This window comes from Siphateles boraxobius, unplaced genomic scaffold, assembly GCF_051911475.1.
Source record: "Siphateles boraxobius isolate OS27281-9 unplaced genomic scaffold, OSU_SipBor_1 16, whole genome shotgun sequence".
NCBI lineage: Eukaryota > Metazoa > Chordata > Actinopteri > Cypriniformes > Leuciscidae > Siphateles > Siphateles boraxobius.
The window spans coordinates 7416653-7547451 of NW_027508766.1; the positions used below are offsets into that span (position 1 = coordinate 7416653).

The window sequence follows — 130799 nt, forward strand, 5'->3', positions numbered from 1 at the left end:
TAGAGAACAGTGGTCTACAGTGGTCATTAGTCAAGAGGGGGAATAATTAATAAAATGCACCCACATAGAGGCCATGAGATGTAATTATGGTAGCTAGCCTTCCTTTTCAACCCATAGACTTTTCAACACAATGACATCAATACTGTTTAATTAAGAGTTTGTTCCAGACATTTGCAGATGTACACATAATTAATATTTCAGAAACTGCTGATCTACTGGGATTTTCACGCATAACTATCTCTAAGGTTTACAGAGAATGGTCCGAAAAAGAGAAAATATCCAGTGAGTGGCAGGTCTCTGGGCAAACGTGCCTTGTAACAATGCCAGAGGTCAGAGAATGGCTAGACTGGTTTGAGCTGATAGAAAGGCAAAAGTAGTTCAAATAACCACTTGTTAAAACAGAGATATGCAGAAAAGCATCTCTGTCTGAATGCACAACACGTCAAACCTTGAAGCAGATGGGATACAGCAGCAGAAGACCACACCGGGTGCCACTCCTGTCAGCTATCAATTGGGAACCGAGGCTATACAATCAGTACAGACTCACCAAAATTGGCCAACTGTTGTTGCTTGCAAAAGTTGCCTCGTCTGATGAGTCTCAATTTCTGCTGTGACCTTCAGATGGTAGCAGTGGTGGCGCTAGGCCGGGCTTGCTGGTGCTATTACCCCACCATAAATGTGCTTAGCACTGGCACTGTTTTTTTTTTTTCATTGGAGCGAATTAAGTCTAGTTTCATGTTAGTGTCACGTGAACCGCCACAACCTACACATAGTCTGTTCCGGTCCAGAGGCACGATAGCCCAGAGTGGACGGTATGCGTGAGTCGGATCAGACCAGAAAATGTGTCGGACCCATTTGAATTTGCCATTTTAAAGCTATATGGAGGAGATTAAAAGGAGAAACGGTTAGAGGTTAGGAGTAAAATAAAAGAAATAAAATCACCATAAATCGTCATGAATGTGATTTTCTAGTTGTTTTGGTTCGTTCCAACGGTCAGACATTATCATTGAGTCCAGAGAAATTTTAAAAAATGTACAAAAATTCACATTCTTGTGAAATGTTATCCCTTGCAATCCCTATGAATTCAGCGCTATAGCTAGCCTACTTCCTATGACAAGACCCTTGTTCCAAGATGGCGGTGGTTTTGACGCATACTTAGAACCCCAAGGCGACATCTAGTGTATATATCCAATGTTGTGCCTGAACGCGTTCATTGAACATTAGTTAATGAACTCGTTCATATTTTGGGCGAACGTGAACTGAACGTACTGTATTACTGCCTGATGAACTCGTTCATTCTGGTGTCTGTGAGCGGCACACTCTCTCAGTTTAACTTCGTTCAATAGGGTGCCAGATTTCTATAGAGCCTTCCAGGCGAAAACCCGGATAAAACACACCGTAAACAGGCCTTAATATGTAGCGGATAAAACACGCAATCTGGAAACACAAGCCATCAGTGTCGCACCGCTGCATGCGTGATCAAAACAAAAAGCAGCGAGGAGGCGTCGTTATGATCATTTAAACGAGTTTTATGACAAGGTCGGTGAGGATGGGAAAAATCTTACATTTCTGTGCAAACTTTGCCCGCCGATAAAATAATTGCTGTCTGTGGTTCAATATGGGCTGTGTAAATAATTTTGAAAAATAATAGCTCGCAGCAACATATGGAAAAAAAGAACTATTAACTAGTTCAACATTTTAAAGTATGAACTCAGGGCTCTCAAGTCTCAGACACATGCATTTCAACCCGTTCACACGCTCACACGCCACACCTTGTATTTCTCACGCTGAGGAGTAAGGGAACTTGTCCCGCTATACAATTAATGGACGAGGCGCAGGCAAACGGAGGGAAGTTTCTGACGAGTTCATAGCTGTCTCGAGTTATACAGAGTTAAATGCTAGCTACCAGCCAATCAGAAATTAGAATTAGTTGTTTCCGGGTAAATTTTGTGTTCCCGCTGCAAGCACGTTCGTTACTAGACAACACGCGCACACACGGAGTGGAAGTTGAAAGAGCACGATCGGATGAATGCGGTTTGCGGACATCTTCATTTATTTATTTATTTTTTAGCATTTTGATTTTACGGTTCCTGGACGATATCTCTTGCCTGTGATCAAAGACAGTGAGAGCTGATGTTGAGGAGTATAGCCAAATTCGTGTTAAATTATTTTTGATGCATTCAAAAACTCTCCAACTGCCTTTAAAGGGGTCATCGGATGCAAAATACACTTTTATATGGTATTTGCAAATAAATGTGTCTTTGCAGTGTGTGGACACAATCACCATGCAATGAAAAAAATCCATTCACTTTTTTTTTAATCCTCAAAAAGCCAAAAAGTTGTTGCTCATTATCATTTAAAGAGACATGCACCGAAACGGGTCACTGTGAACAGAGCTGTTTTTGAAGAGGTAAAAAGGGTGTTGTTTTACAAAACCATTGAGAAATTTTAACCAAAGCATGTTACAAACTTTACATGAAGAGCCAAAAGAATCATAGGGGAGAGCCGGGACAGTTGAAACACTTTTCAAATAAATGTCAGTTTCTAAGATAAGGTAACAGATAGTTTTTTTTTTTGTGTGTGTGATCAACAACTCACATATGTGTTCTCTTAGTATCATGTGTTATTCGGTACAAATATAGAATGATTTAAGTAAAAATTGACTTTGAACGGTAGTTGTGCTTTGTTTCAATCGTCCCGCTCATGCAGAGCTGGCAACCCGGATGCCGCAACACTACTGACTTCGTGATTAGTAGATAGGTGGAGGGTGATGCATCAGACCAAAACACAACATGACAACATCAACATCAGTTGAGGGCTGCAACTTCACTTTTTAAATGACAATATCCTGGCCGGACTACTGTTGTCAGTGATATAAGTATTTGAAATTAACATGATTTCTTAATGTCTAGTGACATATCAGGGCCATTTTATCATTAATTTAAATACATTTCTTACATACAGCTCCTTTAAAAAATTGTGAAATGAACTTTGAACTAGTTCATGTAGAAAGTGAAATTTCCCAACACTGTATATATCTATGAGTAGCCTACATTGAAAGTAAACATAACCGGAAATAAGTGCAATTTTTAAACGGAAATGCGTCACGAAGCTCAGTGCAAGTGGTCCATTGCTTATTTCCCTATGCTTATTTCTTTTATTGTCTATGTGTCTATGCTTATTTCTCCCTGCCATAGGCGGAGCGTGTGTATTTATTATGTCTATGGTGTGTAAGCCTGGGGAAGGCCTTCCCCTGGCCACGGGTCAAAAGTGAACCAATCACACACGATATGTTGAGATGCAATGGCCAATCAGAGGAATTAAGATTAGTAATTGCTGAAACATCGGTATTTTGTTCAGCTAAACTCTAAATTCTGACTGAATTCTGCACTTGTGTGCGTCGAAACTAATATAAATAGGTTTTTCTATTTACAAAATATTTTTGCAGCGTTGAGAAATGTAGCCAATATCTGACAAACATATCTGATGATTTCTTAAACATAGTGCCCAATCAAATGTGTTTAAGTTAGAATCCCCTCACCACTCAAAATGCCAGAGTTTTTGTCCAATGCTGAGATCTGCACACTCAAATCCTCTCGTTATAGTTTAACTTGTAACAAAAAAGTGTAGACATTATGTAGGCTAAATAAGATATTCATTTTATTGTCAGCTTAATCGATTAGCAGAACTTTGTGAGTTTGTGATGAATTAAGGTGACAGCAGTGATTATAAGAGAGCGCTTTTATTTTTTATTATCAGCCGTGACTTTTTTCACGATAGCCTACCTCGAGTATCTTATTTATTTTATTGAAAGGGTACCACACTATACAAATATGTAAGCCAAGAATATGTATCAATGCAACTTTCATGATGTAAAATAAAATCACTAAAAGCCCTCCTTCCGCTGAAACAAATAGTCCCTGACCGTGAACAGCAACAGAAGTTACATTATTTCGACGCTAGATGGCGGCCGGCAAAGACTGTCTTTATGAGTGAGTCAGTCAGTAGAGAAGACTTTTATATTAAAAGGACTGAAACTTGTGGACACTAAGAAGCAAGACGCAACTAACAAATGTCAGGGCTCGGGAAAACCGCTTAACTGTTAAAAGGACATGATTTCGCCGGGGACATTTAAGCGAATTGTTTATTACGAATACAGGACTGAGCTGAAGAAAAATGCTATAACTACTATAAATGCAGGTACACTCGCTAACGTTACTCGATCTCTCACACTCTGTCTACTCTGGATTCAATGAACAATACCAATGAGAATATATGTTTACAAGTCCTATCTTAAGCCCAATTTAATGCTGCGTTCCAGGCAGGTTTTTGAGCACGTAAATCACGACTTCAAACCACGACACACGACTTTGCAGCGTTCCAGGCCAGTCACGCCAAACTACCTGAGCGCAATATACATACTTATTGTTTCAGACACATAACATTGTAATACATAATCATGTGTGTATTGTTATCATTATTATTATATTATCATTAATTTGATTGCAACGTTATATTGTCCTAAAAGTATATTCTCACCGTGTACCGCCTGCAGAAACACTGCATCCGTAGGGGCTGCAATTGTTTTGTATGGTTTCGCGAGCTATGTGACGTCAGAACTTGTAACTGGGAGTGCATCGATCTAGTACGAGTTCACGGGTGGGAAATCACGGGTTTGACTGCCGTTCCAGTGCACTTTCACAGTTATAAGGTTGGAACGGGTTACAGGTTGCCTGGAACGCGGCATAAGTGGTTGCAAAGGGTGTTGTGTAGTGATACGTTGGGTGAAGCGGTCATATGGTGCGTTCAAGTCCTCCTGGGAAGTTCGTCGGCTACTTACGAGATGGAAAGTCGTGTTTATGACGGCATGTACGTTCAAGTCACTTTCGTCGGAGTAAGATGGCGCTGTACTTTCTCTTAATTACACAAAATAGAGCAAGTTTCTTAAACTCTAGTTCTAGAAAATGAAGAACAAAGAAATGTGCATCAGGCGTGCTTTGTTTTTTTATGTTTTTATTTATGAAGCCACTGCAAACTTTATCGTTACATATTACATTGTTATATTATAATGCCATATTCTGTGCATGCAATTAGCTTACTTCGCTCTAAATAGAAAGGTCTAGCAATATCACTGCTATACCTTTAGGTATTGTGGTATTCCGCCATGTTTCTCAGTGACACGCCCCTAACTCGTAAAGATCGGGGCTTAAAGCTGCGGTAGGTAACTTTTGTCAACAAATATTTGTTAAAACTGTCATTATGTCCTGACAGTAGAATATGAGACAGCTAATCTGTGAGAAAATCAAGCTCCTCTGGCTCCTCCCAGTGGTCCTATTGCCATTTGCAGCAATACACTGCTCCCGGTCATAAACAACCAATCAGAGCCAGGAGGAGTGTCAATCACGCTCGTGTACGCGCTGATCACCCATCTCTTGCACAGCGCGAGCGCGTACCATCGTTCAAACTCAAGATTGCTGGTGTGCTGCAGCTGTGCTAATGGTGGAGAAACAACCTAAACTGCCAATTTCTCGAGTGGTACCTGCTCATAAAACACGGAAGTAAAAGGAAAACGACCGATGACGATAAATAAACGAAAAAGAAAGAAATAGACAGAGCCCATTGACTCGGTGTCAAAACTCTAGCAGCATAACATGTGGATAAAATGTCACGTACTATGGTAAGCAACAATTGAAACCTGCTAATTCCCTGGCTTGTCATGTTGCTGAAATAATGTACTAGCAAACCTTATCTAGCATTACATATCACTGGAATAATTACTTACATACTGTAACCTTAGTTACCGTTATATTAACGTTATCTTACTAGCTATTTATAACTTATAGAAAGAGTGCAACCTTATAAAGTTACATGTATTGCAAAATACATAATGATTTGAGGACCAAGTTTGTAGTCAAAGTATGGGCAGGCCATAGTCAATGTAAAGCATATTGTTGATGTTTCGTCCCTATTAGTGAATGTTCCATAACTGTTTATAATCCGCCGTCATCTGTGTTCCTCAGTAGCACCTCAATGCAGTTCATGAGATCCATGGGGAGGAGTCGGATCAAGATCCAAGGGGTGGAGATGGGTAGGATTAGGGGTGGGTTAAGGGATCAGGGGGCGGAGATGGGTAGGTTTAGGTCAGGGGTAAGCAAGTTCGGTCCTAGAGAGCCGCTGTCTTGCAGAGTTTGGCTCCAACACTGAGAAAAGCCTCACCTGCCTATAGCCTTAGTAATCCTGAAGATTTTGATTAGCTTGTTCAGGTGTGTTTGATTAGAGTTGGAACTAAATTCTGCAGGACAGCGGCTCTCTAGGACCGAACTTGCCTACCCCTGGTTTAGGTAAATGTAAGGTGGGAGGAGTTGGATCTGGATCCGACTCCTCCCCGTGGATTTCATGTGGTGCAGTGAGGACCATCTCGTGGTCCTGGTTACTAGCCTGCGCGTTCACGGCAGGCTGCACTGTGGGGGAGGAGCTGTGGAGGGAGGGCTGTAGCGCAGCAGAGAGCAAGTGGGTGGGACCTGTAAGTTGTGCTTCTTCAAATTTTCAGGCTAAGTCAACGTTTTCTCAAAACTCCCTACGAGCTTCCCACTCGTATTTACGACATTGTGGTGTTCATGTGCGCTCAACTCGTAAATACGATCTTTACGAGAAGACTTGAACGCATGACCAATCAGAATCAAGGACTGGAACTAACCATTTTATAAGCATGTTTGGCGATAATCCAATTTGAAGAAAACTTATGTTTTGCATTGGGTAAGGCAATGGCTGCCCGTTCCAATTATACTGGTTTGTGAACGTAATCACTTTAATAATAAGAGCGTTTATCCTGGGGTGTGTAGGTTGTTGATAGATGAAGCGTAAATATTTCATGACTTTCTATTTAGATGTGTTTTTAAGGAGGAATCGCACAGCCTTACCCTGGAGCTGGTTCACCTCCGCCTATGCTCCCTGCCATCTACTTTCCAACGCATAGAATGTTTCTATTTTTCTCTTTTTCGTTGGTTCTTTACACTAATTTGATCAGTATTCTTAAAAAAAAGAAAGAAAAAGAAAAAATACATTCTTCTGAAATGTACTTAACATTTCTGCTTGATTTTTTAACAAATTAGATTTTCACTAAAGTCAGACCGAGGTCGGATAGGGTAGAATTTGTTCTGATAAAAATGTGATGTACCTGTGTTCTATAGGCCTACGTCTTTTGAGAATTTCTGACCTTGCTTTATAGTTTTTGACATATTTTGAGCCGAAGACAAAATGCATGAAAATTATTACTTTGCATAACGCACTTCATGACTTAAATTCTGAATATAGACATGATTTTTTCGTCATGACATGATGAATTATCTGTGATTCAGCTAAGTGATTCAGCTACACTGATGTAATTTTGTTATTGCTGCTATTTCTTCCTCTCAATCACACCATTGTGCTTTATCTGTTAAGCCAGCCAATGTATTAGTGTTATTGAATTCACTCTATTGCTATCTTAGTACTGATGCAATGCACAAACACTTTCATGTTTTCATTAGCTAAGTGTTTCTGAGGATGTGAGTGCCATGAAAAATAATCTGACAGCAAGTTTTATGCAAGTCATTTTATAGCCGAAATTGGATCATGAAAAATGTCATGATAATAAATAGTGTTAGCATTGTGGAACACTACATTTATCCTGTTTTAATATTTGGCATTCATTTCTTACTAAAGTATAAGGAACATATAGCTCAGTAATGGTGGCTCTTAAATTATAGTATTGTTTTGATGTATTTACCGATCATGAACAGCAGGTGGCGATGTTTAACACTTTTTTTCACACCATTAACAGGCAACATTTATGTTCATTTTATGAATTTTAATCCACTTAGAAGTTTATCTCATATTGTTGGATCAGATCTTATGTTTACATAACCTTGAAAAAGGTAATCTTAGTTTGATAGTCTAGGTTTTGCATTAGATAAAATTAATTCAAGTTAATTGCATTAGATCTTTGGCATGTGTCCCAAATACTGTATCTTCTTTTTATTAGTTATAATAGAAAAGTCTTACTTTTGTTCTAAGATGTGCATACATTATAATTTATTGATTGTGTAAAGTGTGTGATTTCAATCCTGTCATTGAGAAATTTCTCTGAGCACAGTTCACTATGTCAAACATATTAACCATCATTCTAGCCTAATCAGTGTCAGTTCAAGACCTTAGCCTTGCATTAACTTGAATGGATTGTAACCGTGGAATGATTATCAATTTTGCTCAACAGTTCGAGGGCATAAAGCAACACAGGATTCTTGCAGGAGTTATTGGGGTCAAAAGATAATGGGATATTTCATCATAATCAGAGAGCAGTGGGGTCATGGGAGAAATTACCTGCTGTTCAGTGCTATCTGGACTTATTCAGACATCAAATGTATGACAGTCAAACATTGTCTCTCTCTCTCTCTCTCTCTCTCTCTCTCTCTCTCTCTCTCTCTCTCTCTCTCTCTCTCTCTCTCTCTCTCTCTCTCTCTCTCTCTCTCTCTCTCTATCTATCTATCTATCTATCTTACAGCCATGATTCAGAGGATGCGGCAAAGGCTTTGGTTTCATTACCACAAAATTATTTAAAACCCTAAAAACTGTGGTAATGACTAATGTAGGCCTACTTTTCTGAAATTATATGGAATTCAATTGTAAGTCTGTTTATCGGTTCATATAATTACAAATCTTGGATAATTGCAGGGCGAATGGCAATTATATGTTCTGCAGTCAGAAGGGTGTATTTACAGAAGACTTACACTCGATATTTATCAGCACTTAAGTCTGTCTAGATGCTGGCGTAATGCAACCGATTGACTTTTATTCTGTATATTTAACGAACATTGGTTGCATTTTACATTAATGATAAAGCAGTTGCATTTAAAATCAAATCTGAGAATTTAGTATTTTCAGCGACCTCTTATTTCATTGCCTTATGTAGCACATGTGTGTGTGTGTAAAATACGTTTAATATAGGCAGCTAGCCTATATATCATACAAATAAACATTTTCAACAAACGTTAGGTATTTGACCAATTTCCATCAGTCTTTCGCTACTCTTGTTCAGAAACATAAATAGTATGTAAAAATGTATGCGCGCATATGTTTTGAAGAACATCTTGTGAGTGAGATCATACTATAATTATTGCTATACTTCATCATTTGCGTTTTAAAGCTAAACACCATCTTCGACCTTTGAATAGCTCTTTCTACTTATTCTACACTTTCAGCTCTCGAAGTCAGAGCATTCGTGTTAAATATAAACTGTTAAAGCGTTCAATTAGTTTCAAATGAAGTTGAAAGTATAGTATTTGAAGAGAAGCGCTCGCAGGAAGCTGCTCAGCTGTATTTCTGTTGGCTGAGTGCAGACCCTGCCCTGATTGCCTTATATCCATGTCTATTGACGTGTAGAGAGCAGATGGAGGCAGAGGGACTGATCTGATCTCTAGTCCTCAGAGGTCATTCTCGCTACAGTTACAGCCACTTGTTGCCAAATCGCTCAGAGACCGCGAGCGCGTCGCGAAACCGCTTTTCTAAAGAGCTATTTCTTTGCTTTCATGACACAGATCTAGATGTTGAGACGGAGATACAACCACTTCTGACTTTGTTTGGGGGGAAAAGATCACTTTTGAGCAAATTCGTCGCATTTGACGGGAGAAGCATGGTTGACAACACAAGCATAGCAACTAAATCTGCACTGGTAAGCACGCGCTTTTGCTCTTCGGGTAGAATATAGCTAGTTGTTTACTCGGTACATTAATTTAAATATTGTATTTCAATCTTTAGTGCACTTATAAACTGTTTATAGATTACCGCATGTTCTGTTACATTACACAGCCCTTCGACCTACAGCTTCTGTACAATTAATAGCGCATGCTATACATACATTTTCATATTTCTGTCATTGAAATGGCTAGTTCGTGGTGTTTTTTTGCACATCGCATCAGAAATGTGACATTGCTTCATTGATGCTGATCGTCAGGTTTATGTAGTTGATCTTGTTAGTGTAATAATTTCCATATGAAACCACGATTCTTGCCTAACCCAGTACATGCAAAGTTATTTTATCCTGAACTACTGCACTGATTTGATGGGCAATGTCATCTGAGCATAAAAATGTAAAGTTGAATTGCTGCATTAAATTAAGTTATCTGCAGTGATGAGTTCAGTTTTTCAACTAGCCCACTTTAATTGCTAATGAAGGAAAACTAGTAAAAATAACAAATTACGGGGACAAGTTAAATGGATGTAAACAAAATTAGGACATTGATGAGAAGATTTTTTACAATGTGCATCAGTCATGTATGTTTTTATATGAAAAAAATATGCCTAAGTTAGTGTTTTGCTGTTTTAGCCTAGCCTACAAGTAGACAGCTGTTCAGTAAAATAACTATTTCAAGTGGCCTATGCAAATGACTTTCAACTAAAGTTTCGAACTACTTTTAAATACATTTTGACATATTTTCTACATATACATTTTAAAGAACGTCTGCTAAAACTATAAAAGGTAAATGTAATTTTCGTGATCAATCTAGCTGGGCACATTGTAATTTGGTGCCACTAGTTTATCACTAGCTAAACAACCTAAAATACTTTAGGTGATTAAAGTAAAAACTTGTTTTTGTAGATTATAGTTTTTGTAACTATAGTTCTGATATGAAAAACTACAATAAAATTATAGGCTACATAATGTTTCTACATTTTAGCCTACCGCCTGAAACTGATTGACAGTGTGTGAACTAGCCTACTTTGTTGTTTACCTTCTGTTCGTTACCGTCTTTTTTGATGATAGGTGAAAATACGTGCTCCAACTAACTTAAAATGTTACTTTTATACTTAAACGCCAACTTGTATGAAAAATATGTAGCCTACTTTACTTCCCCTCCCCCACCCCCAACAAAATATTTTGCCATCTTTTTGCTCAAGTCTTAATTAATGGTGGTCTGACTCCACTAAACACCCATAAATAAACCCCACCACGCTTTCAGCTAAATTTTAACATTTGCATTGTATTGCCCACAGCAAGCCGCTTTCTCGTCGGCGAGCACTCTTCCTCTGCTGGTCAGCTCCTCCAGCGCCCACAGTCAGTCGAGCGGCGGCGGCGGCGGGATGAAGCTAGAGGCGGTCATGGAGAACCTGCAGCGACAGCAGGCGGCTCGACTCGCCCTGGAGGAGAAGATCCGCCAAGCCGAAAAAGAGAAAGACATCAGGTCTATGGTGGAGTCGCAGATTCATCAACAAGCTCTGGCTTTCCGCCACTATCAAGCAGCTGTCAGGGGAGCGTTCGCTGCGGGAGCTCCGAACTCGAGCTCTGGCCACCCAAATGAGCGCACAGCCGACTCCGACATCGATGATGATGATGATGCTGACCTAGACTTGGACCGCGACATGGATGATGAAGAGCGCGACTTGGATGAAGATGACAGTATGAACGAGGGTGGCGGGGATGAAGATTTGGAAGGACCCCTAGCTCACTACCCACCGCATAATGCTGTTTATCCCGGTGCCGGGCAGTCTCCAAAAAGAAGCCCGATACATCTATCCAGAATCCAGCCTCCCTATCCAGGTCCAGGACCGGCTGAATCACCGAGTGGTTTGGCACCACAAGCACAATCGCAGCACCACGAATGGACTTATGAGGAACAGTTCAAACAGGTATGTCCATGAGTGAGATTCTAGAAATGCACTTTAATAACCATTGAATGTGCACTCTGTTGAACTGTGTGTTGATTACTAATGTGGAAAGTTTAAAAGCATGAAGTGAGATTGGGTTCAGTCCTGTGTGAAACTATTTGCTAAAGTCCCAGTATCTTTCATAACTAAACAGTTAGTCATCATCATAAACAAAAAACTGAATTTTCCAGAGGAAACGACATGGCATTGCTAGAGTTTTAATGCTTGATCTTAATGTAAACTATACAGTCCAGACTCTTGATTCATGCATTGACTTTATATATTGAGAATATCAGGTTTAATTGCTGCTTTAGTCTCGTTTTATCATATACCATAGACAAACAGCCTTCACTGTACATTTTTCCCACTTATGAAGTTTAATCACTGCATTACATTTTTAAGTAAAATCAAACTTACTGCAGTAATAGGTTTAGTACATTACACTTTTTGGACTACTTTGGATTTAGAAAGATGAATTGCTTAAATGCTTGCTTAAAATATTTAAATAATCACCATTTCATAATTTAGGTCTAAAGGTGTTGTTGCCGAGTACATAAAGAACAAATGTGTTGTTATTAGAGTCTTTATATTGAATTTTTGATGTGTATGAGTACAAAATATTAGTGTAGCTTCAATTGGTTTTGATTGTTTTAAAATAGATTTTTGTATTGCAACTGGATGTTTTAGTTATTCAAAGTCAGCTAGAACAACTGTAAATTCAGGATTATGTGCGAGTGGAATTGTTTCTGAATTATGCTGCAGCAGATTAGTTCCACTGTATTCTCAGGGGATAATTTAGAGTGATACACTGAGAGTGAGGCTCTTAAGCAAACACAGATCTATACGGAACGAGCCTGGATGGACTTGTCATTCCTTATTTATGATAGATCATTCAGAGACCTGGCCAAATGAGACATGCACATTAGCGGCTGCATTAGTGTAAGCACTGGTTTAACGTAAGGGATACAATGCAGTTTGAATAAAGACATCTGCTTTGATTGACATTGAGGAAACTGAGGAAAATTCTGCATCAAAATTATCTCAAACAAATTCAACAGAAGAAATTTAAACTGCAGTTGTCATTATAATGTAAATAGATAGATTGGTTTTAATTTATATTATATTAATTTATTTTGTTCATTTAAGATTAATACCAACCAACCACAATCTTTTCTTTAAAAAAAAATCTACCGAGGACAGTGTTACATAACAATTAATGTTGTTTTGCAGAAGTCTAGGACATGCATTTTGTAATGGCTATTTGGACAAATCAAGTGAAATGCAGAAACAATGAAAGGATGCTGATGGCATTTGGCAGACTGACTGGAGCCAGTGTACTGCCTGTTTTCAACACTTTCAAAAATGTCTAAATGCTATAAAGGCCTTCTTGAAATAAGAATGGCTATTTTGAGGAGTGTAAAAATAGACTGAAGCATTAAACTTGTGTCACCAAATTCCTGGTGTCTGTATTTACGAAAGTAATTAAAACGCTAAATATAGATCTTGCTTAGCTTTGAAAGAACTTTCAAAGTTAGCTCAAATTGTTCTGTACAATATTTCTTAATTAAAAATAAACCCAAAGATCTAAATAACTCAATTATGAAAACTAAATATAAGGTCTTAAAAAAGCTAAATGGGTAACATTGTTTGCACTTTGTCATAAATTAATTTCTCTATCAGTTAAGCGTAAGATGGATGTGTGTAGCAATTCTATTTGCACTGATATTGAAAATGAGTCCTTCAACAAAGGAAAACAGAATAGATAGGAAAGAGAGCCAGACAGGGAAGGATCGGAAGAGACCAAGTTAGACCGATTGCCATATGGCCGTTTATTGTCAGAAAACAGTGAGGGGAGAGAAGAAAAAAAGCAAGTAGTTGCGTAGAGTTTTGGCAGGAATGCAGGAAACTAGACCTGGTGGCATTCCAATCTGGCTCCCTCCCAATAATGCTGGGATATCCCTCTCAGGCTGCGTGTGGGTCGGCTCGAAGCCAAGCCATTACGAAATAGGAACAAACTGCATACTTCATCACAGTCTAGCCAGACAAACATTTGTGTGTGTGTCCACAAAGAGAATCATATTCTGTTGTACACTTAAATATTTATTGCTTTTACTTTTATTTATTTAGTGTTTGTTAAATGCATGCACATGCATTGAAATGCACAAGTTTTCTTTGCTTTGCACAAAAGTTATTACTTTCTGTAGCACTGTGTTTTCTGAAACTGATTTTTTTAACACATTTTTCTTTTTAATTGAATGGATCCTCGCTGAATAAAAGTATTAATTTCTTTGAAAAACCACACTGACATCAGACTTCCGAACGATAGTGTCTGTTTTATCAAACTGGCTCCACTTTAGAGTAAATATGCTTTATCAGCAGGCTCTATATCTGAACCTATTTGAAGCACATATCAAATGCTCACTAAAGGTACAGAGTGTCCTTTTCCCCTCAGCAAATATCACTCTTTTGATTACTCAGTCCGACCTCCACTTTGGTTTCGGGGCGTATGTTTGATCCCCCCCTAACCCTACCCCCGTCTCTCTTTGCCATGTTTTGCAAACATGAAAAAAACTCACATAATGGCTTTTTCCCATAACAAGGATTTTACAGGACCATAGAGGGGGCTGGGCAGGGCTGAACAGGGTGGAGGAAACCTGGCAGTGGTGTTTGGTTTCACTATAAGGTTGTGGAAAAGGAGGTTTCTCTTTCCTTCTTTAGTCCGCTTTAGTTAAATTAGTGTAATGGAATTTTTTTATATACATTTTTTTTTTTGCCTCAGAGGATATTATCACTCTCTAAACTTTTGTTTTATATAAATATTTCTTTTTGCCTCAGAGGATATTAGCACTCTTTAAACGTTTGTTCTAAGGCTCAGAAGAGACATATCAACTGTTTCAGTCTCTAGAAGTAATGGTTTGAAACCTGTGTAAATTCAAAATAATCTGTTTGCATTTTATAATTGCAGATTATTGAGTATCGAGGCAGCCAGCTGTGACCTAATTTACTCAAACACTCACGATTAAGCAAAACATCTCTTGGAGAAAATAGGAAATGAGGCAATTGTGAAATCATTGAGAGGAAGACAACGTACACCCCCCCCCATACTCCCCCCCCGCCCCCCCCACTCCCTCCCTCAACCAGGAAGGCGAAGTAGTCTTTGTGGTTAAACAAACTTTGTCAGTGGGCAGGGTTTTAAAGATTAAGATATGCACCTCTTTGTTTTGCTGGATACTTTTGTAAAGAGGAAAAAAAAAAACCTGTGGAAGTGAGAGACAGAGGCTACATGCGCCTAAAACAGCCTTTACCCATGAGCCTCTGCAGATAGTCTTCTGATATATTTAAATGGCCAGTCCTAAAGTCTTCTCAAGTAACACACTTCAATTCAAGCCCATTAATACCTTCATAAAAATGTTTGGAGCCTTCTTTGAAATCCACACACACACACACACACACACACACACACACACACACACACACACACACACACACACACACACACACACACACACACACACACACACACACACACACACACACACACACACACACAGTAACTCCGGTGTCAACACAAGACATTCCTTGACTTTACAGGCCTGCTCCACCCCTACGGTATCCCCTTCTGTTTGATTGCTCTGCTTTGCTCATATGTTTTGGGGTCCTGAGAGTCATTAAGGGCCCCAGCATGAAGTCTCAAGCTAAAACACATGCACAGAGCTAATTCTCCATATGGCACAGAGGTTGTGATTTTTCCTAGCAGCACTATCGTTAGTGGACAGCTGTGGCAGATTCATTTTGGACGTGTGCTGTCAGTGGAAATATTTAATAGAATTCCAGTCATTTCAGTTTTAGATCGCCTTATAAATAAGAGCCTCCTTTAGCTGTGTCCAATTGGTAGGTTGTTATAAAATCTCTGTTGACATGTCATCAGCTGCCAGAATTGAGAAGAGCTGATAAGCCTGCTCTGAACATGAACCATTCAGAACTGGTCACAGGCCCACAGCTAGAGCTATATTATCTTGCTCACTGACTATAATAACAAAAACAGTGTCACGTCAAAGTGAGAGCGTTCCACTTTAATCCTGTGTTTGCCACTGTCTCAGTCATCAAACCCTGTTAGTGAATGTATGTATGCATCTTTTTGAGTATATCTTGAGCAAGAGGCCAATAAATATGCAAATGTTTCGGTTTTAATTTAATGCTTTTTTTTATCATTAAGAAAAGTTATATTTTCATTGGTATAACCTATTGTATTCAGTAGAAATACACAATATATTAGTATACCGGTTTAAATATAGAATTTTTAGCTCTGATATAGATTCATTTACTCAACCCAAGCCATTTTAGACCACATGGTATCATTTAGACATATGAATTGTGTATATGTTTTCTTTTATTTTTACATTTAGATTACCCTATGTAATATTTACCCTATGTAAATGGAAATATAATTAAGGACTTATAGATTAATGTTTTTATAATGTTTTTATAATTATAATTTTTATAATTATTGCCCACAGCAAGCCGCTTTCTCATCGGCGAGCACTCTTCCTCTGCTGGTCAGCTCCTCCAGCGCCCACAGTCATTTAAATTCACTTACAAAACTATTAATTTTATAATTAGTATGTTTTATTGTTATTTGTATATAATTTTGTATTGAAAATTGGCCGTTACAGTGTTTCTCACAGGATTTTGTGAGACTGGTAGGTGTACCTCAGTCCCTTTAGGGGAGTGGTCTTCACTATTTTTTTCATGAGAGCCGCACTGATAGGACAAAGTCAGTAGGAGAGCCATTTTTACAGGAAAGTATAAAAAGTTACATCCAGTCATAAATACCATGTCTGTTTATTAATATGTCACCCCTGAACATTCAATATGCAATGCAATAAATATTTTTTTTTTAATGATTTATCAGTCAAATTTGTAACTGAGACAAGATGATTTCCCTTAATGACAAAAAAAGCAGGATTTCCAGAATAGATTCATCCAAAAATGACATTAAGTTTTTATTTTCTACATTAACCCCTCATGTATCTAATCATCCAAGAGCACATGCGGCGTTAAGAGCTGGAAATACCGCCATAACTGGCAACTTCTTAGACAAGATATGTTTACATGCATAACTTTTGTTTCAATCGGTCTGAATTCATTGTGATTGATTAATCTGAATGTATTGTAGTTTACATGAATGCTTAACATCGTGATATGATGCATGATCGGGGTGATGTGCACGTTTATAAGTCAAAAGATTCAAATTGGGAATAGGTTTTTTGACATTCGCACACTGCACAAATATACAAAGTTTCCCGCTGTTGTCGCGTAATAACCATTTTCCTACATTGGTTCTTTATTTGTTTTAAACAGCAGACTTAATATCAAATTCTGGTCATAATTTGGAGACTATGATGAACCGTTATGCCGTGCTGTTTGTATTGATCACGCAGTAAAAATGCCCAAAATCAGTCGTCTGTGGATGAGAATCTGAACCAAGGACTGGTGAGCCGTTGTCCTGCTTCACTTCACAGATACTGAGTGAAAGGAGAATTATAGAACGACGTGACACTGCTTATACAACACTTTATTCATCAGAAGAACAGCGCGTTCAGCGCGACGGACGGCGTCCTTTCAGTTTCGGTTTTCAATCGATCAAGTGAACATGTTCTCTCGATAAACCACCCCTTTCAATCCGATCAAAATTATTTGAAAATAGAGCTGACACTTTGAGTTTTTAATGGGTTATGTTATAGTCCTACTTCTTTATAAATGTTTTTATAAAATATCTGTAGTGACTGCTTGATCATATCACTGTATTATTTACCGCCATGAGAGCCACAAATGAAAGCTTGGCGAGCCGCATGCGGCTCGCGAGCTGCGCAATGAGTAACACTGCTTTAGGCGGACAAAGTTAGTGAAATGCTGTAACCATTTGCCCATTAAACTGTTAGAAATGATGTGAATGTGAAAATAAAGCATAACTGGTGTCTGTTGCATTCCCAATTCCATGCTAAACTCACAGCACATATAGAGATGGAGTTCAATGCATTAATTCACTGTAAACTGAGCCGTTCGGTGAGTGGTGGTCGAACAACAATGTTTTTTTGATGGCCAATGCGATATATATATATATACATATATATATATATATACACACACACACACACACTTTATATAATTACTGTATATACACACACTTTATATAAATTTGAATTAATATTTAATAAATAAGAAATAAATCATTCAAAAATTAATAAAAAATATAAATCTCTTAATTAAACACTTCAGATGGCAACTTCTTGTCCGCATTCACTTCACACGAATGTGACCGTGTATATATTTGCTGACTGCTGACGGTAAATGAGAAAGTATAATAGTGTTTGCCTTTCTGTTACTAATAATAAAAAAGCTTATGCTATAATACTTTTTTAACAGTTCTTCTATCTAGTTACGTATTAGACAAAACCGTTAAACTGAGACCATAACTAATAAAGATGGGTAATGGGAGTGCTGTGTGCTCAGGTGCTGCCAATCTCAGAAGACCCGTTTCCAACACATTGGCCAATCAGAAAAACGTATCGACCGATGCTGATATTTAAAAAATGGCAAATATTAGCCGATATTTCAGCCTTGGCAATATATCGGTTGACTAGTTCTGAGATGTGGAAAACACTGGATCACGAGTTGATCGCATGAGTGAAGTGAGCGGATTGCTTTGAAACATGCAGAACAAACAGACTTGGTTAAGTTGTAGCGTTTTACAATTTGATATGGGGATTAAGCCATTGTGCTTCTGATTTTAATTAGCTTGAAATATACTTTGCCAAAGCAATGGTGCAAAACACAACGTTAAAGACCTTTTATCTTATAAAGAGAAGTTCAATATTTTTTTGGTTCATTATGAAACTGGCGGGACAGACTAGACTGGCGGGCCGCCACAATCTAGTTAATGAATGGTAAACACTGCATAATATAACAATAATAAGCTTATCTGTACAGGGAGATGGATTTGTTTAACTTGCCTTTTTAATGTAGATGTCACTTTTTAATTACAGGAAACTTGGCCTTTCTTGTGGAGCTTGCAAAAGTCATAGGGCAATGAACAAACTCAGCGAATACTAATATTGTGTGGTTATAAGAAGTGACACCTTCTCAAAGCAAGAGCAAACTCTATTTTGCGTGGCACTGTAATACATAACATTAACCTATTAATGGTCTCCATAGCTTTTCAACACTAGCTTGTGCCCTTAATCTGAAGAATGAGGTGTGATTTCAAGCAGTTGTAGAACACATGGCATCATTTGGACACACAATTTAGAGTGCATGTGCCCTGCGTGGTTTCCTGTATGCTGGAGTCAAGTGATCAGAGGTAGCCCATGTGAATTGTAGTTTGAAGTGAAATATTCTAGTAATAATATGTTTTTGTTCTCTTTTTTATCAGTTCTAGATCAGGAAAATACTGATAAGTAAACCTAGCTTCATTAAGTCTGAGAAACTTTCAATCACTGTTGTGTAAAACATGGGAAAATCATTGCTCATTTATTTGTACTAGTGAGTCATTGCGGATTGATTTCGCAATACACTTTGTGATCATGGTTGCCAGGCATAGTCTATGCAAACATTAAGTCCAGCATATAAAAAAAAACGTTCTGTTCATTTCACTTCTAATTAGGGATGGGACGATTACCGGTTTCACTATAAACCACGATAAAATGTACTGATGGTTAGTAATATCGTTTAAAATTCAATTATCATTAAAACCGTGTTTGATTATCGCGATTTTAATAACTCACTATAAATCCTGTCCAGCCAGCAACAGTCTGACGCAGGCGTGCTCGCGCAATGTTTGTTTTTGTACATTTTTTTTTTTTTTAGAAGAAATGGCGGAAGGTTGTAACCGTGTTCGGGAGATTTTTCAGCCTTTTAAGAGGACCAAATCTGAGGTATGGTTATATTTTGGCATTTACAAAAATCCTGAGGGAAACTTAATCGAGGATGGTCACTCTGTCTGCAGAACATGCACAAAAAAAGTCGCTGCGATAGATGTAAACACTTCAAATCTGCCGAGTCATCCTGTGACCATCACACACTGTTGTATAGCGAACGCAAGGCAAGTTAACTTTGATCTCAAAACTAAAACTACGTCTGGGAAATAATTGGGCACAAAATGTTGTTTTGAGTTGAAATATTTTATCTCACTCACTTGAAATAAACTTGAAGCTTCCGCGAAGAAAAGTTCGCAGCAAGTGTCTTTGAGCCAAAGACGAACGAACAAGCTCAAACAAGACTATTAAGAGTGACATTTAAGAGATAATAATGTATATTCATTGTACACTTATTACACCGTTTTTTTTTTTACCACATAATTACGGGGACATATTGAATAGAGATTAATGTCTCTATTCTTACCTGTTAAATCCATTTTGTAGGCCTACAGCGTACAAAACTCGTCCAGACAAGATGATCACAAAAATTTTATCAAATTCTGTAAACAATAAATCAACTCCGATTTCATTTTCAAATCAGTCAAAAACGGAGACGCAAGATAACAAGTTGTATTTGAATGAAATGAGAGAGCGCGTCCGTTGTGATATACATGGATGTGCTGTGTTATAATGCGTTGCTATTGACGACGGTCATTATAAGGAACAAAATGCAACAGAATAGAATCTTGCTTTAAAAAGTGCATAGAGCTGCTCTTTTTATTTGTTCTTTGTTGATTCTCAAATATAAAACTTGTTGAAATGTTTTCAGTGTGAGCATCATTTCTATTTTAACACTTTCATCTTGTTTTAACAAAACTGTGATAATATTGATAATCACGATAATTTCGGTCACTATAATCGTGATATGAAATTTTCATACCGTCCCATCCCTACTTCTAATACATAATCTATATACAGTACCAGAGTCAGTGGAAACATTCACAGATTGTACAGTAGATAACTTTTGACATGCTTTAATATGGTGCAGCAATTAAGCAGAGTTTTTTTTTTCTTTCATATTGAGTGCCGCAATGTCATTTGATCATTAGACATACATGTGATTATATTGTTTTAAGGTCATTTACTGCACACTCTGTGCAAGGTTCATCATACATTTTTCTTGGTACTTGAAGTAAATGAGCTATTAATGGACATACAGAGCCGTTTTACCTTCAGTTCAAGAGTAATGGTCAGTAAAGGAATGCCTAATCTTTTGCAGTGTGTTTAGGCTAAGCTGGAGCTCAGCAGTAAAACACTTTTAGATGATATTGCTTTTGGCTTTGCATTTTTGGTTCTTGGTGCTAAAGTGTTTTCATTTTCTCCTTGTGTCAGTACAGTATCAGTAAGACGCATGCAGTGCAGTGAGTATTAGATGGCAGCAGGCAGCAGCTGAGGTCTCATGTCATCAGTCTCAGCCCATATGGCTTCACGTGTCAGCGTTCATTAAGGTGAAGAGTTGTAAGGAAAGACAGGGAGGAATCAAGCATTGAGTGTCTTGGGCTTACGGTCAGAATCAGATACTCTCTTTACAGGATTAGCTTCTTCAGCACAACCCCCCCCCCCCCCCCCCCCAATCCTAATGATCCCTCACAAAACATACACACACATTTTTTGTGTTTATTACTTTAGAGTTTAAAGTGCCCTGATTGGTTTGGTCAAGCATTTAGACATGTCCATACAGTACACATTGTGTTCTAATTAGGTGTGATGCAACAAGTGTCCAGTGACAAGCAATTTGTTTGACCACACTGTGCACAAAACGGCTGCATGATGTAACACAGTCACATCCAGAAGATGCGTTTAATGCTGGGGATGTGTGCACAACTGACTAGTTGGTGGCTTACCTGAGGGACTATTTGTGTAATCTGGCTTAAGGGAATGCTGTATTTTGACATCTTCCCATACTTGCAATGAGAAGTGGTTATCCACCTTGTTCCTGACCGAGCCTATTGTGTTTTGAATTATGGGAGCTGGGGGCACTTTCGGTTTGGGAAACTTCTCAAAAAGACTGAAACAAATCATAAAAAAAAAATGGTTTCGCTACAAATAAATATGATCCGCCAGTTTGACTGAATGAGTTGTACAATTTCCGTTTTATTTTCAGACATTAGAAGAATAACATGACTAACGCTTGGTATTTTAATGTGATGTGGTATCATAAGAATATCTGTGGCAAGAGCTCTTTTCAGTCGCCGCATTCTTTTCTTCCTGTTTATTTTCTTTTGTTCCTTTGTATTCCTCTTTAATAGTATGACAAAAGACAACATATACGACTGCACATTTGTGGTCTGCTCTCCTGATTTAATTTATGATATATCACATTAATGATTAACTGTAATTTACAAAGTATCCCTCGTTTTTCTCCCCAAATCCTTAAGTCTCATTCCAGGTTTGTTTTCACACGGATGCTTTAAAAATGTAATTGTCTCCCCTTTTCACTTCTAATCCATATTAGCAGTGTTTACTGGACAGTTAGTAAACACTGACTTCCTCCTATCTACAGCAGGTAAATAGAATATTTATTATGTCAAAATTAGAGATGCACCGATTACAATTTTCTAGGCCAATTCCGATTTTTCATGAGTTTGGCCTGCCAATACCGATTTTAGCCGACTCCGATTTCATTTTTTCTAACTATACTTTACAGCAAACACAAATATTTATTTTCAAGTGGAGCAAGTGCAGGGAAACGATTGGGAAATAATAAAAACAAGTTTAAATGGGTAAATTTTCTAGAAATATTTTTGGGTCTTCATTTTCTTTTCTGACATAGCCTACTCCGGTTCTTGTTAAAACTCACCAGACATGCAAATTCTGTGCATTTTGGGCACTTTTTGGGTGAAATAATATTTATTTTGTCCAACAAAAGTGTGCTTTCACTTAAATTGAGCGCGAGCAGCGCAGCAAAAATAGACTCTGTGCCGAAACCCCGCTTCACTGTTGCTCACGCGACGCTCCTGCTCGACGCTCACGAGCTGCTCCTGCTCTCGGTGTGAATGCACACATTGATTAACATGCATGCCGTGAAAAAAGCCGCGCTGCTCACGCTTGCGGTGCCAGACACCCCAAGTCTCCCGGAAGTTGCGGGACTCTCCCGCATATTGATAGCGGCTCCCTGATGCCCGCAAATTAGTTCAAATCTCCCGGTATCTCGAGCTCGCGAGCTCCAAACCGTGTAGCGCGCGCTCGACAGAGGCAGAGAGCGAGAGACCTTGCGTGTGTGCCTCATGAAGCGCATGTAAACACCCCCCAACAACAACAACAACAACAACAAAACCGAATCTCTAGATTGAAAGCGTGTTTGAATATTATTACTCAAGTCAATTCTTAAGTTAATAAACATTTTTGATCAAGACAACGCATGTTACATATAGACAAATACTAAAGTGAAATTTAACCCATCCGTAATATTCTTGTGGAAAGAATCCAGCTTTTGGGGTTATTTTTGGTCTGTTGTAGTAATATTAATGCTATTACACGTTTAAGTTTCCTTTTAATGTTCAATGGTTGAAGGGCGAGTAGAAAAATGTCACTTCATTGTACCCAGTTTTTATAAAAAAGCTTATTATTGATAGATTGAACCTTTCACTGATTGTTTACAGTTTAAGTTACTCCCATAATTTGCGCAAACCGTCATGGGGTGTATGAAAAAATTGGATAAACCGTCTGTAGTCAACCATTTCTAGGGTTTACAAAGAATGGTGTGAAAAGGGAAGCATTAAGTGCTCCAAAATCTCCTGATAGCTAGCTGCATTGACCCTGCCCTTGATAAAACACATTGGACCAACACCAGCAGCTGACATTTACTGTAATTTCGTGCGCACTGGTAATAATATTTTTTCAAATAAAGAAAGACAAGGTAACGCTAATTTTTCATACAGCACACAGTGAAAACGATATGAAAATGCAGTTGCCCTATGTGTCATATTCATATCGTTTTCACTGTGTGCTGTATGAAAAATTAGCGTTACCTTGTCTTTCTTTATTTGAAAAAATATTATTACCAGTGCGCACGAAATTACCAGATTACTGAGTGCCCTGTTACAGTCACTTCCTTTTTAGTCACATATTCATATATTTTTAAACAATTACTTTGTGAAAAATACTGTAATAGGATTGCTGGATTCAAGAAGTTGAATCCCTAACCCATCTACAGTATAAGCATGTTTATTTTAAGGATTTGTTTTCTAATTTATCTATAATTTATTAAATATTGATTAAAATAAATATAAAGTGTATATATTAGTGCTGTGCGTTAAACGCGTTATTAACGGCGTTAACGCAAACACATTTTAATGGCGTAAATTTTTTTATCGCGAGATTAACGCTCTTTTTGGCATAGCCAACTTTGTATTTTTTTCAAATGTTGTTGCAACAACTAGTAACGTTGGAAAAACTACAACATCACACCGGATAGCTAGATCGGAAACAAAACAACAGGCACGCCGCACGTACTTTTTTGGGCTTGCGCGCCGGCCAAATAGTAGTAGGCTAACGTTACGTTTTGACTGGATGGCGCGAGCGCGAGACGCCGATTTAGAGTCGTGCACTCTCAACGCAATAGAGTGCGGCGCGGGACAGTGCGAGGGCGGGCTCGAGCAGTAATGCACTCACTCTGTGTGCGGATACGGGAGAATAAAACGATTCGCGGGACTCCCGCAAACTAGAAATATCTATGAATAAAACATAAAAACTAATACATTTTTATTCATGTTGCAGAAAAGCAACAAGAACAACTAAAACAAAATAGAAACGATTTACAGGGCAGAGTTTCTTTTTATAACATGTTTGCAGCGTTGAGGGATGTAGCCAATCACAGACATATGTGTTGATTTCTTGAACGCAATGGCCAATCAGAAGCATTTAAAATAGACTCCCCTCACCGCTCAAAACAGACTTTTTGTTCAGTGCTGAATTCTGTATGCTGGCAAATTATAACAAACAAAGTGTATATATTATGAAAGATACATTGTGCAGTCAGCTTCATTGATAATAACAGATGTGTGAGATTGCGATGAACTGATGTCAGCTTTTTAGGAATTATTAAGGGAGCGCACTTTGCGCGCATTCAGTCATGCCAAACCATGCACTCAGTAGCCTGCTTGCTTTTATGTTATAACAGTGGTTTGTGTGTTAATGCTTTAATAACAAATAATTTATCAGGAGCATTTATGCTTATGTGTATTGTGGCGACACGTAGGCGAAAGTATTTGGAGGTAGCCTACAAAAAAAAGAGTGTATTTGCGTGCGGGAGCGGGACAAAAATGTTGCGGGCGGGAGAAAGTAACATAGAAAGTAGTTGAGAACGTCAGTTAAAACGACCCACGTATTAAAAAAATGGACGGGTTTAAATCGGGCTCGGGCTCATAATTACAGTTTATGTGTCGGGCCGGGCCGGGCTCCGACACAATGCGCACGGGCTCGGGTCGGGCTTGATTTTTTGGGCCCGATCTAAGCTCTACAATGGATGACTTCAGACAGAAGCACATGGATACCACAGCTAAGAACAAACTTACTGCTGATCCACTTTTCCATGTTGATAAGAGCATTAAAATTAGAAAAAATAATGAGACAAATAGAAATCAAGGGACATTTAGAATAGATAAAAATGTGCGATTAATCGCGAGTTAACTATGGCATTAATGTGATTAATCGCGATTAAATATTTTAATCGTTTGACAGCACTAGTATATATATATACAGGTCCTTCTCAAAAAAATTTGCATATTGTGATAAAGTTCATTTTTTTCCATAATGTAATGATAAAAATGTAACTTTCATATATTTTAGATTCATTGCACACCAGCTGAAATATTTCAGGTCTTTTATTGTTTCTGGTTCAAAAGTGGCTTGACCTGGGGAATGCGGCACCTGTAGCCCATTTCCTGCACACGCCTGTGCACGGTGGCTCTGGATGTTTCTACTCCAGACTCAGTCCACTGCTTCCGCAGGTCCCCCAAGGTCTGGAATCGGTCCTTCTCCACAATCTTCCTCAGGGTCCGGTCACCTCTTCTCGTTGTGCAGCGTTTTTTGACACACTTTTTCCTTCCCAAGGACTTCCCACTGAGGTGCCTTGATACAGCACTCTGGGAACAGCCTATTTGTTCAGAAATTTCTTTCTGTGTCTTACCCTCTTGCTTGAGGGTGTCAGTGATGGCCTTCTGGACAGCAGTCAGGTCGGCAGTCTTACCCATGATTGCGGTTTTGAGTAATGAAACAGGCTGGGAGTTTTTAAAAGCCTCGGGAATCTTTTGCAGGTGTTTAGAGTTAATTAGTTGATTCAGATGATTAGGTTAATAGCTCGTTTAGAGACCCTTTTCATGATATGCTAATTTTTTGAGATAGGAAATTGTGGGTTTTCATGAGCTGTATCCCAAAGTCATCAATATTAAAACAATAAAATAATTTAAATATTTCAGTTGGTGTGCAATGAATCTAAAATATATGAAAGTTAAATTTTTATCATTATATTATGGAAAGTAATGAACTTTATCACAATATGCTAATTTTTTGAGAAGGACCTGTATATAAAAATATCGGCTTTATATCAGCCATCAGCCACCCTGCTCTCTAAAATATCGGCATCGGCCATCAAAAAAACAATATCGGTCGACCACTAATTATAACTGCATTCTAATAGTGTTTATGTTTGTTTTTTGCAAAGTGAGTGATATACTCGATAATGTCAGCTCGCAGCCTCGCACATAAAAAATATATTATCGTTGACGATACAGCTAATATTTACACATGCAGACTTTCTTCTGCCGCAGTCTGCAGTACTTTCTGCATGTGTTGATTGACAGATGTCTTGTCCAATCAGCGATCAGTATTCCATTCGCCACATATACCTACCTTTTCTGTTTTGTCTGAGTTGGCATTGTGTTTTCTGACTTGTCCATTTGTTTTCAGATTTGTCGTTGTTTTCTGATTTGTTACTTTGTTTTTGGAATTGTTATTATGTTTTCTAATTTTTTTTTAGTCTTTCCATTGCGTTTATAAATTTGTTGTTTTGTTTTCAGAAATGTGGTTTGTTTTGCACTTCTCGGCCACCGTACATTCACTGCAGGTTTCGCATTCACACCAAAAGTCCGTGCACCGCTGATCTATACAATTGACCTATGGCTAAGCCATGCCCCCTCCACTCACTCGGACAAACTGTCAACATTCGGTGACAGGCGCTATATTTAGTTATGTTGAAGAGGAGTGAAAAGGCTACATTTTCATGAAATTAGTAAAAAACAAAGTTCCCCAGTTGTTTTGGTAGAAAGTTGTCTAAAATATTGTGCTTTAATATGTAATTAATGGTTCATGATCAAATTAAATATGTACAGGTCTAAGTTGCATACTATTCCAGGACAAGCCTTTTAACATCTTTGTTTGGTGCTACAGTATTTACATGAATCATTCAGCACAACACTGCTAACATTTGTTATCTCGGTTATTTACAGATAATTAATGAAGCTAAGTGACATGATGTACAACGCAGCTAGAAGCTAACGTTAACGCTTTCTAATGTTAGGCTAACGTTAGTCTAACGTTACGTTAGAGATGTTAAAAATAACGTTCAAATACTTTGTTGATGTAACGTTACCTTAGAACAGATGTAGACATCCTTGTTTAATTTATCCCTGTTTAGTTGGTGTTGTGTCTACCGCATAACTTAATCCAGGGCAGACGGTTGAGATGTGGCTTAATTTGGAAAGGGTAAAAAATACACACTGTCGCCCAGCCTCTCGGGATACCTAGTGTCGGAGTTGCATGTACTCCATGCACACCGTTTGAACATTTTAAACTTAAAGTGACAAGAAAAAACATATAAAAACGAATGAAAAGTGATTAAATGCAATGCATTTCAATGGACGTGGAAGCAGAGAATGTCCGAGTGTATTGGGAGCTATGCGCACTGTGATTGGCTCATCGCGTTTGGGGGCGTGGCTTAGCCATAGGATAATTGGCTCTCTCATAAAGCCTCCTCTCATACACCTTGTGAGTACCAAATTTACTTCTTTTCCGTGGCTTATTGCGTTTAAACGGTCAAATACTCACAAAATTATGTCAAAATGCCCATCATGGCGAGTATTCAGGTTAACAGTCAGTTTTGGAATGTAAATAGTTGAGAGAAAATGCATGTTGTGTAACAGTAAATTGGATCCGTGCATAAACTCTTAAAGTCACAGCAGCCTAATATTCCTGCTGCTGTCTTACATGTTAATCAAAGAACAAAATGCAAAAAAAAAAAAAAAAAAATCCATGCTCTTGTAACTAAATGTAAGCATTAATCTGTATTTCATTTTTACAATGAAGACTATCTAGTGTAATTTTTACATTTAATTATTTTATTTAATTTCTGTAGTGTTTCTTACCTGCATACTAACCTACATTTATTCCCACCTGAAAAACTTAAAGCACTGTTTATTTATTTTTCTCTTTTTGTTTCTTTATTCTATTCTCTTTATTTTTGCTATCGTTTGCAATGTGTTTATGTGTTCTTATTGTTTTACTGACTGTTTACTTGTCTTTTATTTTTTGTAAATTTAGTTGAGTTTCAAGTAAAGACTCCCTGTGCTGTGTGTAAGCTATTTTTAACAAAATGACCAAAATTATCAAAACATTATGAGAATAATAAACTAAATGAATTCTAGTCAACTTTTTTTTGCTCATTACTATTCTGCATCAGACCTGATTAGGACCTGGTGTCAGATGTGTTGTGTTTAAATTCGCTGGGAACATCATTGAATATTTACAGTTATAACTGGTGATTGAGCTCTCCAAGCTGAATAGCATTTTGAAACCAAATCGATCAAGTCTATTTGACATCTTTGTGTTAGTTTTGTCTGTTTATGTAAACTGTTAGTGTAATGCTAGTAGTAACACCCTTTTCCTCAGCAGTTGAATCATTTATAAGATGGAGGGTAATCTCAGCCTGACCCATTCAGTCTGATTCAGAGACACACATGGGGCTAAAGCTCACATGTAACATTAGTAAATTAGCTTGTTGCTTAATCCCACAGGAGATGTTTGGATAATGGAGCACAGACGGCAGGTTTTGGGGTGGAGTGGAAAGAAAAATGAAAGGGCTGTTGTCTGAGAATAAGAATGCAAATATAAAATTTTATGGCTAATCCAACTCACTTGCCTGTTAGTACAATGTATGGTACTAGAGAAACTAACACCAGAATGTTTTGTGTTGTGACCTTTACTTTGTTTAAAACAAATGCCGTCTTTCATTGCTGGCTTCATTAGCATGAGTCAAATGTAGTTCTTTGTACGTCTCAGCCCGTGATTTCAGTTTTGCCCTTGACATGTGTTCAGTCAGGCCAAGGCAGCGGGCCAGGAAGGAAGCTGAAAGATTCGAGTGTTGCTTACGGTGGCGGTGGCTCTTCTCTGATTCAGGAGGTCAGTAATCACCCCCACCCCCTATTTCTCATCTCTTCATTCAAATTGAACGCACACCCCCTTTTACTGGCCTCAGGCCTCTCTGTAACAACCCCTCCAACCAAACAGTATAGTGACAATCTGTAGAACTTGCGCCTGTTTCGATGATAGTGTTAAAGACAAAGACCATTTTTCTGTCAGATGAAACAATAGTGTGGAACTTTTTTACAAACTCTCCCAAGTCATTTAAAGGGACAGTTCATTCTAATAAAAAAAACTTTTTTGTTTTTGTATGGTTTTGCTCCCCATTGGCTTTCATTGTTTGGACAAAAAAAAAAGCAGACATTTTTCAAGATATCTTTTTTTTTATGTTTCACAGAATAAATAAAGCCATATAGATATGGAATGATATAAGGGTGAGTAAATTATAAATGAATGTTCATATTTGGGTGAACTATCCCTTTAAATGTTTTAAGAGGTATATGTAGAACACATGCATGAATTTAAACTTTTTATTTAAACGTTGAAATCACTTAACGTAACCTGATTCATTTATTTGAAGGAAGAATTAATTCAGCAGCAAAGCATCAACAAGCCACTTGTGAGACAAAGTAATATCTGTCCTAACTACAAAGTGTGAAACTATCAAGGTCCAATTTAATCCTGAATTCATGAATAAGTGCTACTCAACTGACCGGCCAGTGCCCTACATAGTTCACAACCCACATGCAGCATAGAAGGCCTGCTTTGTTTTTAATGGCCCGCAATGAATTCAAGGGTAAATTAGAGCCTGGATTCCACAGGCATGTGATACAACATTCCCCACCTTCATGAAAGAAACCTCAATTACAGCAGACGCTTTAATGCAGAAGACAGCTCTGTTTTAAAGCCGCTGATTATTTCACCCATTTAACAAGAGCCATTTCAGTACTATTGCCATGGATGTCATTGACTTCCCCACCTCTGTGCTAAAAGATTTGCAGGTCAGTAAAAGAAACCTCTGCTTGCTGGTGCCATGGCAGTGAAAAAACAGGGAACAATTAATAGTTGAAACAACATCAGACGCCTCCGAATCCTAGGGATTGTTTGTTTTACAGAATTTGCCCTGCGCCCAATTCCTTTCCTGTTGCTGTAAAGATGATTTATCAGGTCTGAAGGGAACGATGAAATATTTGAAACGAAAACAAGCTTGTGTTGCGTTTTGCCCATAGGGTTTGTGTTTTATCTATCTGGTTCTGTTGTTAAAGAAGGCCGAAACCTAAACTATTTTCACATTTTAAAATAAAAAACAACAGTAAACAGTTTTTTTTACATATATTATGTTTTGATGAGGTTTAAGAAGTCCAGTAAATTTATTTTTAATCTTTAGTAGTTTTTGAGATGTACTTGTTATTGTAGTGTAGTTTTCTAATGGTCTTTAAAGAATATATAGCTTGGTATCACTGAATGCACGTTGTCAGTGATTTATTCAATAAACAAGACTAATATTAATTTATAAACGGTGAGATGCGTTTATCACCATATAAATATACGGCGTCATGGAAAACACGTATGAATTGAAAAAAATTTCATATTTTCTACTGTATAGCGTCAAAGACTAAGTTACTCCAGCGGAAATCAAGGAACACAAATGGATTGTGAGGAAATTATGATTTTTTGCTGCCTTTTATGTGTATTACGGTAACAACAAACTGTTGAACCAATCAAGTTCCAGCTGTCAGTAGAGCATGAAGAAAGTGGACTCTGAACTTCAGTGTACAATAAAGTAAAGAGCAGAGGCTTCTTTTGTCCATGCCATTTGTGGAAGATTTCAAAATTGTGTAAGAGCATCAGGATCCTCTGATAGTGACTATTGAATGTTTATGTGCATGTGTACCAATTACACTTAATTTTCTGTTTCATTCTACTCGGAACTCAGTTCCATTTGTATTCAATATTAGCACTTCCGCAGAGGAAGGGACAGCTTAAAATGGGCTTCTTGCTAGGGGTGCTCCGATTTAAATCGGCTAGCGATCGCTATCGGCCGATAATCGCTTCTAATCACTCGATCGGTGATCTCTCAATTTGCCGATCTCAGAAACCAATCTCAGGCTGATGAAGCAAAAAGACGCACACTTGCCGTGAGAGGTACGGCAAAGGCTACATGACATGCTTGCAGCGGCGCCGTCGCAGTCTCTATCCGGCACTTGTAAAATAATTATAATGTTGAAGGTGAGGTTCAATTGATACATCTTCTTACATCATTATTAAATAACTTTTGACAAATTAGTAATTTGACCTAGACCTAGTTTCACGAAGAGCATGAGCGAATCTGTGCTCTCTCTCTTAAAATGTGCTGATGTCCTCTTCACATCACCACATCGCATCTCCACTAAAAGTATAACACTGATCCAGAGATGACAAAGATGAAGGCAGGTTACAAGAATAACAGGATTTATTTAACAAAAAACTCCAACAATAAAAAAAACAACTGTGTGCTGTCCACAAATAACAAACTGAGGCTTCAAAGGAACTTATGTAGTGGTATAAACAAGGTTAATAAGGAGACACAGCTGAACTAATCATATAAGTAACCATGACAACTCATAAGTGGCATGAAACTAACTAAACAGGGGTGCGTTTCCCAAAGCCAACTATGGTCGCAAGTTCCGTCGTTACCAATAGAGTTCAATGGAAATTCCGATCATAGTTGGCCAACGATGCTTTTGGGAAACGCACCCCAGAACCGTGGCAATAAGCGTAGCGTTTAAACCATTCAGCACTTGCTCGCTCTCTAAAACACTTGCACACTCAAAGCGCACTCACATAAAGCAGTCTCAGAAACTTTTATACTTTAATTGTAATGATTATTATGCATTTCATTTATTCAGGGAAGACTATTCAGTGTTATTTTACATTTTATTCTTTATTCAATTCCTTTAGTATTTCTTATGTGAATACTATTGTTAGTTATACTGTACTTAAAGCACTGTATTTTTCTTTTGTATCTTTATTCTATTTAATTTATTTCTGCTACTGCATGTAATTCATTTATTTGTTTACTTGCCTTTTTTGTAAATCCAATTCAAAGTTTGAAATCAGGTTTTGATCAATTGTGCTACAACATTGACCCATTGTAAAAACAAAAATGCATTGTGTGACAAAACATTTAGGTGACAACAATTATTATTATTTATTAATTTTTTGGGAAGAAGTCTAAAAAAAGCCTGATTGGAATACAATTGTGATTGGAGCATTCATATAAATAATGCTGTATGATAAAAAGAAGGCTTCAAATAGACTAGTTTTCTATTCAGATTTGATAGTTTGCTATGATAGCAAAAAACATATTATTTCTGCATACAATATTTATGTAGGATTAATCAAAAAAGAATAAAAATGTATTTCCTAATTTAAGTTTCTTTAGTGTTTGTTAGCTTACACTTTTTTTCTCCCTCTATTTGTTTCACAGGTGAGAATTGTTTTCTTAAAATAGTTTCTAATTTATATAGACGTGAGCACAATTGGATTAATAGAGCTTAAAGTCATATCCGTGTAATACTCTAGATCATTTCTGGTCCCTTCCTCCCTCAAAGTGGTACGGGGAAGCAATCAGTCAATTCTGATTGAAGTCCTCACTAAATCAATAGAAACTAGATATATCTCATAATGCCATAGATCCACAGCTGACCTAGAGAGCTGTACATCCTCACTTTGCTTTGTCTGGCCTATCTCTAACCAAAAAGCACATTAAATTGGGCAACAGAGCAAGTGTCTGTCAACTTATTTATACAGTGAACAAAAAGCAGTAAAAGTTGTGCTGCTGAATTCACTGATAATGTAAGATGATTTTTTGTATACTAATAAAAGTGCAGCCCTGCATATTTTTTGTGTATTGATGAAGCTGCTGGGGTCGAAACTTGTCCAATCATGATTGGCTGCTTTTTAACAGTGTGGTCAATGTTATCAATATCAACCAAAGACATTATCCACTTCTCCGAGGATGAGGCCTAATGAAGTTAAATAGAATTTTGACAAGATAATGGATTTGTTTTCCTTCCTTGATTCCATTCTCCCCCTTAGCGCTCATGATAAAGTGTGTAGAAAAGAAGTAGGAGGGAAAAGGAATTATTCAAGGCTGCTCACAAGGGGGATGAAAGATCAATAACGAACCTTTTTGAGAAAAAAGAGAAACATCCAGTGAAAACCTCTATAATTTGGGTTTGAGTTAGATCTTAGGCACAGGAACTGAATTCTTCTTAGCTTGTGCACTGGATCTGGCCCCTCCTCAGGGGGTGATCGCTGACCAATAAAAATTTACTGCACATAGCAGAGAGGAAGTAGCTTGTACAGCGACCTTGCCACACAATTACGTGGCGAGGCACTCTACCTTTTACAAGTTTAAGGTTAGTAAGAGTATTTGATGATTTTAAAAGAAGTCTCTTATGTTCACCAAGGCTGCATTGATTTGATTTAAAATATATTAAAAACAGCAATATTGTAAATTACCTATATTATCAGACCATGTTTTATTATTAATATTAAGTCAGAACTGTAACACTTCCAAATCAAGAAAAATTTTTTACTGTCACTTTAAGATGGCTCCCAGAGAAACATGATCTGCTCTAATCAGCATTTGCCTCTGTGAAATCTAGCATGAGCTTGCTGACTCTTCGTTTCTGTTTAGCATAAGCAGAATCTGATGACCTTTGACCTATTTGTAGACCTCACCCCCTCTCATCGCAATAAAACTAGGCTTGCTGTGCATAGATTCTTCACTTGGTCATTGATCATTAAGGAGATCAAAGGGTTAGTGAAATCAGCCGTGGCACACACTGTCCCGTAAGGTGATTGGTAGAACAATCCTCTCGTTCTTAAAACCTGTACGATAGTGTGGCATTTGTCAATTGAAATAAATGGAGTAAATGATATGGATCTCCATTTCCTAGGAAGGTGTGATGTCTATCGTTGGTGTGTTGTGTGTGTAGATGTGTGTATATATAGTGCTCACCTTTCACCCCTCATCACTCACCGCTCAACTGTGTCTCCACATAGCTTCAGTGTGTATTTCTGACAAGCTCATGTTTGTTCCACTTCTTTGTCGATTGCAGGAGAAATGTGCCGGATTCCTCAGAGCTGACCGCGACTCATATTCCCTCTCTTCAATAATTCAGAGCTAATGCCGTAAAGTTGTTACTTAAAGGCCTCTTCTGTCAGTGTCATTTTGTTGGCTTATACGTTGAGGTCCTGCTGTGTATCATCTGCTTAGACAAATGTTTTATGATAAACAGTAAATTTGACAGGCCAATGGTGTTCACCAGATCATTTCCAGATGGTCTTTACAAGGAGAATTAAGCGTGACAAGGATTCTAAAGACATAGTTAAGATTATAACAAGTAAATGCATTGATGACATTTCAGCTACTATGTAGTGCTTTAAAGTACTACTATATACTGTATATACTCTAACGTTCAAAAGTTTGAGGTCAGTAGGATTTTTTTGTGTTAATGCTTTTATTTAGCAAAATATGCATTAAAGTATTCTAAAAAGTGACGTTAAAGGCTTTTGTTAAAAAATGATTTATGTTTTTTTTTATTGTTCTTTTTAACTTTCTATTCATTAAAGAAAAAAGTCCTAAAAAACAGAAAGAAAATCTTACCGACCCCAAATATTTAAATGGTGTATAAGTGATCCAAGGGAACTTGCAATGCATGATGGGTGTTAGCAATGTCTTCAAATAAGAACTATGGTTAATTACACTTCTTCTTTTTGCCTGAATAAGAAATGCTAAAGAAGTTGTGATAATATTGGTTTTAACACTAAATATTTCAGTTAGTCTGTGGTAACATGATTCCACTGATATCAGCATATTTACAATAAGAGAAATGGTTTTGGTTAGCATTACATTTTGAACATTCAGACCTATTAGTTGAACAACACAGATAGAATTTTTTTTTTTACCAAAACACTAAACAAGAAAACTTGAGTTGTGTTTGATGGTATAATTTGTGGTGATATCTTCACCATCTGCTTTTGCAATTCTAGTTTGACCCCCTCCTCTGGCAGGAAATGGCATCCCCCACTGATGATGTGGCACTTTGAGTCATAAATTTAATAGTTTGGACCCCCCCCCTTCACCCTTCATAGTCCCCTTCCTCTCTCTCTTTCTCTCTCAGGACTGACCTTTTTTCTTGAATTATTTATCCATCTTAGTTGTATGGCTAGAATTTGTTACAAATTTGCCCAGTGGATGTGTTGGTTTAAGCCTCGGCCGTATGCTGTGGTGTGCCAGTGCAATGCTCCCTTTGTGATCGGTGACTGGTGAAGGGAATTGATGAGATGAAGCTAGCGATTTCCTTCCATTTAAAGACTTGCTCCATATGTCCATTGATTTATGGTGTGCTTCGTGATCATCTGTTATATAAATTAGGTTATTATAATGAAGTTAAACTATTGCAGATGCAGGTTAAGGACAGATTTAGAAACTAGATAGCAATTAGATGAGTTGTGTGCCTTTCTGATAGAGCTTATAGAATGATGGAATACACCTAAAGGGATAGTTCACCCGAAAATGAAAATCACCTTACCCTCATTCTAAACCTGTATGACTTCTTTCTTCTATAGAAAACAAAAGAACATATTTTAAACATGCCAGTGTGTTTTTTTCGTTTGTTTGTTTTTTTGTCCATACACTGGAAGTCAGTGGGATCCAATGTTGTTTGTACTCCGACATTCTTTAGAATATCTTCTTTTGTGTTCCACATAAAAAAGAAAAATACAGGTTTGGAATGACATGAGATTGAATCAATGGTGATAGAATTTTCATTTTCAGGTAAACTATCACTTTAAAAAAGAAAAAAAATACTTCATAAAAACAATTCAGATTTACTTTTAGATGTCACCTGCAATGCAGATCACATGTCAGCACAGTATTTATTTGCCTTGATACACAGCCCAATATGTACGCTTTAAACTAAAGTAGCTGGTTAACGAATTATACTTGCAAATTATTTTGGGATTTTGTATGAGACAAAATGAGGAGTAGACTAGACATGTAGACACGTAGTCATGTGCCTCATCATCTTTTACTCTACTGGCGTTGTGTTAACGTCAGCATTATTGTATGAATTGCAGAGCTTGCGATGAACACAGACTCTGCCACCAGTCACACATTTCACCCACTTATAAGGTCTGCTAAATCAAACAAGACGTGACTGGGGATATTCACTGTATCCTACATGAAAAATGTGTCTGTCGGAGCTGACAATACAAGCAATAAGGACAGAAATGAAACTCCAAATCCTTTAAACCAAACAAACAGGTTGTTTGAAGGTTAGGATCATATTGTAGAACTGGCTTAGGATTGTTACCTCTGTGTGTAGTATCTACATGTAATGCTAATACCGCTAATGTCAGTGATGTTGGATTGGTTGTTTGGCTGATGTAATGTGGTCTGCTTTTGCATTTGCTCAATAAAGATGGCTCTGTGTGGTATGGTAGCCATCTTGAGCCTGGCTGTCAAAGACCATAAAAGGTTAGCTCACACAGGAGCTGCACTGTTGATATGACAGAGCCCCTTGCCTTCAGTGGTCACAAGCTGTGGGAAACACCAGCCCCTCCTGACACACTCATACATACACAAAACACACACACTTTCTCTCTCCCTGTACTACACACACACAAACACACCAAATCTTATAACACAGGGCAGTCAACACAAGCTCATCCATCACAGATCTATTTAGGACTCCGGCTCCCTCTTTGTTCGCTAGTGTTGGCCGCAGCCCAACTTTACTCTGGGTGAAAGTGATATGAACTTACTGCTGGTGGTCTCAGGTAATAAATTCTACAGATGCAGTGATGCTACTGCTCGTTGGTACTCGTAAGCCCCCAATATCACTGCACTGGCTATCTACATCATTCAGTTTACCAGAGTATGAGGGCAAATGATAGTTGGCGTATGACGGTTGACAGATGATGTTACCAAAATAAAAGATTGACATAACTAGTCCTGCCCCTCCATTGATTCCGAGCATGTAGTGCAGGCTAATTGCATCCTCTGCATTGCTTTAGTACTACAGTACTAGTGAAAATGATTGTTGTTTCCAGTTTTCATTGTTGAGAACTTGAGCAAGGATACATTAAATTTAAATGCTTTTACATTGTTACAAAATACATATATATTTCAAATGTATGCTGTTCTTTCTGTTTATCAAAGAGTCTTGGAAAAAATGCATCACTGTTTCCACAAAAATATTACGAAGCACAACTGTTTTCGATATTGATAGTAATACAGCATATTAGATATGATTTCTGAAGGATCATGTGGAATAATGGCTGCTGAAAATTCAGCTTTGTCATCACAGGAATAAATATATATATATATATATATATATATATATATATATATATATATATATATATATCTCATACAGTTTCTCAAACAAATTGTTCTATAATTAGAATTACAAAATAATTATATGTGTTTTAATAAAAGTAATTGTTTTGTTGTTGTTGTTTTTTTTGGGGGGGGGGGTGATATTAGTACTAAAAAAATAAAACTAGTAAATAAATAAAACTAGTAATCTCAACTATTCATGTCATAAAACAATTACTGTTTAACCAAGTAAACATCACATACAGCACAGTTAGTTTTGATAGTAATGTTAGCTCCAATTGAAGTCTCATGCAGGGCCATTTTGATCTTTTGAACATGTATCCTGGATTTCTTAGTTTTACTGCTTGGTCGTGTTGTTTTGCATTATTTATTTGTACAGAGAGAACAGTTTCCAACTGCCTCACATTGGTTACCTATGATTTATTCACATAGCTTTATATTGGTTTGAAGGCGGATATGTGCATTTCCATCGGCGAGGTCTGAGTTATACTACCATTTTGATTAACTGTTCATGGACCCAAGTGTATTAGAGCCATATGGCACTCATGAAGAGCACATTTAATGACTAATCCACTCTGAGTGCTGAATTTAGAAATCGGTTCCTGATAATAATCTACAGATCTCAGAGAGATATTGTTTCATTAATGGGTTTTAACGACCACAGTTCCTTGTTAAGAAAAGAATTATATTTTTACAGTGATAAAATATCAAGTATTCAGTAGCATTAGAACAAATGTTTTTTTTTACATATTTGAGAAGCCATAAATCTAATTTAAACCTGGAACAAACAGAAAGTTTTAAGATTTTGAAAGATTTTTCTATTCCCTATAATTAATAGTGCTCCCCATCTGTATGTAAATTCTGCAATAAGATGCAATTCGGCAATTTTCCTCTATCGGAACTTGAATCTTTATTTAGGGGGTTTCTCAGCAAATATTTGTATGTGATTAGTTGAATAAAATTACATTCCAGTTCTCAACAGTAAACAAATGTGACATGAACAATGTCAACCAGTGAACATTTACATATGTACTCTTGTCCTACACCTCCACATCGATCTCTGGCCTTAAGTAGTGCCCAACAGACTGGTGAGATAACTGTAATTCCATGCTCCTGCTTTTTTCTGGCTGTTATCTCAGTCAGTCCTCTTCAATAGTGTCATGTTTGCTCAGCTTCTCCAAAAGCAGCTGCAGCTGCCGTCGAATGAAGAAGCCATCCGTCATAATGGGGGAAATAAAGCAGGCTCATGTGCCGAGAGTCTCTGTCATCCCCCCTCCCACCCTTCAATCCCCCTCTTTTTCCAAGGTCTGCGTCACACAACACTTTCTCTGACCTCTTTCCATACTGTTTGTTCACACGCGTGGCCTGCTGACTTTTCTGGCAGCGTTTACTTGGCCTGGCTCCAGCTGGCTGACGGTGCTGCAGCAGCATGCAGACAATCTCTTACAGATGTCTGGAGACATGGAGTAGGATTCATGCTTTAGAAACGAGGAAAGCAAGAATGGAGAGGAAGCAAACAAAGCACTGTGAGCAAGGTGCACTGCTTTGTTTGAGTAGCCAATGAGCAGATTCTTCACGTGTGTGTGTGTGTGTGTTCTGTGTTTCCATTCATCTTGTGCACAACTCTATATATAAAGTTCTATACTCGGCTAAATAAAACATCCTCCCATTTTCAACTGCTTTTTTTCCAGCAAATTTCTTTTTGTGTGTAAATATTTATATGAACATAAAAAGCTTTAACAACTGAGACATAAACTAAACAAGTTTCACCAACATTTGATGAACAGAAATGGAATAATGAGCCTGTGAATAATGGGACGGGGGAGCAATATCAAAAGTAGCAGTCAGTGTCTTGTGTGGCCATCAGCTGCTTTAAGTGCTACAGTGCATCTCATCCTCATGGACTGAGTCAGATTTGGCAGTTCTCGCTGAGAGATGTTACTCCATTGTTCCACCAAGGCACTTGCAAGTTTTCAAACACATCTGAGGGGACACGTGGACACAAGGAAAATCAGCTGTCCTTCCTGTCTCCCTGTAGCACCGTCTTAGGCGCCTTACATTACGGACATTGCAGTTCATTGCTCTGTCCACATCTGCAGTCCTCGTGTCACGCTGCAGCAGGACTATGGCATGTTCACGGAGGTCATGTCTCCAGTGGGTTGGGCTAATCCAAAAAAGTGAACACAAGGGGGGTGTTCTGAAGACAGACTGTTACCTGTGAAACAGGGGTGCTCTGAAAACACCCCCATTAGCAATTAGTGATGAAATGAATGTAATGAAATGAACGCGGCAAAAAGTCGACCAATCAGAATTTTAGTTGAGCCAGAACGTATCGACCAATTAATCGACTAGTCGACTGGGAGATTACAGCCCTATATATTATATAGATAATATAAATATTAACATCATGATTTTCTGTAAAAAAAAAAAAAAAAAAAAAAGCTGCTTTTAAACAATGTGTATTGTTAAAAGCGCTATACAAATAATTTTTACTTGACTTGCCTTGAAATTTGACTGAGTAAACTAGCGGTGCGCCGATCCGATACTCGGTATCGGTATTGCTCCGATACTAGCAATATTTGCCGGATCGGGTATCGCCAGACGAGACCATCCAAATCCGATCCGATATTGTATAGCCTAAGTATGTTATTGTTATACAACACAAAAGGCACAAAAACATTTTAAAGCACTATAATGTTTTCGTGTACTGTATTCCAAGATTTCTGAAGCCATTACATATAGTTTAATGTGAGGTACAGATTTAAATCGTTAAATTAATCTTCATCTAAGTGCTTCCCTCCGCTGCGGCTGTCAGTCATTCTCAGCACTCAAACAGCGCGTCGCGCTCGGGTAAAACAGTCAACACGATGAAACTCTCTCCAAGATGAGTCAATGTTCCTATTATTATACTGTAGATATGTAGATAAAGGTCTATGGTTTGCATAAAAGGACTTTAACGTGCTGGAGTTTCACATGTTACTTTCAACCGGGTGTCTGTTAGATCACAACACAACTCCTCAGTGATCACAACACTGGAGTAGAGAGTGATATAATTGTTCTTCACGCGCACATTAACTGAAATTTAAAACTGTTAAAAGGCTCAAACTAATGAATAAATAAAGAAATATATGTATATCTTACTTTTGTGCTTTGAACTTTTCAATGCGACAAGCTGCGCGCCGTGACTCCATGTTGCTTTGAGCGCATCATTCTGCGCACGGGATGCGCATAAGCGTTTCGTGCCGCTCTGAATTGGATCCTTTCATATTACAATACTTTTGCGCAATGGCAGTTTATTGATAGCCTTAGTTGTTCTGTCCAATCTATGTATCATATGTTGCTGCTTCATTAAAAAGTTGCGCTTAAAATTTTAAAATAAATGTATTTTAATTATATAGTATATATTTTGTCTGCATTGTTTTACAAAGTAAGGAAAATAATGTTTAAGTCAAGCTTTGATGCCTTTAACAAAAGAATAATCCCAGTCTCTTCCCCACAGTGAGGCATACAGATACAGTTTATTAGGTAATTTGGCACTGTTTTTTTAATTATTATTTTAGTATTGGATCGGATCGGTATCGGCCAATACTGAGTCCCAGGTATCGGAATCGGTATCGGAGGCAAAAAAGCGGATCGTGCCACCCCTATAAACATAGACGAAAAGTCATAGTATGGGGACAAGTTTGCAGATTGTATTTTCTTATTCAGGACAATAGTTTGTCTAGGTAGATTATGCTGCAAAGTTTCACTACTGTTAAGATGTTTAGGGTCAGTAAATTATTTATTTATTCTTTCGAAAGAATTTTATTTTTTTTATTCAGTAAGAACTTGATCAAAATTGACAGTATATTTTTATGCTACAAAAGATTTCTATTTCAAATAAATGCTGTTGTACTTTCTATTTATAAAAGAACCCTGAACAAAAATCTTGGTTTCCACAAAAAATATTAAGCAGCACAACCAGTTTCAACATTGATAATAGTATTAAATATTTCTTGATCACGAAATCAGGTTATTAGTCACACACTATATATGTGACATTGAAGACTGCTGAGAATTCAGTTTTTCCATCTTAGAAATAAATGACATTTTAAAATATATTCAAATAGAAAATAGTTATTTTTAAATTGTAATATTATGTCACAATATTACTGTTTTTATTGTATTTTGATCAAATAAATGCAGCCTTGGTGAAAATAAGAGACTTCTTTCAAAAACAAAAACAAAATGAACGATCCCGTTTTTTGAATGGTATACTTTACATATTTAAAGGAACAATTGAAAACAGAAATGACAACCTCAGTCATTATTTACTCGCCCACACTATATGATGTTTTAAACCTGTATGACTTTCTTGATTTTGTTGAGCACTAAAGGAGATTATCTTTTAATGTGTGCAGGTGGTTATAACAAATGGGAAAATGCGCTTTTAAGGCTTAAACAGGGCATAAAAGTGGTCCATATGACCCATGCTCTTTATTCAAATTCTTCAAATTCTTTATTCAAATTCTCAAATTTAGTCATATGATGATGAAAAGGCAAAAATTTAAATTATGATTCGTTACTGAAAATCTTCCCCTCCAGCTGTTAACCATTTTGACCAGATTATTGAGTCAATGAGTTCAGTTTGATTTGTTATAGTGATTCATTCAGGTAACGACATGAGGGTGAGTAAATAATGATTTCTGGTGAACTGTCCCTCAGTTAAATTCTAGTATCTAGCAGTATTCTTGTCCTTTCATTCGTTTTCCTTTCCTTCCACCCTTTTTTCTTTTTCTGCTTGCTTTTGCCATCTCCTGTAGTCTTCTATTTCTATTTCTTTCCTCTGCCTTCTCTGTTCCTGTCCCCGTGTAGCTGCTTAGCACGAGAGGGAAGGGTCTGGCTGACAGATTGAAGGGACGAACGGGGTCAGGGGGTTAAATTGAACAAATCTGCCCATTGACGTCCTGTCTCCTCCACCCTCCACTAATATCATTATTCCCGGGTGTCAGGGGGCGAGCGGACATGTCACTAAGGCTGACAGCACAGAGGCGAGGGCAGCCACTTACAACAGTAGACCTCCCACTATGGCAGGCTCCTTTTGTCGAAGGACCTGTCAGCAGAGGCAGAAAAAGAAAAACATTGAGTCCTCTGTGTTCATCTAAGTAAATACATGCAGAGACACACAGGGTTGGAGGGTTATGGATTGCTGGTCTTTGTCTTTACTAGAAGCAAGTGAAGATGGGCGCTATGAAGGCGTGGCTTGGGAATGTTTATCATTTCAAAAAAAGTTCAGTTTTTGTGAAATATTTGCACTTTCTATCTGCCTTTTTTGGTCTAGTATAGTATTCAGTGTAGTTGAACCATGCAGACAAATCAAAGATCACATACAGATCTAAACAGATGCTAACAAAGCAGCTTTGCGCAACTGTGGAAAAAAAAGCGCAAAAATGCAGAGTATAAAAACCCAATTAGAACTTATCACTAATATCTCATGTAAACAACATTTTAAGAAAAATGTATCAGAAATCAAATTTCAAATGCTATGCACAAGTTTTTATCAAGTAACTTGAAGAAAACCATTTTGTGACCTGACAAGTCAAGTTGTTTGTTTTTGGATTTGCTTTTGGTGTTTTGTGATTTGTTTGCATGCCTGTCAGTTTGCATTCCTGCTTCACAGATTTGTTTGTCTGCTTTTGGATTTGGTTGAGTTTTCTGATATGTTTGCATGCTTTGAACATCTCAGGTACTATACTAGTAAGAACCGGATCACTGGTACAGGATTACAGCATAGAAAAGCCCTGCACATTTTCTTAATTACAACTCTGACATTTATTGGATTTACACACAAATTTTAAGGCCCCAACAGCACAGGTCTTAAAGTCACTCTTGAGGCCCTTAAATGGGATGCTGTCGTTTTATAACCTAATTCTACACAGGACTAGCAGGATTTATTTTTGTGTTTTGCTTCATGTTCAACTTTTTGCAACCTATAGAATCGTTATTAAAAATGTTTCTAGTAGGGCTGGGCTAAAAATACCAGTTTCTCTGTTTTAATCGATTCTCATTTTGATGAACTGATATCGATTCTTTAATCCCAAGAATCAATCTTTTAGTCTATGCTGTTTTCAGTTAATGATTGAACAAAACTATGTAGCACGCCTACCATCCAATAAATCACAATAACTTTTGTGCTTTGTTACTTCTGATATGAATCAAAGTCTCTGCTTTCAAATTATGTCGATTTTATTATGAAAATCAAGCAATGAATACATTTAGCTAAATTTACTTAACCTGTTCCTCCATATTTAATGTGTAAACAGCCACCATTTAAATATTTATATTTCAAAAAAAATTCTTATGTGTTGTTTAAATGCACGTAGCCTATCCAAATCAGTTCATTTGAACTTTTAATATTATAGTAAATATTATGATAAAACACCTTAATACAGTGAATAATCCACTCTCGGTCATATTTTGTTTTCTAGCAAACAGCAGTTACTTGTGAATTGTGCTCTATCTTTGTACTTCTGTGGTCTGCACAGAATGTTTGGTTGGTGGTAGCAGAAGTTGAGGGCTTATGACACCATCTAAACCACAGGGTAACACAGAAGAAAAGTGGACTTCTTTAGCCTTTACATTCCAGAAGTTTCAGTGTCAGGCCCTCAATGTGATGCAGTTAAATGACCGTTCAATTTGTTGTTCTTCCCTCGCTTTACTCCAACCTGCATTGCTCTGCCAACTTTTGTGTTACAAATGAGCCGGTAACTCACCTTTTGCCATGGTGGAGCATCAAAGACCAAGACCTAATTATCTGGTCTCAATCTCCAGGGCTTTGAGTGCTCTTTTGGGAGAGGGGAGGCCTCCCATTCCATTCTTGTCGTTTATTGTGTTCTAATAAGGAGCAGTGAGAGCGTGTTCAAACAAGCAGGCTGAAGAGCCAGACAGGGAGGAAGACCTGAGTGTTTCTGTGTTTCGAGTGGCACCTTCCAAGGTGTTTGGGTATCATTTAAAACTTCAGAAAGCTTTTTACAATGTGAGATGTAACTTTCATTTTTTCATAGGCACTATGAATTTTAAAGCCGCAACCTTGCAATCTCCCGTCAACATACGTATTGTACAGCGGATAGTTTTACTAGATCCAGACAAAGTTTTTTAATACAAGTTCCGAGCGAGGTGAGTCAGAGTGCCTGACATTTTGCAGCCAACATCATAAGTCTTCATTAAAGAAGGGAATTACATTGAGTCCAACCGTAAACATCAAAGCTATGAAATAAAAACCACAGGTAACCATCAGTCTGATTGGATTCCTTCCTTCTCCAAACTGACACACACACAAACACAAACATCCCCCGTTTGCACCTCCAGACTAGACACCTCCATTATCACTGCTAAATTAAGTATTCACTGAGAAGCAATCAAGCATGTGGGACATGTTTATGGTTGTTGCAGGCAGCATTTGATTCGCCTGTGTGTGGGTGTGGTTCCTGGAGAATTGGGAAAACTGACCAAATCTCTGGTCTGGATTGTTGTTTTGGGCTTTTATAGCAGTGCAATTAGCCTCAGTTTACATCCTCCATTTGCAGTTGTTCCCATTCATGTGAATGAGGCTTAGATTTCAAGTGAGAAATTAAAATCTCCAAATCTGCTGAAAGATACACATGAGGGTCGACGAAAAGTCTGTTGTGCTTTCCTGAACTTAAGTGTGTTAATCTTTAATGCAATGAGCATTTCTCTCAGATGTAGGCTATATTAAATATGTATATTATTTTCTCTTTAGACAGCTGATGGTCTTCTTCATCTGGCTAACTTCCACAATAAAACTTCTATATTATGTACACACAGAGCGGGAAGCCCATACAATTATGTGTATTGTGATAACCGAATTGCTTTAATTATTATAGAGGCAAGACAGTGTGTTGGTGCTTTGGTTTTGGAACTTCGTACTAGCAGCTTTTTGCAATCTAAAATAGCCGATGTGGTACTAGACTGAAGTAAATTACTGTTGCTCACATTCCAATGCTGACAGAAGCATATTGACTGGTTTCCATCCTCTGCACAGCCACAGAAGACATTATCTAGGCTGCTGATAAGGAATTCGTATGTCCAGCTTTTCCTGTGTAGACATGTATGGTAAATAGTTTAAGAGCACAGAGCATTGATCATAAACCACAAAGTTAAAGCATTCCCTGCCGTAGTAATGAATACAATTCTTTACCAGCTGATTTGTGATTGTGTTGAATGGATACTTTTTTTCACAATAAATACAAAAATAAACTTGAATGTACAATAAACAAATCATTGTTTATCAGTTAGCCTCTGTTTAATTGTACCTTGTTTGGAATAAGGTAAACATCTTAGTTATATGAGTAGGACCATATGAAATCTGGTTTCTTCTATTTTATTTCCCCACAAAATTCCATGTCGTCCATTTAAAAAATTTTCTCTGATTTAAATGGTTTAAATTAAATTGTAATAATCAAAAAATGATGTTGCATTAATTTAATAATTTGTTCAAGTTTAAACAATAATAGTGCCTGAAGGCTGTCTGAGAGTTATTTTTCCTGCCTAATTGATGTCAAAATGCCCATCTTTGCAAGTATCCATGTAAACGCCGTCATTTATGTCTTAAGTGAATTTAAAAAGACCGAGTTTAGAAGAAAATCACATGTGTAACAGTATATTGGATCTGTGCATTCGGTCTTAAAGAAAAGAGAGAAAATCTCTCACTGCTCTTCAGTGAATCACTTTTGTAACTTTAATAAGAATAAATGTATATTTAATTTACACTGTAAATTGACTCCACTGACTTTTTAATTGTATTCCGTAAGTTTGAGAGTTTTTTTTTTACTTAGGCTACTATTAGTTATTTGTGATATTGAAATTAGAGACAAGAATTATGAAATTTAATGGTATTAAAAATGTTGATATCATAAAAACCTTATTTAAATAAAAAATAACACACATATATATATATATATATATATATATATATATATATATATATTTATATATCGTTATAGTGGAACAAAACTACTCATATTGTAATATAATATTTTAGTTACATTGCCCACCCCAAAAATGTATCGTCAATCAAATGAATACATAAAGCTTTAATCATTTAATTAATCTTTTAAAATGTAATATATTGAAATTTGAATGATTCCTTTCATTTGTCATGTGTAGCAGACTAAACTACACCACTTATTCTCATAGAGACACTCAGAACGTGCAGAAAACTATATATTTAAAGGGTAACTTAACACTAAAACAACTTTTTTTAGTTAATGATCTGTAAGAATGGAGCTTCATAAATGCTGTTCATTGATTCCAGTAAATTTTTTGACATTTGGGTTTAAAGTGTTTTAATTCTACAATATATGGTTTAAAAACGTCTGAGTGCTGCCCTCTTCAGGTTGAACGGTGGCTACTGCAGTTGAATTTTTCCTATTGGTGGTTGCGGTGGTTCGTGACATAGCGGTTGCAGGTGACGTAGGCAGGTTCCATACAAAGAGATGCGTCTCAGCTGCACGCCCCCCTCCGCTGGGCTCTGCCCACTTTTCCAGCATTTTTCAAATATTGCTAGTGGGTGGAGTCAGGTTCTGACCAGGGGTTTAGTTACCCTTTAAATAGCAATCTTTGCAGTTTAATATCCACAAACACTAGTGCATATTACAATTTTGATCAAATGTACAGCCCTTCTGAGTTATTCATCTTTTTAAAATTTAATTAGAGACACATGGGTTTTTGGGTTAAAGTGATGTAATAATAATAATTTACTCAGACCTAGTTTGTCCTGAAGTACTTGCAGCTATTCATTCATTTGGATTAATTTGTCATTTCAGTTTGTTTTTATACTTTGAAATCTGCTCCTGTCACAGAAAATGAACATTAATATGTATGTTAAGGTCATGCAGAGTTCTCTTTTGATAAAATTGTTAGGTGACAGGCTAAGAAAAAAGCCCTTTTTCTTATCAGGCAATGATATGAGGCTTTCCAGAGAACAGTATGTATCATGAGAACCGATTGTGATGAGGTGAGGCATGTTTTATAATGATGTGATTCTCTATAAAGTCATTATAAAGCTCAAACCTCTGTCACAGAAATGCTCAAAACACCATGGAGCTGTATTGTCCTTGCTGCTGTGCTGCATTTTTCATGTATGAAATGTGCTTTCATTATGATGTTGTTCTTATTGTTATTAAAAACTGCATTTTGAAGATGTAGATTACTCAATCCATCTGAAGCAAGACAATGTCCCTGATATTTTTGTTAGCATTAAAATCAGAAAAATTGACTTTCTATTTTTTATTCAAAGGACTTTATTGTTTTGTTTTTTTGTTTTAGACCAGTAGTATCAAATGAAAGCCATTCTGCTTGTCTCTGCATACATTTACATGTATTCAGTGCATAATATGATGAAAGTCCACTCATTTATGGTCAGCTAGGTTAATCTTTGATTATAAATTGTTGGTGTTATTAAGTGAAGCAGAGGTCAGTGTGTACTTCATATAAAGACATACAGGTTTTTTTTATTTTATTTTTTTTAGGTTTAATGGTCTGTATGAGGCACATGAATGATTATTTTATCACAGCACATTAAACCACCCTCTGAATTTAGGAGTTAAACCATTAGACAATTTAAAGCTGCCTGATAAAGCAATTGCCCCACTCACACTCAATGAACTTTTATACTGGACTGGAGGGGATAAAATAAATTTGTAATGTAAGCCTGTAAACTGTAAAAGCATTGAATTCTCTTTTTATGAAAATGTATTTAAAAAAATAGTGCACTTCCAATCTGAGTTACATGAGTCCTGACAGAGCTATGCTGCACCCTTAAAAAAAAGATAAAGGTAAGCGGCAGGCTGAATGAATGCTTTAGCTGTGCTGTCATGTTACTGGCCTCAAAAACACATGTATGTACAGAAAGCGGAAGGCTTTGATGTCACTAATAATGACTGGAGTCACTGGGTTTAAACAGCAGCAAAAGATCTTTGATCTCATTAGTAAAAAAAAACTTAATTAAAACATTAGTGGAGCCAAACATATTTGCTCTGGGAACATGTTTTAATACAGTGTGTACAATTTAGAGTGATTCAGTGCTTTACAAGTTGTTAACTATTGTTTTTGTAAATATAATATTGCATATGGAACAGCTGTATCCAGCATAAATGATGATAGGCATGACACAAAAACAAGATAAGTGACTGATTATGGAATCAGAGTGTAGGGTTGCAATCACACAATTTGTTCCAGTTATTCTATTCAACAAGGGTAATATTTCTTTTAGACATATTATGGAGGGTTTTTTGCTCATTAAACATAGAAACTACACTCCGTAGTTTTGTGAACAGGGGCCCAATGCAGGAATTTGCAGGCCATTGAACGTTGTCTTCATTGGTGCTCTGCCCCACGAGTATTTATTTTATATGAAAGGGGCCCATTCGAAGTGTTTCAGAGTTAAAACCTCATACGTCTGCATTGCTGGTTGTATCATATAGACATATGACGTGTTACATCTCTCTAATGGGGGATGGGTGGTTTTTCAGGCTCCTGGGTTGTATATGGTAAAAACATGCTCACTGTCATTTTGTTAACCTCTTCATTTTTATTACAACTATAGAATTGAGGTGTTTGAATATTATAGACATATCTAATTGAGTTGAACTTGAGACCATAGAAAGTATTACGATTAAACATGAAAATAAATAATAAATTAATGATCTGTTACACAAACTTAAAGTAAAGGGTAGACATACCAAATACTGAGACACTGGAATTCATATTCAGTTAAAAAACACAAAATATGTTTTTATGTTTCAAATATAGAGGTATATCAATTATTATATAAATTAAATAATAATGTTTCACATGGTGGTCTTTGTATGTTGTGCAAAAGACACAAAATGTTCCTATTGCTTAAGGACAGAAAAGTCATGTGTTAATGAATAAAACCTGTCATTGATCATGTTATCGTTCATGTGATAACAGCAATCAAAAATTGTCTAGCTGTTAACACCTATTGAAAGAAAAATGCCAATTTGGTCATAACTGCTGCTCCCTTATCAACTGAACCATGTGATGTAGCCATAGCTGCAATGACACTTTCTTACCCACTTCTTCATTTTGCAACTGTTATTATAATTACCGTTATCATGGTTTCACATGACTGTAATGCTTGTCAACATAAATGTTGAAAAATATATCACAGCGGTTTCTCACTTTATCCTCTCAGTTGCTATATACTGTAAGGAGACTGAGTAATCAAACAAGATGACCACACACAGACTGAAGTGTTTCTCTCAACGCATGCATCTTTTTTTTTATTTGCAACAAAGACAAATGAAATTTTCTGCTGATTTGCTGTTCCACTATTCTCTCCATGAGAATTAAGACTGAGAATAAATAATTAGGACTGATAACAAAGGGCCTTAATACTGCATGAAGGGTGACTGCGTTAATGCAGGTTCCTTCATTATGTTTTAGATTTTTTAGAAAATCTTTAAGAAGTGCTGTACATGCTCATACAATGCTACAAGATAAAGGATCTTTAATGTGAGGTCAAAAACGTGTTTTAATATCCTCAGTGTTCTTGGAAAGCAATTACTACTAACTATGCATTTTCCACACTTGTCCAGACATCACATGCTTTTCATTTAGTGTTAACCTTTTTCTTTTGTCCCAACACATTCATTCAGGACAGGAAGCATTTCAGGGGGAAACAGAATTTGCTGAGGACATTAAGCAGAGCCTGCATTCTTTACAGGCAGCTAGCGTGAAACAACATCACAATATCAAATGCTTAATTGTTGATTCTCGAACACTTATTAACATTTTAATTTGGTCAGGGTGTTCTTTGTGCCTGCTCAGGTTAGTCATCTAGAGGAACTGGCTATAATTTAGAATGTGGTTTATGTTCTATTTGGTCTTGTCTTTTGTACGTTTATGAAAAGATATGGTATGTTCTCCTTAAAGTCTTATTATTATTGAAAATAGTGATGAATGTTCACAAATGTTCCTTTGTTTTAGCTTCTTCTGTAAATCTAATGAACTGGAATTGGAGTGAAAGGTTCTAGTCATTTATAATGTTTAACTGCATTGTACTGTTCCGAATTGATGCGGTACAATTGTTATAGTGATTTTAGTGTCACTTTACATTAAGGATGCACAACATATGGATTTTGGACATTTAATTGTGCATTCTCATTTTCTCTATTTTAACATTTGGATTGCCTTAACTGCTGCCTAATGCTCACTTAGCTCTAAATTAAAATATATGTTTTATAATATTTGAAAGTCATATTTGATACAAGTAATTTACTAACACTGTTAAATGTAGTCTTCTTTTGCTAATCTTAAAATTAATATCGATTTTCACATTGTAGACAGTTTTATAACATTTTGATACCAAAATTTACTTGAAGCATTTAAAATGATAAATTGTAAAAAAAAATATATATTTTTTTTTTTTTAATTTTTAAGATTTAATTATATTAAAGTATTATAAAAATGTAATAAGCCATTTATCAGGCCATACGATGAAAACAATTATCGGCCAAATCATTTAGATTTATTAATCACTGTATGTTTTAAATTCAGAAAGACTTTAAGCAAACTGCAATTTTTTAAAGTAAACCCACAATTCATGCATCTGGGCCTGTGACAGAGCATAGAACCCATAACATACAGTGAAGGGGAGGGGGAAGGGGCTCATTTGAATCAGAGCGGACCCCTGTGCATCAGCAAAACTGAAATATGGAGCAACTTCCATGCAGCCGGGGAACGAAAGCCCTCATTGTTTGGGCCATTGAGTGCTTCTGCTGAGGTTGCGTTTGCACTATTCTGTGGATGTGGCCTCGTTCTGCCATTTGTGTTGTATGCAATGATTAAACATTTGCCTGCTTCGTTAGTCCTGCGTTCGGCATGCATTATTGACCTGAGCTAGACGAAGCTTTCTCCTGCCGTACAGTGAAACTGAATAGCTAGCATGTTAGCATCACAAACTTTCAAAAGTTACAAATGTATAAGGGAATTAGAATTTTTTTACTTTATTGACCCAACAATAAAGTGTGAAGTTAAATAGGAAAGGATTCGGGGTTTGGTTATAACGATCACACCTGTTTTTGTTGCTAGCGGGGCTCTGGGTATTAGCTCTATTTTTAATGACAGTGCTGGACATTCCAGTTTTCATGTGGGGATAATTAGAGACATGGCCTTGGGCTTGGAGGGTAAACATCACACAATTACAACAGGATGGAGGAGGGGCCCCAGTCACTGGACGAAAGAAATGACGAGGGACAGAACATTTTAATGACGGGATGGTGTGGGAAACAGCCAAAGAGATTCAAGATCCTACGAGCTTACGCCACTGCTAACTGCCAAACTCAGAAATGAAACCTCATGTATATGTCCACTTGTCCATACAAACAGACACTGTTACTAAAAACAGAACTGTTCTGTTAAGTTCCCTAGCTGTAGCAATGTTCTTATCAGTTGTAGGATCAGATTCTAAATGTGCTCGGTGGCAAGATTGCACACAGGCATTCTCAACATTGTTTTCTGAGGCTGTCACTGGACAGAGATCAGGGCGTGGCCTATTCGTGTCAGACGATCATACTGGGCCTTCCCTTCCATTGATTCTCATGTAGATCTTCAAGCAAACTTTGGTTTCTTCTTTTTTTTTTTTGGTTTAGTCATCAGTATCAATTGTATCATGTAAATGGTGGAAGTCAGTGTTTGAATTACTGGGTCGAGAAGCGTCTGCCCAACTCACATTTCATTATTATTAAACTATTCCCACAAAATATGATGAATATAAATTTGTGTCATATATCCGCTGTATTTATAACACTTTTTTTATCAAGAATGTTATATTAATATAGTATTAATGTACATTGATTTGTTTTGTGTGAACTGGGAGAGGAATCCGTTTAGTAGTTCAGTAAGTGTGACATTAGCCTAATACTCTTCCATGCTAAAACATGTTATTGTATTCAATTACACAGGATAAATTCAAGCAAAATAACTACTTTACAACAATAATAAAATAATAATAAAATAAATAAATACATTTAATAAATCAAATTAATCAACATATATTTTTCAATATTCTGTGGTAGACTAGACACATATTTTGAGGTCATGATAAATTGCTTTTTTGCCAATTTGTGTGACATCTTTACTCAAGCAGATGCAGATAGCAGAGAGACTCCTTGCATCCTCATTACTGTTTATTGCATGAATCATGCCTGACCCTTGTCTTGGCTCAAACACAGGTGAAGGCAAGAGATGTAGCTTCTCTTCCTCTCCTGTCATGTCTGCATTAGAGATCACAATGCTCCCCCATCACATGTACACACACACAAACCACTAGCCCTTTATTTCCCATTAAGACCTTGAAGACCATGATGGCCGGCAGATGACATTATTATTATCACTACAGAGCCCTACCGCTTCCTCTCAGCTCCAGAATAAAACAAAGCCCTCGTCTCTCACAAGACTGTGCTGAGTCTATTTTTCCATAAATTAATGATTGGGGGAGACGATCAATATATCAATGGTACAGCCTTTATGTCAGCAGCCTCTCTTTGTGTTTATGCTGTGTGGGTCATCGCTACAGCATAATGATGCAATTATTGATTAACATTTAAAGGCAAATCCATATGATATACTTTCTCATGGCCTGTTTTCTGTCTAGTTTCCCAACTTTTACTGGACACATAGTATAAATTTGATCATAGTTTGTCACATAGCATTATATTTACCTCAGCAGGCAAGTCATCCAGTGTCCACAGCTTGTTGGTTCCTAGAGAAATTAACTCTTGCACTAAATAAATGCACTATATTAGCCTATATATTATATTTTACTTAAGCTGTTAATTATATCTTGATTATTTAATGTACAGTATGTTTAAAATATCTTTCATGAAAATCTTTTCATGTAATTTACAAAGTACAGCAACTATGTAAATTATTATATTTCAAAAACGAATTAGAGTAAAAACATAAGTAAATGCAAAAACTGCCTTATGTTTAGTTTACATGTTTTCATACAATATGTTGATTATTATAATCTAAAAAATATATAGTATCTGAATTTAGGCTAAAAGTCTAAGTTCTGTCGTTAACCTTTAATGTTATAGCAATGTGAGGGCTCCCTATATAGTTTAAAGCATTAGCAGATCCTTTTTTTTATCTTTGCGAAACGTTTAATTGTAATTGAATTAATTTAAAGACAAAGACAAAAAAATTTAATTAAACCACTGTTTTAAAAAAAAAAGCAATTTTAGCTTTCTAAATCCCACCCCACTTAACCGAACCGAGACTTCAAAACCGTGGGAAGAACCGAACCTTCAATTTTGTGTATCGTTACACCCCTAATATATATATATATATATATATATGTATATATATATGTATATATAGTTATAGTTATAATTATATGTAGTCATCTATAATTATAAACCCATAATGGCATGTTTTTTAACCCTGAATGTGGTGATGGTTTGGTAATTGTTGATGTTTTTAAAAATAGTAAATGATTAGTGGTCATATTGTTTTAATTATCTGCATTTCATTTTGGTATCTCGGAAATTTTCATTCATGAGTCATCCATTTAATGTTTTTTTTTTTTTTTACGCCAGGTGGTGTAGTTTTTTTTGTCATTCTATTATCTTTCAAGTGTAGTCCCAACCCGTGATTGCTAATTTATCATCAGATTTCCTGATGCGTTATGAGCCATTTAATCTGAAAACATGACTCCTATACACATTTCTTTTTCATGTAAAGAAACTATTTGGGTGTGGACGCCATCCATCAAACACACGCCCAACACATTTGTCACATTAATTGTACTCAAAAGGTGCTCTTTTGAGCCCATTTATGGGGGCACATTGAATAATTGAATTAACCCAGTGTTGGATTAAATGCCTAGAAGCTTGCCTATCTATCAAGATTAGATGTCCCATTTTTATAGGTAATGGGAGACAGGTGGAATGTTATGTTGTAAAACCTGGTTTCATAAGAGCTTATGATATGTTAGCATGGGTCGTAATTAATTCTGAGGGAGCGGCGAGAAATGACATGTGAAAGAGGTCTGTTTTGTTGCTAATTACAACAAGAAACATCATACAGTATATCTCTCATGATAAAAGATTGACAGCGATAATAAGATGATTTGGCCAAATGATTTTGTGTGTGACTAAACCTGTATTATACAGGACCAGAGGGCATGTGGCTTTGGAGAAGCAAAGATCCAGGGAAAGCTAGTAATAATAGGGCTGAGTCATTGTATAACAACTGAAGGCGACACTAGAAAAAAAGAATGAATGAGTACAACCTTTCCAGACACCGCTCACACACCCCTTTCATAAATGTGCGTGTAAACGGAAAGCTCTTTTATAAACTTGCGAGGTTTTTCATTCACTGAAATAATAATTTGGCGGTTGCCAAAATGAATCTTTGTCCCGTCAAAGGCTGTTCTGTAGTACTGGTACGTTTGCACTCTGAAGAGCGTCAAAGGTTTCTATTTACACCATGTTTTTGCAGCTTTGAGCTTTGTAACCAATCACAGACATATATGTTAAGCGTGTGAATATAATGGCCAATCAGATGTGTTTAAGTTAGACAGAATCCATTTAACACTGCCCAGAATGGCAGAGTTTTTGTTCAGCACGAGTCCTGCACGCTTGCGAATCCTTTGATTATAACCAACAAAGTATAAACACAATGTTGGAGGTTTTTCTTATGTTGTTCACTGAGTTAGGGTCACATGATTCATTAGCATCAACATGTAGAGACAATGTAGAGGTGTCATAGGTACAGGTATTCTCAACGTAGCTAAAGCCCGATATACTTCAAGTAAAATCAAAGAATTGGTGGGATGTCATTTCAAACAAAATTAGCCCAAAAAAAGTTGGAGTTCACTTTAGGAGTTCAAAACAGCTTGCAAAGGTGAACTTTCTGGAAACGTTCAGTCTGGCTGGTAAACGCCTTCGAACTACCATTGATCCATGGTGATTATGTAATAGATAGGTGTACCCTGAGGCTAAATTAACGCTGTCAGTTTTTGGGATTGACAACAGCATTTACTTACAGGTGTGAGTCTTGAAATGTCCTGTTCACACAGCAAATTATAGTAACGTCTCGAATACTGTCTGTATGAACGTTCAAGAGGAGTCAAACCCGTATTCTCTTACCAGTAGCCATAGCTACAGTAAGATCAAAGATGGCAAAATCCATAAAACTGAAATGTTTTTACATGACAAAAGTCCAATCAAGCCGCAAGTTCAAAGTTTCATTAACCGACAGCAGCTTTTATATCTGGGTGGAGAGCGTAGCATTTGAGTTGTGCATAGAACACAAAACTGAGGGGCGCCGCTCTGGATATAAACCTTCAGATGACACTCAGCTCATATCTCTGTCGCTGCAATTTACCTAAAGTAAAACCACACACGAAAACCTGTGACACGGTGCATGTGTTTGTGCAGCGCAGAGTCTCTCTCGAGCACTGTGTGATGTGACGGACAGACATCTAGTTGTCCAGTCCGGTTCAGTTCACACAGCGCAAGTTTTCTGAGAATGCGGTTTTGAGTCCTGAAAATTTACTGGTTTGAGTTCGGTAATAGAATACAGTCGTCACTCCCGTAAATAACTGAACTGTGTATGAACGTAACCGTATGAAGGACCCAAATACAGGACTGACAACCAAATTCTGTTGCTCTGTGAACATGGACAGAGGCTACGCCTTCTCAAGTCCGTTTCTTTTGTTTGTCTGTCGAGGTCAGACACAAGTAAAAACATGAACACACTGGAGAGCTGCTTTAGAGTAGAAATTGAACTGAAAGAGACACTGACACGCAAGAAATCTATTGTATAAAGTGTTATGTAAATAAACTTGATGTCACGTGACTAGAGTGCTGAATTGCAGAGTTTAGTCAAACATGTCCACATCAGATGCATTCTTAACTTCTGTTTTTATCTTGTTTTTATTTTTTTATTGAGAGGAAAGCGCACAGCACATATTATTTAAACGTCACTCAGCAGCGTGGACGGCACCAGGATGTTTCACTAGTGGCACAAGGTCTGTTTTGCATTGCTGCCTTTCGCCATAAACCTTGCAAGCTTGTATACAATAATAATAGGCTCAGTAGCCTCTTCTTCTTTTTTTCTTTTTTCTTTTATGGAACAATATAAACAACCATAAATGGCTTGGTTCTTAATCAGACAACAGACAAGCATCATAGCATAAGAAAGAAAATATAAATAAATAAAGTAAAATAAAGCAATAAAATAAAAATACATTCAAATAAATAATAAATAAAGAAATAAAAGAGGCTCAGTAGCTTCTGCAGCACGAAGTCCGCAGTTGTTGTTGCTGTTACGTGACGTAGCGGTGTATGACTAGGGTCGACACGTGGGGTGATGACATCATCGTTTAACAAACTATACGCATTGGCTGTACACACGAAAATGCAAGGGTGTAGTTTTGAGATTTATCCACTCTGGGAACCGGTTTCAAAAAATAGCGGTTTCAGGCTCTCAAAACGATTAAAAAAGGTTTGATTAATTAGCTGCACAGTACTTGGTAGCCTTGTCTAAATTAATTCTAAATAAACATAAAATACTAGTAGGCTATTTGCAGTATATTAAATCATTTTTGACCTAATTATTTTGCACTGAAATGACACACTCTCTTGGCTCTGACAGCATTGCATCACGTGCACCTGCGCAATATCATAGCCTATGATTTCTAAAAATAGTACTATGTCAACTAGTGATATCAGCACAAGAACTGTTGAGGAATATGCAACATATTTTAGACAATTGTTTTTGTCATATGTTATAATAACTGACAGACACTATCATTTCAGCTGCTCTGTGTATGTCCTCGCACTGAGCGAGGCTTCGCGGCTGAGACACGAATAGACTATTAACTTAAAGCTTTTTCTCTTAAACACACAAGGCACGTCCACTTTAATAAAAAAAGTCCACAATTCCTTCTGTGATATTATTTTTGTGTTTGGATGATGGAGAAGGCTTAACATCCAGCGTGGTCTGGGTGTGTCTAGGGGATGCTAACGTTACCGTCGTCGCGGGCGGGTGCGCCTGCAGTTATAAAACGATTATTAGACTAAACTTTGAAATATGCCAATTCTAATATGTTCATATAGCCTACTCAAAACAGACGGGGCAACCTAACGCAGACAAGTTAGCTTACCATTTTTAGGTGATATACCATGTTTGTAGTCGAGCTGTGATATGCAAACTGTTGCTTGCAAACTTTGCATTCGACTTTTTTCCGTTATCTATTTTTGTAAAATGCTGCCACACTGCCGATGTCTTTGACATGGTAAAGGAGGACTGACTGTAAATTAAACGCTTACAATTAAATAAATATTCAGCAAACCACCAGACCAAGGCCTTCTAGTTCTTTCTTCAATCTGTCTCCAGTGGGTTGGGCGAGTCCCAAAAAAGTGAACACAAGGGGGGTGTTCTGAAGACAGACTGTTACCTGTGAAACAGGGGGGCTCTGAAAACACCCCCATTAGCAATTAGTGCTTTCTACCTGATGAAATTAATGCGGCAAAAAATCGACCAATCAGAATTTTGGTCGAGCCAGAACGTATCGACCAATATATCGACTCGGAGATCACAGCCCTAGAATCAACAGCATTGGAGTTTTGATTGGAAGATTGACTGTCATGTAGTCAGATAGATAGATAGATAGATAGATAGATAGATAGATAGATAGATAGATAGATAGATAGATAGATAGATAGATAGATAGATAGATAGATAGATAGATAGATAGATAGATAGATAGATAGATAGATAGATAGATCATTTAACTGTACTGTAAAAAAAAAAAAAAACTATAACCATGGTTGTTTAAACTTGATGTGTCATCAGAATTTCTAGATGTCTCTTATCTGATAAACTTTGGCAAATCCAGTGATTAGTTCTTCCTCAGAAGCAATTATTTTATCAGTCCCGTACTTTGTAAATGCATCTTGGTTTCCAGAAGGACTGATCAAATATCTGTGTACATAATAAAGACAGTGAATCAGATCAAAGTTTGCTAGATCATGGAAGCTTTCAAGTTTTGTATGTAATATATATTAGATGCTCATTGAACGGACCGTCTGCGGCTGAGACTAGTATAGATATGCCACTCCCGCAACAGCATATCAAAACTTTGCTTATGATGTTTCCACAATTTCAAAAGCATTTTTTATTGCTTTATATAGTTAATCAGTAATCAAGAATGCAATGTACAGTTTGGGTACATTCTGATTTTATTCTGTATCATAAAGCTTTATCTGTTGCTCCTCAGTCATCACTATAGTGTTTATGACTCTTTCACTTTTAATAGTTTTAAGAAAAAGGCAACAGTCACCCCTGTATAATACTGTATGTGTAAGCTGATAAATCCATTATGTAGCGCCTGCCACTTCAGGCCGTTACGGTCTCTATACATCCTCTCAAAGGTCGGGTTTGAAAAAAGAAATGAAGCCACTGTCTGTAATCTGGGACCAGCGTACTGCCATAAGGAAATACAAACCTTTGAAAGATGGCTACATGCTTTTACATTAAATTATTGATGGAAAACACACATACAGAACATATCCTGGTCAGATTATGTATAATTCATGGGGCTCTGCTTGAGTGACTATGGAGATTTTCTGTGTTTTTCACTTGTAATTAAAGAGCGAAATGTGAGCGCTGAGCAGTTTTCAGCCTAATCCCTTAATTGCACAATGGGATTTGCCATTGAAGTGTCTTAAATTCTTTTCAGACAGCCAACATTCTCTTTCTTTTCTTTTTTTCTTTCTCTTATCCCTACATGAGGTCAGTCTGTGCTAGTAGCACAGTGAATTTCATTAATGTCAAAGGTAAAATTATCAGGAGCAGATGTGAGGAAATAACAGATGCAAAGACTGAAAAAGGGTCTTATTCAGATGCCTTTTTATATCTGATAATCTCTGTGGAACTAGAGGTTAGGCAAGTTAGTTGCTTCAGACGTCTATTGCAATCTCATGGACAAAGCGTTATGCTGGGTACACACCAAGATTTTCAAAATGTGATAGACCACAAAAATGAGGACAAAAAAATCATAGATTAAACCGTTTTGCTCCTATAGTGTGTCTTGTGCCATGATGTGACAAAGACAGCACACCACACACAAACAGATTTTCAACCAGTCTCGACTGTGAACAGGAAATCTCGCAAAATCTCACGAGACTTCAGAATAAGCATGGCGGACGATATGCAGGAAGAAATTGCGATGATAGTGTTTGGAATGATTTTCACAGGAAATTCACAAAAAAAAGAAGAAATAAAAAATAAAACATGGATATTGTAGTTAAACCATGATAACCACACATTAATCATAGTTTTGCTAAAAAAAAATTCTAACTATAGTATTTATTTGGTTATACAAATGTCCAATATACCTATAATAAAACCATGGTTAATTTTCCGTCCGTCCATATCTCTCTCTCTCTCTCTCTCTCTCTCTCTCTCTCTCTCTCTCTCTCTCTCTCTCTCTCTCTCTCTCTCTCTCTCTCTCACTCTCACACTCACACTCACACTCACACACACATCATGTGTACTTGTACACCTACTTATCCTTATATGGAATGTTTTTTTTATATACTGAGCTAATTACATTTTCTAGTCCCAAACTATTCAACACAGAAAACTTTAAGCATTTTTACATTTGAACAAATATGGGTCCTCATAATGTAGGCCTAACCAGTACACAAACACACACAGACGCACGCACGCACAAAATCTACTCTGTTGCTATTTGGTTAGCTACCTGGTAATAACATTGCAGAAGCTATTTCTGACCAACTCCTTGTCCAGTCTTTTATTGGTAGGTTTTAAACGACACATTGAACAAACATTCGTGCTGTTGCCACAAATCAACAAGCTGATCCTCCATCTCCGCTGTCCACATCAATTTCACTTTGTGCTGCGCCATGACTGGGTTTGTTATGCTTCCGACTTCCATTATCTTGCTTTCTGATTGGATATTGTTTCGTTTCACATGATAATCTGAGATCTCCAGAGCGTGCGAGCGTTTGTCCTCAGGGTTCTCCCACACACATCAGGATCTCTGACCTTCTTCTGAGCAGGTTTGGACACTCTTAACACACCTCACACCAATTAAGGGAAAATCTGATAAGATAATCTGTAGAAGATAATCGGGACATGGCTAGGATTGTCGGAAGGGGGGAAATCGGCCCAAAATCAGCCCGATTATCTTTTGGTGTGTACCCAGCATTAGTCCGCAAATCACACAGTAAAACAAAATGGTGAAAGACAGTTAATGGACCATCCCCACATTCTCTTGATGAAAGCAGAAGTGATGGTTGATTTCTGAGCCAGGATTGCATTATATGACGGCTAATCCGAACATGTGAAATGTATACAAAAGAAATAGAATGAATAGGTAACTTTAGATTATTTTAAAATAAGACAGATAGAGAGAGAGAGAGAGAGAGAGAGAGAGAGAGTGAGAGAGAACGATAGATGCTTCTCCTAATGTGTTTTTTGACCTACCTGAGCTACTGTTTATGCACCAGTCTTTTGCATGCTTTCATTTCGATGGTATCCGACGAAAAAATAACATACAATCAATAAATAGAGCACAATCGTGGAAACTGCGAAGACTGTCCATTTGAATATCAGTGTCAGGTAAGAGTAAGATACTTGTCTAGATTTCGTTGCTCACTGATGCAAGTTTATATAAACAGCCGCTGCTATAAACTCGTTATAAGCTCGTTATTGCGTACTATGATGCACGCAAGAACAGCACATGACCTTCTGTAATGCCCACATCTAGAAAACACACACTTGACCTCTGTAATTAAAACGCGGGTGTTATTCCCGTCCGAATAGGTACATGAAATTACATCGAGTGATAAGAATTGTAACATCATTTAGAAAACTAGTCCCGTCCAAATAGGGCTTAAAGGAGTAGTTCACTTTAAAATGAAAATTAGCCCATGATTTACTCGCCCTCAAGCATCCTAGGTGTATATGACTTTCTTCTTTCAGACGAATACAATCGGATTTCTATTAATAAACACCCTGAAGCTTCTGAGCTTTATAATGGCAGTGCATTGCAACCATCAGATTGAAGCCCAAAAAAGTGCATCCATTCATTATAAAAGAACTCCACACAGCTCCGGGGGGTTAATAAAGGCCTTCTGAAGCAAAGCGATGATTTTGTGTAAGAAAAATATTCATATTTAAAACGTAAAATTACATTTAATAAAACTTAAAATAAAACGTAAAATAACTAGCTTCCGGCCTAACGAACATACGGATTTGACCTAAGTGTAAAGCACAACTTATGTGAGTACTGCGACGTACTGCTGATATTTACACTACGCCATGCACACTACACTACTTCCGACGTTGTAAGTTGTGCTTTATACGCAAGTAGACTGCGTTTGGCCGGAAGCTAGAATTTTACTTTGTAGTGTGAATATTTTTCTAACACAAAACTCATCGCTTTGCTTCAGAAGGCCTTTATTAACCCCCCGGTGAATCATGGGCTAATTTTCATTTTAAAGTTAACTAGTCCTTTATGAACTTAAAAACTTAGTGATTAACAGCATAGTTTATAATAAAATGACTGTCAGTGTCATTGCTGTAAATATTTTAACACTTTGCATATGTAAAATAACGTGAACAAAATTAATTCTGTTCTTCGGCGTTCAATAACATGCTTTTTAATGACATCATAGTAATAATTATTTTTGATGTTATTGTAATTATTACCTATAAATTTTTTATATTTTAATAATATGTTATTGTATTTATTATAATAGCATAATAATCCACAATAGTGCTCAGGTAAGGTTTATTTGATATTCATTTTATTCGATGGGGTTGCAGTAAGGGACCTGGGTAATTAATAGGGGGCTCAAAAAATAACCACTGTTCCATACTGTGTGACAAAAAAAGTGATTTCACTCCTGCATTCATTGAAAATGTAGCTTGTTACTTGAAAAGCTACACTTTTGAAAATTAGCTGAAATATTATCATGATACTCAATTTAGTGGTTTATTTTAGTTTTATTTTAGCCTGTAATACAACCTTGTAAAATATTTAATAGATACAGTATGTGATGACATTATACATTTTAAATTCAAGTGCGACAGCTTTTTGAAATCAGTTTCGTACACAATTACACCATGACAATCTGATTTAGTCTGGGCAAAGGTTCATGGTCATCACAGAAGGGCCTTTCTCACACCTCCCACATGGGAGTTAAAGAGGCATCCTGCACTGGCCCTGTAAAATAACACTTAGCTCTGCCAGTACATGCTCAACTCACTGCCACTTAATCCAGTCCGTCAGCTCAAGTACCCGATCAAATGCCATTAGGAGGAACTCCATCAAGGAAAGACAAAGATCAGCTCTTCATATTAGCTTACACATCTCATTATATCAGCTGAGTGTGTGTGTGTGTGTGTGTGTGTGTGTGTGTGTGTGTGTGTGTGTGTGTGTGTGTGTGTGTGTGTGTGTGTGTGTGTGTGTGTGTGTGTGTGTGTGTGTGTGTGTGTGCGTGTGCACGTGTGTGTGTGCGTGTGCGCGTGCGCGTGCTTGTGTGTGTGTAATGGAATGAAAGCAGCACTGGCAGTCGGCCAGTTTGGACCAGTGCCAGCGTGACCAGTCGTGTTGTTCTCTAATTAACTCCTGCTCCCTTGCGCCTGTGATTCTCACACACTCACATTCAAACACACAGAGCCACATTAAGCCCAGCAGTTTCCCAGGAGCTCCAGCACCCAGTGCACACACACAACGAGGGAGCTTCTTGTGATCGATTCTGTTGTCATGGGATTTTTTTCCCAGTATTGATGCTTGTTAATTAGTGGTTTGTTGTTAGCACAGATGGTGATTGTTACCTTCAAAATTATATATTCCACTAACTTTTTGTTCTTAATCTCCAGTTACGAGAGATATATATATTATATATATATATATATATATATATATATATATATACATATATATACATATATATATACATATATAAACAGCACTCATATATTCTGAAGAAACAAATTCTGTACTTTTACTCTTGTTTTAACCTTACATTAGGCATAATGTATGTCATTATGTCAAAATATAGCCTCACAGGGTGATCAGATCATCTTGAATGAGTTTATTTTGTGATATGACCAATATACTGTATATTATCAAATGTTTTATTAAGCTGTTTACCTAATGAATAAATAAATGGACATGAAATATTGATTTTAATTAGTATTTTAGTGAGAATAAAGAGACTGCAGAGTGCTTTGAGATTCATGAAACTACCCTAGTCTAGGACGTTTTTGCCAGTGTACTGGTTCTCAGCCAGGGGCCACAAGATGACTCAAAATGATTCAAAATAAAGAGGAAGCGTGTGTTAAAATAAGCTACAACAGATGAAAATCAAGATAGTATTGTAATTCACCCCCTCAACAAGAATTGTTTTAAAAGTGTAATTCCTATAACTGGCAAAGTCATATAAATTGATAAAATCTTGTAACTATTTAGCCATTTTTATACATTTTATGAATGTACATTTTTATAGTTATGCCGAGTTTTAAAATATTTTATCAGATAGAAATTGTAATATTTTACTTGTGGATAATGGGGGCCATAATAAAATTTGTTTTGACAACAGAATGCCACGATTGACAAATCAGAATCGGGTATTTGTGAAAGCCTTCTAATAAATTACTTTTTGGAAAGATCATAATAAAAATGTTTAAAATGGCACTAATATTTACACCTAAAGATATTTTACTTAGCCTTTATTTTTCCCTTACATCTGTGCTGCTAGCCAAACTTTTGAATGAGCACGCCCATGAGTATAACACAGAGTGTGTATTATTTGCAGTGTCACAGAGGTCACGACGTATAGAAGTAAAAGCATTTCCAAACTTTTAGGTCAACAGTCAGTCTCTCTGCTGAGCTTCCAGGTTTTAGTATGACATGTAACAGCTTTAGACTGCCTGAAACTCCATTTTAACTGGGTTCAAAGTCATATTCCAGCCCCCCCTTCATTGCTTTTGTCAAAGTGAGTGGTGTGTGTGAGTTTTCAGTCACAAAGAATGTCACCCTGTCACCAGTCCACGTACCTGATTTGAGGATTGTGAAACATGTCTCTCTTGGACATTAATTGTACAACACAAAAAAGTGAGTTTTTTTTTCCTACTCCCAATCTGGGAGTCAGTGTCCTTGATTTGCTGGACCCCTCAATGTCAGTCAGGAGAGGTCTGGTTTTGTCCTGAAAGCCCTGGTAAAAAATGTTTTGGTAGAAGCTGAACATTTCAGTTGTGTGATAATTTATTGTGTTGTCAAGAGCTCCCTCTACTGCATGATACTTCTTTCAGCATTAACACTTGAAGAAGAGTGATATACTGAGATCAAGATTAAAAGCATATTTTACTTTGTATTTCCTGCTTTTGATGAGTTCTGCAAATAGATTAGATTATAAAAAATGTAAGTATGTCAGTGGCATATTTTGTTTGTAATTCATCCATTTTTTTGTGTGTGTCCATACATGTTGAACCGGTAGTTGCTGAAGGTTGAGTCAGGGTGTGATCACAGAGTGTAACAGCAGCCTTGGGGGCTTGACACTATAAGCAGCTTTTGTCATACGAAACTACAAGGAATCATTGAGACGCTTTATAACGATCACACACATGCTCAGCAACTGAGTAGATCAGTAAGGAACGACAGAATGGCTTATGAATGACATAGACATGTGCTTGTGTGCAGATAGTGATGGAGGTTTAAATCAATGAACAGATGTTTACATTAAGTGAATTAGTTCTATTTAGCATTTTTATAATTTAATACACAGTTTGTATCACACATTATGTCATGAGCACAATAAATGCAATTGTAAAGTGAATTATTTGGATTGTCTCCTGTTGTCCCTTTGCACTCAAGCAGCTGAACTCCACATGTTTGTTCAAAACCTGTTTATCATATTCTCCAGCATGGTTTGAGAATATCTGTTATTTAAATAGGAACCTAGAGATATTTCTGATTAATTTTATAATTTATGTCATAAACTAAATTCTAAATATTTCTGTCCCTTTTCAGGTGTAAATTAGATTTTGATTCTAAGTTTAGGAGTGCAGTCACAGGCTTTTGGACAATACTGTATGTAATTTAACATGATTTCCATTACACGAGAGTAGATGTTAAAACTTCATGCTGATTTGTACTCGGCTTTCGCCAAGATAATCACCAACTAAGACGTAGCTTTACAGTAACCTATGCTTCTCCATCCATTCTTTCCATCTGGTGACGTGAATTTTCTGTCTGGTGTTAATACAGTGTATTGCGCGTCAGCACACACAACGGCTGCAACCACAGTGCGGTCCCCCCATAACAACCCTCTGGATTGAGCTGAGTAGGGAACATCTCTAGGGTCTTCAAGTGGGCACCTTCCGTCCTCAGTGTATCGTCGACTAGCCCACGACACCTCAAGAGGGCTCGACAGTGACTCTGGCGTCCCAGAGTCACCCCCCTCCGTCCCCCACTCAACTCAGCCCAGCTTACTGACCTCTACTTCCCTCTTGCTGCTGAGACCTAACCACAATCTCACAATCTCTCCGCAACCCAACCATACGCGCCAACCCGTTTGACTAAGGCTGTCGAGCCCCACTGGTGCGTTAATATGCAGTTTCAGTGGCAACGGTTCCGTATGGCATACCACCTACCACAAAACACAATATCTGCCCAACCACCCGTCATCCACGCAATATACACAGGAACGTGATTAATTAACAAAATAGATTATGCCATATAATCAGTGATTTCACATTCATATAAATCATGTCAGTCACACCAAGATTTAGATTTATGTGAGTCTTGTAACACCACATGCATCAGTGCTCTGCATTCCTGCAGTCATGATGCTGGGAATAGACCTAATATGACTGTAATGGACCACTCAAAGGTGAAGCAGTGCTCTAATGTATTTTCCATCTGTTAATATTTAATGCAACATTGTAGACGTCATTAATTACCCCTTTACTGGTCACCCTAGCTTAGTGATGGCCTCTGAAAGTGACAGTGTCACAATTACATCACCTCAATCTTAATGAATCTCTAATTTACTGTTATAGCTCCTGGCACCTCAAGTGAAGAGGGCAGAGTGGTGGATAGATAAATAAAAGTGAGCAATGTATTTAAGATGTCGGAAAATTCACCTGGTATTGTTTATGAGAAATGCTATTTAAAAAAAAAAAATCAGTTTTGTTATTTCAAACCAATTTGGGTTTTGGAATGTATATTTTCCCTGATTTATCCTAGAATGTTTTCTTGTCTTACTTGCGCAACATCTGCGTTTAAATCTGCATGCTTTAAGAGAAGCCGAATTCTCATGTTACGCGTTCTGTGCCTTTTTCGTTAGGGTTTATATTAAATTATGTCGCTCAACAACTTGCCACACAGTTCATCTGCACAAACAGATTAAACCCACACATATAGATTTGTTTAAATGAACAGACTGATTCAAATGTCACCTTTATTGCCATACATCTTGAAATTTTGAAGCACATAGATTTTGACATATCAGGTGCAGGTAACTTGACAGGCTTTACTGCATTTTAGAGCCTCATTCATACGATTTTCTTTGTTTGCTTGTTGTATTTCGAACAGAACATGTTTTATTTGTGCTGCAGGCTTGGAAATGTCACATATGGGTAAAAGGCTGTTGTGTCGTATTCACACTTTAAACCCACTGTACCTTTTTCCAAGGCATTGATTGCATTGGTCCTTTAATATTGGTGACAGCTAATACACTCCTAAATGATCGGTTATTATCTCCGGGGCCTTGTTCCATGTGCCCCGCTGTTTCCAAAGGTCATCCCTCTGTCTTCCTGTATCGACCTGCCCGCCTGTTAACGTGGCCTAAGACTTATTGAAAGTGAAGGTTGAGGAACATATTTCCATCAGGTTGCAGTCTTCTCCTTCACGAGATGGCTTTTAAAAGGCTCTTTTGAGTAGGTCCATTCAGAGAGCGGGGACAGGATGAGAAAACATAATGGATATGCCAATAACTTGAAAAGCGCCCTTAAAATGCATGTGGTTTCCCACTGGTGTGGATGTATTAGCATCCAGCCTTTATATAATGCATTTGACGATAGATGTGGTGTCTTGTATATGCTTCACATTTTATAACTTAATAACTGTAATAACTCAAAGCAAAATCCTCAAAATACTAAAAAAAGCATCTTCTCTTTCATTTCACAGCTATACGAACTGGACGATGATGAGAAAAGGAAGGAGTTTCTTGACGATCTCTTCAGTTTCATGCAAAAAAGAGGTAAGTCTAGTTATGTATAGCTATTCAGATCACGAATGGCAGAAGCACACACCCCTTCACACCCACATTGCAAAACCACATGTTGCCTTTAGATGATAAGGCTCACATATGATAATTATAGGACTTGCTGGTGATGTTTTAGCCATATTCCAGGTAAAATTGTATTCACCGATCTTCATAGCAAAGCAAATAACAAAACAAGCTTTTTTAAAAAAAAATTATGACTAAATAAGGTTTTCAGTATTATTATTTTTTTTTTAAGAATTAATATAACGAGGATCTCATTTCATAAGAGCAATTGGAATAAGTAGGTTTGATATAATTGTGTGCCACCTGTGTTTGGAAACAAAGCATCATAAATGCTTAAGCACCCATCTGCAGTCTTGCCAACAATAGAAATGCAGGGTTTATTGTTTTGGTAAAGGCTGAGAATGTGTAGATACTATTGTGATAGGCTTTTTCAAGTTTCCTGCTTGAACCGTCCATTTCTCTGAAGTGTTGCTGCCACTGTGGCGTGTTTCTGGCCCGATGCTATCTGAAACAACGGCTTCTGCTGTTTGTTTTATAATTACTCTCAGATTATGTGAAAACATCCCTGAGGGGATGACCTTGCCACAGTGGGGAAGGCAGCATCCTGGTATTATGTTAGCCGGCATAGCATAATGATTTTCTTTTTTTTTTTTTTTTTGCTTTATTGAGGAGGGAGGTAGATCATCAGATAGGTTTTTCCCACCGAGGTGCTTTAGCCGACATCAGTCTCCGATATTTTATAGAGGAAATAGAGGAACATTAATGGCCTTGTATAATATGAGGACGTTTGCAGCCTTTGAAGACTTTCCAAGACAAGACAGAGCTATTTTAAATACACAGGGCTGTTTTTGTTGTAATATGTTACAAAACCTCTGTTTTGATATTTGGTGTATTTTCACTGTAATTTTGGTTTACGTCCAAGGTGATTTTGTTTCCGTAAACTTGTTACACTTTTGTAGTATCTATGTAAGCAAACAATGCATATGATTATTTTCATAATACAATCAAATATAAAGATGATATACATTTCTAAATAAAATAAAAAATAATAATAAAGATATAATATATGCTAAATTAGAAAAATGTAGTAATATTTCAGAAAATTACTCTTTTTACTGTATTTTTGATCAAATAAATGCGGCCTGGAGAGCATAACCCAAAAATTTTGAATGGTAGTGTATGTAAACAAAGTAATACATCAGCTTCCAAATAGAATAGAATAGAATATGTAATATATAATTCTGTTCTTCAGAGGATTTTCCTCCTTTTAGTTGTCATTTAAGTTTATCCTTTTACTTTGATTTATTGTACATTAAAAGCCATAGATGTAATAACATATACAGCCAATATCACACCACTTTTGTTTGAAATGTACTTTGAGTATGATTGGCTGAAAAGTTTTATTATGAACTTGTCAGGCACAGTGGTCTGCAAGACAAACCGAAAATGCAGCAGATTTTTTTCAGAGAAAGAAGGATTGAGCAAGAAATCCATGAACAATGACAGATGTGCTTTTCTAACAGTTGTGACTGTGGCTTCCTTACACATTACACTAAAGGTATTGGCAGGATCTCAATAAAATCCTTACAGATTTTCAGTAATACAATATATTATTACTGAATAGCTCACAACATTGTGACAGCTGGCTATTCACAGCTTACTCCATGCTTTTGTCCATATATGCACTACATATTAGTGCAATGATGTTGTTATTGTTACAAGTTTTACATCCAAGAAGGGGAGATATTCAGCAGTCTGTGTTTGAAAATTTACAGTATTGGATTACTTAAATTTTTCTATAATAAATGAGTATATTATATATTTATTCATAATTTAATTAGTTAATTTGATGTTGTTTCCCTTTTTAAAAATATGCCACATTAAAATTGATAGAGGAAAAATAAAATATTTTTTAAAATAAAGTCATAAAGCTTTTTACAAGAATAAGGTCAAGTTTTGAAAAAGTCAAAATTACTAGTAAAATGAAAATGCAACCGTAGCATTACTAATTATAATCTATTATTATTTGTTACTTTTGTGTATTTTTTAATCAGTCAAACATACTACGTTTGAGAGCTAAAATGATGATATTGTATTTTTAAAAAATTGCTAATAAAAATTCTTCTTGAAGCTGTTTCAATTACAAAAATAAAGCAATTAATAGCAAACCTCTCTGCAGTGCGATTATATTTTTGTTTGTCTTTGTGCCGTTTTCATCACACACGCACAAATTTGCTCTCTGTTCTGCTGTCGTTGTTTGTGACTCTAAAACCTTTGCTTGCAGGTTGAAATGTTTTGAATTCAAGTGAAGCTGCACTTCAGTGGGTGGTATTTAAGCACCCAGAATGAAAGACCGGTTTCTATTGGTCACTCTCCTTTGGTGCAATAGTTTGTCTTCATTATTCATTAGTCTTCATAGTAAAAGTTAAATGCATATAAATGCTTACAATTAAAGTTACAAAATATATTCAGTCAAGAGCAGAGAGTGATTTTCTTCGTCTTTTGTTCTTTTATTAATATGACAGACAGAAGTAGGAATATTAGGCTGCTGTCACTTTAAGAGTTTGTGCACGGATCCAATACACTGTTACACATCATGTGTTTTCTCTCAACTGTTTACGTTCCAAAACATAAACTGTGTTTAACTGAATACTTGCCAAGACGGACATATTTTTTTTACACACAATTTTGTGTGTATTTGACTTTTTAAGCGCAGTAAGCCACTCATTTTGGTACTTGCGACTCACAAGCTTTGGGAGTTATGACACGTAATATGAGTGACAGATCAGACGGACCTCATAATTTACTGAAAAATGAAAATAAAGAAAATAAATACATTTCTTTATAAAGAAATATTAAGTAAACATGGGAATCCATAATTTCTTTCCCAAATGTGCACACCTTTGGACTAAAAGCCCTAATGGATGTTATATTTGATATGTATGATAACAAATAAAAAGGAGCATAAAACCTCCAGATGGTATGGACATCGCCATTTTTTATACTGTCGTAGAATGCGGTTGTGACTTCAGCTGTTCGTTCATACAGATATGAATTCAAGCAGATACTTCACTTACTCCTTGCTGTCAATTCCAAACAGCGACTATGAATGCAGCCATCATGGACATTTGTATCACTGATAGATGTCTTTTAATTCTTTCTTTTTTTAATATGAAAAAATGTTTGAATAAAACATTGAAATATTAATGGCAGAAGTTATGGTTATTATTTATTGTTAGGGGAATTAAAGTATTAATCGACTGATCAGAAAATAATTTGATTAATCTTAAAAATAATCTATAGATTATTCGACTAATCGTAAAAAAAACGTTAGATTAATCGATCATCAAAATAATAGTTAGTATTATATACAGTAAATCTTTTCTTAAGCTTTCCATACCAGTTACAGTTTCCATACCAGTTTTTTGTAGTATACTTTGTTTATACATCATGTGTGGCCATTTTTGACTAGTCAAACTATCTTTGCAACAGATTTTCTTGTTTAGGCAGAACTACACCTTGGTGGTTTGGTTTAATGTTTGAGGCAGTTACATGTCACAGGATATCTGATGTATTTTTCCTGAGAGGCAACAGATGACAGAGAGGACTGTGTTGTCATTTAACTCTGTCTCATCGGTTTGAATTTGTGATGACAGGAATGCAGGCCAGGTTTTATCGCGGTTCATGCTGTTGTTATTGCGCCATGGGCTAATCCATCTGAGACAGCCAACGAGGAGTCAACCAGTCTAGTGATGTCATCACATAAAAATGCCTGAATGCAGCGAAGTGAGCTCTTCCTGTCAGCTCAGGCATGAGATCAAATATACTGTAATTAAATCTGCCTCTGTTCTTATGCTTGATGTCTAAATCTGTATTGATCTGTATAGAACACCTAATGCACTCATCAAGGGTTCACTTACTTTTATACAGATTGGAAAAAACATGTAAATGTTTATAAAAATGTAAATGCACCTGGGGTATTTTAAACAAACATTAATTTAACTATCAGTTCATGTTTTCTGTGATTGACACTTTAATCTTAAAAAAAAAAATCTGCGCGATTTTGTTTTAGAATAAAGCTTTTTTATGTTATGGATCTGCCTATTATAAATGAATCTTTCAGCACATAATCCAGGTTACCTGCTGTACTTGTTTTACTGTTGTGTTGTCAATGATGTCTCCATGGTGTTAAATGACAGAGTGGCTTTCATAGCTGTTTTATCACACTGACAACATGAATAGAATGGAAACTCCCATTTAACATTCTCCATGTTAAGTATTGTCACTCATTATGGTGATTTGTGAATTACAGTTGGAGCTGTTTGTTAACTGAGATGAGACCATTGTGACAGAGATTCACGATACATGTTCACTTAGTAGATGCTAATAGACCGGGGCGGTTCTAGGGTCACTGGGTAACTGGGGCTTATGAGGCTAAAGTATAGAAACAGATTGTGCCCCTGCAAGTCTACACCTACCGTCTAAACATAGATGTTGCATATGGATATATGTTATTTTTGGCAATCAAAAAGTCAAAGTTACAGTAGTACTATGGGATATTTTGTGAGTGACTGTGGTTAAATTCCTCAGATCTGATTGTACACGTTGTTGTCATAGGTCCATTTTCCTTTGCTCGGGAGCTTCACATTTCTGTGTGTGCTTCAACAGTGACAGGTGACAATTTAATAATCCTGAGTGTACTTTTTAGTACTAGAGCAAAATCGCTTGTTCCTGTGAAATTTTAAAATATACTGCCCCCACTGGGTGTTCATACAGCACATCGTTAGTGGTTTTTCTTGTTTGAAATTTGGTAGGGATCATATTACAAGCGACGTACTGCATATTATAAATGACATTTCAAGACATATTTGGATTGAATAAGATTAATGGCATGTTGCAATTTGAGACGAAAACACAAACAGCTAATATCACTTTACAGCTCTTATTAAAAGCTGCACTTGCTGAGAGTGTTTTCCTGACTTTCCTGAACTTTATTATCGCAGCCCCTTGATACGTTGACAACAGGTTTCCCTGGCGAATGCTATCTGTATTACTGACATTCTGTAATCAGGCAGGTTTTGTGGTGATTAAGATTTTGCCTTTTACTTTAGGTTTTTTTGTTCCAGCTGGGGGTTCACAAATCCCTAGGGGTTGATAATAGTATTGCAGGAAGTTGATTAGATGGTGATAGAAATGTCTTAATTTAAAAAATTAATATATACAAAATATTTTGTATATAAATAAAATATATATAAAAATGGCCACTTGTATAATTTGAATAAAAAAAAATCCAAATAGTAACATTTGTAGACATGTATTTCTAAAATTCATTATATTTATTGATAGATAAGAATAACTAAAAATATTAGGGCGTACAAGTAAATAATTAAGGTCTTAAGGTAAAAAGGCTTGACACCTCTGCTTTAGGGCTTTATTTTTTTGTCTTTGGCCATGGCCAGGGTAATGCTTTTGCCAACATTTAGGTATGCATTTTGGCTTCATGACTATTCAAATATTTGGTCAAATAATGTATGGTAACATTTAAATGTACTGCTTATTATTATTATTTATTGTAATAATGTTTTATTTCATTTTATTGCCATTTTTATTTGACTAGTATCATTAAGGGTTTTCTCAACTTGAGTTTTTTTTTTTGCAACTTATTGCTAGATGTTCTTAAGGTAACATCTGCATAAATTCATTTTGTTGTCGTCAGTTCTCTCTTAAATTTACATATTAACTGAATGTCTGTAAAGCGATCAATAGCCTGATGTTTTGTGTGTTTGACATGAGCAAGATGAATGACAGGATGCAAACGATTCACCTGCCGTTATTTTGGTAGGTACATTTTAGCAGTACAGTATAATAGAGGAAAGGTCAATGATCAGTGATACCAAGTTCATATTTAGATCTTTGACAAGCATTGGTTACTGTGCAATCTGAGCTTCAACCTAGAAAAGATTTCAGAATGCAAGTAGGACACGCGTCTTAAATGTATGTTGACGTGCAGTGTAAATAATGTTATATTTGTTGACTGGCACAGAATGTTGTGCACATATCTAAAATGCAAGAATTTTGAGTTTTAACATTTTATTAAAATCAGTTTCTGGTTCTAACCAATCTTAAAGTTATAGTTAACCCCAACATGAAAAAGCTATCATCATTTACCCTCATGTTGTTTTTTTATCGAGCACAAAGGGATTTTATTTTTTTTACCAAATATAAAGAAAGGGAAGAATTAGAGCTATCATATTTAAGAAAATGTAATTTAAGTAGTTCAAATGACCCTAAAAAGTAATCCAAATGAGTCTATATTTTTAAGCCATACAATAACTGTCTCTAAGGAACAGCCACAATTTAAATGAACAAAGTAATGGTTCAGAAAAACCAGTCTGAAATTAATACTTTTATTCACCAAGAATGCATTCAATTGATTAGAAGTGATAGTAAAGTTATTAATAATGTTATCAAATATTTCTATTTTAAATAAATGCTTTTCTTTTGAACTTTATATTTTTTAAAGAATCCTGAAAAAAATGTCACAGTTTCCACAAAAATATTATGCACCACAACATAGACTAATACACAAATAAAGACTTCGGAAGGATCATGTGAGATGGAAGATGGAAATAACGACTGCTGAAAATCCAGCTTTGCCATCATAAGTTTAAATTACATTCTGAAATATATTTAAATACAAAACATTTGAAATTATAATAATATTTCACAATATCACTGTTTTCCGGTTAGAGAGAATTTTGGATAGTTTGCAAATGCAAAATGTTTCCAAAGCATGAGATTTCGCTCCCAGAAAAAATTTCCACATCAGTTTAGTCACAGGATCAGGTAACAGCTTGATGATTGTAAGAAAATGAAAACTTTGGTTGAAATCTTCTCAGCTTCACTATGTGTCCGGAACACATTAAAAACCAATACACGAAAGGTTCTCCCCCGCTGTGAGTGAATTCGTGCCAGGACTGTTGTCCCCTGTAGGCCTGGCCTGAGACCAGAGGTCATTGGCCTTCCCAGTGTCCCCCGGACCTTGCCATCATCAATCATAACCTGTCAAATGCGAATCGTTTGTCGCAAGCCCCTGTGTGTACTGAGATGGCCGTATCTTTTTTCACATCAAAATGGCTGCCTCTGTTTCACAGCTCAACACAAACAGTCCTGTGTTTAACTCCGCTCATGGAAGAATGTAGATGATATTCCCTGCTCCCCCAGAGAGCTTTATATAGAGAGAAGTATTTATGACCAGCTGTTTAAGACCTGTAAATGAAACGTGTACTCCAAATTATACCTCTGTCAAAATGGAGAAATCATGTGATTCCAGAAGTTTTCAGAAACAGACTGTTGTTGTATGGTGCGGCTATGAAAACCCTCTTTGTTTGACACTAGCTCTACTATGGTTGTCTCATTATATGAAGAGAAATGAGATTTAAACAACTGATGTAAATCTCTTAATTGTATCCTTTTCTTTTAAGTTGCCTTGATGGCTTCTAAAGAATAAATACATCCATCGTGGAAGAGACTTGGAGTGATGGGCTCATTTACGACCCCTGATCTTTAAGCAATAGGAACAATACAAGTGTTATTGCCCATTGTAAACTGATAAATTCCCACTTTGATTCATGATTCCCACAGGGAGGCAACAATAAATTGATCACATCTTAGGGCAGCATCAGCACTTTCTTTTGAATAAATCAATAGTTGACGCTTTCATAATTACCTGAAATACCAATGAAGAGAATGAAAGGCCATCAGCAGCTTTGAAGAACAAGTCTTTTAGGGCGTTTTCACACTGGGCACGTTTGCTGCGGTCCGAGGCCAATTGTTCCCGGCGCCCCCCGCAGTGTTGGTCTGGTTTTACACTTGACTCAACTTGATTCCATTGAACCCTGGTGCATTTGCGTTCATCTTACGTTATTACAAACATGCACGCCGCATAATAGAAAACAGAACATGGTCAATATATTTTGTTTGTTATTAATTTGGTGCTATTATACGCAGCAGAGTAAATGACACTTGGGTTTACTGTACATGTGTTGCAAACTGAATCTTTTGCGGATTGCCATTCATTTGCTGCCTTGATTGCACTCACTATATGTGAATACACTGCAGGCTCACTCTCGCTCGTATCCAAGGTAAATCATCAACACCATCATCCCTTATACAGTACTATGTTTTATTGAACAAAGTACATCGTCATTGGCTAAAACGCATGCGCAGGTTACTTGTGCAAACCCGAGTCCATGTTGCTTTCACATTCACGCCAATCGTGGCACAGTTCAAGAGCAACTGAACACAGACCACCTCCTTCAGGTAGCCTTTGGTTCGGTACCCCGGTGTGCACACGGGTCCGCATGACAGCTTTCACTTTTTCATTTCAAACTGAACTGCCTGTGTGAAAGCAGCCTTAGTTTCACTCGTATTTTCAGTTCTAATTTCCCTGGAAGGAAGTCAGGGTGATAACACTCAAAGCACAACCCTGAAGTGTGTGGAAATGCCATTCTGCTGAGATAATCTAGAATGAAAATATAGATTTTGATTCTTACTATTAACTACAGTGGGCCACATTATGAAGTGTTTCTTTTCAGTTTGTCTATGTAAACTTGTACAAAACATTTGTTTACAGTGTATCGAACCTCATTATTAATGCACAATACAAAGGGTGAAAAAAATGAAATGTATGGCTAGCCATAATCATCTACTTTGTTAATTAATAATGTAGATTTATTTATTGCACCTTCTTGTAATCAGCTTGATAGCAATGCCTAGAACACAAGGGAGGCATTTTTATATATATAAAAAAAAAGAATTTACACTTATACTCCATTTTTAACCTAGGTTGAATATTTTTATATATATTTATATATATATATATGTAATAATATGGAATGAATATCGGCCCTCAGGCCCGTTGACGGTGACGTGACGTGAAGTGTGGTAACCCATACTCGTAATTTGTCCTCTGCATTTAACCCATCCAAGTTAGTGCACACACTTTAGTAGCAGTGAGAAGTGAACACACACACACACTACAAACCGTGAAGTGTTTCTTAAATGTTACTTTGGATAAAAGCATTTGCCAAATGAATAAATGTAATGTAAAGCTAACTACTGTTCATGACAAATACATCATAGAGGACTTACTCAAGCTTGTTGGTCAGTGCAATTTGCCTGTTTTATACACATGGATAAAGATTTTTTCCTAGCGTTATGTTTACAAATTAGCTCTTCATTTCATGCTTCGGAAGAGCAAGCAATTGCAGACACATTGTCCTTCCATTATCTGGCTGAAGTGAATGATGAAAACCCAGACTGCTGATGAAGGCAGCCACACAGATGATTGGGCCCAACACCGGCTTATTCTCTTCAGCACATTTTCAATTAAACCTTTTTAGCTAGTGAGCAATTAACAGTAGGCAGCTATGTGAGCTCGGCAAAACGTGTTTCTCTGCACTCCATAATCACTCATTGTCATAATGATGCATGAGCAGATCAAATTGTTAGGGATGACAAAAGCTTGTACTGGCCTTTATTCACTGCATCTTATTCAGGAGACCAGAGGAGATGAATACATCACCTCGGAAATCGAGCGCTCGTAAATCTTGTTTTAAAGAAGCTTATCCAGGTTTAGATTCAGACCAAAGGTGGCTTTTGTATAGTCAGTTTTTATTTATTGCTCCAGCCTCATTTCGTTTGGCCTTTTGTGCATGGGAATAAATACTTATTTGTGCATTATTTGCACAATATTTGCCTTTAATTACCCTACAAGTTCAATTAAAGCATCAAAATATAAGGAGTATGTTAAATTGGGATGAAGAACACACTAAACTTGGTTGAGATTTTTAACAGGCAAACTACAGCTTATCATGAAATCTGTGTTTTATTCTAGTATGCAAAAAATGTATAGAATAAAAATGGGTCATACTTTAGTACAATTCTCACTATTAACTACGACATTTGCCTCAAATTCCTAATTACTGTTTATTAATAGTTAGTAAGCTATTTGTTAAGTTTAAGTATTGGTAGGATAATGGGATAAAGAATATGGTCATGCAGAATAATCCATTAATATGTGCTTTATAAGTACTAATAAACAGCCAATATCCTAGTCATATGCAAGCTAATAAGCAACTAGTTAATAGTGAGAATAGTGAAAACTAAAGTCCTCGATTGCAATTTACCCGTGTCGAGTAACCGAAAATACAAAATACCAGAAGTGGCGCATTCCACAGACAAGAATCCATGAACCGCATTATTACACCGTTTTCTTAGGCTACGCAATCTATTTACAATCATAACATAGCATAGTGCTATCATGAAATCACAAAGGCTGCGAATCAGTTAAAAACACATATACAATGTTTTTTTCCCCACAGAGAAGCACAAACCTTTAACTATTTACATGTGTGCAGATTGTGTTAAAAGTACCTCAGCTCCGTTCACAGTAAACGCAGCTCCACACATACTCAGTCTCTGCATGTGCTGGAACGTAAAACCTCTGGCGCGTGTTTCATAGTTGCACTGTCACCATTTATATGCGTGTCAGCGTCTCGGGTTTATTAAACTCCATCTCTGCGTGCGGTGAGTTTGTCTGCTTATAATGTTCATCTCCACCTAGTGTGAGTCGATTCACAAGATTTGTAGCGCACCTCATTTGTAAATCTACGCCAACACAGGAGAATATATAAATATCTTTCTGAAATATTATGAAATATTTAAAATATATTGTTGTTCATCGCGATTTCAAAATAAAATGTAACCCTTGCACTGAGTTTGCATGTTTTGACGTCCACATGTTCTTGTTCAAGAAATTTACTGCAGCTGTTGCATTTCTATAGTACAGAAGTGACCAAATATTAAAGATTAAGTTGACATTTGAGTTAAATTTTGTTTGGCCAATACTAAACAAGGATTTGATCATGCCTTAGTGAAACTAAGTCGTTGGCGCTCTCTGTGGACATTTGTTCTTACGTAATGTACATAAGTTATGTTTATATTAGTTTATATCATTTATTTTACATGGTGTATTTTAACTGCGTCGTTCATTAAAACCCATATGATTACTTTGGTACTTTATTTGAACAAATAATTATTGCTTGTTATTATATATTTAGGTAACACTTTACAATAAGGTTCGTTAGTTAACATTAGTTAATGTATTAACCAACATGAACTAACAATGAACAATACATTTGTAACTACCTATTTATTCATCTTTTTTAATGTTAGTTTCATTTTTTGTTCATGTTAGTTCACAGTACATTAATGTTAACAAATACAACCTTTGATTTTAATAATGTATTAGTAAATGTTGAAATTAATATTAAAGGGTTAGTTCACCATACATGAAAATTCTGTCAGTATTTACTCACGAATTAAGATATTTTTGATGAAATCTGAGAGCTGGATCACGCCTCCATAGGCTTCTAAGGGATTGAAACTTGCCAGCCCCGAAAAGTTATTAAAGATATCGTTAAAATAGTCCAAGTGACTACAGTGGCTCAATCTTAAGTTTATCAATCATAATTCGTGTTCCGAAGATGAACGAAGGTCTTACAAGGTTGGAACAACATGAGGGTGAGTAAATACTGACAGAATTTTAATTTTTCGGTGAACTATCCCTTTAACTAAGATTAATAAATGCTGTAGAAATATGGTTCATTCTTAGTATACTAAGGTAGTTAACTAATGTTAACTAATGAACCATATTTTAAAGTGTTACCTATTTGTATTTTTAAGTAATTTTAAAGGCTGTTGTTCACTTGGATCTATTTATATTACGACAAATTTTTAATCCGATTACTCGATTAATCGATGGAATAATCAGTAGAATACCTGATTACTAAAATGATCGATAGCTACAGCCCTATATATATATATATATATATATATATATATATATATATATATATATATATATACTAGAGATGCACTGAGTTATCGGCCAATAATCGGTATCGGCCAATAAAAGCAATTATTTTCACTATCAGCCATTAAAAACAGCTGATGATCAGGGCCGATAATATCCTGTCAATCAAAAGGGGGTGGAAAAACGTGTCAGACTGCAACTCATACTGTGTGTGAAGAAAATGTATGTTGCATTGAATTTAGGGCAAGTTAACAAGATAATAATGCATTAACAGTTAAAAAACTAAAAGTAGGCTCTATTTGACCCGTAGTTCAAGCCAGGGTTGCCAGGTCCCCAATGTTTCCCTTGACCAAACATTATTTGTAGTGCGTCTCCAATCGAATAATCACAAAGAGCTTTGTGCTTTGTTACTTGTGATAAGAAACAAAGTCTCGGCTTTCGAAGTTTGTCCATTTTATCACGAAATTCAATCAATAAATGGCGTTTTGACCCTCAATGTGATGTATAAATGTGACGTAACGGATCGCTGTAGCCGCCTCAGTTCAAGCGGCAGCGCGAGTCATCTCTTCCACTTTAAAACAAGTTATAGAATGAAAAAACATGTTTGAACATCAAAAGATACGTTGATACAGTACAACTTAACAAAACTAAACATGCCTGATGTAATCGCTCAATCAGGGTTTCAACTGCGGAAAGACGCAAATAAAACAGCTTGTGAACAATTAGTAATGTAACATTGTGTTTACCTCAGGAAAGTTATCCAGTGTTCACAGTTTGTTAGTTAGCCATCAAAGACACTAGAGAGGAGCTTATTTACTGTTATTTATATATGTATGTTTGAATAAATTTGCCATGAAGACAAGTGTTTATGTAAACCTTGTGTGAAACTGAGTTGTATACAAACATTTCAGGTTTTGAGTGTAATTAATATTTCTGAAAATATAAACCAGTCGAATATAATAGCTCTGTTTTAATTATGGATTATAATAGTATAGTATAGTAACTAATATTATAGTAATGTACCAAATGAGAAGGTTCCCTGTCGAGTTAAGTCAAGTAAAATAAACTTCATTTATATAGCGCTTTTAACAATACAGATTGTTTCAAAGCAGCTTTACAGTGATAATAGGAAATTAATGGAACAGAGATTGTTTTGGTTTTACAGCAGCTCTAAAAAAAATTGTTCAGCTAAAGTATGTTTTTTGATTGATTCACTTCCGTTGTAAAAATCATTAATTATTAATTTAGGGGGCCGCTTACACTTTTTTTAACTAAAAACAGAAAAATGTGTAATGCGTTTTGGCCGTTCATTTGCATGTCGACGGTGTTTGGTGACTCGATAACGCAAACTGCCACTGTTTACAGCATTAGTTTGGAGAGATCAGAACTGAGATACTGAGAACTATCAGTATCAGCAGATATCATTCTGAATATTCGGGTATCAGTGAAGAAATTTTGTATCGGTGCATCTATAATATATATCAGTTGTTAATACAGGTATTTCACTCGTTCTCCCTTGTTTTTGATTACAGCCATCATTATCCTGGGTATTACGCAAGCTTTTTGCATGTCTACCTAAATTCATTCCAAAGCCAAGATTCCTTCGTCTACTTCGATTCAAGTTTAGAATTTTTCAAAGGATTTCATTTGGATTAAGGAATGCCTTCGCTGCCCACCATCATTGTGTGTGTGGGGGGTGTTTGTGATTGTTATTGTGTTAGAAATCACTTGTTCAATCTCTAAACAGATCCTCCATACTCGTCTTGTAGTGTGAGATGAAACTTGAGGTTCCTTACAATTGCACATCTCATCCCAGACTTTGGAAGTTAATTTAAATGAGGGATTTTAAAATAGCTCACTAGTCTTCTTTGACTGGCCCAGTCCTCTACATTCTGCATTTTACCTGTCTCACAGTGCTTTGCAATAATTCTGCTGGCATTCAAACCCAGCAAACGAGCAATAGCCTAATTGACCATATTCAGCCATTTTGATACTATCCTTATTGGTTGCAGAGGACAGCTCCTTCCTCTTGGCCATTTTCACTAAAACCCACAAAATAATGTCCAAAGATATAGTGAAAGCCAGCCACAGTGAGTGATTGAATTATAGGTTGGGAATAATGAGTACAAACTTTGAATCTAAAAAAAAATTCTGCACAATTCTGCATGTTTCATTGTGTTATCATAAATTAAACAATTGAAAGCAGAGAGCGTAGATTAGTTTTACACTCTTAGCACAACTATGCAATAAGCTTAAAAAGCTTAAATACATTTTAATATGTTTGAATAAAGGCAAAAGACAAAATGTCACTTGCAACAGATAAAGGGATATAGTGGATATAGATAAAGTGTTCTGTACCAAGAATAATATTATTTCAATTAATTATTATTTTATGTCATATTCTATTAATATGAATACATTTCTGTGTGATTTTAAAGACGTTTTCTTTATTTTTTTCTGTACAATAAAAAATTTTGGTATTGTGTTGGATCATTACTAGAAGGACTACTGCTCTAAACAAATTATTTTTTTTTTTATTTTTTTAAATCAAGACCCTTGATACTTACTTTTACTTCAGTGACTTGTGTGGTGAGTTTGAGGAGAAGTTAGAAACATCAATCGATTGTTTTAGACATTTGTGCTACTTTAGATCTAATGCCAGCATTGTCTCAGAGAGAAGGCAGATAAATCTTTAGTTTTAATAGTGTCTCTTAGTTCACATGCCAGAGAGGCAAAATGAAGCCGTAATTACAAGTCTTAATTGATGTGTTTTTACCTTGATAGACCGTAGCTCTGCTCTCCTTGCTCTTTTCAGACTGTGGCTTGGCTTGCTGTTGTTTGCTCTATATTTCTCTGCGTATTGATTGCTATTATGGGAAATCCAATGGGCACAATAGAACTCTATCAGCAAAATACAGGTTAATTATCTTGAGGTCAGGCGGTCTCAGATGCACACAAAGGGCTTATCCTCTTCACACATTACAACCTAACATTAAATCGTGAGCACAAATTATCACCAAGGTTTTTTTTTTTCATTCAGCAAATGAACTGGCAATTGGAAGGAGAGCAGTGTTTAAGCATCGACATCTGAGAGTTTAGATGTTTGGCAACTTTTTTTTCTTTTTTTTAAAAGCCATTTGCTCTTTATTGTCAAAATTATTATCTCCAGCTACTATTCCGGGCTTTATGGTACTTATTAGATCATGGCATATGATTTTTTAGTTGATTATACAGTGTGAAATCCTTTTTACTAATAGAGATTTTACTCTTATTATAAACACACTCGTTCTACAAATAAGAAGCCATGGAAGCCAGAATCTTTCTTTTCACTGGTGGTGAAACAGTGCAGACCTTTGACTGAAGGCAAAAAGTGATATTTTTGCTAAGTGGAGTGGGAAGCTGTCGGACGTTTTACTTATGCCTGACTGATTGGCCTTATAAGCGGCCGAGAGGCTCGTCAATGAGCTTGAGTTAATGGCATTGATTGTGGATATTGTGCTTTTTTCCCCGGCTCCTGCAGGGACTCCGGTGAATCGGATTCCTATCATGGCCAAGCAGGTGTTGGATCTCTACACTCTCTACAAGCTTGTCACCGAAAAAGGCGGCTTAGTGGAAGTCATCAATAAGAAAATATGGCGCGAGATTACCAAAGGCCTGAACCTCCCTACCTCCATCACCAGCGCAGCTTTCACCCTCCGAACACAGTGAGTGAGATAACTTAAGACGAGAACAACTTGTTGATAACTGCCAGTTGATTGTTGTCTATCTTGTCCAATTTAATTATCTGCTTTTAAAATAGTGAAGTGAAGACAGTGTATTTTACAGTGTTTGGTAAAAGTAAGAAAGAGGTTTTACAAAGATAGGCTACATTTGTTCAGCAAAATTGAGATCCATCAAGCTAACAATAATGCTGTGTAAGCATTGCACTTTCTTGAATCAGCACAATGTGAGTTTAATAAAGACCAGGGCTCGCTAGTTAACTTCAAATGCGGCATTCATGGTGGAAGAATCGAAAAACACAAAACAGCACGGTGGCCAAAGACATTCTCCATGTTTAAAAAATATGTCAGACTCCAAAGTCAAGAATGCATCCTGTGTGAACAACCCACAACCCTGTATGAAGAAGACACTTTGACACACTTGATTGCAAAATGGATTGCCGTAGACAATATATTGACTTCTAAAGCTGCTTTTTGTTTATCCAATGGTTTCCTCATCTAACACAATATATAACACAAATGTATTTGAATTGTATTCATTTTGGGGAGTTTCTTGATAAATTGATACACACTACCATTCAAAAACGTAAGATTTATTAATGCTTCTGAAAGAAGTATCTTATGTTCACTAAGCCTGTATTTATTTGAATATAGTAAAAACAGTAATACCGTAAAATATTATTACAATTTAAAATAACCGTTTTCTCTGTTAAAATATATTTAAAATGTCATTTGTTCCTGTGGTGGCAAAGCTGAAATTTCAGCATCATTCTTCAGTGTCACGTGATCCTTTAGGAATCATATCTAATATGCTGATTTTGTGTTTAATTTAATTTTTTCGTATAAATGTTGAAAACAGTTATGCTGCCTGATATTTTTGTGGAAAAACGTAACACTTTTTTTCAGATTTAAAAAATAAAGAAAAAAGAGCAGCATTTATTTGAAATAGAATCTGTGGAACAGAGTCTTTACTGTTGTTTTTGATCATGTTAATGTATCCTTGTTAAATTAAAGTATTAATTTATTCTTGAAAATATCTTACTGACCCCAAACTTTTGAATAGTAGTCTATACGAGTATTGTATTTAATTAGATAAAAATCTTTAGACTCCAATAGAGTTTAAGTTTACATTTGAATTAATTTTACTTTTGACTCAATGTAAACTTTAATGAAACATCATGTTGTTGTTGTATGCGTTAGAGATGCACGGTTGGCGGTTATAGCCGCGACGATCGGGCGGATGACGTGACGAAAAAAAATATTTTAATTAAATTCGGGCGGGTGGCGGGCGGTTTCTAGTCTCGCGGCTGTCATCAGCATCGCCTTGTATCAGCGGATGGCGGGCTGGTGCGGTTTTGAAAATTGGTTAAAAACATTGGTGCGGATGGATGGCGGACTGATGATGAGTTATGTGATCCGGTTGCGGATGAAATAATAGCCCATCCGCGCATCTCTAGTATGCGTGTAGGAAATATAGTACTAGTTATGTTTCTACTTTCTATGTAAATCCTTGACCTGCTTGAGGAACACATGAACTTGTTTGTGCATGCCCACTCTCAGCACTGTCATTTAACACAAATACATTACTCTCAATTACAATTAGATCATGTAAATAGAGAAATGCAAGAAATCTTGATTTCACAGCACTGTTGAGAGCAAGAATGTGCACTCACTACATTATGGTGTAGTGTTCCCCCCTAATTTATTAAAAAAAATGTAAATGACAGTAAATATATTCATTAAATATATAATAGGGTGACTATTAAAACAATAGATATACTGTTCGAAATGAAGACAAAAGTTTTCTGTTTCTATCAGCTGTTAGTGGAACATAAAGTTAATGTGATGAACTACACCTTTAGTTACTTTGCTATTACACCTGTGCTTAGCAGTGGGAACTTATTTTATCAGGGGGATGCTGGGGGCTTGATGTTGCGGGGTAGTGGGGTAGATTTTGTGGGGGATTTTAAACAAAATCCTAATATTAAACAGTCCAAATAACACTTAATGTACAAAACAAATACAACCCCAAATCAGAAAAAGTTGGGACATTTTGTAAAATGCATTAAAATCAAGAATCTGTGATTTAATTCTATTTAAACTTTTTTTAACTGACAAAAGTACAAAGAAATGTTTTACAATGTTTTCACTGACCAACATAATTGTATTTTGTAAATATGAACACATTTTGATTTTGATGGCTGCAACACACCCCAAAAAAGTTGGGACAGAGGCATGTTTACCACTATTTCACTTCACCTTTCCTTTTTAATTACACTTTTTAATCATTTGGGAGTTAAGGATACTAATTGTTGGAGTTTTGCTAGTGGAATATTTGCCCAATCTTGTCTGATACAAGACAGCCGCTCAACAGTCTGTGGTCATCATTGCCTGATTCTCCTTTTCATGATGGGTCATACATTTTCTATAAGAGACATATCTGGACTGCAGTAAACAGGCGGGCACATCCCTTCTATGGTGGAGAGTGTCTAGAAACCACTCAGTTTTAGCATGTGCAGAATGAGGCCTGGCGTTGTCTTGATTCCCAGGAAAGATGTCATCTTGATGGCAGTTTATGTCTCTGTACAATCCAAATATGTGCCTCCATGTCAATGGTACCTTCACAATAATGCAAGTTACCCATACTGTTTGCAATGATGCACCTCAATACCGGGACAGATGTTTGCTTTTGCACCTGTCGCTGGTGAAAGTCTGGTTGGTCCCTTTCGTCTTTGGGACTGAGAACTCGATGTCCAGTTCCCAAAAACAAGCTAAAACATGGACTCATCTGACCACAGCAGACATTCCCACTGTCTTCTATACCATCTGAGATGAGCTAAGGCCCAGAGAACTTGCCGGCATCTCCACATAGAACTGATGGAAAGCTTTCTCCTTACGTAACAGAGATTCAAGTTGCATTTCTTGATGCAGCGTCAGACTGTGTTCAGTGAAAACGGTTTTCCAAATTACTTCTGAGCACATGTGGCTGTATTTAACGGATTAGCATGATGGTATCTTGTGCAATGCCATCTGAGGGCTCAAAGGTCACGCACATTCAACAGAGGTCTCCTGCCTTACCCAACACAGACTGAGATTTCTCTGGATTCCCTGAATCTTGTGACAATATTATGTATGGAAGATGATAAAAGACATAAATTATTTCCAATCTTGCATTGAGAAATGTGATTGTTTTAATTGTTTGACAATTCTCATGATATTTGGCACAAAGTGATGAGCCATGACCCATCTTTGCTTAAAAAGACTGAGAAGCACTTAACAAAGCACAGATTCTTGATTTTAATGCATTTTACAAAATGTCCCAACTTTTTCTGATTTGGGGTTGTAAATGAGGACAGAGTTATATGAGATTGCTTAGGAACTCATGATTAAATAAATGTTTAAAACACTGTATATTTCACTACTCGGTGGCAGCACAAAAACCTGCATCTTACCTTTTGATACTCAAATGTTGTTTGGTGCTTAGGAGTAATGCAGATGAATTATTTAATCAAGACCTCTATATTACGTTTTTCAATGATATCTTGGTGAACATGCATAAGTGTAAGATGAGTTCGATTCTGTAACCATAACTTGCCGATACCGATTTTTGCCGATTCCGAATTTCTTTCAAAAAATATAATTGACAGTATACAAACTAAAATCTACTTTTTGTCAATGCAAAATTTTATTTTCATAAAAAAACAATTAAAAAGACAGTAATAAAAAAGAACAAATAAAAACAAATTTCAATCAACAGCACATATAAATGCAATAGAGTAAAAAGAGATATGAAATAAACACTGCTTTAAGTTTTTAAAGTGGGTATACAGTATATTCAGGTAAGAAATACTTGTTACGCCCCCTCATATAGTCTAGGGTTTCAGGGGTTTAACATTTCCAATTTACATTAAAGAGAAACATATATAGCTATGTGCTGTACAAAGAACCACCAATCCAAGTATCTGCGCAAAAAGCCAATACCTTTATTCAGTACCAACAAGGTTAAAGGCAAATATTAAGCAAGACAAACACGTAAAGAATATAAAGAATATATACAGTTAGTGGATATATACAGTATTCCTGTAAGATAGTCAATACCACAAGAATGAATAGGTGGCGTTGGGCGGCGCCAAAGAAAAGAAAGTAACAAAACCAAAAGAAGTCTAGCTTTTAGAAATAACCTCAAACCCTAACTAAGCAAATAAAGAAATAAAACAAACATCTTCAGTGTCCATGACGCCCTAACTTATCTTCACTAACTGCTCAGAGAACCAAAAGTACACGGAGTGGCATTCGCCCCTAACTTAAGGTACTAGACACAGCTCGAAACCCCTACGTGTTGCAGTGTATATCACGTGACATTCTTACCTGTCCGCCTATTTCAGATCTGGTAAGATACAGTGAGAACACTGTAAACAAACTCATGTTACAAAAAAACAAAAGAAAACGACCAAAAGCAGAATTTACACATACACTCGAATCAAGCAACACAAAAGGAATGACAGCAATAACAGCAGAATAATTAATGGGAGAAAAAAAACACACGCAACACAGGGACGTAACATACTTCAGACGTTAAAGTAATCAAATGTAACATAACACTGGTTGGTTTTCATTGTAAAAATTAAATGCAGATCAATGCTTACAATTAGTTACACAAGATATTCAGTCAAGAGCAGAGAGTGATTTTCTTTGTCTTTTGTTCTTTTATTAACATGACAGACAGCAGCAGGAATATTAGGCTGCTGTCGCTTAAAGAGTTTGTGCACGGATCCAATACACTGTTACACAACATGCGTTATCTTTCTCAACTAATTATGTTTCAAAACTGACTGTTTAACTAAATACTTGCCAATTTTTTTTTTACATAATTCTCTGTGTATTTGACCTTTTAAGCGCAGTAAGCCACTCATTTTGGTACTTGTGACTAACAAACTGCTTGAGACTGAGATTCTTGTATATGTCAGTGGTGCGCGCTCTTTGGTGTGAGCGCGAAACCTGCGGGAATTTGTACAAGCACTATTTAATCGGAGCAAGTGAGTGAGAGGAGATGTGTGTGTGTGTGTCACTTTGTCATCGGAGAGAAGAGAGCGAGAATGCGCAGCTGACACTATTGCCTTTGCCGCTGGCAACAAAATGGATCGGCTCAGAATCGCTAAGACGTGAGACTGACCGGCCAGTTACCGGTCCAGGCCAATCATGCGGAAAAACGGCCATTACGGTCCCTGGCCGGTCGATCGGTGCATTTAATACAATGACGTTCATATCTTTTCCAATGTGACTATAGCATTCAAACACTTTTTATTAGAGGTGGGATTCTTTAGGCATCTAAATTCCCAAATTATTATTGATATACATTTTTTTCTTTATTATTAGTTTACCGACTTCTTAAATGTATTTGTCCACGATTACCCTTGTAATTCAACCTTTTCGACACAAAGACACAGTCACATAGTGCGATCGTGCATCTGCGGTTAAATTCTCTGAATCGATTAAGAGAAAATCGCAGTGCATCGGAGAATACATTTTTTGTTTCTCCCACCCCTACTGTTTAATAGCTGTAGTGTCATTGTGATTAGGTTGTACATCACAGAACGCGTTTCATGTTCTGTCTTTTGTTCTCTACAGGTATATGAAGTACCTCTATCCTTATGAATGTGAAAAGCGGGGACTGAGCTCTCCCGGGGAGCTTCAGGCAGCTATCGACAGCAATCGCCGTGAAGGGCGGAGACAGAGTTATGGCTCCACCCTCTTCAACTACTCTCCTGTGGGCACCCCTACAATGCTGTCTTCCCCCAAACTCCAGATGCCCCACATCAGCATGCCCAACGGCGGGCACATGACTCAGACCTCTGTTATCAAGAATGGTATGTGTTTGTGTTTGTGCTTGTATTTCCGTATTGCACAACATACTTCTGTACCTACTTAAACGTTTTTTTTTTCCGTTAAAATACTTTAATATTAAGATTCAATTTTATGTATTTTTAACAATACAGCTGAACATACATTATTTTCCTCCTTTGCACAATAATTCTTTGCTGTGTCAATAAAATAATATAGACCAAGGAAAACTAAATAAAATAATAACAGTAATTAATAAAAATTAGAATTAAATGATGTATAATTAACCATTATAAACCAACTAAAAGTAATAGTATTATATTAATTGTTGATTTTTGAAAAGAAAGAGAAAGAAAAATATTCCTCATCAGGAAATTGAATGTTATTGCAGACCATCTAAATTACAACCTAGATCCTCCATAGGAGAAGTCATCTCTCTTACACAATAACAGTGCCACTTCTTGCGCTTCCACGCTGTGGCCTGAATAGTCATCAGAGCAGACAGGAAACAGCTTGCAGGACTTCCTCTTGCCCACTCTGCCAGTTTCCGCATCACACCAGCAGGAGCAATGAAACACAAAGAGACATGATTCAGTAATGTGCCCATATGGAAAAGGACAAGTCACGCAAATCTTTAAGGATCAAAGACCCTTACAAATCTGACAGTATTTATAGTTTTTACAAAGCAGCTTTAAATAGATCTCAGTGCTTACTGCATGACTTGAGTCATACTCATACTTCCCTGTCGGGATGTTATTTCTAAATCTTAATGTGTAGAATAAAAAGCTCTATTCAGTTTGAGCAACTTCCTTTCCATTTGCAATACCGTTGTACATAATAAATTATTATAGAATAAGTTTTAAAGTAATGGGTTTATAGTATCAAAATTAATGTCAGATAACCCTATAGACCCTAAAACTAAAATAGGTGTTTTTCACATTTTTAGTTTTTTTGACTGTTAAATTCTAAAACAATGTGCTATCTTCAAAGTGCAAGGTGTCATCTTTTTCAGAAAAAACGATGGCTTTCAATAAATTACAGTTATCAGCCATTATTGTGTGTGGTGAGTTTATAAATAGAATTTGAATAGACAAAAATAAAAAAAGGGAATAAATGTACTGATTTTTATTAAGAAGGAAAAATCACGAACGAAAGAAACTAACACTTTATAGTTGAAAAATGAACTATAATACATATATAAAAGTCTTTTTTGTGACACTTTGTTGCACAGTTTTCATTTAGGATACTATTTTTCATACACGCACACATACATTCATACATGCATATGCACGCACACATACACATGCTAAGATTAATGAAAGAGTAATGGTAATCCGTCTCCCAAGTTTCATCAAAAATCATCCCAATCGCCCCTTCTGCTGTCTACCACTTCCTTCACCTTGTTTTTGTTCGTTTCTTTTATTATTTTATGCAATCTAAAACACTCTAATCTGCCAGGCTTCATATCTCTCTGTTCAAATCCTTCCTTCACGCTCTGCCAGAAAGCTGCTGTCATTTGTGCCGAAAAGTGCATGTTGTCTACTGTCAGGGGCAATTTGAATTGTTTTGATAGTGCAAAAGATTGAAGAGTTAGGGTAAAAATGAATACAGCTTGCTGGTATGTGTCGGCGATGACACAGCCAGTTTAAAAGGGTTAAATAAAATAAAATATAAAAAAATAATAAAATACACTACCATTCAAAATAAAAAAGTTGGGGTCAGTAAGATTCAGGGGTGTAACGATATTCAAACCAAAACGAAAAACCACGATACACCACCCATGGTACGTATGGCGATACTCTCATGGCGCCCCGCCCCCTGCTGCCCCGCCCAGCCCTGGCGCATTATTGAGGTTGCCCTAACTTTACCAAACGCGCCCCGCCCCCTGCTGCCCCGCCCAGCCCTGGCCCATTGTTGAGGTTGACCTCACTTTACCTTATGTCACAAAACAAATTTTTCTTCCTTGACATTTGATTAAATAGTAATTAGGGTGTAAGAGTACATGTATTTGTGAATACATGCGATAAATTGCAAATTTTCGAATACAGCATTTCAGCCTAACCACCATTAACCGCCAATAATCGCAATAAGCTCCATGTTTTGTTACTTTCGATAAGAAACTAAGTGTCGTTTTTCAAATTATGTCCATTTTATCACGAAATTCAAACAAAAAAATGCTGTTTTGACGCTCTTTAATGTAGCGTGACAGATCAATTTATAAGCGCCTCAGTTTAAGCAGCAGTGAACATGATCATCTCTCATCTTCCTAATAAACATGAATGAAAATCTGGAGGTATGTTGAAAGATACAGTACAACATTATTATATCTCGTGTAATCGCTCAATCAATGTTTCAACTGCGGAAAGACATCAGTAAAACAGCGTGCAAACAATATCCAATGTAGCATTACATTTACCTCATGGCAAGTGTCAACAGCTTGTTAGTCAGCTAGAGAAATTAAATCTTTCGCTAAATATATGCACTATATTAGCCTATATAATCATTATATTCTACTTAACCTGTTAGTGGTATCGTGATTATTTAATGTATGTTTAAAATATCTGTCATGAAAATTGTGTAAATTAATATATTTCAACAACAAATTGGAGCTAAAACATATGATTCAATTTAGAAGTTAATGCAAATGCGAAATTTTTAATTATAACTGAATTCATTTAAAGACAGAGACACAATTTGTTCAGTAAATCAGTTAATAAAAAAAAAGCAATTTTATGTTTAGTTTTGCTGTACCGTACCGAACCGTGACATTAAAACCGAGGTACGTACCGAACTGTCAGTTTTGTGTAACGTTACACCCATAATAAGATTTATGCCTTTATATTAAATTGATCGAAAGTGACAGTAAAGACATATTTTTTATCATTTAAAAACAAGAATTATGTTTCAAATAAATGCTGTTCTTTTAAACTTTCTATTCAACAAATCCTGAAAAGAATGTATCCACAAAATAAGCAGCACAACTGATTTCAACATTGATAAATAAGTTTTATAAAAAAATCAGCAAATTAGCATATTAGAATGATTTCAGATTGATCATGTGACACTGAAGACTGGAGTAATTGAAAATTCAGCTTTGCCATCACTGGAGTAAATTACATTTTAATAGATTTTAATTTCCCAATATTACCATGATTTAAAGATTGTGTTGCATTGCTGTTGCATTGTTTTCTCAACTGTTATACTTTTTTATGTAAGTGTTTGGTCTAACTTCTTTGATAGTGAAAAGTCAGCTCATATTTACTTTAGCTCAAAGTACCAGTCGATTTAAATGAAATAAATGTGAAACAGCACCCTGGCAAAATTGTAGTACAATTTACCCTTAGTTTACCATATATCTTTAGTTATCTTAAGTTATCTTTAGGCTAACATCTACCTGTGAAATAATGCTATATGTTTCAAGGAGTTTTAAGATTTACAGTGGGGGAAATAATTATTTGATCCCCTGCTGATTTTGTAAGTTCGCCCACTTACAAAGAAATGAAGGGTCAATAATTTTTATGGTAGGTTTATTTTAACAGATAGAGGTAGAATATCAACCCAAAAATCCAGAAAAAAACACATTATATAAAGGTTAATTTATTTGCATTTCAGTTAGTGAAATGAGTATTTGATCCACAAGTAAAACATGCCTTAGCTTAGTACTTGGTGGAGAAACCTTTGTTGGCAAGCACAGAGGTAATGCGTTCCCTTTCAGTCGATAACGTCGGACGTAGTCGACGGTCGACTGAATTGGGATCACGCTAGGGAGCCTATCATCTTCGATTACTATTGAACGAGCCAATGGAATTTGGCGTGCGTGATTTGCATCACACACTCCGCCCCCGCGGCGCGGGTATAAATACGGAAGTGGATGCACGCACTAGTTGCCTTTCGCTTCGGAGCCGTTCGTCTTTGATGTCTCTGAAGAGTGCTGTTGTATTCAACGAGCGAGTGTGTCGGTGTTCTTACAGGAAGACCTCTCCAGTGTTGGTGTTCTACAGCGTGGTGCAGCGGTGATCGCGAGCTTCTCAGCTCTCAACTGCTGTTTTAACAGCATCAAATTTCTATTGTTTGTTTGTGTGTTGACGGTTGGTTAGAGGGCGAGAAGTGAGTGCTTCACTGTTGGTTGAAAGACTATTCAGTGTTTGCCGCGGTCATTCCCTGTGTGCTCCGGCACTGGTGACGGTCCCATTTCCTAAAAGAGCAACACGGGTGTGAGTGCGTCTTTTTCAAGATGCCATTCCATCCGTGCGTTTCTGGGTGCGGTCTGGCACTATCCCCCTCTGACGGTCACGAAAGTTGTGTCGCATGTTTGGGCTTACAGCATGCCGAGGCAGCTTTCGTGGATGAGTCATGTTCTCACTGCGGGAACATGACCATCTCGGTGTTGAGATCTAGACTCGCCTTCGTCAAAAGCGTTGGTGCAGTCCCCACCTCTGGGCCCCGCCCTTGTTCTTCCTCTGGGTTACCTTCCCAGAGAAAGACTGGGGTGCCGTCTAAGCTGGGTGATCTGAGGATCACAGTGAGGGGTAATCCGCCCGGCCAGGCCCCGTGGGTCCCTCACTCCTCTTTCACACCGCAACCGGTGGAGCTCCCCATTGATCCCGCTGGTCCCTCTGTAATGGACAGGCCAGCCGTGTCATTTGGGGCCCCTCCAGGGGATACGATGTCAATTGCAGCATCGGAGGGGGAGCTGAACTCTGGAGATGACGACTCGGCTGCACTGCCTCCCTCCGGGAGACCAGTGTTGCCCGAGCCAGATCCGGAAATGTCAGCTATGCTTTCTCTGCCAGAAACCGCCTGAGTAGCTCCTCCCCCCTCACTACCCTTGATGGGGGAGCGGTGAAGGGTTACGAGGCTATCCCTCCGGTGGAGCGGGCCGTTGCGATGCAGTTATGCCCAACGGCGGCCGCTTCCTGGAGAGGTGATCCTCGTCACCCCTCTAAAGCCTGTAAGTTCTCGTCCGCGCTTACGGGCAAGGCTTACAAAGCTCGTGGGCAAGCCGCTTCCTCCTTGCATGCCATGGCGTTGCTCCAGGTCCACCAGGCCCAGGCACTCATGAACATGCACAAGGGTAGTTCGGACCGTGAGCTCATGGGTGAGCTCCGCACTGCAACTGACCTCGCCCTCCGGGCGGCGAAGGTTGCAGCTCGCGCGGTCGGTTCGGCGATGTCACACTTGTGGTCCAGGAGCGCCATCTCTGGCTCAACCTGGCCGATATGAGAGAAGCGGACAAGGTTCGGTTCCTGGACTCTCCCATTTCCCAGGTTGGGTTATTCGGCGACGCTGTGGAGAACTTTGCCCAACAGTTCTTTACAGCTCAGAAACAGACGGAGGCCATCCGGCACATCCTGCCTCGGAGGGACGCTGCTGCCTTCACCCGCCCGCCGAGGTCAGATCCTCCGCCTGTTCATCGCCGAGGGCGTCCGCCTTCAGCCGCCTCAGCTCCCGCCGGACCATCTCAGCAGCCTTCACCCAGGTTCCGGCGTGGAGCCGGCCGCGGAAGGGGCGCCCAGCCTGCTCCAGGCACTGCCAAGCCAGGTGGTAAGCATCAGCGCAAAAGAAAACGCTGAACCTGGACGGGCTCTCAGGGATGGAGGAGTTGCTCGTGGATTGGTCGCCGATCCACTCCCTCTGGCTGGTTGGAGGACCGGCTGGAGTTTTTTGTTATGTATGTGTCTGTTCCGCCGCTGGCCCCTATAAAAACGGGGTCAGCGGTACCCACATATTCAGAAAAAGAGCAAATTTTCTATTCCTGAGTCCCAAGTGGACCAGTCTGGCAGTCTGTGACCCTGTAATAGCCTCACATCCCCCAGCTTCCCTTGGTCGCCAGCAGGCAGCTTGGGGCGTTCGAGGACCCGGTCATCCGCCTTCTCACGTCCCCCTGCCGCTAGTGGAGACAGGTAAGTGTTGCACTGCACACTAACACCACTATCTCTACTTTGCTGCCCCACCTCAGGCTCGGCTACCCCGCTCAAGTCAGTGATAATCATCACATTAGGTGTTGAGCAGACGTGCTCCTGAAAATTCAGTGATGTTCATCACACCGAGTGTGGAGCAGTGCTCCTGACTTGTGCGTGCTTATCTTAAACTGCTGGCGAAGGATTTGATATAGTCGCTCCTCCAGCCGGTACGAAGGCCAGTTGCAAACTCGTTCTTCGTGCTACTAGGTGGTGAGTCGTGACCATCTTGGCCCAAGATTGGTCTGCAGCTCCGACCTGAAAGACATGTGCTTCAGATCTCTACCTTCCGCACCGCAGGCCATCCTGTGTGTTGAGTCTAAGGGTGGAGTATCAGTACAGTGTCCTTCCCTCGAGTGCTCCAGAGCCCGTTGGGTCTTCAGGTCAACTGGAAGAGAGTAATCTCACCCACGGGCTGAGTATCTCTTTTTCAGTTTTGGAGAGGGACTCGGTCTAACACGTCTCTCCAATGAGAATGTGTTCAGCTGGTGTTGAAGTGAGAAAGGGTCCCACTGAAAGAAATTTCAGAGGCTCCTGGGGTATATGGTAGTCGCAGCCTTTGGCTTCCTCCATATGTGACCGCTTCAGCGATAGCTTCATGATCGAGTCCCGAGGTGACCGTGGCAGAGCAGCTCACCCTGTGCGACTATAGTTCATCCCGGTCTGCTGCCAAACCCTCTTCAACAGAGGGGCCATGTACAAAGGGGGTGTTTTAACGGGGGCCTGGGCGACCCCCGACTATACGGGCATTTGTGCCTCGAGTTGTTAGACATTGCGACCGTTGCGCAAGCTTCCCCTGCATGTCACAACTCACCCGTCACCTCCTCCTTGGAGTCAGACGCTTCTGAGGACGCTTTGTTCCACTCCTCCCGCTTTACTCAATCGTGCCGCCATCGAGCCTCACAACAGTTATAGCCAGGGCAAGTGGAGACTCCATCCCCTGGGTCCAGCTGGGTCGTGACCATTCCGGGGCCGCTCAGTTGCCCCCCCGGTTTCATCTTTCCGCCAGTGTTTGTGTAAACCGAGCGGACTACCCTTGGACAAACACTGGCTCTCAGCTGCCCCCGGGGCCCGCAGAAATGCTTTTAACCCCAGTGAGCCTTCTAAAAGTGACTGCGACTCATGGTCGCCCTGCGACTGCTCAAGTCAGTGAAATCATCACACTTCATGTTGAGCAGAATTGCTCCTGAAACTCAGTGAAGTTCATCGCACTCAGGTGTTGAGCAGCAATGCTCCTGTAGCTCAGTGAGTTCATCACACTCAGGTGTTGAGCAGAAATGCTCCTGTAGCTCAGTGAATTCGTCACACGCAGTGCTGAGCAGAAATGCTCCTGGTGCTCAGTGAAGTTCTTCGCACTCAAGTGTTGAGCAGAAATGCTCCTGAAGCTCAGTGAGTTTATCACACTCAGGTGTTGAGCAGGAATGCTCCTGAAGCTCAGTGAACTTGTCACACTCAAGTGCTGAGCAGAAATGCTCCTGGTGCTCAGTGAAGTTCTTCGCACTCAAGTGTTGAGCAGAAATGCTCCTGAAGCTCAGTGAGTTTATCACACTCAGGTGTAGAGCAGGAATGCTCCTGAAGCTCAGTGAACTTGTCACACTCAAGTGCTGAGCAGAAGATGCTCCTGAAGCCCAGTGATCTTCACATGTTGTGTTGAGCAACGCTCCTGTCTTTTTGCGCCCGTCACTTGCACCTACGTGCTAAGTCAGGAGGAACGGGTCTTCATAGTTGCCCCTTATTGGCCCAACTAGACCTGGTTCCCATCGACAGCCTTCCTGACTTCCCCTGAAAACTCTTTCAGGGACGGGGCACGAGGGTACCCGCGTTCTTCCCCCGGAGATTCCGGGCGTTCTTACATCTGAACGCGGAGGTTCAGGTGGCTATCACAGGGCATGTGATAGTTACCATTACTTCTGCGAGCACCCCCTAGAAATGGGTAGCGTGCTTACGCCTTTAGAAGTGGAACCTAGTCGTTGAGTGCGTCTTCTCTCCAGAGGAGATCCTGAAAGCTTTCGATCACTTCAGTGCTCTCTTTCCTGCAAAATGGGTTGGAGTAGGCTGTTTTCCTTCACCCTCAAAATGATGTTGCCTCGGTGTTTAAATGACGCTCATTGTGTTGCAGAAGTGTGCAGAAGCACGTTCTGATCGTCAGGTTCCTGAGGAGCAAGGTCTTGTAAATCCTTGCGTCCCTCTTTTTCCTCTTGGGCCTTGTCCTGGTGCGACTGCACTGCAGAGACCGCCCCTGAGCCACTGCAGGCAGTGAGTTAAAAATGCTGTTATATCAGTTCTCCTGCTCGCGTGGTCTCTACTAGAGGGTAGGGACTTGCTCGCTTTCGGTCAACGTATTGTGCCTGGAGTCTGGGCCGGCTAACTCTCACAAGCTGAGACCCCGGCTCGGATTGTGCCCAAGGTTCCTACCTCTCCCGTAATATGAGCAGGTGGTGAGCCTGCAAGCGCTGCCCTGGAGGAGGCAGATTCAGCCCTGGCTTCTCTGTCCGTTCCCTTGGACGTGTTCAGAACGCAAGCCATAGACCTCAGACCAGCTCTACAAATATCTGTTGGAATTCAGCAGAGAGGGGAGGCTGTTTCCATGCAAAGTTGCACTTAGTGCTTGCCTTCATTTCGGTAAAAATCCGAGATGCAACATGTCCACTTAGGTGTTGAGCTCCTCTATGATGAGTGTAAAGTGCTCCGCCTGGGCGTTGACGATATGCTTTGCTAAACAGATTCTAGAGTTGGGGGCTGGACGACACCTAGTTGAACCGTTGCTTCCCGTGGGCTCCCTTCTCACGAAGCCAGTTTCACCGTGAGCCCGGTTCAAGTGTCGGCTTGCTGCGCCATTCCCCTCCTATGGACTGGATACGTGCGCCTTTCTACTCCAGTTGAGTTCCCTTAAAATTGAACCCTGTTGAGTTCCTCCACACCCCTCCGACGTCGGACGTGCGGAACGTCTGGTGTTAGGCCTACCACTCGTAAGCAGTGTGGAACCTGTGTTAGGCTGGGTCCATATGTTGCGGTCCCTACGGCGACCCCATATGTGTATTCTTCCACGATACGGCTCCCTGCGGCGAGCCCGTGTCTTCCCTCGGCAGAGTCTCTCTGCCGTCACTGTCCGGTGTGTCTCCCCCGTCTTAGGCTGGAGCCACCCCAGTGACATTCCATATGTTAGACTGCCCGGTTTCCGCCCAGTTCATATGTGTATTTTCCACCTTACCTCCCTCTGGGTTGGATGTGGCTTCCGCAGCGTCCCTTCCTTCCAATGTACGGGGAACGCTTTCCCAGTGGTCCTGTAGGAACAGCAGTGACTTCCCTGGCCTAAGCCCTGTCCTTCCCCGCCTTAAATTTGCGGGGGCATCAGGAGGCTTTGGATTAGGCACTGGAAGGTGGCAGCGTTAGTGGCGTGTTCAAAGGGTGATCCCAATTCAGTCGACCGTCGACTACGTCCGACGTTATCGACTGAAAGGGAACGTCCTGGTTGCGTATGCAACCCACCGTTCCCTGAAGGAGGGAACGGAGGACGTAGTCCCCTTGCCACTACCGCTGGACCACCGCTGACCCCGGGTTACTCTCGGCTCCTCAGCGAAAAGCAACTAGTGCGTGCATCCACTTCCGTATTTATACCCGCGCCGCAGGGGCGGAGTGTGTGATGCAAATCACGCACGCCAAATTCCATTTGCTCGTTCAATAGTAGTCGAAGATGATAGGCTCCCTAGCGTGATCCCAATTCAGTCGACCGTCGACTACGTCCTCCGTTCCCTCCTTCAGGGAACGGTGGGTTGCATACGCAACCAGGGAGTTTCTTGTAGTTGGTTTACCAGGTTTGCACACATCTCAGGAGGGATTTTGGTCCACTCCTCTTTACAGATACTCTCAAAATCCTTAAGGTTTCTTTGTCACTTGGCAACTCAATGTTTCAGCTCCCTCCACAGATTTCCTATAGGATTACGGTCTGGAGACTGGCTACGCCACTCCAAGACCTTAATGTACTTCTTCTTGAGCCACTCCACTGCCATGGCAGTATGTTTTGGGTCATTGTCATGCTGGAAGACCCATCCACGACCCATCTTCAGTGTTCAGAGGTTCTCGTCCAAGATTTGATGGCAAATTGGCCCCGTCCATCGGCCCCTTAATACATTTAAGTTGTCCTGTAGCCTTAGCAGAGAAACAGCCCCAGAGCATAATGTTTCCACCTCCGTGCTTGACTGTAGGGATGGTATTCTTCGGGTCATAGTCAGCATTTCTCTTCCTCCTAACACGGCGAGTTGAGTTGATGCCAAAGAGCTCAATTTTGGTCTCATCTGACCACAGCACTTCCTCCCAAGCCTTCTCTGAATCATTAGATTTTCATTGGCAAACTTCAGACGGGCTCCTACAAGTGCCTTCTTGAGCAGGAGGACCTTGCGGGTGCTGCAGGATTTCAATCCATTGCGGCGTAGTACCAATGGTTTGCTCGGTGACTGTGGTCCCAACTGCCTTGAGATCATTAACAAGCTCCTCCTGTGTAGTTCTGGGCTGATCCCTCACCTTTCTCATGATCATGAGGCGAGATCTTACATGGAGCTACAGACCGAGGGCAATTGCCTTTTCATTTGGTATTTCTCCCATTTCTGAATAATCACACCAACAAAAGTCTCCTTTTTTACCAAGCTTCTTGCTGATGGTCTTGTAGCCCATTCCAGCCTTGTGCAGGTCTACAATCTGGTCCCTGACATTTGACAGCTCTTGGTTATTGCCCATGGTGATGGAGAGGTTGGAATGGAAGATACAGATTCTGTGGACACGTGTCCACTGACATTAGGACATCAGGAGTGCTTTCTTAAAGTGACAGGACTAATCTGTGTTCCACATGGGCACATAACCAATGTGTGGGAGGCAGAATTCTTGCTGGTTGGTACGGGATCAAATACTTATTTCACTCGATTAAATGCTAATCAATTTACAACCTTTATATAATGTGTTTTTCTGTATTTTTGGTTGATATTCTGTCTCTATTCATTAAAATAAACCTACCATAAACATTATATACCCTTCATTTCTTTTTAAGTGGGCGAACTTGCACAATCAGCAGGGGATCAAATAATTATTTCCCTCACTAGGTGTCCACTATTTTTGGTTTGCTGTTAAAGTGTTCTGCCACCTGAAAATATTTGAGAAGTACTGTCTTATAGTCGCATATACAAAGACTTCATGATGCTATCTTGCCCCACAGAGGACTCAATGCTGTCCAGCTGCCTGACTAACAGGGTGGGCATCCCTGTGTCCTTGGCCCACCACCACAGTGCGGCCCAGGCTGCAGCGGCTCAGGCTGCAGCTGCAGCAGCCGTCCAGGCGGCCGCGTTGGAGCAGCTACGAGAGAAGCTTGAGTCTGGAGAGCCACCGGAGAAGAAAGTGATGCTCATGGCAGAGGAGCAGCAGAGGATAATGCAGCATGCATTGCAGCAGAATCTGTTCGCCATGGCAACCCAGCTACCCATGAACATCAAACTGAACAACAGAGGTGGGAGCAAGGAATGCAAAGATGGTTCTCACATATTTTTGTCCTGGATGTTTGTACAAAAAATCTCTTTATTTTTATTTAGTGTAAAGAAAGTATGACGCAAAACTTGTTTGTAAATTTAATATAAATGGCAGTAAAGTGAAGTGTTTCCCTAGAGTGACCCATAAAATCCTGTGGACCGAGTCAATAGTGAGACGAGAGAGGGCGTTATGGGTCAAATAATGTAGATTAGGGCAGAGGAGTTTATTTACTCTAGGTTGAGTAAGGATCACAAATAGCCAACAGCAGCTGGAAAAGCCCTCGGGTTTGACTGCCACACATAGCATGACAAAACATTTACCTTCCAATTTTCCCTCACCAAACTGAGGTAATTAATGAATAACTCTTTATTGATGAATAATTTATAAATGACACATTTTTATTTTACTTATTTATGACACTTAGAAAAGGGTCACCTATGAGAGAGGATTGAGACATTCACAAAACAATACTGGAGGAATTTATGAAAAACATTTTATTTATGAATAATTGTTTATGAATTACACATTTTATTTTATTTTATTTTATGACACTATAATAAGGTGTCTCCTGTGTCAAAGAGAATGATTAGAGATTGAGACATTCTCAAAAAACAAACATCTATTTAATTAGGTGTGAATAAATGGTGAAATTTTACTGATAAAGAAAAGTGATTAATGTCGGACCGTTTGTCTGATGTTAATGATTTCAGTGCACCTTCATCACTTAATGACATTGTGTCATGATTGCAGGCTGGTCATGAGTAATGTTTTGTTGTCTTCTACGTGACTGTTACTCTTATAACACCCACAAAACCAAGAGCCTTGTTATATGGTGGGACAATGTAGCATAGGTCTGTAATGCTGAGCAGGACTTTCACACAGAAATACTCTGCAATTTAAAGATTATATTAAATGTTATTTTGTGTAACCTGCACAGAAGTATTCAAAGTAATGACAGAGTAAAAACTGAAAGTCCTGACAGATGCTAACTTTTTGGAAATAGGAATCCCCATGTGTGATTTATCCCCTTTTTGACTCAAAAAATGAATCTAAAATGGTCTGCTACTTAAAGGGGATAGTTCATACAAAAATGAAAATTCTGTCATTTGCTCAACCTCATGTTGTTTCAACCCATAAGACTTGTTCATCTTCAGAACACAGATGAAGATATTTTTCTGTCTCTCCATTGATAGTCTATTCACTTAAAACTCTGATGCTTCAAAACGTTTGTAAAGAGATTGTAAAGTAAATCCATATGAATCGGTCGGTTTAATCCAAGAAATATGAAGAGAAATTATCACCTCATATGATAAGTAGATCAAATTTAAACCTTGCATTCACATATAAACATCTGTGAACCTACATAGAGCATTAAAATTTGCTAAACTGAAGCTCAATGATTCTTACTCGATCTGCAAGAACCAATGAGGTTCGTTCTCGTGCGTCAAACAAGTAAGGTTGAGCTTCTGTTTATCTTTGCTGATCAATCTTTATATGTGAATAAAATAATAAATTAAATCTATTCATCATATAAAATGATCATGTCTCTTCAGAAGACTTGGAAGAAACCACTTGATTCAAATTGATCTCTTTATGAATGTTTTGAAGCAGAGTTTTAGGTGAATAGACTTTCGATGGGGGGACAGAAAACTCAGATTTCATTAGATATCTTCATTTGTGTTTTGATGGTGAACAAAAGTCTAATGGGTTTTGAATGAGGGTGAGTAAATGTTGAGAGAATGTTCATTTTAGGGAGAATTATCCTTTCAATGTATTTCTCTTGAATACTTTGTGTGTAATGTTTGATCGCAGTGAAGAAATGTTTAAGACACAGACATTCTGTGCAGTTCCCTATCTAGAGAAGTGAAAGCCCCATCTTTTTGACAGTTATCACCTCCCTTCCCCCCTTAAACTCTTTTAATAAACCCCTCCTTATCCTGTCACTCATGAGTTATCACCGATAGTTGGTGGCACGCTTCTCTTGCTTCTTGTGTTCCTTTTATAAATGCTCATATTGAGTTTTTCTCTTCCTCGCTCTCTGGCTCCTCTCTTGACAGATGATAGACAAGAGACTGCATTGAACCTGTCTACCAACGGCATTAGCAGCATCAACATGTCAATAGAAATAAATGGGGTTGTCTACACAGGTAAATAGAGCGCCGTTTGCTGATGTAATTGCAGGCAGGAAATTCAATAAGTTATAGCAGCACCCCCTCGCTTAGTCCTCCACACAATTTGATGTCTTTGCTATAAAATCCATCGTAATGAAGTGGCAAGTCCAATAGAGTTAAAAAAGTTAAATATCTTAAAATTGGGCCTGGGCGCCAGGAGGTCGATGGAGCTTATTGTCTTTCGTGCCCGAGAGAAAGGCCCTCCGCCTTAGCTAGATACAGTGCTTGTGCCTGATGTGCGAGAGACAGTAATTACCAGAAGATGGCTCATAAGCTTGCAGGGAACAGTTCAGGAGATCAAGTTGAAGTGGCGTCCTTTTTTTCACTGAAGGTTTGTTCCCTGTAATGATGTACAGCCCTTGAACATACAGATAAAAGATTTTTCTAGGGCTAAAAATTTAACCAGTTAACATGTAAAAAATTATATATATTTTTTTTTTAAATCCTGCTGTCGTGGTGCATAACACTGAACAAAGATGTGACGTTTACATAGGCCTGTGTGAACAGAACGTTAGTCTACTTCGGACAGATTGAAAAACTCAGTTAAAAAAGCGGAATGCCAGTGACAAGTTTATGTTCAGAGGCAAAAAAATAAAATATTAAAGCCGCTTTTTATAATGTCTATTCCATAATTTACTTGCCTGCCATAATAATATCTGAAATTATCTTAGTTTGGGCACATATTCTCAGAACATGTTGATATATGCTATTAAGTGATTAATTTGATTCACATAGCATAAATTCATGTAAATAAAAATAAAATGTTTACTTAATTGTCCTCATCTCTTTTCAATATCTTAGCTGTTCTTTAGTGAGCTCTGCTCATTTTTTTTTCCATATGGATTTAAACAAAAAATTAGATACTTCAATATGCATATGTATTATTGTGCTAATACAAAATTTTACAACAAAAATATTGAAACAAGGGGGTGTTGTCATTTTTTTGTAGGAAAGATGGACCACTTACAAATAAAATGTTTTAGATTAACGTGTTCTGATTTATACATGAAATATTAGTAATACAAATAATTTATAATATTTATCACATAATAATATATTTTAATGCAACAACACATTAATCCAGTAAGTGAACTGCTGATGTTGTGTTATGTAAGGGTGGTTTTGGTGTTTATATTCCTTGAATCTAACTTGAACTAAATATTTGTCTGCTGACTCCAGGGGTCTTGTTTGCCCGTAAACCAGCCATTGGTTTCATGCCAGGCAGCCAGCGAGTCCATCACCAACACAGCTCTCAGGGAAAGAGCAGAAGCCCAGGGCTCAGCACCCAGATGCAGCCGTCCTCTTCCTCCTCCACCGCCTCCTCACACGGACCAGCCACCTCCCCTTGAGCCCACAACACCTCTCTCACTCAACTCTCCCCCGACGTCAGATAAGGCAGGGTCTTTAGGTCATACTGTTGGACCAGTTTTTTCTGTCTCCTTCAATGTACAATGTACACTTTTTACTGTTTTTCTAACTCTCTCCCTGCAATCAGGACAAGGAGTGTCCATCACCGAAAAAACTTCCATTAAAATGAAAGGCTGAGCACCTACAGCTGATAGCCGCACATTTGAAATGCGTTACATTTCCATATGCAGCAAGTTGCAGCTTGTAATTTTGTTCTTCTGAGGACGTGTTATTCATTGTGGAGAGACTAAAACGTATTGCGTGACAATGCCATGAACACAAGGAGCGGTGTGACGCTCGAGGGGATGGGATGTTCCTCAGACTGAGCGCTGGCCTGCTTGAATGTTGCATCAAAGCAAGATTCTTCACTTTCCTACACAGATCCTTAATTTTTGGCACAGGAGTCCTTCCTCTTCATCTTTACTCGTTGCATTCTTGAATTAAACACCAAGAGCTATTATCAGCTATTACCAAAGAGAATAAGAGCAACCTATTAGATCAATGCCATTTTATCACAACCATCACACATATCAAATGCCATTGCAAACTATCAGAAAAAAGCAATGGGAAGTCCCCATAATGAATTCAGTCAAGCTGAAATATTAATATCTTGATTTTAAGCAAAGCACATCCCATTTAACTTGAATACAAATTGTCAGGGAGAAAAGTTATTTACTGTATCAATGCTTAAATTTATGTTTGGAAAGAAAAAACATCATTTTATCCATCTACACAATCTTTAAAAGACTGAGAGAATCATGAATGCTTGCCCTATGTGGAAGATCAGCCATGTATAGCTTGATATTGAAGAAAGCAGACAGGATTAAGTCTACTTTATTCTCTCATGACTGGTTTTGGCCTGTGGCCGTGGAAAAAATATATTCTATTGATTAGTGAGTTATTTGGGGAACACTTGTCGACAATGTTTAATGATTTTTCACCACCTCAGCTTGGGTTTTACAGCAAAGTGTTTTAAGTGTTCATTAAATGGTTTAGTAGACGGAAGAACGGGTCACACTGGTTAATACAGGTTTTAGAAGTCGGGGGTCAAACAATATTGTGACGTGTGACTGTGAGCTGAACGTTGATCATAAAAAAATGTTTGAGTACTTAAACCAGAAAAGAGAGGCTCTTGAGAAGAAGATTATGTGCCGTGAACAGGCTGAATGTGGCTCATCTTAGGCATCAGTTCATGAGGTGGGATCTCTGTTGTGAATAGAATCCAATTGTCATCAAGTTTTCAACAATGCACTTGCATTTGAGAGTTCACCTCTCGTCCTTTATTCTGTTCTCCTTTTTTTTGCTCACACTTTTTTTTTTTATTTCTTTTTCTTCTCTTGTCTGTTGATAAGGAAATGGGAGGATTTTATTGTGTCAGTTTATTTAGAATTCAGTAGACAATTTCAAGTTGTATTTATTATTATTTTTATTCTCTTCCTTTCATGTTTAATCTTGGGCTGTTTCAGTGCTTTTAGCAACATCACATTTATTTAAAGAAAAAAAAGTCATATTACAGCCTAATACCTCACAAATCCTGCAAACCTGTTCACAGATAATAGATTATGAAAACAAGATATACCTCATTTATTTCATTTCTATTATTTTTATTGTAAAGCCACTTAAAATTGATGTTTTCTTTGTTTTGTTTTTCAACAAATCACTGGATTTTTTTATTATTTTTTTTTTTTCGATTTTGTATTGTTTTACCAAAGAAGGGAAATATATAATGAACACACATCTACCTCATTTGTTATACTCTGTGCCAACAACATATTCACAGCAGCCAGTTTTTAATCATAGCTTTTCTGGTCCAAATTCGCTTTTGCCTGCGTGGATTGTGCTGCAAAACCAGAGGCTGGACCACACTGGGCTCAACACATCATCATTTGCTTTGCTTGTTCGTTTATGTCAGTGGCATTTTTTATGCACGGGGGGAAATAAAAATACCAGAAGAATTCTATTTTATGTATACAACTGCTCAAATCGATTCAATATTGATCTGATCGAGGTTCTTCTTTATAATTTGAATAGATGTTTGTTTTAGATTTGAAAACATCTTATAAAAAAATATCTTAAGTTAAGCTGCAACCTTTAGCATTTAATTAAGTGTTTTAGCTCATGGTTTGCAGCAGTTCCATTAATGCCAGTGTTTGAGTCATCATTTCTGTTCACAACATAATGTGGCTTTCAAAAAATATATAACCTTATCTAAATCAAAACTAACTAAAAACAACAACAACAACAAAAAATCCACTATTTTCTTTCACGCTCTCTTTATTTGAATATGGAGACATGCTCAGAACATGACTTATTTTTGCAAATACCAAAGATGTGACAATGTTGTTGGGTTGACAATTTCCAACCAATACTGTCATTCCTAGCTTTTAATCTCAAACAAAAAACTTGATTTTATCCACTTGGATCAAAATGTTCACACACAAAAAAGCCAAGCTGTATATTCGATTAGTCTCAGTGCACAAATGGCAATTTAAGAATGTAATAGCAGTTTCCAGACTTTTAGCACAACTAACGATTAAAGAAAACCTGACCATCATTTTGTTGTTGTATAGGTGCAAGGATTAATGGAAATAAATAGTCTATATTTATGTGGAATTACAGAGGGCACAATCAATGCACAATTGTCTGATTCCTGTTGTTCGATGTAATATACCTCTTGATCAGCATATGAAGATACTGCTCTTATTTCTAGAGCAAATCCTGGACGAACTCTGGAGTGCTTGCTGACTGTGAAGCAAAAACATGAATCAGAGTGATTCCATAACCAAAGCTTTTACGAAACCACGCTCACAGGCTTACTGATGACGAACATTTGTTCATAAAAAGACTATCATTTTAATAAAGGTTAAGAAAAAAATATTCACAATTATATGTTGTTTACCTTGTTTAGCTATGTCAACGATGCTATGCTGGTAGATTTTAGATCCTATTATACGCTATGTATGAAGCTTATTTTCCTTTTATTCACTTTGGATAAATCCAGTGCATTATGGGAAAGCTGGATTGTGGTGCTCAGGGGTTAAAAAAAGAAGAAAAAACTGGTGAAAGATTTTGTTTTGTTTGTTTGTTTTGCCTTTGACTAAATAAAGTACTGCTTTCCACTTTAATGTCCAGTTGAGTTTTTCTTATAATTGCTGTAATTATTAGTCTTATTGGAAAAAAGTCTAATATTGGTTTAATATTTAATATTGGTCTTAATTTTTTTTAAAAGGCAAACAAAGCTGAACATAAAAACACAGAAGGAACAACCGGATGCCTATTTACACTGCCGTTCAAAAGTTTGGGGTCAGAAAATATTGTTTTTTAAAGTCTCTTGTTCACGAAGGCTGCATTTATTTGATCAAAAATACAGTAAAATCTGTAATATAGTGAAATAGTATTACAATGAAAAATATTGTATATATTTTAAAATGTATTTATTCCTGTGATGAAAAGCTGCATTTTCATCCTTATTACTCGTCTTCATCTGTGTCACATGATCCTTTAGAAATCATTCTAGTTTGCTGCTCAAAAAACATTTCTTATTATCAATGTTGAAAACAGCTGTGCTGCTTAATTCGTTTTTCTTGATTCTTTTATGAATACAAAGTTCAAAACAATGGCAGTTTGAAATATTTTTGTAACATTCTGAATGTCTTTACTGAATGTCTTTTGATCAATTTAATTTGTCCTCGTTGAATAAAAATATTCATTTATTTTAAAAGAATCTTACTGACCCCAAACTTTTGAACAGTACTGCATATGTTGGCAGATGCTTTTATCTAAAGCTAATGTAAAATGATTTTAACATGAACTTCACAAAATCCACACTTTATTCCAGAGTTTAAGATTGGAATACTAATGAAAGCTTTCTTAATTGTTGATCAGCCCATGTTTACTGACAAATGATTGTGTTCAAAAGTTGTCCACTCAAAAGGCAAAATGAGCAACTAGTGTTCATTAATCAACAAGATGTATATAGCTCAAGACGGCTTCAATCTCATTATGTTCATATTAAAACATAATGAGATTGAGTGGAAACAGCAGATGGTCCTGAATTTAAAAGAACAGCTGCTCTGCATTGTAGAGCGAATATCAGCTATTCGTTTCCACAGTAACCACAAAGAACAAATGGAAAAAGACAGGGACAGAAAAAAGTTGACTCGGCTGGACAAAGGTCAAAATCCCGCACTGCAAACGCAGGCAATTAAACTAATGATGCCAGGGGTGTGTGCAGCATTAAGCAGCTAAAATGGAGTAAAGATCGCTTCATTAAGACCCAAGAACCTGATGTAATTAGGAGTAGGGCCAAGATTAGTGTCTGTCAATGGTTTTTTTTGCAGGTAATAGAGTTATCATTGAGGCTCAAGGAGTGTTACATTACACTTCGGAATAAACAAAAACAAATTAGCAGCGTCGTCCAATAATGAGTTATCTTGTCAGGGCCTGACAGAAATCCATGCCCTATAACACAGTGTTAATTTTATGCATCACTGACAAGCACCTTCACAATCAATGTAGGTACTATAAAGTCAGGGAGACCATCAATTCAAGTTCAGGACAGGTAGATGAAGAGTTTTGTGAGGCCAATGTGTAATGGAGCCAAAATTATTGTTTGTTAAATTCCATTTTTTACTTTAAAAAACAATTAAATGCATTAAAGTCTTAATCCATATAACAATTACAGCAGTGCCATTGTAAAATATGTCAGTGCACAACAGTAAGGTTTTTTTAGTAATATCAAGGCAAGTTGATGTTTATAAAACTATAATGTCCTAATTTAACTAAGGCTTTCTCCTGGCATAATCTAAGTCCTGTCTGTGAAACCAGTCCATGTACTTTGTAGTTAAACTTTAAGTTGCATTAAAAAGTCATACACTGTAAAAAGTGATCGGTTAATGTAACTTGTAAACTTTGTAAAAAAAGGTGAGGAAACCCGTTGCCTTAAAATTATTAAGTAAATAAACTTCATGCGTAATTAAAAAATTAAGTTATGTGGAATTGTCAAGTGTATTACTTAATAATTTTAAAGCAACTGGTTTCCTCACTTTTTTTAAGTTGTTAACTGATCACGTTTTACTGATTTCCATTTAAAAGCAGTAAAGACGGATCGATCTGATATTTATCCTTTAGTCATGTCTTAGACATTTAGCAGAGATGTTCTTCTTTATTTCCGGGTTGTTGTTTTTTTTAAGTTTTTTTTTTAGTTTTAGTTTTTTTAGACCAGTATTACTGACGGGCATTAAACTGGTCATGTGTCCAAGAGGTTGGATTACACTGCCTTGGGTCATCTGAGAACATCTAATCCGACTGCATATTACCTGTTGTCTAATTTCATTTTAGTGCCTGAACTTCTGTTCCAGCAAGAAAATAATGTCAGTCAATAAGATTAATTATGAAACTATGATTTGTCATTCATGAACAGCACAGTGATGTTTATTATCAGGTGTAATTGATCGCTATCTTCTTCGAGGCTTCCTGATTAAGGAAAAGGAAAACTCACCCACCTAAATCAAATGAAGCCACATTATTATGTTGTGGGTTGTTTTCACTCATCTTACACACTGGCTGATGAGCTATAGATAAGAGAAACAACAACAAAGATGCTGTTTTCATCCACTGCTGTCCTGGTGACATTGATTCAGCTGTGAACTTTGACCTCAGGAGCGGGATTCCTCACTAGAATCACCTCATGGCTGTCAGAGATGATTAGCTCAGCTGATCTAAGAGCACAGGCTTTGGGCTGCCAATACCAATTAGCAACCACAGCATATACCAGGGATGGTATCATGTTCTGAATACTGATTAATTAGCTTCCAACTTTGTGATTTCATAAAAGAAAAACTTTATTCACAACTTTTTTCTTTGAGGGAAGACTCGAACAATACTGACTACATATCTGTCATCATTGTTATTATGAGAGGCATAATTGGCTTGAGTGAACTGGTAATGTAAATATGAATAACTTCTATATCATTTGAAACATTCACCAATGATCTCAAAACATTTGAAAGATTTGTTTCTGAAGTTCATTAAGTCATGTAAGAGATCATGTCTACTTCCATAAAGAACATTTAACATCTTTGGAACCTTTCCATTGCACAAAAGGTTCTTTACGGTGGGAAAAAGTGGTTCTTTAGATTCAGGGTTCCAACACAGTTTGGGAAAGTATGGAATTCGATTTGAGTAATTTCCAGGTCTGGAAAATATGGAAAAATATTTGCATTTCCATCCTCTTGCCCCTATTTAGTTTTCTATAATAGAAAATCTAATGAATTTAAAAGAATTTAATGAAAATAAATGTATCAAACAAGTGTTTTTAGTGATTCTTTAGTGATTGTCAAACACAACTGAATGATTGTGGCAGGTTATAAGCGTTTTGAGTTTCTTCTCAGGATATTCTTAGTATCGTATTACAGAGCCTCTAAAAGGATCTTTGCAAAAATAAAAAAATATATACAGACTTTCGTGTGTGCACGAGAAACCATTAAACTTAGCATAGACAATATGCCATCAGCTTATTTCATGTCATGGTTACTTCACCGCCACAGAGGATGCAATAAATTGGACATTAGGCCTTGATATTAGAGGTACTACCCTAAGGAAAGCCAAATCTTGAGCAAATAGGCCTAGATTTCTATTCATTCATGTGAATCAATGCTCTCTTTTTCTTCATAGTAAGATGACAGGGACACACAAAGAACATAGGTCATAGTATATAAAATAGTATATAAAACTAGAAATTGTAATGCTTAAGCATGCAAAAAATTCCTGTGGGTTCACGAGTTCACATGTACATGAAATCAGATATAGTATTTTATGCAATATAGTAATTATCTGGGATAGAAAACCAGCCTAGAGTGAGGTGATGGGGTGGTTAAGGGATGCTGTGAAACTGTCATGAAACAGAGGTTAAACCGGCTTCCTCTTGTGCTGATTGGTTGAGTACCTGAATGTGCTCCTCCCGAAACTTTGTTACTTAAACTTCATGATGTGAATAGTTTCTCGAGGGCACGAAAAAGTTTCTTGTGTGCATGCAAAAGTCTGTATATATGTCACTATATCTCACATCTATGTTCCTTTTCAGAAAGAAATGGTATCTGCGAGAATTTTCAGTCAGGATTTAGGCCGTACCACTGAGACAGCTCTCATCAGATTCACAAATGATTTGCTCTCATCATCGGATCGTGGTTGTATCTCTCTGTTAGTGTTACTCGATCTTAGTCCTGCATTTGATACCATTGACCACAACATTCTTTTAAATAGACCTGAAAATGATGTTGGCATTAGTGGAATTGCATTAGCATGGTTTAAATCATACTTATCTGACCGTTATCAGTTTGTAGCAGTAAATGAAGAGATGTCTTATCGATCAAAAGTTCAGTATGGCGTACCACAAGGCTCAGTACTAGGACCGTTGCTATTCACTCTGTACATGCTACCCCTAGGAAATATCATTAGGGAGCATGACATTAGTTTTCACTGTTTTGCTGATGATACTCAGCTCTATATTTCTTCATGCCCTGACGAAACCTACCAATTCACAAAATTAACGGAATGCATAGCTGATATAAAAACTGGATGACTAGTAATTTCCTACTCCTTAAAGGAGAACTCCGGGCAATTTTTAAGTTAATCTTGATTGTTATACCTTTGTGAGTACTGTCTATAGAAGAAAAAAACGAACCGGATTGGTGGTTGCAACACGGAGCTGTGACCGCAAATGCCCAGAGCTCCCCCTCAGCTAAAACGGCAGTTATGGGGGCATATACATAAAGAGTGTCTTTGTGCCTCTTAACAGACACAAAATGCAATTAAAATGTCTGTCCAACATGAACAGGGACCCTTACATGTGAAAAAGATGCGTTTTGCAACAACCATTGTATAAATTCACCTAAAAAGTGTTTTAGACAGCTAGTCTTGCGCTGAAGTCCCGTGGGAACTCAGTTGTAGCCAAAGGTAAATAGTAGTGATGGGAAGTCCGGTTCTTTTCCGCGAACCGGTTCTTTCGGACAGTTCGTTTCAATGAACCGGTTCAAGAAATGGTTCGCGTTTGTGCCGTTCCGAATTATGGCAACAGAATGCGAAAATAAAAGAACTTATTTTCATCTTCTTCCTTTCCATGACCTCGAGATTCTGCAGTTGTGTCTAGTTGTACTACAACTTGATGCGCAAAATCCCATACAAGTACTACGCGCTAAAGATTACCGGAATTTGCAGCGAACACTTTGACAAGGATGACTACACAGACACAACACAGCGGGGCCGTTTGAAGAAAAAAGTGATTCCATGGACGAAGACGTGTGCAACCACTGTGGAGGTAATGTAAACTTTATTTATCCTTCCATTTTGGCGCTGTGTTGTGTCTGTGTAGTCATCCTTGAACGACACAAACACCTACACACTGCTATTTACCTTTGGCTACAACTGAGTTACCATGGGACTTCAGCGCGAGACTACAGCTAGTCGTCTAAAACACTATTTAGGTGAATTTAAACAATGGCTAAGTTGCTAAACGCGTCTTGTTCACATGTAAGGGCCCTGTTCATGTTGGACAGGCATTTTAATTACATTTTGTGTCTTTTAAGAGGCACAAAGACACTCTTTATGTATATGCCCCCATAACTGCCGTTTTAGCTGAGGGGGAGCCCTGGGCATTTGCGGGAACAGCTCCGTGTTGCAATCACCAATCCGGTTCATTTTTTTTCTATAGACAGTACTCACAAAGGTATAACAATCAAGATTAACTTAAATATTGCCCGGAGTTCTCCTTTAACCCTCTGAGGTCTCGCTTTTTTCTTATCAGTGCAAAAGAAACTCAAAATACTCTGTTGATTTTGATCTTACATATTAGATCAGATCCTGATAAGTGTCTATTTTTTTGTGGATACTCACAATTAGGGCTGGGTACCGAGTTTGGTACTTTTTAGGTACCGACCGAATTGCCTCGATACTACCGAGTATCGAAACATGTCTTGTTTTTCGGTACCAAGTTTCGGTACATAAGTGGTTAATAAGCATGCAGCATGATTGGCTGTGGCGGAAAAACACTAGTTTACGCGGTGAGGCTCGTCGCACGTGAGGCTGTAGTGTGTGTGTGTGTGTGTCTGTGTGTGTGTAAGCGTCCCAACCCAGATAGATAGAAAATATGTGGAAATTATCAAAAGTGTACCTACCAATGCCAGAAGCACGCGATGCAATATTTTCGACAAGATAATTGCTGCCAAGACTGGCAACACGGTAAATCTGATAAGGCACTTAAAAGCGCACAGATTATTTGAGAGTAGAAAGTTTATCCGTCTTCGACTGCAAGAACTGGAGCGCGTCACAAATGAACCGAAACTCAGCGTATAGGATACTTGCCTCGCAGGCATGAGAAATAGTCCTATATACGCTCAAAATATGTCTACTATTAAACGAAACAATTATAAATAAATAGTTTGATTACCTAATCCATAGGCGCCCGCGCGTTCACTAACGTTACTGCAGGAATGACGAGTCAGCATCGCCATAATCATCTTTGCAGCCAACACACTCAGTAAACAGTTGTTCATTAATAAACAATTAAAATATCTCCTTGCTATTGTTTCCCGACACATCCATGATCATTAGGCTACTTCTGCCAGTGCTTTGCGGCAAGCTTCATGTGTGCTGAGCGCGAGGCATATATGCCGCACTCCAGTAGCCTATATTTAATTCAATTCACATTTATCTGTATAGCATTTTTCAAAATACATATCGTTTCAAAGCAGCTTTACAGAAAATGCATGTGTCTAAATTACAATTTAGAGTGATCTGTTATCAGAGGTGACTGTGTGTAATGCATTTTAATAAATTTTCATTCAGTTTCAATGTTAAACAATGCATTAAGTTAAGGCAGAAACAATGAGCTCATTGAAGTAAAGAATACATGTCGTTAAATTATTAGGAAACATAGAAAACTTTAGCATTGGTGCTTTTTTACAGACTCAAAATATGAATGTAAAAATGTAAACAAACTGAAAAAATTAAATTTAGGTATTGTTATATTGTTATAACTTTCATAAAATGGGTATCGAAAAAAGTAGCCTATCGTCCAGGAACCGGTATCGAAGGTATCGGTATCGGTATTGGTATCGAAAAATTTATTACGATACCCAGCCCTATACTCACAATAAAAACAAATTGTTGTGCTTTTCGCCAAATAAAGAAAAACAAACATGATGCGCGTTCTGCCTTCTCTCTGTCAGTTAAGTCCATTCTGAAATGCGTCCGAAAATTAACTGTAATTCCGCGAATACTTTGTCATACATTCAAACGCAAATGATCTAAGGCAAGCCATTCAAACATGCAAACGCCCACCAGCTGGATTATAAAACACATCGTGTTTAGTAAGTATCTTACTACAGCTGTGTACACAGCGTATCCATATGCTGTGAGGAATAATACTATCTAATAACCCTGGAAAATGTACCAGAAGTGCTGTTAGTTTCATTTCGAGGAGCAACGGATCCAGCTGATGTAGTAAGTAATTTATTCTTAAGTGCTTTGTTCTAATCGTGATAGTGTCTGACTGTGCAAAAAGACTGTTTAAATATGAATTGCGTGTCTGTGTGTAGGCTAAATGATGAATGAACGGCACAGGCGCGCGTTTTGTTTACTACAGTTATACAGCGCGAGTTGTTCATTCACTCTCGCACCTACATTAGTAAACGTTATGTTTACATGAACACATCCAAACTATATTGCTATAGCCTACTAAGATGAGTAAAAATAGACTGAAATATGTTTAAATAAAATGTCTGTATAAGCAACAAACTGCAAATTCACATGATATGCTAATATATGATACACAATATGCTACAGACTAAATATGAATGTTTAGACAAGATTTTGTGATTAGTTTTGGATTGATTATAAAGTTTTGACTGTAAAAAAAGACTACTGTCACATTAAATAGGTACGCTTTTGTTCACCAATTTCTGCTCATATTTAAATATACTATAGTATGATGTTTTGTCAAAAATAACGTAGGTATATTGAATTATCAACTAAGATGTTATTATAGTGTTTGTTCCAATATTCAAACTAATGAATCCTTACCTTTTTTAATACGTATGATAAAATGTATACTTTTTACAAAGAAATACACTTGAAATATTGTTAAAATTGTAATTGTTGTTGTAATTGTAACCTATTTGTAATTGCTTACAATTTCTAATTGTAAAATATGTATATATAGATAACTTCTTTTGTCCTTGCATTCTTTGGGACCCTGTGACACACCTGTGTGAAAGGGCTAATTAATATGCAGCTCATTATGTATGTGCCACATTATCCGGCCTTTGTCTTCTCAGGTGTGAATACGCCTCCACGTATATTGCCTTTCCAAACAAAAGGTGTCTTATAAAATTTAAATCAATGTACTGTTTTGTGTAAATGATTAGGCAGGATGATTTTCAGATAATTTTGAAGCAAAAATTCTAGGCAACAACACCCATTAGTCAAAAGTCTTGTGGACACATATTTAGTATGTGTTTTGTGGCCTTATTTCAGACACTTTAAGTTTTAGTTTTTTCAATAACCACGCATAAACATTATTCTCTAAAAAATACAAACATGTAAATAGATGTGTTTCACATATTATGGTAGCCCCGTTTGTGCTATATAGAGTGAATTTACACCTTTGCCATTAACATGTTTATAAATAACTGAAAAAAGCACAAATGTCAGAGCATGTCAGAACACCTCAAGAACCCCAAAAACCCCTTAGACCTTCTTAGAAAAACAGAGATTCTAATTATTGGACAAAAACGTCCTCACATACTAACCTAGAATACTGTCTAACACTTGATGGCTGCTCTGTCAAGTCTTTGTCGTCGGTGAGGAACTTGGGTGTGCTCTTTGATTCCAATCTTTCATTTGAAAGTCACATGTCTAGTATCTGTAAAACAGCATTTTTCCATCTTAAAAATATATCTAAATTACGTCATATGCTCTCAATGACAGATGCGGAACAGTTAGTTCATGCGTTCATGACATCAAGGCTAGTTTATTGTAATGCTACAATGCAAAGCTGGGTGGTTGCCCTGCACGCTTAATAAACAAACTACAGCTGGTCCAAAACGCAGCAGCTAGAGTTCTTACCAGAACCAGGAAGTATGGCCATATTAGCCCGGTTCTGTCAACACTGCATTGGCTCCCTATTAGGCTAAACATTGTATAAATTTTAAAATATTGCTGATTACTTACAAGGCACTAAATGGTTTAGCTCCCCAGTACTTGAGCAAGCTCTTAACGCATTATTCGCGTCACGTCTATTGCGATTGCAAAATTCCGGCCAGTTGATAATACCTAGAATATCAAAATCAACTGCTGGCGGTAGATCCTTTTCCTATTTAGGACCAAAACTTTGGAACAATCTTCCTAACATCCTGTCAGTCCAAATCTAAACTAAAACAAATCTTTTTGAACTACCATACACATAGCACATTATAGACTTCTATAATTCAATGATAGGCTGCGTAGATTAGGTCAGCCGAACCAGGAACACTTCCCATAAATCCTGATGTACTCGTTAAATCATAAGAAGGATGGCGTCTACGCTAATATTAGTCTCTCTGTTTATCCCGAGGTTTAAGCCTGTTTTATGCTTCTGCGTCGAGTCGACGGCGTACCCCCACAGACGCCTCTGCGTCGTCGCGAACCCCTCCGCCGTAGCTTGACGTGCACCTCCAAAAAATTTTAACTACGCGTCGAGGCCACGCAGACCACAAGGGCTGTGATTTGTCAGATCCACCGTGATGCAACTCAACCTGACGCAGAACCATAAAACGGCCACGACGCCGTAGGAGTGACGGCGTAGCTACGCCGTGGAGTTGACGCAGAAGCATAATGAGGCCTTTACCGTAGTCCGCCAGATCCAGGCCGTATCCGTACCCCTTCTCCTTCCCTTTACCTCTGTACAGATAAAACATTGTCGGATAATTCTGGTTTAAGTGGCTACGCGGAAGCGATAAAAGCGGTAAAAAAATTCGGTATTATACATTTTTCAAGGCTTGTACCTTGGAACCTGTTTCATGGTTTGCGTTCTCGACCCTACAAAAAAACGCTTTCATTTTCATTTAGCAGAGCAGAAAACAGCATCTTCTCAACATACACCACAAGAACCAGATATAGTGTTTGAGGGTGGGTCAAGTTGTTCGCCAGCATACAACGTAGCACATAGGTGGCATTAAGCAAATGTGTTACCCAGTATACCGTCACGGAAGTGGGATTAGAATTTCTGATGACTCGTGTAGGCTGTTCAGAGTTGATTCTTTCTTTTGAGAAACAATAACTTTATTTATCGTATGCTCTTTCGTCTTCATAACTTTGCAGATAGCTGCATTACACATTGCTTGAAAGGGAATATTCGAAAAACCATATTAGGGGCACTTTGAATATGGTCGAAAATCTACAGAGAGGTTTGGAAATTTAAGTCTGGAAAAGTATGGAATTTTGAAATGGAAAATGTGAAGGAACCCTGTAGATTTATATTAAGATGTTCTTCACACTAAGGAGAAATGGTTCTTTAAAAACTGTTCACTGATTTTAAAGCGATCATTCACACTAAAATGAAAATTAAGTCACCATTTACTCAACCTGGTGTTTTTTTTTTTTTTTACATTTTAAAATTTTTTAAATGTCCTGCTCGCACTCGTCCATATAATGGCAGTGAATGCTTACCAGCATCAAGCTTTTTCAAAAAAGTATGCATTTAACAAAAATCCTGACCTTGGCCGTTAGTCTTCAGTGCACAGCTTCGCAACGTGCGCGTTCGTGTAGCCATGCACTAAAGACCAGCAACCAAGGTCAGGTTATTCATTAAATAATACATTAAATGTCATATCATATACCCCCAGAACACTTGGAATATACAACATGTGTCACATGGGATCAATCTGTGATACTTTTGAATCTTCTTTTAAAAAACTTGATGCTGGTTGCCCTTCACTGCCATTATATGGACGAGTGCGAACAGGAAATTTTTTTTATTTTATTTTTATTCTCCTTTTGTGGTTCATAAAAGAAAAAAGGACATAGGGCATAAGACAACACCAGGGTGAGTAATTTATGACTTAATTTTCTTTTTAGGTGAACTATCCCATCAAGAGTGTAAACAGAATTGTTGTCCTTTACTTGCAGTTTGGACCAGACCAGTTTTATCAAGGATTAAAGAATCTTTTATTACTGATAAAAGATATAATCTTTTAATTTATTTTTACATATCAATGGCATTGTACCTTAAAGACAAAAACCTTCAGGCAAAGTGATAATTTGTATCAGTATTTTGCTGATCCTGGATCAGATAGCTTGTATCTTTAAGGGTGTGGTAAGATGAAACATGAAGATAAAATGTATTGGGCTACCCAAAGTCTCAAAGGGAGTGTCACTTCAAAAGCAACCTGAGAGGAACGATCCATTATGTGTGATATACTAAAAACCTTAGAGGTGGTATGTTAAAAATAACACCTTTTCACATCTATGTCTATTTTACAATTAACTTCCAATTCCATTTCTGTAGCATTAGATTTTTTTTAACTGTTTGTAAAACAGTCCAGTTTGCATTTGATGATTTCTTTTTAAATCTGGGAATTTTAAATGGTGAACAACAAACATCAGATTTCACATTAGACTTGCTATTTCCATTTGTGTGAAACATTCAGATGATTTTTCCACATCTGATAGACCTTTTCAACTAGGAAGAACATAGATTGGATGTCCATCTCTTTGTTCGTTGACGTGAGAATGAAAGATAATGGGGGAAGGGTTGTGCATTCCTTTTATTAAGAAGGGACTCATCAGGCACTAATGCATTGTGATGGGATTATTTTCCGCAGTTATGTAGGTCACGGTCCATGACCTGCCTTATAAAATTGACCATATGATGGTCAGGGAGGTACTTAAAAAGCCATCAGAAATATTCTCATGTGAAAGGAAATGGTAATTTTGCCACAAAACCACTAGTTGCCATAGGGATAGAAGCTATGGAAACTGGATATGTAGTCAATACACAAATCATCTATTGATTACGATAGTTCCACTGATAATAGTCTATAGTGGATTTTACTGACCAAACATCAGTCAACCGAATGCTTTCTGACAGTAAAGAAATCGCCAGGTTTATTATTCTTTATCATATAAAATTATATATGACAATTTCCTTGTTCTGCATTTTCTGGTTTATTTCTGTGCATAGGTACAAAAAATTAAACAAAGAAATGAATTAGCAGTGTAAAATGGCAGCATTGATATTTTCAGTTAATCGTTGGCATGTTTGGCACAATTTATCAGGGCACAACCGCAGCTCAGCAAAATAACAAAAGGCTTTTCATGGCTTATTGAGAAAGTCAGTGGCTGTTTAGAGTAGCCCAAACATTATCTTGAAACAAAGAGAAAAATCTGTTGATGTTGTCAATGTGGATATTTGTATGTATAGTTCTGCTTTCCATTTTGTGTCATCAGGATTGTCACGCTTCACATCAGAAGCCAATGACTATCACGCTGTTTCTGGATGCCAAATCAACAGAGATAAATCACTGAATAGGCTACTAGGTAACATCTTTTTTGTATGTCTGCTTGTTGTAAAACTAGGTGTTCGAATCCTACCAAGCCAGCACTGCACCTGCCTTTGTGAAGATAATATGAAACATTTAGAATGCAAATTCACCAAAACACACAAAGCAGAGTTAAAGCTATGTCGCACAATGATAAATGTGCTGCCACTAACATACTGACATCCCAACAAACACAGCTGGCCCACGCTAGTACTTTGCTTATTTTTCTGTTTTGCCTTACAAATGCAGTCCTGTGCAATATTACTACATTACAAAAGAGCTATTTTAATGGTGGTTTAATTACCAGTCCTTTTGGGTTACCAGCAGATGATGTCATAGAATGCATAATATAACATCATTTAATAAACAGTTTACATGGCTAGTTCTTGTCCAGCATTCCACTTAAAAGGAACACCAGTTCAAGGCACCAGTGTACACATGGATGGACACCTTATCAAAGCAGATGAACAAATAAGTTTTTGTTTTACAGCAAGTGATTTGCCATAACTTTTTCTTGTTAGTTGTGACAAATTTCAGCTTCAAGCTACCCACAGCAGGATTTCTTTTCGTAATTTTTGTAAATTTCTTTCTGTACGAAAATTATATGAAACGGGTGAGTCGTTTTTCTGCAAAATCATTCCTGACAACTCTAAAATATAAATCATTATTTTAGATTTATCAAAGTGTATTGGTTTGGAAGATTTATTTATTTTTTGTCTCTCATTAATAACGTTTTGTTATTTCTCTCAAAAAGTTATATATAATATTGTTCCTTTAATGAACCATAAAATTATGTTTTATTGAAAACATTGTTTTTAACATTTTAAACAATATTCATAAAGGCCCTGTGTCACGATCTGTGTGTTTTAAGTGTTGTTTTCATGGACTTTTTGCATTCACCAGTTATGTTTCCTGTATTTCCTTTGTTCCTAGTTTCCCGCCAGTCATTAGTTGTCATGGACACTCATTCTATCATCACAACTGTTCATATGGATCGATGCCACATCTATATGAAGTACCTTTATTTTGACACACTCCACGTCATCACATAACGTCCGTCTACGCAAAGCCTGAATTTTCGTGTACTCAACATAATGTCTATGTATTTGCGGTTATATTTGTTCAATAAAAATAAATAAAAAAAAATAACCATAATGTCTGCCGGTGTGTTTTTGTAACGTTAATTTCCTCATCTGAAATAGACACATGACAAGATTGACACTAAAGCCGGTATTGTCCACTGTCAAGGCACCGCGAGTTCATGTTTTACAGCAGAAACCAACAAGTTGGTGAACACCATAGACATCATATAGATAGACGCCCTATCGACCGTTACTGCCTATTGGCGCGGACGAGCCGTGGGGCCGCCATCTTAAACCGGTCACCCGCTCCGCTCAGTGTAATCTGTTTGGCAGGTGCAATGAGCTGCCAGCGCATTTAATTAATCATATCTCACTGAATACCGAACTGATTTTCACGCGGGTTTATACAAAATACAACCAATAGTACGGTAATGTTAAATGTTAAATCTTGTGTAAAGTAATCCCCGAGTGATGGTCCGCCGATTTGAGCAGGAATATGCTGCACAGTGCTCTGGCATCTACTGCTGCTATGTAACGTTTAAGATGGCGGCCGCATTTCTTGCGCCACAGCGGCCAATAGGGCATCTAGTCTCTATATGATGTCTATGGTGAACACAACCCTATAAGTCTGTTTTAGCGAATCAGCACGCAGTATTCAGGTCAGGTGACAAGGCTGCTAGTCACTTCGAAAAGACGCGCTAGCTGAGAGGAGTTTCGTCAAAGCTGACTTAAGGGACTGTTATCTAAGTATTTTAATTTAAGGGGCTACCAGAGGAGTTTTGAGATCTATAGTCAAAATAGACTTGACCCTCCCTTCGGCAGCAATATATTTTTCTATGACCCTCCAAAATGATTGTGAAAAAAGGCATGACCCTCCCCGATAATTTATTGATTATTTTTGTACTGGTTTCGAGCTTGGCAAAGATGTTCAGATATATGCCTAGACCTTAACCATACGTTCATTAAAAAGGGTCCTGTACAGTGCGACATATATCTACGAAAAGATTGTTCTGTGCAATAATTTTTGTAAACTCCCAACTTACTTGTGTTTATTTTCAGACATGGTAACAGTCGTTTTATATTCGAGCTTATGCGATATCACGATTTTTGATCGTGGATGATTTAATGTCACCAAGATCTGCTTTTGAAGAAATTCGCCGCGTCCGCACGAGCGCGAAGGTGCGCAAGGGCCCATTTCGCTTGGCTGTGTGCACGGCAGATTTTGTAACTGCGCGCGCGGCTCCGCATCCGAAAGATGCACGACCTCGAGCGGAATCTGGCTGAGCACATACGTCTCATCACACCGGCACCCAGTTTGTGTGTCTAGTAGTTTCTTAAATTTACAAAATGAGCCAACAATAGCAGACATTAGCCCTTTTAATTATGGTCCATTTTTATAAAAAATGTTATCGAAACTAAATGAAAATGTTTAGGGAAATTAGAAAATATTATCGTTAATTTAGTTGTATAGGCTATGTTCTCAAATTAATTTATTTTGTTCTAATGTAACAAGAAATAATCTCAAGGTTTACAGCTTTACACGATTATTTTGTAGTGTGGTTTTGGTGAAGTGTACTAAAATAAACATTCACCTGTGTACCTTACTTCTCACCATATATGACTTCTCACCACTGATTCCTGATGGTTTAGAGGGCAATTACTCAGAGTCGCCTCCTGACATTTCAAAGAATAGTACAACTATTGCTTATACTTGACGCGCTCCGTTGGGGAGGTGCGCGCACAGGCAGCGGAGTGGAGCCAGGCGAAAGTATAAACAAGGCTTAAGTCCCATTACTATAAAACTTGACGTACATTCACATCACATGTTAATGCAGCTGTAGAGTTACACCCACAAGACACTGATTAAGATTTCCATTACACGAGAGTAGGTGTTAAAACTTCATGCTGATTTGTACTCGGCTTTCGCCAAGATAATCACCAACTAAGACGTAGCTTTACAGTAACCTATGCTTCTCCATCCATTTACGCTTCTTTCCATCTGGTGACGTGAATCTCCTTCTGTCTGGTGTTAATAGCTGCAGTGTATTGCGCGTCAGCACACACAACGGCTGCAACCACAGTGCGGTCCCCCATAACAACCCTCTGGATTGAGCGGAGTAGGGAACATCTCTAGGGTCTTCCAGTGGGCACCTTCCGTCCTCAGTGTTTCGTCGACTAGCCCACGACACCTCAAGAGGGCTCGACAGTGACTCTGGCGTCCCAGAGTCACCCCCCTCCGTCCCCCACTCAACTCAGCCCAGCTTACTGACCTCTACTTCCCTCTTGCTGCTGAGGCCTAACCACAATCTCACAATCTCTCCGCAACCCAACCATATGCGCCAACCCGTTTGACTAAGGCTGTCGAGCCCCACTGGTGCGTTAATATGCAGTTTCAGTGGCAACGGTTCCGTATGGCATACCACCTACCACAAAACACAATATCTGCCCAACCACCCGTCATTCACGCAATATACACAGGAACGTAATGACTGTAAATACTATACAACCTATACAAATAAACAAACAGACTCTTCAAGTTTTCAAGAAATCTACGAAACCGTAGCATGGCGGCCTGTACACAGCCAGCTACTATCTTTCCGTCTCAACCACAGCCAGTTGCTGCTCCTTTCTGCTGCTTCAGATAAGTTCTTTACTGTGCGACGCAACTCTTGGCCCCTGAATCCGACGTCTCTGAGGAACCGGGTTGTGGATTGTACCACAAATCCTCGACAACCCACTTCCACTGGATAAACCCGGACTCTCCATCCTCGCTGTTCTGCTTCAGTGGCCAGATGAGCATACCGCAGTTTCTTCCTCTCATATGCCTCATCTACTGCATCCTCCCATGGCACTGTTAACTCTATCAGTTGACGTATGCGTGCTGATCCAGACCACAAAACAATATCTGGTCATAGGTTAGTGGTTGCAATCTCAGGTGGAAAAATAAGCCGTTGATCAAGATCAGCCAGTATCTTCCAGTCCCTAGCAGCATCCAGTTGTCCTGGGCGAGAATTGGTGTTAGCACCTTTTCTTGGTGGTTGCTCGCCTGGGCGGAGGTATATTGTCTTCTGCATGTAATGTTTTGCTAGAACAGGCGGCAACTTATTGGTCATACTACGCTTGCCTTCCAATGCTAAAGCCAAACATCGCAATACTTGGTCATGGCGCCAAGTAAACCGACCTTGGCTAAGAGCCACCTTACATCCTGTCAAAATGTGCCTTAATGTGGCAGGTGATGAACACTAAGGACAAGAGGGATTCTCTCCTACCCAGAGGTTTAGGTTCTGCGGTGATGGGAGAACATCATATGTTGACCTAATAAGGAAACTGATCCTACTCTCTTCCATTGACCAAAGGTCTTGCCAGCCCATTTTACATTGTTCCACACTCTCCCATCTCATCCACTCTCCCTGCTTGGCCTGGGAAATGGCCTTTATACATCTCATCCTCTCCTCCTGCTTTCGCACCTCGTTGACTACCAGCTTCCTCCTTTGAGCTAGGCCTGCCTTGTGCCATTTAGGAGGAGCTAAACTCAGCCCAAAACCCCCTCTTCCATGCTGTACCTGTCCCACGATATCCCCAATTTGAAGGTCAGCCTTTGCCTCTACTACAGATTTCTTTGCTGGCCACTTTCTACCAGTTTTTACCACAGGGGCTGCCTCCCTTACACATTTGTCGCGTGACTCTGCTAAAGTCATTTCCAGTCTGACCTTGGCACACTTAAACTCCTCGGTGAAAGCAGAGACTGGCAGCTTCAATACTCCTTTAATATAAAGTCCCACTCTGCTGAGGCAGCGTGGAACTCCCAACCATTTCCTGATGTATGAACTTATTAACGCTTCCAGCTTATCCACTGTTGTCAAAGAAACCTTGTACACAGTCAGTGGCCACAGCAACCTTGGCAGTAGACCAAACTGAAAGCACCAGAGTTTCAGTCTGCCTGGTAGAGCACAGCTGTTTATGCTCTTCAACCCTTCCACAGCTTGTCGTCTAACTTCTCCCACTCGAACGGTGTCCTTTAGATCCCCATCGTACCATCTCCCTAGACTCTTCACTGGCTTCTGAGAAACTGTTGGTATTGCCTCACCATTAATGAAGAATGTTTTATCTACTACCTTGCCTTTAATTATTGAGATGCTCCTTGATTTAAGGGGGCTTAAATTGCATTCGTGCCCATTAAATATTATCTGTTAACTTCCCCAATAAACGATTAGTGCAGGCTACCGTTGTAGTCATGGTTGTCATGCCATCCATGTATGCTCTGATTGGTGGTAGTCGCATCCCAGAAGCCAAGCGCTCTCCTCCTACTACCCATTTTGATGCCCTAATGATTACTTCCATTGCCATGGTAAAAGCCAGTGGAGAAATGGTGCATCCTGCCATTATTCCAACCTCTAAGCATTGCCATGTAGTGCTGAATTCTGGAGTTGAGAAACTAAGTTGGAAATCTCCAAAATAGGCTTTCACTAAATTTGTTATCGACATCGGTACTCTGAAAAAATCAAATGATGCCCAAAGAAGCTCATGTGGCACTGAACCATATGCATTAGCCAAATCCAGGAATGTCACGTGGAGCTCCTTCCTCTCCTTTTTAGCTGATTGAATTCGTTTCCAGATAACACTGATGTGTTCTAAGCATCCTGGGAATCCTGGAATGCCCGCTTTTTGAACTGAAGTGTCAATGAAGCCATTCTTTAATAGGTAGGTTGACAATCTCTGAGCAATAATGCTGAAGAAAATCTTGCCTTCGACGTTTAATAGTGAAATAGAGCGAAACTGAATGATGCTTGTAGCATCTTTTTCTTTGGGTATAAAGACTCCACCTGCTCGGCGCCATGCTCTAGGTACAACCTGCTTTTCCCAAGCCACTTTTATCAATTTCCACAGAATTCGTAGAACTCCTGAAGCACTCTTGTACACTCTGTACGGAACTCCATTAGGCCCTGGAGATGATGAAGCCCTTGCCTTTCTCACAACCTGCTCTATCTCTTTCCACTTAGGTGCACAGACCTCCATTTGGTATTCTGGTGGATACACCCACAGGACACTGCACTTATTCGCAATCACAAAAGTTCATTATTTGCTCGTACTTTGCCCGGGTAAACATTTCATTGGCCTTCTGTTCTGACCATACACAGTAAAAGAAATGGACAAAGCGACCCCATTGATTTCAACAGAGAAAACTGAAGCCCGACAGAGAATGTCTAATATGGTAATAATAATAACAGGTGTTTTACCATTCGTTGTAAAACTGTGGACCTATTTTTCCAAACGCCTCACAACCGGACATTCTTCCGTTGAGAGCTTGAATAATAGACACTCCAGCCCAGTCGGTGGCGATAATGCACCTTTGCCAATGCTTGGATAGCGTAGCCTACGATACCGCGACTGGAAGACTACAGAAAGAATACAAACAACCCCATTTCCGTTTCCGTCGGCGGAGTAATAACGTACCTCACAGAACATCCAATACAAGTCAATGGGAGTTGGACAAAAACTACAATAAAACCTGTTGGAAAGCATCTTTCGCAGCGATTTTTGTGTGAGCATATCAGTGAACACCCCAGACCACTCGGCGAGTTTCACGTCTTTTTAAACCAAAGTTTAATGCGTTTTATGAATGATTGTTCCAGTGCCCCTATGAAACCATTGTGTAGGTGTAAAAGGTACCAAAGGTAAAAGGTACCAAACGATACCAAAGGTATCGGCAAACATCGTATCGCTGGCTGAGAGAATCAATATTATATCGTATCGTGATGAGCTGTCCGATTTACACCCCTATCCGTTATGTTATCATTATCACTGTGTATTTAAGTTCCTCTTTGTGCTCCTTTCAGTTGTCCGTTAGTGTTTGTGTGTTGTGTGCTACACGCAGTCTCATTGCTGTTTCAACCCATTGGATTCCCTGAGTTTATTTAAATAAAAGAACGTATATTTGATCTTCTCTGCCTCTCCCTTTCATCATCAGACTTTTAATGTTACAATATTTTGGAACTTAAACAAAATGAAGATGGATCTTGCCTCCATTAATGTCACCCCAATGGGGAGCTCTAACAGATCCAATGGGGCCACGATTTTTATGTTTCAGGGAGGTAGAGACCTGGAAGAATATGTGGAGGAATTCATCAGCCTCAGCCACCTCAACCATTGCAATGACATTGCACTTATGGAGGGGTTTTGGATCGAACTGAATGATGAGATCCGGCTGGTGATACTAGGGGGAAACTCCTGCTGGACGCTGGCCGAACACATAAACTTTGCCCTCTGGGTCAACTAATCTTCTTTTACTGCGGGCAAGCTAGAAGAGGATCCAGCCGCCAGGGTCCAGCCCCACTCACCATCTGTCACCACCCCAGAGCCAGACCTAGCGATTACGCCCACCGCAGATAGGGAGCCAGAGCCCACCGCAGACTGAGAGACCTTACCCACAATGGACATCATACCCTAGCCAAAGCCCACAACGAAGTCAGTGCCAGCTTCATCTTCCTGCAGTATTTGCAAAATTCTAATGTAATGCAATGTAGGTTTGCATGATAATTTTAATGTATTTTTTCTTGCAGTATTTGTTGAAGCACTGTACTTATGTATTGATGATGTTGAACAATAGTTAGTATCACCTGCTCAGGGACTACGGATGAAAATTAGCTATTTAGCTAACTCTGGCACATTTACATTGAAGTTTTTCTACGGTGTTGATTAATGTGCATTGTCCCTGTTAAAATAAATAAACAATAATAAATAAATAATCGTCCTTTCAGCTCCCTCGTCCCACTGGCTCTGCCCCAGTTAGTCATTGCTCCACCATTGTCACAGATTTCCGGGCTGTCGGCTGCACTCCATTCTTCTACCCCTATGGCTCCGTCGGGCACCTTCATGCCTCAGGCTCCATGGGGGTAAACTGAAACTCCATTCGGGTCCTCACTCACACCGGCATCACCTCAGTCCTCCAGCCAACTGGCTCCACCTCGGCCCCTCGTTGCCGGCACTCCGCCTGGGTCTCCAGGTCCAGCAATGTCGTCGGGTCTCTCTGTCAATCAGACGTTGCCTGGGCCTCACCATTGCTCCTTCCTCCATCACTGTTTTTGATGGATAACACATGGATAACCTCCATCCTGGCTGTCTCCTGGGTCGCTCTGAAATCTCTTCGGCCATCCGTACCTCCCTGGATCCTACCACCACCCACTCCTTCATGGGCCCTTTAATCGTCATCTCCTCTATGACTCCTCCCACTGTCTACTCCTCCATGATGCCTATCCTCATCTCCATGGCTTCTCCCGCCGTCTGCATCGCCTTTGTTCTTCCCATCTGCCCCTTATGGGTTCTCAGCACCTCGCCTGTCCCTCGTCCAACTCCAAAACCTCCTGCCTTTTTTCCTCTATCTATCCATCATGGTGCGAGGCCACGCCTTCCTGGTAGGGGGCATTCTGTCACGATCTGTGTGTTTGGTGTCGTTTTCATGGACTTTTAGTTTGCATTCATCAGTTCCTAGTTTTATGTGCTACACTCGATCGTGTTGCTGTTTGAACCCATTGGATTATCTGTGTGTGTGTGTGTGTGTGTGTGTGTGTGTGTGTGTGTGTGTGTGTGTGTGTGTGTGTGTGTGTGTGTGTGTGTGTGTGTGTGTGTGTGTGTGTGTGTGTGTGTGTGTGTGTGTGTGTGTGTGTGTGTGTGTCTGTGTCTGTGTCTGTATGTGCGTGTTTTTGTGATTTATGAGGACACAAATGTGTATAATGACATGGGTATTACACTGGTATTACAACTTGAACGTGATTTATGAGGACATTTCATGAGTCCTCATACTTCAAATGGCTTTAAAAACATACTAAGCAGTGTTTTATTAAAAATGTAAAAATGCAGAATGTGTCCTGTGACGCGTAGGTTTAGGGATAGGGGCAGTGTAGGGGGATAGAATTTACAGTTTGTCCAGTATAGAATCCATTATGCCTATGGAATGTCCTCACAATGTCCTGTGTGTGTGTGTGTGTGTGTGTGTGTGTGTGTGTGTGTGTGTGTGTGTGTGTGTGTGTGTGTGTGTGTGTGTGTGTGTGTGTGTGTGTGTGTGTGTGTGTGTGTGTGTGTGTCTGTGTGTGTGTGTCTGTGTGTGTGTGTCTGTGTGTGTGAGTCCCAAGCCATGTAACTTACTTGGAGGGTTGCAACTTGGGTAAAGACCTGGCGACCTATCCTGCAAAAATCATCGCTAAGAAAATTCATGCACAGTCTCCCGTGTATGTCAAGAGCTGGTCCATAGAATTACTAAAAGTTGTTTATGAATTAAATGGTGAATGAATGATAGCCTAGTACTCTCCCACTAAGCCAACCGTTAGAGTTTGGACAGGTGCAATAACTTACCAATGTTTTGGTTGGATATAATCCTTTCAGTCTAAGCTTTAAGCCATGTTTGTTTTGATTAAAGTTTGTTTAGGTTTTGTTTAAGCTTAAATGGGAGGATAAATGAATGCCTAATTGGCATAAAGAAAATCCTTAATGCATCTGTTGTTAAACATGAGACACTTATGCATCTTATTCAGGGGGGTTAATTCTTAAAGCAAGATTACAAGCCTGAATCTCTGAATCTGTCTAAAATGTGTTGAATCTTGCCATGATGTAGATATGCTCTTCCAAGCCCAGACCCCATGTCTGTTACCTCCCTGTGTACCTTTCTTCAAATAGTAATACATGTTTTGTGCTTTTTATATTTGGAATGCATCAGATAAATACATTACATTAACTTTTAAGACAAGGTTTGGGATTTGTGATTACGGAGATTTAAGGGGCAAAGTTTAATATGATTTGTAGTAAGCCAGTCATTATCCTTTTTTTCAACTCATGTCAACAGATGGCGTAAATTAATTTAAGAGTGCTCTGTCTTTCTGATCAGTGTACAATTATATCAACTTAAATGTTTCTAATTAATTAACATGTGATGATGCCACACTGTCCAAGATTATGGGGCAAACAAACAAATGGTGTTATGTCTGAACTTGAGTCTAAATTACAATTTACTGTAAACCATTGCCCACAGCATGGTGTGTACTTGACAGAATGACCAGAGCAACATTGGGCTGTTCGATTTTCCGTTTGAATAACAATGCTCTGAGAGACAGGTATTTGAAATAGAGAGTCCCAATGGACGAGCACTAAGCGGACTAACAAGCCACTCCAGCACTCCACACGCTTCCACTGCAGCCCTAACGGTAGCAACTTTGATTTCAACAGTAATTGGGGTCTTGTCTCTGTCTAGTACTGCCAATAACACGAGCTAAGGTTAATAAAGGCTAAGGTGTTTGTGCGCCTCTATGTGTGTTTTTTTCTATGGCAGGTCTTTGTGTCTGTATGTGTGAGTGTTTTCTTATGGCAGGTTGTTCAAGTGGGAAAGGCTGGGTAATTAGATGCCATGGGCACTTTACCTAGGTCATGGACTTCAACACACTTCAACCTCTTCAATCACAAATATATAAGCTAACCTTGTTGTGAAACAGCACGAAGCCGAGTCATACACAGTTTTCATATATCACAAGTTAGATATTAAATATTTACTTCTAATTGTATTTATTCAAATTGCATTACAGTGTCTCATAAAACAAAATTATTTTTCAAAATTAAAATAATTATTTGACTCCACAGACAGTTCACTGAGACTGACAGTTTCTTATTAAACAATCATTGCCATCTGATATAGTATTTATTCTTATATTTGTTCCATCGGCCAAATATTTATTTTTTGGTACTTGTGGTATCCTCAAGTTTTGTTTTAATCCAAAATTGTTCTATTGTTCTATGAGCTGTTAGCTACTAATGAATTTAAAGTAAAGGGTAAAAACTGGAAATGTCATTGTGATGCAAAACAGCCCCAATTGAAGGTTCAAAAATATCA

The 130799-nt window shown here is 38.0% G+C and overlaps 1 protein-coding gene across 4 annotated transcripts; it reads left to right on the top strand.

The window, feature by feature from the left end:
* Positions 1-4047: 4047 nt before the first annotated feature.
* arid3c (AT rich interactive domain 3C (BRIGHT-like)) lies at positions 4048-107393 on the top strand. 4 transcript variants are annotated; one of them, XM_077231368.1, is made up of 10 exons: positions 4048-4200; positions 9576-9709; positions 11032-11664; positions 28971-29054; positions 67676-67748; positions 83177-83360; positions 89004-89242; positions 100383-100670; positions 102748-102837; positions 104041-107393. In XM_077231368.1, exons 1-10 carry the CDS (start codon positions 4113-4115, stop codon positions 104208-104210), a joined length of 1983 nt encoding a protein of 660 aa, XP_077087483.1. In that variant the 5' UTR covers positions 4048-4112; the 3' UTR covers positions 104211-107393. The 4 variants fall into 4 exon arrangements, with proteins under 4 accessions (XP_077087483.1, XP_077087484.1, XP_077087485.1 ...); XM_077231369.1 differs by lacking the exon at positions 28971-29054; XM_077231370.1 differs by lacking the exon at positions 9576-9709 and having other exon boundaries at positions 4048-4188; positions 11030-11664.
* The last annotated feature ends 23406 nt before the right edge of the window (positions 107394-130799 follow it).

What these genes read in the sequence shown, in the direction of transcription:
- arid3c (XM_077231368.1), top strand. Translation starts at nt 4,113, where the DNA reads ATGATTTCGCCGGGGACATTTAAGCGAATTGTTTATTACGAATACAGG. An exon ending in TATAACTACTATAAATGCAG is followed by an intron (nt 4,201 to 9,575) that starts GTACACTCGCTA and finishes TTCATGACACAG; the next exon opens with ATCTAGATGTTGAGACGGAG. An exon ending in GCTTTCACCCTCCGAACACA is followed by an intron (nt 83,361 to 89,003) that starts GTGAGTGAGATA and finishes TGTTCTCTACAG; the next exon opens with GTATATGAAGTACCTCTATC.